The sequence below is a fragment of the Callorhinchus milii genome, unplaced genomic scaffold (assembly GCF_018977255.1).
Source record: "Callorhinchus milii isolate IMCB2004 unplaced genomic scaffold, IMCB_Cmil_1.0 Scaffold1, whole genome shotgun sequence".
In the NCBI taxonomy this organism is placed as follows: domain Eukaryota; kingdom Metazoa; phylum Chordata; class Chondrichthyes; order Chimaeriformes; family Callorhinchidae; genus Callorhinchus; species Callorhinchus milii.
Genome location: NW_024704742.1, coordinates 130,810,899 through 130,955,077, shown reverse-complemented (window position 1 = coordinate 130,955,077; position 144,179 = coordinate 130,810,899). Strand labels below are relative to the sequence as shown.

The 144,179-nt window shown below is 40.7% G+C and overlaps 2 protein-coding genes and 1 non-coding gene across 5 annotated transcripts; 1 reads left to right on the top strand and 2 right to left on the bottom strand.

The window, feature by feature from the left end:
- Window positions 1-2,543: 2,543 nt before the first annotated feature.
- Window positions 2,544-2,615, bottom strand: trnaa-ugc. The gene has a single exon. It is a non-coding gene; the product is annotated as a tRNA-Ala (tRNA).
- A 28,616-nt stretch (window positions 2,616-31,231) lies between these two features.
- On the bottom strand, window positions 31,232-114,366 carry kiaa1328 (KIAA1328 ortholog). 3 transcript variants are annotated; one of them, XM_007897133.2, is made up of 11 exons: window positions 113,919-114,032; window positions 104,689-104,724; window positions 102,085-102,230; window positions 100,352-100,449; window positions 93,683-93,798; window positions 88,722-88,840; window positions 62,965-63,653; window positions 59,051-59,149; window positions 49,797-49,996; window positions 48,566-48,674; window positions 31,232-32,452 (listed from the first exon to the last, which is right to left on the bottom strand). In XM_007897133.2, the coding sequence occupies exons 1-11, from the start codon at window positions 113,977-113,979 to the stop codon at window positions 32,227-32,229; spliced, it is 1,899 nt and encodes a 632-aa protein (XP_007895324.2). In that variant the 5' UTR covers window positions 113,980-114,032; the 3' UTR covers window positions 31,232-32,226. The 3 variants fall into 3 exon arrangements, with proteins under 3 accessions (XP_007895324.2, XP_007895327.1, XP_007895326.2); XM_007897136.2 differs by lacking the exons at window positions 104,689-104,724; window positions 113,919-114,032 and adding an exon at window positions 114,282-114,366; XM_007897135.2 differs by lacking the exon at window positions 104,689-104,724 and having other exon boundaries at window positions 113,892-114,032.
- A 354-nt stretch (window positions 114,367-114,720) lies between these two features.
- On the top strand, window positions 114,721-131,582 carry tpgs2 (tubulin polyglutamylase complex subunit 2). Its single transcript, XM_007897137.2, has 7 exons — window positions 114,721-114,944; window positions 118,171-118,250; window positions 121,476-121,563; window positions 124,151-124,282; window positions 124,837-124,950; window positions 127,041-127,204; window positions 128,124-131,582. Exons 1-7 carry the CDS (start codon window positions 114,872-114,874, stop codon window positions 128,349-128,351), a joined length of 879 nt encoding a protein of 292 aa, XP_007895328.1. The 5' UTR covers window positions 114,721-114,871; the 3' UTR covers window positions 128,352-131,582.
- The last annotated feature ends 12,597 nt before the right edge of the window (window positions 131,583-144,179 follow it).

Genomic DNA, 144,179 nt, shown 5'->3' with positions numbered 1-144,179 from the left:
ATACTCTCTCAAGTTAATGATAAAAAATACTCTTTGCAAACAAAATAATAAACCCCGCAGGGACAGAGCAAACAGAAGCAAAAGTAGCCCTGACTCCTGGGAATGGTTAATGAACATCATATCAATACTGTACTTAACAGAAATTTAAAAAAATACTAATAATAATACGAGGGAGAGAATCTCTGCTGTTTACAGGAAGTGTAACAAAAACAGAGAATGTTTAAAAGGTTCTGTCTCTGTTTCATGTAAATAAATTTGCATATTTTGTAGGAATTTTACTGAACTGACTGAGAAAAAAAAAGGAAACTATTTAAAATGAAAGCACGGGATTTATCTTTGGTAACTGAATTAACAGAGCAGTTGAGAGGGAGCATAAAAAAAAACAAATCCACTGTGTTAATCGCCGTCAAATCTGGAACTGAATTTTTTTATTTATTTACTTATTTATTATGCTTATTTATTGTATGTATTTTTAGGAGGTTATCCGCCCTTATTTAATTTATAAATGCCAGCGGAGTGACTGGCCTCTCTCTCCCTTGCTTCGTTGACTTTTTTTTAAATAAAACAATGAAAAAAAAAGTTTCATTTGAACATTTTTTCCCTGGCCCCAAAAAACAACTCCACTTTTGTTTTTCTAATTTATCGCCCAGAATTTTGGCTTCCGTTCTATTTTTTACTGACAAACAAAAATGAAAAGAGCTGTATGCCTACTACCAGAGTGGGATATAGTCATTTAAGACTGACTGCTCTCTTCACTCTCAATTACCAGAAAAACATTGTAATCTTCATGTAAGTACTGGATGACGCTTTTCAGCTTAGCCCTAAATAAAGCACAGTTTATGAAAAAAAACACGGCTTGGTTTCTTATTGGACCTGTTGGGAAGACGGTAGGGATGGGTTTTCAGGAAGGATGAGGTAAGATGTACCGAAGTAGACGTCCTCGTCCAAAGTGATTCTGTGATCTTTCTGCTGGCGGAGAGCACCGTTCAACCTTGTGAAGTTGCACTCACTGTAGACGGGCTATAGAAACCCACAGCGCTGCTGTATTCTGCAATAAGCCGCAGAAAGCTAGCGAGCTTCTAATCTGCCCGTCTGTCTGCCTTGGTTCATTACAACAACAACAACTTGTATTTATACAGCATCACTCATGCAGGGTAGCATCCCAGAGCGCTTGACTGTGGTGGAGCACGGCGCTGAGCCAGAGGGCGGGGGGGAGGGTGACTGTAAGCACAGTCGAAAAGAAAAGTCTTCTGGCGCAAGCTGGAAATGGGGTAGGAAGGGGCAAGACGGAGGAATTAAGGGAGAGTGTTTCGGGTTTCAAGACATAATACTCATTGTTATTGATCTATACAGTCTGTAAAACATAGCATAATAATGATAATAATAATAATAATCCTTGCATTTGATATAGCGCTTTTCACATCTTCTCGACGTCTCAAAGCACAAAGCACACAGTCGCTACACTTCACAGTGAAACCCTATGAACCCATCTTGACTACACAATCAGGTGCCAAGGCACATGCGGGGATTGTTATTATTAAAAAAAAGTTTAGGAACATAGGTACATTCAGGAACGGAAAGGGATCTTTACAAACCAGCTGACCGCAAAGTTAAAGAAAAAATCACTTAAAAACAAATCAGCATCTCACACAGCTCCTGCTCTCGTACCCTTTGATTGCAAATCTTTGCCAGATACTTCTGTAATTCCCTCTTGAATCTACTGCCAGAATTGACCTTCCACAAGCTCCCTGAGTAGCCTGTTCCACATACAGTATTTGCTACTCTGCTTAAAGTAATTACATCTGAGCTGCCTGTCCTTCTGAGCCCAATTCCATGTCCCTTCTGTACTAGGGACTCAGTGAAAATAGTCCAGGTGTGCGAGCAGTGAATTCAGAAGACAAACAATCAGATGGAAGCGATAGGAATCTAGTGAGGACTAGTGTGATGGGAGTACGGAGTTTAGAGGGGATGAGTATACAGGCAGCAGAGTTCTGAATATGTTTGGGGATAGTGGAGCTGGGGAGACCGGTGAGGAATGCATCCACATACAGTGACAAACAATAAGCCTTGCATTCACTCCCATCCTCGCCTGGCTCCACATCCCCCAGAGGATTGAATTCAAGATCCTCATCCTTTAAATCCCTCCATTGTCTTGCCTCACCCTATCTCTGCAATCTCCTCAAACTCTAACCAAGCAGGTCTCTCCCTCTGCTCAGTGGGCACCAGCCTGTTTAATTTCCCTCGTCCCACCCACTATCAGTGGTCGGCCTATCAGCATATCTGCCCCCACTCCCTGGAACTCGATCCCGTAGTCCATTAATAATAATAGTCCTTGCATTTGATATAGCGCTTTTCACATCTTCTAGATGTCTCAAAGCCCTTCACAGAATATACTGTAAAGTGAATTGACTATATATTTTGTGGGCCAATTGCGCACAGCAGTGTCCTTCAAACAGTTGTGGATTGAAGTGACTAATTTATTATTGTTTTTTTTTTGAGGGATTATTATCAGGCGTGTGGAGTAAGGAAATTTGCCCAAGATTTTGCTCTGCTGGGAATTGAACCCAGGTCTCTCGCTCGCAAGGCGAGCGCTCTAACCACTGAGCTACAGGACTCCAACTCACCCCTTCCACTCGCCCTGTCTCTTGCCTCCTTCAAGGTCCACCTCAAGACCTTCCTTTTAACTGCATTTTTTGGTCATCTTTCCTTCACTCCCCCCTCCACCCCCCGTCCCATTGGCCCCAATCCCCAGGTCGAGTGCAAACCCTGGACTGTCCAGCACATTGGGATGGCCTCCTGTTGTGAGAAGCACTGTACAAATTTGATTTGGTATTGTATTGTGTATAGTGCCTGTCTTGTTAGGAGGATGTCTCAAAGCGCTGCACAAGTGTGATGACTGTGTGCTTTGAAGGTGAACAGGAATTCAAATTCATAACACTACAAGCAAGTCTCTGAGCTGTAACCCAACACAATGCAAGTTATATTTTATATATAGTGCCTTTCGTGTCGGAAGGACATCTCAAAGGGCTTGACAATGCTGGATGGGCATCTAAACTGGGGGTGGGATCCGAGGGAGGTAGGGAGGGGAGAAAGTGACCAAAAGTACGTTTTGAGACGTGCCTTGCACAAGGTGTGGGTGGGTGGGAGGGAGGGAGGGAGAGAGGGAGGGAGCAAACATTCAAAATGTACCCAAAAACATAGATCAATATAGTGAATCTTCTCTCTCACCGCCACCGATCCCCCATCGCCCCACCCCCTGGAGTAAATCATTTGTAACCTCCATTCTCACACCACACTGCCCCCTCCCTGCTCCATCCAAAATCAAGTCTTCCTCCATTCATGAAGCAAGTTGTTATTTAATCTTCCCACTTGTAAAACCTGCTGCATTGATTCATCGCTGCAAATCTTAAAAGAGTCCTTCATCCAGAATCCACTGACTAGGCTGTGGAATTAGCCCCCACCTCCCCCTCCGAGAGACTTTCTTACACAATAAATCCACCTCTGGATTGTGAAATCATTTCGCCAGTGGGAGACTTCAATCAGGAATTAACTCACAGGACAGGATTTATTTTCTAATAAACCAATCGGAAGTTGATTCTGCCACCAGCCACTCTGAACCACACCGTGAGGGGCTCTGAACACACCGTGAGGGGCTCTCAACCATACTGTGAGGGGCTCTCAACCACACTTGGAGGGGCTCTCATCCACATTGCAAAGGGCTATCAATGACATCAACAACAACTTGCATTTATATAGTGCCCTTCACATGGGGCAACGTCTCGGAGCTCTTAACAGTGGCGGAGCCTGACGCCAAGCCGGGGGGAAGAAGGAGGTGATGGTAAGCACTATCAAAGAGGAAGGTCTTCAGTCGTGATGGAAAAGAGGGGAAGGAGGGGCCAAGGTGGAGGGATTGAGGGAGAGAATTCCAAAGCCTTTGAACAACAACAACAATATAGCAGTTACGTAGTGCCCTTCACACAGTGTAGCGTCCCAGAGCGCTGTCAGCCACACTGTGAGGGGTTGTCAGCCACACTGTGAGGGGCTGTCAGCCACACTGTGAGGGGCTGTCAGCCACATTGTGAGGGGCTGTCAGCCACACTGTGAGGGGCTGTCAGCCACACTGTGAGGAGCTCTCAACCACACTGTGAGGGGCTCTGAAACAAGCGAAAGTGGAGCAATGGAGAAAATAATCAAACGTGCTGTACAATCAATGTGAACCACCAGCCAAACCCAATGGTGTAATAGAGTACAGACAAGTGGGAGAGTGGAAGCTAATGCCACTACACAATGAGGTGGACTGAGCACACAGTGCAAGGCAGTTGAACACCACAGTACAATCCCTGGAAGCACACAGTAACAATCTAAGTAATTGTGCAGCACAAGGTAAATTAACTACACAGTACAAATCAATCTGAGCACAACAAGGGCCCAGATAAAAACCACAGTCGTACAAAAGCAGAGTGGTGGGTGGTGGGGCGAGGGGCTCGTATACGCCATGAATTATAGGTAATAAGGAAAAGCAATGAATAGCGGTGAGGAGTTTACAGCCACGCACTTTAATATGCAAATTCCGTGGAGAGATACAACATTGTCATGCAGTGAGTGAATGATTGTAACGTGACCTAAGCAGGTTTAAGCAGATGCTACAAAAGACTGGTACTTTTTGAGGGATGCTGCTGTGTGCAATTGGCAAATATCTGTCTTGCATGTACACATCAGCCCCAATGCACATCGCAGAGGATGGAGCTGAGAGCTGCTATGCAGATTGGTAACAAGGGAGAACTATTTGATTGCTGTACTTTGCTACCACTTTGCTCCTCTGACCTGATCCTGTTTCTAAGTAAGAAATAGCATTTAAATTGCATGCTTGCTCACCAAAAGTAGATGTTCCTGACCCAGGCAAACAATTTTGGGGGGTCAGCCAGGTGTCTGACATGAGCGGAAACCCAACAGTGGGATCCTGTAGCGTTTTGGTTAGAGCACTCGCCTCACAGGCGAGAGGACCCATTCGATTCCTGGGCAGGGTAAAACCTTAGACAAGTTTCCTTACTCCACACACTTCTTTTGCTAAGCAGCGCCTTGGGACGTCCTCCCAACGTGAAAGGCACTATACAAATGTAATCTTGTTGTTGTTGTACCGTTTGTCAGTCAATGGGCGGATCACTTTCCGGGGGTAATAATCCCTCCAAAAAAAAATAATAATAATAATTAGGTCACTCAATCCACGACTGTTTGTGGGACACTGCTGTGCACAATTGGCTGCCGCGTTTCATCCATGAAACAAACAATCAATTCACTTTATGGTATATTCTGTGAAGCGCTTTGAGACGCCTCAACGATGTGATAAGGCGCTATATCAAATGCAAGGATTCTTTTTATTATATTATTATCAGTGTGCTTAAGCGTGTGGACCGTGAGTTCCACATGTGTATGCCACTTATACATGGACATTTTCCCTACATTGGAAATGGAATGAGTCAGGAGGGTTCCACCTGCTTACCTAATTCCAGAGACAACATAGAAGCAGTTTGGCAGGAGCCAAAGACCTGAGTGTGCACCTTCCAAGAATTACAAAGACTGTACAACACAGAAATAAAATAACTTGCATTCATATATTGTCCTTATAAACACCGCGACCCTCAGCCCAGCCAAGAATGGCCCAGTCCATTCCAGTGTTTATACTCCATACGAGTCTCCTCCCTCTCCTTACTCCCTCCCATACCCTTCTTTCTCCCCTCCCTGATATGAAGGTCCACATTCCTCTTGATTGCATCTACGCTATCTGATTCAAACACCGCTTCAGGCAGCGAGTTTGTTCTACAATTCTACTACCCTCTGTGTGAAATGCAATAGTTCCTCCTAAATTCTCCTTTAGATCCCCTAGTTGTTGTCTTATATTTGTGTCCCCTGATTATGGGCTCCTTAAACAGTGAAAACAGCTTATTTATGTTAACTTTATTGAACCGTTGGGGTGCTGGAGTTTAAGCAGCTAAAACCGCACAGCTTGCCATTGAATGCATTATCTGGCAAGCTTCCTGCTGCTTGTCCAGCTTGGACCACCCTACCCATTAGAGCTTTGGTAAGATTGCAGAATTAACAGGGTGTGAAAAATTCCTGTTCCCAAATGACTGGTCTACCCATCCAAGCCCTGCCAAGGAACCAGGCTGGCTGGTCTATCATCAGTAGTGCCCTGGAATACTGCGCACCCTAGCTAAGGAGATGCGTCAGAGAAGACTTCAAATGGATTGTAAGTACACTTGTTTTTCTCTCTTTTGGTCATGCTTCATTCATTGATTACAAAATTACAAACATGGAGGAATGGAGATACATATAAAAAAAGTGACCAAATGTTAACAACAACAACTTGCACTTATATAGTGTCCTGCACGTAATAAAGAGTTGCCCGACCATCTTTGTAAAGGCAAGACTCCCCTCTCCTTTAAGTTATAATAATAATAATAATAATAATCCTTGCATTTGATATAGCGCTTTTCACGTCGGGAGGACGTCCCAAAGCGCTTCACAGAACACAGAATTGACTGTATACTTGTGGGCGAACGCGGCAGCCAATTGCGCACAGCAATGTCCCACAAACAGTCGTAGATTGAAAATGACCAATTTATTATTGTTTTTGTTTTGGAGGGATTATTATTAGGCGTGTGGAGTAAGGAAACTTGCCCAAGGTTTCGCCCTGACCTGCCTGGAATTGAACTCAGGTCTCTCGCTTGCAAAGCGAGTGCTCTAACCACTGAGCTACAGGACTCCACATTACAAAGTCTAATCTTCCTGTCTTTCTCTTATGCCAGGTTGTGAGCTGCAGTGTAAAAGGAGACTATCCACTCTCTCGAGTTCAGGGGTGCTTCACTGGTAACACCACCACGATCAGTCTATAAAATGTCCACATGCAATTTCTCCATCTTCTGAAGTGCAATAGCCAACAGATGTAGCAAAGGTCAAAGCCGATTCTAAGGATGAGCGAAAGTTTTGATTTGAAAGGCAAAATTTCAAAAAAGAATTTTCAAGGTGTTGCTTTTCTAAGTGTCTTAAAGCTATTTGGAATATCGCTTCCAGTCTTCAATACAAAAAAAAATGTATCTTTCATGTATAGGCCCAATGCACATCGCAGTGGATGGAGCTCAGGGCTGGTATGCAGATTGGTAGCAAGGGAGAAGTATTTGATTGCTGTACATTGCTACCATTTTTGCTCCTCTGCCCTGATCCTGCTTCTAAGAAAGAAATAGTGATGTGGGGATGATCAAAATCACATTGAATAAATTACAGCAGAGAGCTGGCTATTCATACTAATTGGGACCCTCCCCTTCACAGAGAAGCAAACAGTGTGGATAATTGGATATCACTCAAAATATAAATTGGTAACATTGTTAAATAAAAAAAGTTCCATCAGGAGTTATACTATTAATGCAGTACCACACTGTGCCAGCCTTTCTCTCTCAATCTTTCAGTTTCTCTCTCCCTCTCTGATCATTTTTCTCCTTTACCATGTCTTTTTCGCTCTCACACTGTGAACTCTTTCTCCGAGTGTCCCTCAGCGTCTCTCTCTCTCTGACTCCCTATAACTTTCTCTTTTATTCTCTCTCTACATCTTTATCGCTGCTCCCATATTGCACATTGTAAAAACATAACAAACGTTTGCTCCCACTAAAAAAAATCCTGCTGGTGTTTATGTGCGAGGTTGCACAAAGTGCCCAGAGTTGCAGGAATGGTATATCTGGGTTCAGAAACATCCCCAGCAACCTGGCACAGAACAGTATTTTTGCTAGTTTCTAACCAACTGTGGAGTCCTGTAGTTTAGGGGTTAGAGCATTCGCCTCGCAAGCGAGAGGACCTGGGTTCGATTCCCAGCAGGGCAAAATGTTAGGCAAGTTTCCTTACTGCACACGCCTCTGATTACCTATCAGTAAGCAGGAACCCGATTGTTAGTCGGTTGGCGGATCGCTTTCCGGGGGGTAATAATTCCTTCACAATAAATAAAAATAATTTGGTCACTCAATCCACGATTGTTTGTGGGACACTGCTGTGTGCAATTAGCTGCCGCAATGTTTCTTAGAGATTTCTGAATACGAAACGTGTAATTATCCATTATCTAAATTATCAGACATGCTGAAGGACAAATTCTCCCATATTTCCTATCAAGAAAATGATTAAGAAGTACCACAGATTAGACCCATTTGTTGAAATCATTACAGAGTATTCCAACACTGCAGTGTTCATTACTAGTATTCAGAATTGGTAAGTGAATAAAACTGGCACTGAAATGAACGTAACCTTATTTTATTCATGGTTTGGCATCACTGAGTACAGTCGGAGACAAATGTAAGGAGACAGATCTTTAATAACCTTGATCCTGGTTGTGGTTAAGAGCAAAATAAGGAGCAGAGAAATTGTGCTGTTGCGCCTTGGGGGTGCTCACAGTACCTTCCTGTGATCTAATGCTTACTCCATGGTTCAGCAGATGGTGATTAACTCTGTCTTTCAACCTCTGTGGAGGTTCAGGCAATTGAACACTTTCTAAGCAAACTTTTCTACCAGATGCAGAGGTGTATTAAGCTTCACCACGGGCACGATGTATGCTTACATGTCTCAGCGGTAGGACTCTCACCTCCGAGTTAGGTAGTTGTGGGTTCAAATTCTACATCAGGATTTGAACTCACATAGTCTAAGCTGACATTTCAATGCAGCGCTCAGGGGGTATTGCATTGTCGTTGGTGCTGTCCTTCTGATGAGAAGTTAAACCGAGGTCCATCTGCCTGTTCAGGTGGCCGTTCAAGATCCCATGACACTATTTGAAAAGAGAAGGGGGTTTCTCTCTCCCGGAGTCCTGGCCAACAATCCCCCAAATAAAATTGGCCACTCGCTCGATGGCTGTTTGTGGGGCATTGCTGTGCACAATTGAGCTGCGACATTTGCCCACAAGTACACAGTCACTCCATTTCACAATAAATCCTGTGAAGCACTTTGAGTCATCCTATCGATGTGATAATGAGCTATACAATAAATTACACTTGTATAGCGCCCTTCATGTTGGAACGACGTCCCAGGGTGCTGTACAATCAGGATTTTTGGACCTGAGCTGGGAGTTGCGGTCAGAAAGGGAGATGAGGGCAGGCGCAGTGGGGGTGGGACGGTGGCCAAAGAGGAAGGTCTTCAGACGGACTTGAAGGAGGCAAGAGAGGAGATGAGGGGGAGAGATTGCGGGATAGAGTTCCAGAATGTGGGGGCAGAGATGCTGCCTGAGCGCCAACGGTGGGGCGGGAAGTGTGGGGGACCTGAAGCAGGCCAGTGTCCACTGAGTGGAGGGAGCAGACAGGCTGATATGGAGTTATGAGGTCGAAGAGGTAGGGGTAGCAAGACTGTGAAGGGCCTTGAAAGTAAGACCAAGAGCTTTGTACTTGATTCTCTGAGGAATGGGGAGCCAGTGAAGCCGGGCTAGAACAGGGGTGATAGGTTCCCGGAGCCTGGTGCAGGAGAGATCACAAGCTGCAGAGTTCTGAATAATCTGCAGCTTGTGGAGGGAAGAGTTGGGAAGACCAGCGAGCAGGCTGTTGGCGTAATAAAGCCGGGATGTAACGAAAGAGTGGATCAGGGTCTCAGCGGCCTGCAGTGACAGGCAGTGGCGGAGGCGGGCAATGTTGAGGAAAGGTGTGGAAAGGCTGAACAGTTGTGGGGTTTGAAGGATAGATGAGGGTTGAAAAGGACACTGAGATTTCGGAGTGCAGCCATGAATGGTGATAGTGTCATTGGTGGAGGTGAGAAGGTGCTGCCAGAAGTCAAGCAGGAGGGCCTCTGTCTTGCCAACGTTGAGCTGGAGGAAGTTGGCTCTCATCCAGGACTTGACGTCAGACAGACAATTAGCCAGGACATCAATGGTCCTGGAGTCAAGGAGATAGCGAGATAGAGTTGGGTGTCATCCGCATACAAGTGAAAATTGCCCCTATGCCTGAGGATGATATCGCCAAGCAGGAGCGTGTATAGATTGAAGAGGAGGGAACCAAGGACAGAGCCCTGAGGGGCGCCACACGTGACAGTGCGGGGATTAGAGAGGCCGTTGGTGGCTATGAAGTGCAGACAGTGGGAAAGGTAGGATTGGAACCAGGCAAGAACAGAACCATTGAGGTGGAGGTGAGAGGAGAGGCGGTGGAGAAGAATAGTGGTCAACAGTATCGAAAGCAGTCGAAAGGTCGAGAACGACAGAGGAGACAGAGAGAGCCCTGGTCCCAGGTGGACAGAATGTCATTTGTCACTTTGACTAGGGCTGTCTCTGTGCTGTGCAGCACAAAACCCAGATTCGAGCGGTTCGTGGAGGGAATGCTGGCAGAGGAAAGAGCGAAGCTGGAGAAATGATAACTCGTTCCATGACCTTTGATAGTTCCATGCTCTCACCACCATCAGCGGGAAGAATTTCCTCCTGAACCCTCTAGTAGATTTATCACTAACTATCACTAGCTTATATTTGTGCTCTTTAGTTATGGATAATGTAGGCTGAGACATGGAAGAGGTCCATCTCACCACTTTCTTTTTTGCCTCTTGAAATGTCATCACTTCAGCGGTTGAATGGTTTCAAACTATACCGAGGAAATAATAATAATAATCCTTGCATTTGATATGGAGCCTTATCACATTGTAGAATATACTGTAAAGCACTTCGCAGAATATACTGTAAAGTGGAGTAGCTGTGTATTTTGTGGGCAAAATGCAGCAAAGGAGAAAAGGGATTCTTCTTTTCTGAATATTACCAGAAAAAAAATGCTTCAATAGACAATTGCTGTACAGATGTGATCTTTGTAGCATTTTGAATATGGTAAGTAGGGTTCAAGCCTTACTGAAAACGCTTGATCTTCTGCCAACTTTCTGAACTATCTTCACTGCATGCTGGTTCCCTGTACAGCTCACATTTGGCTAGCAAGCCAAGGACCTGGATTGATCTTTAGTGAAAATCCTCCAGTATGCTTAGAGAAGAGAAGGGGATGAGCAGCATGAGTGGTCAAGCTTGAGGTCTTCCAATATGCAAACACATCCTGGATTTGTCCCAAAGCCCAAATTATCCAATCACGATGGTTGAGTGCTCTTACCCTATTCAACAAAATTGTCTTGAGTAAAACAAGACAAAGCTTATATAGTATTCTCAGATGACTAAATAGGGAAGGAACCTAAACAATGTTAGATCACTGCAAAGTAACTAATTGGCAATGTTTTCTACTCTATATTCCTCTGTTCAGATAGAGGAATCCCATAGCCTAGTGGTTACCACCCTCGCCTCATAAGCGAGAGGACCCGGGTTCGATTCCTGGGCGGGGAGAAACCTTAGGCAAGTTTCCGTACCCCATACGCCACTGTTTATCTAGGAGTAAGTAGGAATCTGTTTTTTAGTTGATTGTTAGATCGGTTTCCGAGGTTAATAATCCCTCAAAATAAAAATAACAATAATTTGGTCATTAATCCCCAACTGTTTATGGAACACTGCTGTGTACAATTGGCTGTTGTGTTCATTTCACTTTATAGTATACTGTGTGAAGTGCTTTGAGATGTTTCAATGAAGTGATCAGGTGCTATATCAAATGCAAGGATTATTATATCATTAGCATTATAGCTTCAAAAGTACATTGAATAGAGAGGGCTCTCCCTAGTTGTTTCTTCCCCTTTAAGTCTGTTAGTATTGGCTGAACATAAATTAATAGGACTTGAGGAACAACACTTTGTTTCCAATGGCTCCGCAGGATAATCAAATTAGAAAAGGAACATTGGGATCCTTGCTACTTAGTTTTGGGATGACATTGGCTTTGGTTACCGTTCTCTGGGGAGATCAAGTTTGAGCCTGACTGGTGCTTAATTCACAAAGGCAATAGGAGACGGCACAACTGGAACAACCAGATCATCACAACCATGGGCCCTAACCGAGCAGGAAGCCAGTCTGGAAGAAAAATAAATAATAATAATATCCTTGCATTTGATATAGCACCTTATCACATCATTGAGACGTCTCAAAGTGCTTCACAGAATATACTGTTAAGTGAATTGCCTCTATATTTTGTGGTGAAACACAACAGCCAATTGCGCAGAGCAATGTCCTACAAACAATTGTGGTTTGAGTGGCCACATTTTTCTTTGAAGGGATTATTACCCCCGGAAAGCGATCTGCCAATCGCTAACAACTGGTTTCCTACTTACTCCTAGGCAAACAGAGGCATGTGGAGTAAGGAAACTTGCCTATTCGCTCCGCCCGGGAATTAAACCCTGGTCCTCTTTCTTGTGAGGATAAGTACTCTACACTACAGGACTCCACAAGAATGATCTTTCATGACATGGATCCCTTTTGCAGAAACATCTTAGCTGTCAGGAACTAGAACCTTTTAGAGACTTAAAGGCAGAGGAAATGAGGAGAGCCATTGATCCAGAGTGGTATTAAATACATTCCTTACTCATTTCAAAAGGCTTTACGAAGGAAGACAATTTTCTTACTTCATTAAAATCTGCATGAATTGAAGTTATGTATTCCGACGAGTGTGAAGATAGTTCAGTTACCTTGCAATATGGATGACATATCATCCTTCAACTTGGAACTGATCTCAATAGTGTTCAGTTTGGTGAGGCTGTATCATCCTGGGCACTGTTCCTCTTGCAGAGCTAGATATAGAGCTAGACATATAATGTCATTCTTTCTCTCTGCCTCCCTTCACCTTTACTTCCCTCAGGGGCTGGGCTGAGAGCTTGGCTTAGTTGTTAGCACTCTTGCCTGTGGGTAAGCTCACTGTCCACACTAACACTCCACTGCATTGTCATCCTTCAGATGAGATGTTAAACCAAAATTCTGGCTGCCTGTTCAGGTGGATGTTCAAAGATCCCATGAAATTATTCAAAAAGAGGAGTTTTTGTACGCCAGTGTTCTGGACCAACAATCCTCCAGAATAAATTGGTTGAACTCACAGACAAGTGGAAGCAATCTATTAATGTCCACCTTAATGAATCCTTTCATAATTCTGAACCAAATAACTTAAGCCATTTTGACGTGATTAGGTGATATATATACAGATATGTATATCAAATTCAAGAATTAATATAATTAATAATAATTATTGCATTTGGTATTGAGCCTTTCACGTCAGGAGGACATCTCAAAGTATAGTGACTGGGTGTTTTTTGTGGGCAAACACGGCAGCCAATTTGCACACAGCAACGTTTCACAAACAGCCGTAAAGTGAAAGCATGTGAGCTAAAGACTTCTGGAAGCTTTATAAAGATTTAATTTTTATATTTCTTTTTTTTAATATTGCAGGTTTTTAGTGGGTTAGACCTACACGGTGCAAACGCTATTTTTGTTTAGTTAATTCGTACACTTTGTAAATGAAATGATTTTATTGTGTGCATTCTTTTCAAACGCTGCCTTATGTTATCCCTTCCGAGAAACATGCAAAACAATATTAATGGGTCTGATGTGCTGTGTTCTGTGAAAGAGCTAAAGCTAATTGGAAAGATGGAAGTGTTTTCCAATGCCCTGACCCGAAAGCTTTTAATGTAATTTGACGTATGATGTGAGCTGTTGTATATTTAATATCTTTTAAATTAAACTCATGCAAACCAGTTCAAAAGGAGCAGGAGATTTGATGGAAAATAAACCTCGTAGTGTTTTCATAAACAGTAATCATAGATGCAAAGCAAACAGGATCTTAGCATATTCATGAGCTTTAATGGCTGATTTGCAAATGTAAAGAATTATGCATGCAGTAAGTGTCACCTATAATGATGCCACAGCTTTTACATGCTTGTATCTATTTGAACTGAGCATCTATTTGAAAGCGCTCTCTTTTTGGCTATGTCGATACTTAGACATGCTCCTCTTTGCACTAAAGAGACTGAGTTAAAACCACTATGAATAAGTGATGGTGTCAAATGATAATAATCTTTGCATTCAATATAGCACCTTTCACGTCAGGAGGATGCCTCAAAGCTCTTAATAGCATACAGTGTAAAGTGTAGTGACTGTGTCAAGCACAGCAGCCTAATATGTGCACAGCAATGTCCCACAAATGGCCACAAAGTCATGTCCCACAATGGCCACAAAGTGTATCACCTACATGAACTGACTGACACACTTTTACATACAGCATTGGATGTCATGAACAACAGAATGACTACCACAATAGAATTAAAAAAAGAACCATTTTTGTTATATAGTGCTTGTCATATCTGTTCCAAATAATGTCCATGGAATCTTTAATGTCAACCGGAACAGGCAAACTGGACCTTGGTTTTCAATATCTCATTCTCTAGAGAAAGACAGCACCACCAACAGCACTTACTGCAATCCACCGGGCTCAGGAGCTGAACTACAGAGACCGCCACATAGGGTTGACTTAATTCTGCTATTCCCTTACCAAACACGTCACCTTGGAGCCAACTCAGATCAGAGAAGACCCCACTTACCCCTACCCTCCCCCCATCCCCAAGGAGGATAGTCACTAATTGATCATTCTTGATTTTTTTTTAGCCTGCCAGGTGTCTGATACATGTGGAAACCTATCACCAGGTTTAAGAGTATCCAAACCAAGCTGGGAATTCCATGCATCCCACCTAGACATGGAAATTCCAGAGATATACATCCGACAAGTGCAGGTTTGAGCCCTCACTAGGTGGATGGCAGGTACTGGGAACACAAGCTTCCTGGCAGGCAACACAGTTCAGCATGAGAACATTGCCATCATCTTCCTAACCACAGCTCGGGTACACGTGCCTTCCCATTGAGCGATGGTTCCACTGTGTTTTTGTTTTGGATTTTTGTTGTGCTAAATATTATATTTATAAATAAACATATATTTTCCCCCCCAAAAAAGCAGCTACTTATCTCTCTGCAAACCAATCGAGGCAGATAAATGAGCCCTGGATATATTAGCATGTGTTCACAAAGCCAGACTCCAGGTAACACTTCCTAGCAGCTGTTATTCCAAGCCCTAGAGTTTCCTCAGCAGCTATTCAAAAGACATCTGCCTGCAGTGTGGTGGGATGATCATTACAGGACAGCTTGTGACATGCCAGCCACCTTGATGTTCCAGAGGATGTAAGTCCAAAGCCTTACTCCATGTGAGACTAAGCCCACAACCTAACCCAGAGGTGAGAGAACAGAACCAAGAAACATTGCTCAAAAGACCTTGAGAGTTACCAGGATTTCTCACCTACTTCATTTCTTTCACCATTCAGTGTTAGCCTTTTCCATCGTTTTATAGGAACAGACAATATTGAACGAGAATTGAGTAATTCAAAAGAATACAGTTCATTTTGCTTTAACTTTTTAACTCGCTCCAGATACAAAGAAACCCATCCTTAGTTTGTCTTGGTTAGTAGCATTGTCACCTCTGAGTCAGGAGGATGTGGGTTCCAGCACTCTTTTGGGCTTGACTTTGAACTCACACCGTCTAGGCTGAGACCCCAAAGCAGTCCTGCATTGTTGGTGGAAATTTCCTTCAGTTGAGCCGTTAAACCGAGGTCCCGTCTGTCTGCTCAGTTGGATGTTACAAAGCCCTTACACTATCCGAAAAGAGAAGGGAGTTTCTACTGTTGTTCTGGCAAACAATCCACCAAACAAAATTGATTATTGTACTCAATTCATGCCTGTATATGGGACATTGCTCTGCACAAATTAGCTGTTTATTCACCTACAAAACACAGTCACTACCCTTTACAGTAAAATCCTGCGAAGTTCTTTGATATGCCCTTCTGATGTGATTTATTATTTGATTCGGATATAATTTAAAGATAACATGATTATGTATGAAGCATGATGTTTTACTGATCAGAAAAATCTTGCCTGCTTCTCTGATTCTGCCCGTGAGGTTGGTAAACAGGAAATGAAACACTCGTCACCATGTTAATGAAAGGTGGCATCTGCTAAATTTGAAGTTAATTCGCATTATTTTGCAGCTAAAGTTCCCAACCATATAACTATTGCAATAACGCTGACCTATAAAGGTACTGATTCTGTATTTAGTGACACAGAATAAGAGCGTGATGAATGGGTATAGGTGAGGGGAGTAGGAAAGAGGGGTGGGGGCTTGTTGGGCTGGACAAGTTGAGCTGTTCCCATGCCGTATCACTCTGAGTAACTCTATATAACTGTGAAAGTGAAATACCGTAGCAAGGCATTTTTCACATGAGTCACACTGAGCCTCAACCCTCTCACTACAATGGGCAATAATGGTAGCACACAGCATCGATGTTCCCCTGCGACAAAAGGCCAAGAGGAAATACAACAACTTAATTAACGTAGCGCCCCTCATCCACTAACTACGCCCCAAAACTCTTGAACACTCTCCCTCAATTCCTCCGCCTTTCCCTCTCCTTCCTCATCTTCAGATCGTGCCTGAAGACCTTCCTCTTTGACTGTGCCTACGGTCAGCTCCCCGGCTCAGCTTCATGCTCTGCCACTGTCAAGGCTCTGAGATGTTGCCCTGGGTGAGGGGTGCTGTATAAATGCAAATTGTTGTTGTTGTTGTTACTTGCTGAGCTTTTCTGCACACCCAAACATGGCCTAATTTGTAATTTGTTCAACATGCATCAATAATCCAGTGAAAACAGAGTCTTCAAATACTGTTCTAAACATTATATGCTATACCAGGCATATTCTTATGCTGTGAAAGCTTCTGATAGACTTTTTATGGTATTGCTCAACACAATCATGTCTCCAGGGAACAACAAGCTCACATGGAACTTCGAGCCTGGTAATTCATTGCATTTTTAAATGTAATCGGAAAACAATGCATTTCATAGAACATAACATCTAGGAGGAAGCCTAATGCAGGGACGCAATCTTGTGAATCGAGATGACCTTTCTAAAGTACTTGATTTCTGCTACTACGGGTTATATCAACATGTAATGCCCTTGATTGCACATGGTCTTGTAATTCCCTCCTGAATTTCTATTATTCTATTTATAAGACAATAAAAGCAGGGGTGGGAGAACCTGCTGAAACATAGTTAGCAAATAAGGAAAGATTGAGAAAAGAAAGCTTGTGTGTAGGACATACAAGTCAAGAAGGTTGTGGGTTCAAGACCCACGTTGGGACTTTGAATCCACACAGTCTGGACTGAAACTCCAATGCAACATTGGACAATCCAATGCAGTATATATTCTGAAATTTTTATTCAATAACAATAATCATTACATTTGATAAAACACGGCAGACAATTTGTTCACGGTAATGTCCCACAAAGTCATGAAGTGAATCACCAATTTTTTTCTGGGGGATTCTTGGTCAGGACACCAGGAGAAACTTCCTTCTCTTTTCAAAAAGTGCCATGGGATCTTTAATGTCCACCTGAACAGGCAGACCAGACCTTGGTTTAAAGTCTCGTTGAATGACGACACCTCTAACAATGCAGCACCCCCCACAGTACCGGGTGTCAGCCAAGTTAGGCAAGTTCAAAGTCCCTCTGCTGGGCTTGAACCCACAACCTCCTGACTCAGAGGCAAGAGTGCTACTGACTGGTCAGACCAGGAGAGGAAAGCCTGGTCTAAAAGATTGATTTTAAGGTGGATTTTGAAGGTGGGTAGGGTAAGTACAAAGCAGAGGGCCTCCGAGATAGAGTGTCAGGAACCCAGGAACAGAATAATTGACATTTTGACTATGTTTTTGATCATCATTCCCCCCTCGGCTTGGAGTACCCAACCAACTGAGTCAGATCTTCAAGACATCCACCAAATGTGAGAGGCATAATAAGTATAAATTGCAATTGTGTATCACAGACCAGGTGATCTCTTTGTATGAGAACAATTTCTCTACTTAAAATGTCTATTTCCTTACTTTATTTCTAATACTCTTGAGCAAAATAACTCGATGAACTCGCTATTTATTTTTCAAAAGGTTTATTTGGGGAGTGCTTCAGCGGGAATGTTTGATATCAGTCCTGAACAAAACAAAGACTGTTGTTTCTGTACGATTGCATAAGCTGTCTTGAGGATCACAAAGAATGAGGCACGATCGGCCCCTGGGGATATAACGATTTTTAATACATTTCATGTGAATTTCACAGCAAGCAGCAACTTTTATATGCTAGGAATTGGTTCCTGGCTGGATCCTGCAACACCAAAATAGAAGAGAACAGCTTATCAGGTTTAGGTGTCACACAAACAAAAGGCAATAAGAAGGAAATTAGATATTGTGGCCAGTTAGATATTTGAAGTATTCAAACCCAAGTTGTTTGTAAGCAAAACATCTGTAATAATAATAATCTTTGCATTTGATATAGCGCCTTATCCATCTTTGAGACGTCTCAAAGCGCTTCATAGAATATACTGTAAAGTGAATTGACTGTATAACTTGGGCCAAACTTGGCAGCCAATTGGGCACAGCAGGGTCCCAGAAACAGTCGGGGATTGAGTGATCAATTTTTTTTTAAGGAATTATTAACCCCAGAAAAGCGATCCTCCAGTTGACCAACATTCAGGTTCCTACTTACTGCTGGTAAACAGAGGCGCGTGGAGTAAGGAAACTTGCCCAACATTTCGCCCTGCCGGGAATCGAACCCAGGTCTGTCGCTTGCGAAGTGAGTACTCTAACCAGCCTAGCTCATTGGTAGGACATGGAAGGGCAGACCAGTCACTGGAGACAGGGTTTCTTCCCTGTTAATCCTGCAAGCCAAAGCCCTAACGGGTAGGATGGTCCAAGCTGGACAAGTAGTAGAGAAGCAGACAATTTGAAGGCAGCGAGCAGATCATGCAGGAGTACAGTGAGGAGGATGTCTTACAAAGGAACATCTCACAGCTATTGACAATGTTTTCTTCTCAGTCGTTTTTTGACTGGCACTCAGGAATTGAAACCAATTGAACCAATTCAACAACAACAAATTACATTTGTAGAGCACCCTTCACGTCAGGAGGACATCTGGACAGTCAGGGAACCACACCCAAGCTGGTGGTTGGGATTAGGAGGGGTGGAGGGCGGGGAGGGTAGGGTTAAGGTGGCAAGGGTGCGAATTTCAGAGTTCAGGCCCTGAAAAAAATGGCAAAGTGAAAAACAGCCAACAAAAGACAGACAGAGAGGATTTAGCAACAGCCTGGCAGTTCAGTGGAACTAATGCCATCCAGGCCAGATCACTGTCTGAGGAAATGACCCGGCTACATTGCTGACACATCAAGGCCGGGGGAAGTGAGCTCACGCTGGTGCTGTTCAGCTTCGGTCATTGTCAGCCAATTTACATTTTGAAACAAATGACTCTATTGCTGTTCATTGGAAATGAACAACTTACAAGATTGCATTTGGGCTTCTCACAATTTAACTGTATTGTGCTCGCTGTTCCAGCCTTGCAGTGCATGCTGATTAATAATGCCTACAATTGTGTCTATGATTATACAACGCTGAGCTGGACAGACACTGTGATTGATAACAATAATAAGGTTTCCATTTGATATAATAATCATCCTTTGCATTTGATATAACCTTATCATGTCTTCGAAACGTCTCAAAGCGCATCTCAGAATATACCGTAAAGTGAATTGTTTGTGTATTTTTTGGGTGAAACACGGCAGCCAATTGCACACAGCAGTGTCCCACAAACAGTCGTGGATTGAAGTGACCAAATTATTTTTATTTATTTTGAAGGAATTATTACCCCCAAGAAAAGCAATCTGCCAATCCACTACAACCTGTTCCTACTTGCTGCTAGATAAACAGAGGCGTCTGGAGTAAGGAAACTTGCCTCAGGTTCTGCCCTGCCCGGGAATCAAACCCGGGTCCTCTCGCTTGCAAGGCAAATGCTCTAAACAATATGCTACAGGAATCCACAACTCTGAAATCTGCTATAAATAATGAACTCTGCTCTGAGAGTAGATCAAGTTGGAGCAAGTTGAGTGTGAGATGGTTTGGGAGATTTCCTATTACCGAAAGGTGTCCCCATTTCATTACCTGGAACCCAAGAAATACCACAAATTAGATCCTAACATTCTTAGTTACAGGAAAAAAGGTCTTTGGAAGGATCCATGTCTCCACTGGGTGAAACAAACAACAACAATAACAAGATTACATTTGTATAGCGCCTTTCACGTCGGGAAACAAAGACAAGTTGTTGCTATTTCATCCACAAGATAATAATAATAATAATCCTTGCATTTGTTATAGCGCTTTTCAAGTCTTCTAGACGTCTCAAAGCGCTTCACAGAATATACTGTAAAGTGAATTGACTGTATATTTGTGGGCGAAACGCGACAGCCAATTGCACACAGCAGTGTCCCACAAACAGCCATGGATTGAAAATGACCAATTTATTATTGTTTTGTTTTTTGGAGGGATTATTATTATTACATGGTCAATTCACGTTGCAGTATGTTCTGTATGCTTTGAGACGTCTTGAAGATGTAATAAGGCGCTATCTCAAATGCAAGATTAATAATAATTATTATTATTTAACTTTCAATTCTAAGATAGTCACAGTTATTTTTTGCTTCTCCGGTGTAGCCAGCAGATTACAGGGGAACTTTGATTGCAATAGGAGATTTAATAATTAATTGCCAAATGCTGAGCGATTACTTGAATGAATAATAACCAATTTTTGTCTGATTCACCCAATAAATCATCCACTGCATTTAAGAGGCAACCAGTTTGTCTGGACAGTTCCATGAGGTGAATAATAACAGGTACCATTGTGCTTTAGATTGCACTTAGATCACACTTACAGGGAATAAGTCCCAATGCTATATCAAATGCAAACACAACTGGCAATTTTTGCGATTTATCACATGAAAACATCTCAAAATGTAATCTTGCTGTTGTTTCCCCACCCACCCCCCTCCAAAAAAAAGAACTTTAGTTTAAACAAAGTACAAATGATTGTCGTAGGCTGCTAACCTTGTTGAAGTTCAAATATTTTTCATCTTTTTATGAGTTTTTCTAGCTTAAAGCTGGAACATCAATAATGATCTACAAATAAAGGTAGTTTGCCCATACGTACACAGTCACTGCACTCCACAGTAAAATCCTGTGAAGCGCTTTGGGTTGTTTCAATGATCTGACAAGATGCTATATCAAATGCAAGGATTATTATTGCGATTATTTAAATAATAAAGTTCACTGATATACACACAGTATAGTGTTTTCAGAAATATTCTTGGGGTTCACAATGTCACAAGTTAATAATGTCAAATAGCTGCCATCAATCTGGAAATTAAAGTCGTAAAAAGTTAACTTCTCCAAAATAAGATTGACAGATGTTTCACAAAGCAGCTGTTCCACTTTTAGCCCGTGATTGTTCATTTGCAACAGGATTTTTTTTTTAAAATGGTTCAAGAAGAAATTATGTTTGTTAGGAGAAAAAAAGCTGAATTTACACAATTCAGTGTGAGTTCCACCACCCGTATGAAACTCCGCACTCCCATCACCCAAGTGCTTTCCAGGCTCCATTGACTCCATTTCAGAATGGATCAATTACAAGATCCTTACACATATCTACAAATCACTTCATGCCCTAGCACCTTCCAGTTCCCCAACCTACTCACACCCCACACCTCTGTCCACCCACTTTGCTTGGTCAGCTCAGGTCTCCCGTACTTTCTTGTGGCCATCAGTACCATCAGTGGCTGTACCTTCAGCCACTAAGCCCCGAACCTGTGGACCTCCCTGCCTCAATCCCTCAGATCGCACCTGGAAACTCTCCTCTTCGACCGCGCCTACGGTCACCTCGCGTTTCTCCCCAGCTTTCTCTCCCAAACTACATTATTGCTCAGCACTCCGAGACACTGCCCCTCCTGAAAGGCGCCATATAAAGGCAAGCTGTTGTTGTTCCCTTCAGATGTACTTTATGTCCCAGGTAACTTTTCCCCCAGCGTCAGGCACTATTCACGCTGCAATGATCACTTTTTCAACCTCACTGTGTTCCTGACAAGAGTTGGTATTCATTATTTGTCTAAGTGGGTGCAGGAAGCAAAGGCTGAATTCCTGCACACTAGGTTTTCCAGAAGCCATTGACCCCACGTTATCAAAACTCTGAAGTACATTGAATTCTTACTGAATAATTCATCTCCAACAAGGATTTTAAAACACTGATGATGTTTGAAAATATTGACATTTAATGTTGTCATGTAAACAGTGTGGCCAGATCAGGCCGGGCAGGAATCAACCACAGTTGACAGTGCACTGGGCGCACTTCAGCCTGACTCAGTTAGCAGCACTCTCGCTTCGGGTCAGAGATTCAAGCCACACTTTGCAACTACAAACTCATTTACTTCACACTGACCTGTGTAAATTCAGCTCCAACTCAGATCACCTTCGAGCCAAGTTCTTTATCCGAATTTCATCCTTGGGTTTCCCTGAACTCACTTAATTCTACAACATGGTACTAGGGGAGCGCTGGTTTGTTAAGAGGCCACGTGAAGTGTCAAAATCAATGTGCAGGTGGACATTAAAGATTAAAAATTAAAGATTAAAGATCTCATGGTGCTATTTGAAGAGAGAAGTCCTGGTGAAAATCCTCTGGATAAAAGTGGTCACTCACTTCAGGGCTATTCGTGGGACATTGCTGTATGCAAATCTACTGCCGAAATCACAGTCACTTAATTTTACAATAAAATCCTATGAAGGGCTTCGAGATGTCTTCCTGATGTGATGAGATGCTATATCAAATACAAGGATTATTATTCAATTCCGAGATGAGTGAAAAACTACTTATGCAACAAAAATCTTATTACATTTCAAGGGGACAAGAATATCCCCCAAAAAGTGTTGAACGTTTCCCAAGAAAAGGTTTAAAAATTGCAGTATCATTGTACATCACAAATTATTAATGCGGCTTTCAATCATGCATGCACGCCATTCGCACACAACAGAAAACTAACATTACTTCATAAATAACTAAAGCTTAGCTGGCTGACTGAAAGTCATACGCAGGCTTTAGACTGGCATACCGCCGAACCAATATGATTAGATTAAAATTAACCATATCAAATTTCCAGACAACATGACCTTGAACAAAATAACGCTACACAAAGAGACGAAACTACTGCACACTGACTTCTGCAGGCAACAGATTACGTGTGGAGCACACAACTAGGGAAGAAAGGTTCACAAGAATCGGTGTGGTTGAAGAAGACCCTTTCGGGCCCAGTCTTGTCAATTCAGTCTTGTCGTTTTGTCGACATGTGCAGAGGACAAAGTTGTATTATTTCTCCAAACTTGTATGATAAGAATGACCTTAAATAGTGAAAGATTACCCCCGCTTGTTGATGTATCAACAGAACAACAACAACAACAACTTGCATTTATAAAGCACCCTCCATGTAGGCTAATGGCTCGGGCCACTGTGCAAAGATGGGGTCAGACTCCAAGCAAGCGAGAGGGAAGAAGGGGAGGCGGCCATAGGTGTACTCAAAGCGATAGATGGGAATTAAATAATAATAATCCTTGCATTTGATATAGAACCTTATCACATCGTCAAGACGTCTCAAAGCAAATTTACTGTAAAGTGGAGTAACTGTGTATTCATGGGCAAAACACGGCAGCCAGTTTGCGCACAGCAATGCCCTTCCCACAAACAGCCATGGAATGAGTGACCGATTTTATTTGTGGGATTATCTGGTCACAAAATAAAGCTTTAGAAACAAACACATCTGATCGAAACAAACCTTGAAAGCTTAAGTTCAGGGATGATATTGGTGATGATGCTCAGACCAAACTGTGCCTGAAATGTGTCAGACTGGAAAAAACTTCGATCTCCACTTTTCATTAAAATTTCCCATTGACAAACACAGCTGGTGAAACAACCGTAGGTTAACAAAAGGTTATGGCAGCAATTCCGCTCCACTGAAATGAAGGGGTTTGGTAGCAGCCGGCGAACTTTTATATAGGAAATAAAATTAAAACGCAATGCATGACTGGATGAAGAAAGTGGTTTTACATCCCTGGGCTATATGAGTCTCATAAAAGATGGATAATATGAGCAGACGTGAGGAGAAATGCCAAGTGTGGTTAGTACCGCAAACATTTCAGCTGCAGCATTTAGACAACATTAATGCCAAGTCAAAGAAAGTAACCACAAGTTTGACATGGTTCGAGGCAACATTTAAACCTAGTTTGCTTCCAATGCGCAATGTAATTCGTCAGTTCTCAGCTCATCTGTTAAATAATCTGCTTCACAAGCATCTTGTCTGGGTCTAAGTGTACAGNAAAAAACCTGGCCGCAGCCATCTGCTCCGTCTCAGTGCAGTGAAAACGGAGGCGGTCGATGAGGTGTTACAGGTAGCAAGGAACAGTCCCGTCTGGCCTCGCAGCTGAGGAAGGTGATGCAAAGATCTTTTCATTGGAGAAATGAGGATTAAAATGTTGATCTCCTGATACACCCTGTGGCATGCCTCTGAGCCACAGTATATAAGAAAGACATCAGTTCAATTCACGCCTGTGCTGAGTTTCCCAATTGCCAGTGGAGAAGCAGTGGAGTGTTACAATTAGCCAGTGTTGCAGATAAATTGTTGTCAAAATGTCCTTTTTTTTGAGAGAGAGAGAGAGAGAGAGAGCCCAACGGAGCAAGCTGGGAATGAAGTGAGGTCGGAACAGATAGAGGCCCCTACAGCAGGAATTTGGTGAGAGTGGGAATTTGGTGCAGAGGGGGAAGGAGGTGGCAGTACAGATGCCTTTTGCATTTGGCTCAATGTCAGACTCCACCACTGTGAAGCGCTCCAGGACACTACCCTATGTGAAGAGCGCTATATAAATGCAGGTTGTTGTTTTTTTGGTCAGCCGGGTATCTCAACACATATGGAAACTCAATCACTAAGCTTAAGAGTATCCAAACCAAAGTTCCATGTATCCCAGCCACACATGGAAATTCCTGTGTCTGGAATGAAATGCAGGCTCTCTCCTCAGAGGGTCACATCCTGCTTATCGAATTCTAGGGAGTACTTGGCAAGAGCCAAAGTTTGGAGGTACCAGAGTATGCTCTGATACCTGCCTGTGAGTATACCACCTCTCTCCTCATCTCCCAGCTCCACCTTCTGGCCCCTCTCCTGTCCGACGTCATCAACCTCTCCTTGTCCACAGGTTGTTCCCACCCCCCTAAAAACAGCCGTCATCACCCCCATCTTGAAAAAACCTTCCCTGGACCCATCCATCCCTTCTCTCCAGCTACCGCCCCAGCTCTAAACTCCCATTCCTCTCCAAGGTCTTAGAATGAGTTGTCGCATCCCAGCTCCGCTCCTTTCTCTCTCGCCATTCCCTCTTTGAACCCCTCCAATCTTGCTTCTGCGCTGCCCACAGCATGGAAACAGCCCTGGTCAAAGTCACTAATGACATTCTGAAAATCTGTGATCAGGGCTCCCTCTGCCTCCTTGTCCTCCTCGACCTCTCTGCCGCCTTCGACACTCAACCACTCCATCCTCATACACCACCTCTCCGTTTTACTTAATCTTCGCGGACCTGCCCTTGCCTGGTTCGATTCCTCTCTCTCTCACCATCTCCACTTTGTTGCCTCTAATGGTTTCTTCTCCAGCTCCTGTAATGTCACGTCTGGTGTCCCCCAGGGCTCTGTCCTTGGCCCTCTCCTCTTTAATATCTACATGCTCCCCTTTGGTGACATCATCCGCAGACATGGAGTCAACTTCCATATGTATGTGGATGACACCCAACTCTATCTTTCTGCCTCCACCCTCAACTCCAGGATCACTGCTGTCGGACATCAAGCCCTGGATGAGGGCAAATTTCCTACAGTTGAATGTGAACAAGACTGAGGCCCTCCTGATTGGCTCACGCCAGCGCCTCTGCACCTCAGGCTCTGGCAACATCAACCTCCATGGTTGCACACTACAACTCACCAAGTCAGTCAGGAACCTCGGTGTCTTGTTCGACCCTCAACTGTCTTTTCTTCCCCACATCCAAGCCGTGACCCGCTCTGCCTTCCCTCACCTCCGAAATATCGCCCGACTCCGCCACTACCTCACCCCTCAGGCCGCTGAAACTTGTTCATGCCTTCATCATCTCCAGGCTCGACTATGCAAACGCCCTGCTTGTCGGCCTTCCCAACTCCTCCCTCCACAAGCTGCAGAAAATCCAGAACCCTGCAGCCTGTGTCCTCTCCCGCACTGAACTCCATGACCCCATCTCCCCCATTCTCACCCAACTCCATTGGCTCCCTATCCTTCAGAGGATCCAGTTCAAGATTCTGGTCCTCACCTACAAAGCTCTTCACGGTCTCGCCCCACCCTACCTCTGTGAACTGCTAATCCCCTATCAACCCGCCCGCTCCCTCCGCTCAGTCGGCTCTGGCCTGCTCCACGTCCCCTGACCCATCCGCCCCACCATTGGCGAGAGAGCCTTCAGCCACTCTGCCCCCAACCTTTGGAATTCCATCCCCCAATCACTCCACCTCGCCCCCTCCTTAGCCTCCTTCAAGTCCCACCTCAAGACCCTCCTCTTCAACCATGCCATCAGCCACCCCCCTTCCCCTCCCCTCCCTTCTCCCCCCCTGACCCCAGCTCGGGTCTGAAATGCTGTACACTGTCCAGCACCTTGGGACGTCCTCCCGACGTGAAAGGCGCTATATAAATGTATTTGTAATCTTGTTGTTGTTGTTATGCTGGGGTACTCATGGAGTTTAACCAGCTAAAACTATGTAGCTTACCATTAAAAGAACTACCTGGCAAGCTTCCCTCTGCTCATCCTACTAAGATCACCTGCACATTAGAGCTTTGGCTTGCAGGATTAACAGGAGCTGATTGGGAAGAATCCCTGCTCCCAGTCTGACCCTCCAAGACGTATCGATGAACCAGACTGGCTGGCCAGTCATCAAAATATCATGGTATTTCCAGTCTGAAGATATGATACGTATTTCCATTTGGAAGGCCAGCTACACCTACCTTTAATAGTTCTTAATGTGTTTTTGTAGTGGAGTGGGATGTCAGTAGATCAGAGAGATAGGGGGTGTTGAAATCAATCTTGAGGATCTTGAAATCAATCCATTGCAACAGGGAGCAAGTGGAGCCTGGCAAGGACTGGGATCGTGGGGGTGTGGAGCCTGATACAGGTGAGGATATGGGCGGCAAAGGTTTGTATCATTGGACCTCGTTTACAGTGGAGCTGGGGAGACCGGAGAGGAGTGGAAAAAATCGAGGCAGGAGATGACAAAAGTATGAATGTGGGTTTCAGCAGCATAGGGATGATAAGATAGGGATGATAAACACAATTTTCTGAAAATTCCTGAAGTCCATTAGATTTCTTTACTGAGTCCAATGTTTCATTGGATTGGATTTGGGCGCAAAATCTAATCTATAATTAGATTTTCTTTACAATTCTTAGAACTGAAATTTTAAGAACTAAGACGCAAATTTAATTATATGTTAACATTATACTAACTCAGTGCAATATTGACCGACTTCACATCAAATCCAAATTAGATTTTTATTTTGACAAGGACAAGGCACATTCTTACAAAGACTAGATAGGTCACAGAAAACCAAGCAGTAGTAATGGCCAAACATCAAATGACAGACTGTTTGACTCAACAAAGTTAGGTAGTTTGTTAATACACATCTATCTTCTATCTACATCTACACTAATAAAGACGTAATGTCTGTCTGTGTGTCAACCAAGAAATCAATAACCAATTGATGTAGAGACACGATTTAAACCTCATCGGAAAGGTCTTGTATGGGGGAGTGTCAGGGGCATATATTTTTTGGGGGGTAACTCCTATCATTGATGAGCTATGACCTAAACAAGTTCATCACACATGTATGGCAGTTTTGCTTAAGGTGTGCACATAGGGTTTATGGCATATTAAATGGTTTGGGAGTGGTATCACTGAAATCTACATTCTATATTGGATCCTTTGGTTGCAAACGTAGCTGCAACGGGTACAGCTAGTACATATATAAATGCAATGGAGGTCGTTTAATCAGACAATCACAATGGTAGTGAACTGGTTAGAGTTGGGTCCAAGTTGGTATCAGTGGAACAGTGCTTTTAAATACAGTTCAACTGCCTCAGCTGGAAAAAAATACAATGTGCAGCTTATGCCTGCAGTGCTTCTCATAAGTATCATCATCCTGTATATTCTGAATCTTGGATCTCTAAAGGTGATATGTGAACTACGGCTTCCTATTGTGCAACAGGCAAAACAAATCCTATAGCATCTTATGTGTACAATGCACTGACTCTTGCATGCTAAATATTAAACAGCAGAAGTAAAATCCACATCTGAAATAGCAATTTAAGATTAAGATTAACCCCATCCAGAGCAATTGTTCACAGTAGTGTTGTGGGTTGTAACAATACCCAGCTTGTATATTAATTGTTATTTTCATTAAATAGATAACAAACTGGGATGAAATGATATGTATTGCCTGAGGAAACTCCACAATAATCTAGTTCTGGATCGATAATAGAAAGGGAAGATCCAAATTTCAAAGTATTTTTCTCTCAGTAATATTGTTTTTTGTGTGCAAAAATGTTGTGGCTTTTTCCGACACTCAAACAACTAACTACACATAGAAACATTTTCATGCATTAATGTTCCAACAAATTTACAATCCAATTTTTTTAAATAAAATTACATGTAGAAAGAACATTCAACTGCAAATTGTTTTTGACTTGCATGCACAAGCCTAAAGAAACTAAAACATAATTCAATACTTACTGGAGTCCCATTTCTTAAACAAATCGATCATTCATCCTTTGTAGTTCCTGCAGGCAGAGGCAGGAACCTTTCAATAGACATTTGAAATGTAATGGAGATTTAAACAAAGAATCACAATAGTATTGGGCTTGTTACAGAGTTGGGTCAACCAATAAAGGCAGCAAAGTCCAATACTAATACATTCTGCTGTGGATTTTATTTACACAAAAGGTAACCTAGTTCAGATGAGGAATGAAAGGTGCTTCATATTAGTTGCCCATTCAGTCAGAATAATTATTTGTTGAAACACCTTATCAAGTCATCAAACATCTAGAAGCACTTTAAAGGATTTACAACAACAACAACTTGGATTTATATAGCGCCCTCCACACCGGAAGGCATCTCAGAGCGCTTCACAGTAACGGATCCCTGGACCGAGCCGGGGGGAGGGGGAGGAAGGTGACCAAAGGCGCGGTCGAAAAGAAAGGTCGTCAGTAGAGTGCTGAAAATAGGAAGGGTGGGAGCGAGACGAAGGGAGTGAGGAAGGGAGTTCCAGAGCTTCAAGGCATAGTGGCTGAAGGCACGGCAGCCGTGGAGCGGAGGACTCTGGGGACGAGGAGGAGGCCAAACACGGAGGAACGAAGGCAACGGGAACTGTTTTGAAGAGAGAGGTCAGAGAGATAGGGGGTGTGCGGAGGAGTGCAGGGACTTGAATACAAGGGTGAGGACCTTGAAATCGATCCTCTCTGGGATAGGCAGCCAGAGCAGTCTGGCAAGGACTGGGGTGATCGGGGAACGGAGTTTTTCTGCGGTGAGAATGCGGGCAGCAGAGTTTTGAATGATTTGGATTTCATGGATGGTAGTGGATGGGAGACCGGTGAGGAGGTCGTTAGAGTAGTCCAGTTGAGAAGTAGCAAAGGTATGGACCAGAGTTTCAGCGGCTTTTGAGAGGTATTGGCGGAAACGGGCGTTGCGTCAGAGGTGGAACAAAGCGGTGCTGGTGAGGGACCGGACGTGGGGGAGGAAGGATAATTGGGGATCGAACCTGACGCCCTAGATTGCGTCTAAAACTTTACTGCAAAGTGTAGTGACTGTGTATTTGTAAGCAAACAATTAGCACACAACAATGTCCCCCAAATAACCATGGAATGAATGACCAATTGTATAGCATCATATGTGCAGAATCTGGAAAACTGTTAGCCAGGACACTGGGAGAAACCCCATTCACTTTTCAAATAATGCCATGGGACCTTTAATATCCACCTGAACAGGCAGACAGTTATAACATTGCATCCAAAGGACGCAATGTAGTGTTCCCGCAGCACTGGACTAGAATGTCAGCCTAGTGAGCTCAAATTCCCAATGTGGAGCGTGAGTCCATAGGGTTCTGCCACGGAGGCGAGAGTGCTACCAACCAAGCCAGGCTGAAAATACCAGCCAGAGGTGAAACAAAATAAATGAAGTTTCTTCAACAAAATGATTTTGTTCCGTAACAGAGGGAATAAGCAAAAAAAACAGTATTTCAATACCGCAAACTCAGCTTTTATTAAAAAATACATGAATCAGGTGAGCAAACCCAAACCCATCTCCTTTAACAAATAATTTTATTTAAAATCTCTTTATACAAAAGTGTTGTTATGGTCCCAGCTGAAAAACATTCAAGTCAAAATAGGTATATTATTGGTCCCTAAGAGTCTGTAGGAAGAACCTTGTTATTATGTGTCTGAGCAGAAGGACATCAGGGTGTAATTTGCGTTATTTTTTAACAGGAGAATGGTTCAAAATTCCCATCGGCCGGCAGGAGCTCTAATCAAAAGTAGATGGGATAGGAGAAAAGCTCCCACAAATTGGCATTGTAATTCTAGTTGCTGTAATCCACCCTAGATGCATAAGTCAAATTCTTCATTAAGAGAAATCCCAATACCTCAAATTACACCCGATTTAATGCATTTCATTTTAAACTGTTCTAAATAGAAGGCCAGGACAAAGCCCCTTTGTATAGATTTTATTTCAGCTCAAATCTATGTACTTATTGTTCATAATTCTCCCATCAATATCAATATTTTTGTCTTAAAAAGTCAGTGTTAATGAAAGGCAAATTATTTTATGCAACAGTTTGTAATCTGTGAAATGCATATTTTGACACTCAGGCACATTACAAATTGAAGTTAATGCACTGTATCATTGATACATTTCAGTATCGGCCCGAATCCTAGGTAAGACCTTACCTCAGTACCAGACCCGCCAAACATATGATAATGAATTACTGTACTTTATTATGTTACTTTAGCTGCAATCTTTCCCAGTGCAACACTGCACATCCCACCAGCACACATTTAATGTGGCATTGTCCCTGTAAGTAACACAGCCTCATGTGAAAATAAGATTTCATAAAAATTCTTAATACAGAATACCAGTGCACACAATCAGAAATCTCAGCAAAATAGCAAAATAATAAACCGTGAATTTGATGCATCAGGCGCATGTTTCAAAGCCCTTCACAGATTTACTGTGTGATGACTGTGTCTTGTAGGCAAACGCAGCATCCAATTTGATACAGCAACACCCCACAAACAGCCATGGAGTGAGAACCAAATTTAATTAGGGAATTGTTGGCCAGGTCACCGGGAGAAACTCTCTTCTCTTTCCAAATAGTGTCATGGGATCTTTAACAATACCTTCACAATACTGGAGTTACATAAAAATAGCAAATATCTGAAGTCTGTTATGTCAAGGCAAACATTAAACCAGATTGTGGGATGTTCAATATGTAATCAACTAACCAAACAGTTACTGGGAGACTAAAAATAGTTCATTGTGTAGAAATCATTTAATGACTGCAAGATAACTTATTTGACAGACCTTGTTCCCTACATTAGCTATGCTGATCTACGCACAGCACTGATGGTACACATTCTATCAGAGTTACCTTAAAGAAGTGTATGATAGCCACAGTCTTCTCACACAATGTCACAGCCTAGACTCGACAGTCTTTTCAGTCAGTCTCTTGGGAACATGTGAAAAAGGGAACTGCTTAAGTTATATGACATGGCTTCACACTTTTTACTTGTTTTTCCTACAAAGAAAGAAAGCAATGAAAATGTGCAATATAAATAGACTCACAATGAAAACAGCTGAGCTCTGAAAAATAAATTCTGATCTTGGGCACAATTCAAACCACTGGCAGTAATGAGACTTCTCTCTTGGAATCAACAGATCCCAACCCGCATACTCAGTACTGAGAAACGTGGTGACTATAGTATTTCTGCTTCCCTCATCTCCTCTGCAGTAACCACCATAAAACACAAGACAGAACTGAGAAGATATTGCAGTTAAAATGAGCAGAATGATGCACAAAATTCACCAACATAATTATAAATATATTGTGATATCACATTTGGCATGAGTTCTGTAACAATCCCAGTATTTAGTGAATGAATATATTGTGGATTAAGTGGCAAAGCTAGCTTTGTCCATGTGCTCCGCCACGCAGGCTCGTAGCTGTGTTACACCAGTCAGCCGCGGTTGCTACGTGCACATATTCCTTGTGGAGCCGGTGCTGTTTTGAAGATGGAAATCGAATATCATAATGGTTCAATCACCCCAAGGGAGACAGTCCGACCTGTTTTCCTAAATGAAGAAAATGGCTTCCAGCATTCGGCTTTCTTCAAGATCTTCACACGATTCCCCAAAGTGTGTTGAAGCTATCGCTGGCTTGGACCGTAGCCACTGGCTGCCGCTGTAACCTGCGCTGCTCTTTCTCAGCTTGTTATGCAAGTGCTTGGTGTGCAGCTTGGGCTTTTGTAAGGAAATCGGACTCAATGAATCCACCAAGTCAACAAGCGAGGCTTCATAGCTTTACATAAACAGAAAAGAAAAACATAGCATGTTAAGATGGGTAAAACCTATTTGTTCTTTTCCTTTATTAAATATACACAACTTCATGCAAATGGGATGTTTTGGCTGACATGGAGGTGCTATAATAATAATAATAATAATAATCCTTGCATTTGATATAGCGCTTTTCACGTCGGGAGGACATCCCAAAGCGCTTCACAGAACACACTGTAACGTGAATTGACTGCATATTTGTGGGCGAATGCGGCAGCCAATTGCGCACAGCAATGTCCCACAAACAGTCGCAGATTGAAAATGACCAATTTATTATTGTTTTGTTGTTTTTGGAGGGATTACTATTAGGCGTGTGGAGTAAGGAAACTTGCCCAAGGTTTTGCCCTCTGCCTGGAATTGAACTCAGGTCTCTCGCTTGCAAAGCGAGTGCTCTAACCACTGAGCTACAGGTGCTATACCAAATGCAAGTGTTATTATCATTATAATAAACATTTATATTACACTACTGTGTCAAATGTTTGAGCATTGGAGAGGTGAAAAACAGGACATTATATCACCAGTGATAACTATTACAGTCAGGAATCGTGATCAAACCAGTCGATAGCTAAAGACTGAATGGCCTGAAGCCGGCTGAAGCCCTCAGCAGCCACCGGCAATGCCGTCTGCAGCCACATTGAACCCATTCTGCAGTGCTGCCTCACAGCTGAACTGCACTTAAGACTAAGAAGTGAAATATCATATGCTCTGGCCGGATGTATCAAAGGGTATGATTTTCACGAATATATGATTTTCATGTCTGGGATATTCTTATGTTCCTATGCAATTCAAAAATGATAGAAATATAAGCTTGTATTCACATTCATCTTCTTTGAATTCACTTTCAATAGCCTGCTCCATGTCCCCCACCATTGGCGGTCAGGCCTTCAGCTTTGCTGCCCCCATCCTCTGGAACTCCATCCCCAAATCTCTCTGCCTTGCCCCTTATCTCACCTCCTTCAAGGCCTGCCTCAAGACCTTCCACTTTGACTGTGCCTTCAGTCACACTTTTACCCCCACCTCAGGTACAAACCAGCGTCTTGGGACATCCTTCTGACGTGAAAGGCGCTATATAAATGTAATTTGTTTTTGTTGTTGTTTCACCTTCACTCGTAATGGTCACAAGCAAAAATAGTTACATAAAATGCACTTCACTAATAAACACAGCACGATAAATACTTTAGATCAGGCCAACTTCTCTGAGATTCTGGAGTGACTTATTAATAAAAACACCAAAAAAACACACACGCACTCGCTCTCAACACCAGTGAACAACAGCTGTGATAATAGAACATGCACTCTCCCCTTCCCAGACTGTAGCTCAGTGGTTAGAGCACTCGCTTTGCAAGCGAGAGACCTGAGTTCAATTCCAGGCAGGGCGAAACCTTGGGCAAGTTTCCTTACTCCACACAGAGCCTAATAATAATCCCTCCAAAAACTAAAAACAATAATAAATTGGTCATATTCAATCTACGACTGTTTGTGGGACATTGCTGTGCGCAATTGGCTGCCGCGTTTGCCCACAAATATACAGTCAATTCACTTTACAGTGCGTTCTGTGAAGCGCTTTGGGACGTCCTCCCGACGTGAAAAGCGCTATATCAAATGCAAGGATTATTATTATTATTATTATAAATAATTAAGCAAATGGACAAACCCATCACACTTATTGATACAATAAATAAATTAATCCACTCAATTCTCCCAGTCCTCATTCCACCCCCAAAACTTACTGGATAGCATCTACTGTTCACTTCTCAAGGAGTCAACAAAAACACAATGCAAGCCCCAACTATAATTCTAATGACTACTCAATATTCTCTCCGTCTCAGACACACATACTCTCTCACACACACACACACTCACATACACAACCTGCTTAATCAAACATCTACTGTGAAAAAGATTTGAAATCAGATTGAATAAAACTCAAATAGATAAGGCATACAATTAATTAGATGACCGCAGAGGATGAGGATGAACACAGGGTACCCCGCTTCACTTGCGAAGGGGATATGTACAAGTCATTTGGTGTGGCTACCTCTCATGCGTTGTACAGTTTCTTTTAATTGTGAAAGAGGCACAGCATTCAGTAACTTTGTGTGCAACGCTGTCTATTAAAAATGCATCACAGGATAGTGGGAAAGAAATTAAATATTACAAATTTTAAAAAATTCTCCATCCACAACTGTTTGTGGGACACTGCTGTGCGCAATTGGTGTTTCGCCCACAAAATATACAGTGAATTTACTTTACAATATATTCTATGAAGTACTTTTGGGACTTCTCAATGACGTGATGAGGTACATCAACTGCAAGGATTATCATTATTATTATTGTTATTATTAGAATTATTATAAGATACAGGAATGGGACATTTGTTAAACCAAATTGAGGATTCTGCTTTTTTTTAAATAAGTATAAAATGAGTTAGAAATTACTTTGCAAAAAATCAAATCTATTCGTTAGGACTGAAGAATAAACATAACAGTCTTGCTAACATTTTCACCTCAGCGAAAATATTCTTGGGGTTCACAAGGTCAAAGTTAATAATGTCAAATAGCCGCCATCAATCCAGAAATTAAGGTCGTAAAAAGTTAACTTCTCCAAAACAAGATTGACAAATGTTTCACAAAGCAGCTGTTCACTTTTAGCCTGCGATTGTTCATTTGTAAAAGGATTTTTTTTCAATGGTTCAAGAAGAAATTAAGTTTGTTAGGGAAAAAAAGCTGGCAATTATCATTTATTATTCGGCAGATGACAACCAAGAGCTAACATTAATGGGCACAATCAATCCCGCTCTATTGGTTGGGTCATTCTTTTCTTCTACCTGCCACAGAGTGAGGATTAATACCAAGGGGGTGATGCTCCAGGAGTGTGGGTCAATATTAATCCGAGGTTAACCATCATAGACAAAGAGCACGCACACTGACGTGTAAAATGTTTATTCCATGCCCTGTAGTGGCAGGTGATTGCAGCAAACAGTGTTTCAACCTGCCTGTGGCTTTATGACGCTGAGAACATTAAAATCTGCTGAGGATAAACCAGCAAACAGAGATCCCATCTGCCTGTTCTTCAGGTGGACCTCAGGTGCTGACAGTACAGGGCCAGTGTGGAACTGCTATGTCCAAATAATAATAATAATCCTTGCATTTGATATAGCGCTTTTCACGTCGGGAGGACATCCCAAAGCGCTTCACAGAACACACTGTAAAGTGAATTGACTGTATATTTGTGGGCGAACGCGGCAGCCAATTGCGCATAGCAATGTCTCACAAACAGTCGTAGATTGAAAATGACCAATTTATTATTGTTTTTGGTTTTGGAGGGATTATTATTAGGCGTGTGGAGTAAGGAAACTTGCCCAAGGTTTCGCCCTGCCTGGGATTGAACTCAGGTCTCTCGCTTGCAAAGCGAGTGCTCTAACCACTGAGCTACAGGACCCCTAACTGTCCTTTAAACCTCACATCCATGCTCTAACCCATTCGGTTCTCCCTCCACCTCCACAACACTGCCTGCCTTTACCACTATCTCTCCCCTCAGGCCTCCGAGATCCTCTTCCATGCTTTCATCACTTGCAGGCTTCACTACGCAAACTTTTTCCTAGCAGGACTTCTCAACTCTTCCCTCCACGTGCTGCAGGCTGTCCAGAATTCTGCAGTTTGTGTCCTCTCCTACCCTGGACTCCACAAGCTTATCATCCCCCATCCTCACCCGGCTCCACTCGCTCCCCATTCCCAAAATGATTGAGTTCAAGATCCTTGCCCTCCCTCCACTGCCGTGCCGTGCCCCACGCTACCTCTGTGGGCTTGTTAAATGCTACCAAGCTGCTCGCTTCCTCTGCTCAACAAGCACTGGCCTGCTCCACGTCACTGCCCTGCCTCCTCCACTATCAAAGGTCAGACTTTTAGCCTATCTGCCCCAACTCTCTGGAACTCCGTCCCTCTCTCAAGATCTTCCTTTGACCGTGCCTTCAGTCACTTTCCTCTCATTTGCCTGCAAAAAAATGTCACTACACTACATTACAAGAGTCACCCTGGATCAATTAGTAGCATTCTCAACTCTGAGACAAACAGTTGAGGGATCAAGCCCCTCAGGGCTTTGATCTCACAGTCTAGACTGAGACTCTAATGCAGTATTAATATAATAATAATCCTTGCATATGATATAGCGCATTATCACATCAATTGCGTACAGCAGTGTCCCACAAACAGTCGTGGATCGAGTGACCAAAATTATTATTTATATTTTTTTTCTGAAGGGATTATTACCCCTAGAAAAGTGATCTGCCAATCGACTAACAACCGGGCTCCTATTTTCCACTAGGTAAACAAAGGCGTGTGGAGTAAAGAAACTTGTCTAACGTTTTGCCGGGAATCAAACCCAAGTCCTCGCATTTGCTCTAACCAATACGTTACAGGACTCCACTCGGTGTTGGTGGAGCGCTGCATTGTCAGACATTAAACTGAGGTCCCATCTGTCTGTTTTATTTATTTGGAAGATTCTTGATCAGATCATTAGGAGAATCTCCCATCTCTTTTCGATTTGTACAATGGGATCTTTAAAGTCCACCTGAACAAGCAGAAGGGACTTTAGTTTAAAGTCAATAGATTAAAATAAAAGCCTGAAACAAAAAAACTCATTTTAAAAGTGAAAACTAAACTACTTTAAGATTTAAAAAAAAAGAAACATAAAAAAAATGAGAACATAAGAATTTGCTTGGCGAAAGAAAACCAAGGTCCATCCAGTTCGCCTTTCACCATGCTGGCAGTTGCTTGAATTCATCAAAACAAACTAGGAAACTTGGTAAATTCAGAACACTGTAAAAAATCTTCTTAAAAGATTTCTTTGAGCTGTCTTCACAATCGAATATCAATGCAGCAACAGAAGGGATGAATCTAAAAGACCTTTTTTAACATTAGCTATCATAACCTCCCTTCCAAATTTTACAAAAAAAATAATTCCAATAGATTATTGACGGAGGTAAGGGAGGTGAAGAGGTAATTGAGAGGACTAAAAATAGCTGCAGGAGAGGAGCTAGTGTCAGTACAGGCTCAGTGAGTTGAACAGCCCCTTTTCTGTACTGTAATTTCTATCATTATAATTCTTCCAGTGCATTATTAAAATTATTGGGATTGTGACCAATGCAGGTTTTAGTTCTGTTCTCAGACTGTAATAGTTACAAAATTGGTATTGATTTCCACTATTTGTGCTGGTTTATGGTGTAGGCACAGCTAATCAATCTCATGTGCCTTTTACTGCAATTTAAAATTCCATTAATTGTGAATAAAAATGCTTTACTGCTATTGTGCGTTTACCACCACTTTGTGTAATGTTAATACTCATCGACTGTTGCTTACATGCTTGCTGTATGTCTTGTAGACCATAAATTTTCAGAGATGTAATTTTATTATGTTTCATTTCGATACTACTAAAATTTATAATAGGACCAAATTTTTTCCATTTAGCGTTTAAAATCCTGCATATTTTGACACGCTCTGAAAAATCTTCATCAAAATAATGGGCAATACAAAATGTGATGGGACATTACGAAAATGGTCTACGGGTCTTAATACATTTTAGACGTTATCCCAAAGCAACACAGCTGCCGAGACACAAATAAAGCGTAGCCGACTGTAAGTACTACTTTATTACAAGGATCCAGAGAACACATTTTACAAAATACAGTTGCTTGAATAGAACATTAGCGAAATTAATGAATAAACTGACACTGCCATTTGCATTCCAGCAACCCACTCTGTTAATTTATTACGACAAATTTCTTTTGTTTGGATGTGGAAATAAATAAGCAGAATTATTTCTGCTTATTTATTTCCACATCCAAACAAAAGAAATTTGTCGTAATAACGTTGCCTCTTCTCTGAATCGTTTTAAACTGTGCCCATTATTTTCTAATTTCTCTCCCTATTGGAATACGCCTCTCTGCTCCACAGCTTCCTCATTCTGAGGTGCCGTTCCATGGCCGTTAGTTACTCTCTGATGCCCCGCCTAAATAGTCAATTTTCCTCTATGGGCAGTGAGTGTCAGCAGGCCATCCAGCTATAGAAGGTAACACTGTTGGTGCCTTTTAAGCTTGACATCTCCTCACCCGGCTGCCACACAGGTGAACACAGCTATAGAGGGAGCAGGTACCCTGGCTGGTTTTCTCCTCCCTAACTCTGGGAAGGCTGGGGTCAATTTAAGAGGGGCGGAGGGTTGGGGGGTAAGTTTATATAACCAGCAGAGAATCAAATACCCTGCCTGCTCTACCATCGAAGGTCAGGCCTTTAGCCTGTCTGCACCCACCCTCTAGAACTCCATCCCATAGCGCCTTCGCCTTGCCCACTCTCTTGCTTTTTTCAAGGCTCGATATGCAGACATGCAGAAGGCACGGTCAAAGAAAAAGGTCTTGAGACTGGCCACATCACTCCCACCCTCGCTCGCCTCCACTGGCTCCCCATTCCCCAGAGGATCGAATTCAAGATCCTCATCCTCACCTACAAGGCCATTCACGGCCTTGCTCCCTCCTACCTCTCCGACCTACTATTCCCCTACTTACCTGTCCGTACCCTCCATTCCTCTGGCTCGGGTCTGCTCCACATCCCCCGCCCCAACCGCCCTACCATCGGTGGCTGGGCTTTCAGTCTCTCAGCCCCGAGGCTCTGGAACTCTATCCCCCGGTGCCTTCGCCGCCTCCTCCCTTTCCTCCTTCAAGGCCGGTCTCAAGACCGCGGAGCGGATTCCCTTGATTTTGGATTCAAGGAAATCCAGCATTTCCTCGCAGTGAAGGTTGGAGGAGATGACCTGCGCGGGGTGGCGGGGGGGGACGGAGGAGTCGGAATGTGGTAGAGAACAGAAGCCTGGGGTTGTTCTTCGCCTCCAGGATTATCCTAAAATCTACCTGGCATATAGAAGCCTCACACCGAGGAACTCAATTCTGATCGACAGTGATTCTTTGTATGACGCAGAGAATAAATCAAGGCGCATATTTTGAATTCCAGAATTTAGATTTAGATTATAAATGAACCAATATGTTTATGCAGTGTAACTTCACATGCTCTTGTTTCACCATCATGATGTGTTTTTAAACAGAACATAATTCTTGCAGGTATCTGACACGTCTGTTCACTCTGCAAAATGTGAAGAAAATGCACAGGAACACTCCAGAGTTAATGGAAAAGTTCCTTAATGCAAGATAACTCTCTTTAAATCACTATCAACTCCTAATGAAGAGCTAACAGAGTTATTTGTATCAGAGTTGGGTGGACTCATGAATTTTGCATTTCCAATTCAGTGTACAAATGTTGCTAAAGTAGCATAATTCTCTTAATTAGCATAAACCTTTGAGGGCTCCTTGCTTTAATGTATGTATATGCAAGTTTATTCCCCATGAACCAAGCATTTAGCTATTAAACATTTCAAATGCTCTCTCTAGAACATACTAAATTATTCATGAATCTACACAGCTCCGAAAGCTGCTTTTAGTGAGATTCAAAACAGCAGAATATGCACCGTTCAATCCATTATTTAATTCTAAAATTAAGCTATGGCTGTATAACTGCTATCAATTTTCATTTTTATAACAACAAACTAGTAAAAAGAATCCTGGCTTTCAACAAATAATCTTGGCTCTGCTCCTGTGCTAATTGCTCCGCATGTATTTTCATGAGCATCACATAGTTTTGCGTGGATAATCCACAGCGTAGGTTTTCCAGTTTGGTTCTTTCTACCCAACTGCACATCAGATGGCTCCTTAAAACCAATTATTGGAATATAAATTTGAAACTACTTTTTTACACACCGATGGACTAACAACGCAAAGAACCATTTACTAAAACTAGTTACTAAAACTTGAAGAATTACATATCTATGTAAAAAAAACCTCCATATTTATACAGTATACAATTATATGAAATTACATCACAGCAATTCAGCCCAGTGAGCTAATGCTGTTGCTAGGGCCTAAATTAGCCCTATGTACTCTACATTATAATTGTCTGTGGAAATAGTTAAGATTTCTGTCCCTAATGACACCCTAAAATAATGATTAGGCTGGGGAGCTTCGGACTACATTCGTTCACTCTGCTTATCCAATTCTGGAGGGCATTCGGTGCAAGTTGGCAAGAGCCAAAGCTTGGGGACCTCAGAGTGCATCTCACCCATTTGGCATTTAGCTTACATAGTTAACAGTAGCTGAGCGGGAAGAATTCCTTCTCTCAGTGACTGAACTGTCCCTTCAAGCGCTGCCAGGCTGGTGATTTGTCATCAACAGTGCCGTAGAGTACTGCAGACCCGCCTAGCTCAGGAACCGACAGTCGAGACCACCACAAAGAGTTGATTCGATTCCAACATTCTGTTGAAAGCATAACGTGATCATGCTTTCAGAAGTGATCCTGATTTACAGCTTACTGTACAAAGTGTAATCAGTTAGCATTAGATTTTGNTTTTATATAATCACTGACTGCAGTGTGAGCTTTGAGCTCTGTTTGGGAGCCAACAGCGTATTTCAATAGTTCTTTTTCCCCTTGTATTGTTTAATGGATCTGAAACTCCTACCAGCTTGGGTACTCACTCAGAAATAAATCAGTTTGGGTGGATGTTTCCCTGAATTAAATATTTCATTACCAGTTGGGGGATTTCCAAGATGGTAGCTCTTCTCTTGTGGAGAGAGAAGACGAGCCCGCATGATACCATGTCATTTCACTGCACACAAACCATAGTTAGTTCCCAATTGTGCTGCTAAATTATAGTTCCTGGCTGAGATACATTTTATGTATAATATATATGTCCAAATTAAAAGCACACATTTTACAGCATTTCCATACTCTGTATTTTTATTTAAATGTAATCATTGTTGCTGTGAGTGCAGAGGAAGAACTGAAATGTCCTATTAAGTTACTTAAGCTCCCTTTCATCTCTCCCCAGAGGTGACTACCTGCCACCTTGGAAATCACTTAAAAAACGATTAGTATGAAATTCACAGGGTGATGATGTAGCAGCTATTTATTCTTTTTCTTTATTGTGCAGTTTATGTTCTCAACACACCCCTGCTAGTATTAATAGAGGTTTTGCCAGATGAGGATGCTGTGTAAATGGATTGGAACACAGCAACTGGCCAACATTTTGATTAGCTGCACCAATGTATCCATTAAACTAAATGCATTTGTGATTCTAATGTAAAATACAGCTTCAGTGAAGTTTGATGCCAGATTAATACTCATAACAAAAATGGACTTGCGCAATAGAGAAACTTTATCTGAAACTGGGATGAGCATTCATCGGAGACTAGAAGAGAATTTTGTTTCCAACAACTTCTTTAGCTATTTGGTCCTGAGCTACACAGACCAGGATTTGATCTCCCTGTTTAATCCCCAGTCGGTGCTGCTTTAATAATAATAATAATCCTTGCATCTGATATAGCGCCTTATCACATCGTCGAGACGTCTCAAAGCGCTTCACAGAATATACTAAAAAGTGAATTGACTGTATATGTTGTGGGCGAAACATGGCAGCCAACTGCGCACCACAGTGTCCCATAAACAGTTGTGGATTAAGTGACCAAATTTTTTTTGCGATCCTCCAATCAACTAACAACCGGGTTCCTACTTAATGCTAGGTAAACAGAAGCATGTGGAGTAGGGAAACTTGGCTATGGTTTTGCCCTGCCTAGGAATGGAACCCAGGTCCTTTTGCTTATGAGGCAAGTGCTCTAACCAATATGTCACAGGACTCCACATGGTACATCATTCAGTGATGGGAATAGCTAGGTTGAATAGGATTTCCTTGAGGGATAGGTAAAAGATATAAAGAAATAGAATGCAGAAGAAAAGCTGAGAAGTAAACTGAGTAGTAATTTAAGAGAAGCTGGAGAAAATCAGAGTTTGATAACTGGGTATTCCAATGTATAAGAGGCAACGTGTCTATACCAAGATTATTGCCAGGAACGGTGGTTGAGATTAGGACACTAGCCTTAATTTAAAAAAATACAGCTTGATGTTATGATGGGAGGACCGTTGGGTGGGTATTCCAGAGGGATGAGACCAGGTGGGGCCAAAGCACCTTCTTCATCCACTAATCTAGTGTTCTCGTGACAGGTGAAAGAGAGTGTGATAACACAAGCAACTTTAAAGAAGATAATCAGTGACTGCTTCTGAAAACAATGGGGTTCACAAACAGGACATCACTACAGTTACACGTTAAAGGTATGCCTGAGATTCATTCAACCCTAAATGTCCTTCAGACCCTACATCTGGGCTCTCACTTAGTTAGCCTTGCCTCACCTTTGCAACATCACTGACCTCTGCCCTACCACACTTTGGGGTCCCCAAACTTCAGCTCTTATCAATCTGATGTGATTGCATTCATGACATGGAAATTTTCAAGTATGGGTAACAAACATATGAAGGACTCTGTTCAGCTCTTAAACATGGTGATGCATTTCCACATACATCAGACTCCTGACTGACCAAAAGAAAAATCCTTTGGGGATCAAAAACTATCACCCTTACCTGGTCAGGCAACTCAAACATTCCGTATACTCTAGGATCCCCATTCTGGCTGCCTAATTCCAGAGAGTATTAGGCCCAAGTTGGCTCTTGCCTGAATTACACAGACAGGCAGGATCATCATCTTGGGGACAACGTTCTAACCTCATTTCAAAACACAGGAATTTCCACACGTAGGTGACATGCATTGAATACTCTTGATGGATTTCCCCGTGTGTCAGACACCCGGCTGACCAAACTGACCAAAAAGAATGGAATTTTGGTGAAGTACCAGGGCTCCTGGAAGCAAACCTTAGCAAGAATCGGCAGCGTCAGAAGAGATGGAGAGAAAATTGGCAATATAAAATGCACTTAACCTTTAGTATGCAGATTGAATGTTCTGTGGAAAATGAAGCCTCATGAGTTGCTGGGACCATGGGAATACTGCGCTAACCACGGCAACCATTAAATGACAAACAGTTAAAGTGCAAAATCAGATTATTATTCTGTAATTTTGCTTGATTTACGTGGAGAGTGAGAAAGGCACACACAAAAGTCTTCAGGAGATATTTCAGGGGTGCAACCACTAACATCTAAATTGTAAATCTATACTTCCACGCCATCCCACTAAAATTGAAGGCAGTTACATTAATTTTGCATGGTCCCAAATACAGAACCTTTAATGCTTTCCACTAAATCAATAAATACAACATTCTGGATGCATTCAACATTCTGTCACTGTCTTCTGCAAATTACATCGCAACTGCAGGCTTAATACATTATTCATATACGCATTGTCAGTGTATCATGAGGTATTGCTGTTTAAGAGTCTTTCTAATAAATAAAACAACAAATGTATGCAAATATCAGCATTTTGTGTTCCATTTTCTGCATTTGAAGTGAGAAAGTCTTAAATAAAGAAAGCAGGCCCTTACTGCGAAATGGAGAAAGCAACCAACTCCTAGCAAGAAAGGCTTGTTACAAGGATTGCATTGTAATCCTTGTTCTCCAAAGAGCACCTCCTGGATGACTTGGAGCAATCCCAATTATATTGCTCGACAATGTGCTTTTAAAGATTAAACACTATTCAAGTCCAATTAAAGCCCAGCTTTTCTTGCTTCCAGCAAGGTTCGAGACAACAACCATCGAGGATGCAAGTTCCTTACTGTTTACCGATATTAAAACACAATGTGTAAACATGGCAGAGGAGTATCTGATTTAAAAACATATATGGTTTTAGGCAGTCATCGCAGCAGCAGTTATCATAACACGTTATTCATATTAAATGGTGTAGAATTGCCAAATATAATCCTAAACTATGAATTGTTAAGTATGCTTCTCTATAACCAGCAAGGTCCGCAGTACTGACTACCATTTACAGTGCCTGGGAGCGAGAGAGTCCACAACGACAATTATAGATAAGCAAATCCCAGACTCACAATTAACTACAGTATTCAAAAGAACATATATCATAGTCTAACCCTAACTCTATTTGCAACAGAGATTTGAAAGGCAGACTCATTGTAATTTCCATTTGACCAGTTCATAGTCATTTTCTTCATTAAAATGTTTCAGTGCAACAGGATGACATTGGCACAAACAAGTGAAATCCAATCATGCTCAATTTTACAATCTTGTTTTCATAGTTTTAATGTTTTGCATAGTTATTCTGAGGATATTATTGCATCAAAGCAGCTACTGTGCTGGATATATTAGGAGAAATATCTGTGATAATTTAATTTATATCAAGCAATTATATTGACTTTTAGTTGTTGGCAATGGTAAATGTCCTAGATAACCAAGACTGCAAACTTCAAAGTTGCAGTAATAAGGTTATAAAGGAAGCAGTGGAACAGCTATACTAATAAATAACTAATTTAATAACTGCATAAAAAAGAGCAAATAAAACGTTTGATTCACACTCATCTCTTCACCCTTTTGATCTCCATTATTGTAGCATGCAACTATCAGTATAATAATAATTTTAATTTGGAGTCCTGTAGCTTAGTGGTTAGAGCACTCGGCTCGCAAGCGAGAGGACCTGGGTTCAATTCCCGGCAGGGCTAAACGTTGGGCAAGTTTCCTTACTCCACACCCCTGTTTACCTAGCAGTAAGTAGAAACCCGGTTGTTAGTCAATCATCGGATCGCTTCTCTGGGGGTAATAATCCCTTCAAAAAATAAATAAATAATAATAATAATTTGGTCACTCAATCCATGACTGTTTGTGGGACACTGCTGTGCGCAATTTGGTTGCAACGTTTCACGCACAAAATATACACTCAATTCACTTTACAGTATATTCTGTGAAGTACTTTGAGATGTCTCGAAAAGACATGATAAGGCGCTATAATAAGTGCAAGGATTATTATTATAATCCTTGTATTCGATATAGCGCCTTATCTCGTTATTGAGACGTCTCAAAGCACTTTACAGAATATACTGCAAAGTGGACTGTGTATTTTATGGACGAAATGTGGCAGCCAATTGATGGTAGAAGGCAAACTAGATGGACATTGGTCTTTTTTTCGTCTAGCAATTCCTATGGTCCACTCCTCTACCTGCATCCTTCACTGAGCTGGCTCAGGCCTTCTAAGCGTCCCTCGACCCCTGCCACTCCACCGTTCGGCAGCCGTGCTACCAGCCACTATGTCCTGAATCTCTAGAACTCCCTGCCTCCTCCTTGCCCATCTTGAGATCATACCTGAAGAATTTCCTTTGACCGTGCCTTTCTAGCTCTGCCTCAAACCTCACTACTGTTAAGTACTCCAAGAAGCTACCCATGTGAAGGGCACTACATTGTTGTTGTAATCCCAAATAGATACTTGGATATAAAATTTGGATATAAAATATAATGCGACTAGGTCAGTCCAATCCAGTACTGGATAATACAATACAATAACTACTGCGAAGGATTTCTGCCCCTTTAGAAAATATTTTCTGGCATCACATAGCTTTCCCTTACAATATCTGTAAGTATTTATTTTTAGTTCTTTCCCTAAATCACCCCAAATTTTAATTCTCACGTGTTTCTGATCAAGAGAAATTTCAGGAATGCCAAGATTGTTCCATTCATCAGCACTTCTATTCAGAAGGTTGGCCAGAGCTCAACTGAGTTGCCAGATTGCATCTTGTTTTTTCAGCATTTTACCAATTTATTACTAAATTGTACTAACTGTTCAGGGACATCGCTCTCTCCAAATTTCTTATAGAAAGAAAGCAGGTTGCATGTTAAGCATTCAAAGCACTTTACAGTTATTGTCCAGTCTAGTGCCTTTTTTTGGTTAATGCAGCAGCAATGTGCAAACAGCAAGATCCCATAAACAGCCATGATGTAAATAATAGATTCATCTTGAGGATTTAACCAGAACACTGGGGAAAAAACTCCCTTCTTCAATAGCATCATAAATCCTTCAAAGAAAAAAAAATTGGTCACGTCAATCCACGACTGTTTGTGGGACACTGCTGTGCACAATTGGTTGCCGTATTTTGCCCACAAATATACAGTCAATTCACTTTTCAGTCTGTGAAGTGCTTTGAGATGTCTAGAAGACGTGAAAAACGCTATATCAAATGCAAGGATTATTATTATTATCATTGATATGCTGCCTCAGTTCAACATTTCATTTAAAGGACATATTAACCTTGGGTATAAACCAAGTTCCAATGTGAGACTTGAACCCACAACCTTCTAAACTAATGGAGGTACTGGAAACTCATCCAAACTTCCCTGGACTCCAATCTGCCAAGTGCTTCAGTAAAGAAGGTGCTTATGCTTCCATGTTCTTCTGGAGATTTATTAATTTCATGTGGGATCCATCTTTTGTGAGGGTCAAAAAAGCATAATTTTGCCATAAAAGTTTTGTCTGAACTAACTAATGAAAATCAATCTACTGCACCCATATACGTTTCTGTGTTGCTTTTTCTTGTATTGCTTATCAGTCATAGTAGCAATTTGCAACTAGTTGTATTATGGAGGAGATTTGGAATTGGCAATATATCAAAAAAAATTAAATATCCAATTTTTATTTTTCCTGGAAATCAGTAATAATATAAGTTGGCTGGTGCTATCCCCCTCAGGATGCTAACATAAGCTTTGGCTAGGAATCTATGGTCCACTGAGAAGAATGCCAGTTGTTTTCAATGCCTCTAAAATGCTAGGAAGACAACACCGTTCTTGAATCTGACAATCATATTCCAACACTTAAGATAATGTTATTTTGGATCTTCCTTTGCAATTTGACAAGAAAGGTACACAATTGTGATTAAGAGACGTGCAGCAATTATGACCAATAACAGGGGAAGTTTCCCTGAAAGTCATAAAAATATTTGAAAGTCAAGATTTGGCACAACATCAAACTATTGTAATTATTTATCCAAGGGATGTAGTGAATGTAACATTAGAATCACAAACTTTCATGCCCACAGGCCAACAGATGCTGCAGTGCACACAGTCTCTTTTCTTTGCCTCCCTCATGGTTAGGAAAGCAGTATAAATATGATTGACAGATAATAGATGAAAAAGCAACACAGACAAGTACAGGGTGACCAAAAAGTCATGATAACTACCCTATTATCTTTAAAAAAATCACAATTTCTTTAAGATTTATTAGACATTGTAATGGTCACCATTACGGTATGTGTGTTGCAGTACATATCATGGGAATATTCATTTTAGTAAAATGATGATTTCCACTTTGACCTTAGTAAAACTTTCTTCTTGAACTTGAATAATAATACCTGCATTTGATACAGTGCTTTATCACGTAGTTGTGTCGTCTCAAAGTGCTTCACAGAATATACCGTAAAGTGAATTGACAGTTTATTTTATGTGTAAAAGATTTTATTCCATCTAAAGCTTCAAATCAGTTTTTATTTTACCTCCAGTGGCATTAGTTCATCAATATATTGAAATTTACCTTAAAGAAAGAGAACAAACACCTGTGACATTCAGTTCATGTCAGTTTGAAGCACAAAACATCAGACAATCCTACATAGAGAAAACCTAGCTGTTCAACATAACAAGTTGAATGGAAACTGGTGACATGGCCTTCAGGAGGCCAAAATAGGCTTTGGCCAAAATTCTATGATACAGGAAGAGTGTTTCCAGTTGTTTCTGATGTCCCTAAAATGCTAGCACATATTAACAGCTAGATATTTTTTCACCAGACATTGAATTAATTGGTTGGATAAATATTGGTTTAATTCTCAGAATTCAATCCCAGTGAAATATTCTGGTTGCAAATATAAAAATATGTTTTACTGAAACAGTCATACTGTGTGTGTGCAGCTACCATAGAACCTATTTTGTGACAGAACAAGATCCCGACCTTTAAGGCAACTCACTCAAAACCTCCCCTATTTCGACCCAAATTCCCCTATAACAACCATCCTCTCTTCTTCCCTTTAGCCAGTTACTAATGTATTATAATGAAACATCTCATTGGAGTTCTTCTGTAGCTTCTTCGTCATCTAGAATTTAAATAATTTACACTCCACCTTACATCAGACGTAATGCGGTAATTTCAGTAAAGCAGTTGCTTACCTATTGAAGGGAACACATTGTGGCCCTAGTACAAAAAGCTTAAAATAACCTACCTTGATGTTTCAGACCATATCGGCGAAGTTGACCCCGTTGCATCGTTAACCTTTTTGAATATTAGCACAGGAGAGGTAGCCACATCTTTTTTAGAAGTCAATGGAGTCCCTACATAAAGAGCCATGAAGTAGTTGAGTAGACAAAAGAGTTGCAAGTTAGGCATATATAAAATATATATACATATAAATACATAAATAAATGCAGTCAGGGTTGAGTTATCAGGAGTTTCTCTTATTCAAGAACCTGAAAATATATAAGTTTGAACCCTGATAGGGTGTTTAACATGGTAAACAAATCTAGAACAAGGTGATTTACAGAATCAAGCTCAGAAAAGGAAAGGCGAACAGACAATTCAGATGTATTATTTTACACAGAATATAAATATGTGGAATAGATTATCCAGAGATTGGTGGATGCTTATTATGTCAAATACAAGTAGGAATTAGATAACTATTTGTTGAAGAATTCAATTGAATTATGAGATAGACCAGGAGAAGATTATTTTTTAGAATAGTTATTTTTCACTTTAATGATCTTTCCAGTGCTTCACAAAACTATAGTTCTATGTAACAACCAGGTCAAAGTAAAAAAACCTCTAGTAAGATTGGAGATAGAAGAATTATGTTCTCCAGAAAAGAATAATTGCTGTGCAAAAGGTGTTAATACTTTGTTGATAAATTCTTTAAAAAAAGAGCATTATTTCTCTCTCTTATATGCATATACATACATAAAATCTATATTAATAAACATAAGCATAATTGAAGGATTAATGCAGACAAATCATCAAATACTCAATAGGACACAGAGTCCACTGCTGTTGGGGTTATGGAAAAGGAGCAGTCTTTTTTTTAAGGACAGCTAGTAGAATAGATGGAAAAATATTCAGGAGTGCTGTTTTGTTTGTCTTTGTGAATCAGAAATTATTTAAGCAGAACTTTTCTCGTTAGAATAAACAGCTGAGACCGAGTAGGATACATTACACATATCAAGCAGTCTAAAAATACTAAAACCTTCGTTTATATCCTTAAATATCATTCGAATTCTCAAACCCAGAACCATTCACTTATCTAGCTAACAAAAATCTATTCCAGGCTGACTTTCAAAACAGGGGATCATTTTTTATGACTTAATTTATATTCATGAGAATTCAAAGGGTTTAAAATGACGATACTCAACTGTTATTACAAAGGACATAGGTTGAATGGAAGGAAAATAAGATAAAATAATTACCTGTTGTTTGTTGTCTATTTAGATCTCCAACTGTATGCAAGGAAGCTGTGCCCCTAACAGTATCCAATTTTGGATCAAACAACTCTACCAGGTTCTTCCCAGCACTTAATCGTTCCTGTGGTTCTGTAGTTGGTGTCTCCACATATTTGGCCTCACTTTGTAAACAACCATGGAAAGGGTCTTTTCTCAAATCAAAGTACCTGTAATAGGAGATTGAAGAGTCATCAAATTCTCAGACTGTAACATCATCCCTAAGAGTGAGTGGGATCAAAGGTAGGATCACAGGAACGCAATTTTTGTTGGCATTAAAACTGATGAATTTTTCTACTTTCAAGAGCAACTTAATATTATATAATGTTCTACTTTCAAAAACAATTTAAAAAAAATCTAATACATGTTACAGTTAGGTAAGAGAATAGTGGGGAAAAAAAAGCCATTACACAATTTGATATTTTGTTGTGCCCACAAAACACACTTTACAATATATTCTGTGAAGTGCTTTGAGGCATCTCAACTACGTGATAAGACGCTATATCAAATAGATTATTATTAGTATTATCCTTTCAAAGATTCAAGCACTGGCAACTCAAAATATTTTTTTCTGAACATTACAAATGCTACTTTTTTTTACATTCATTCATAGAATATTATGGATAATATGCAATTACAATTAATTATATTTAGTTCCAGGGGCCTTTTAATAATCTAAAAAAAATGTAGTGGTAGAAATATCAAGAGAAATATGGCTTAGTGAATACCAACTATTAGACACTGACAACAACAGTTAAACGTAAATGGGATTTGTACGCATTAATAAAACAGGTATTGCTGTGCAAGCCATTGCTATAAGGGTAACCATTAAAACATGCTGCATACAATATTGTTTTAATTTTCTAGATGTATCTTGTATAAATAATCTCTTAAAAGGGAAATCTAAATTTATAGAGAGTATATAATCCTTGCATTTGATATGACGCCTTACCACGTCGTTGAGATGTCTCAAAGCACTTCACAGAATAGACTCTAAATTGAATTGACTGTATTTTCTTGGTGAAACGCGGCAGCCAATTGCGCACAGCAGAATGAAATACTGTATTAGCATTGCATGAATTTTAGTTGCATCATTACATTTTAGAGCAAGAGATAAGAAGAGCTTTGAGGAGAATTATCAGAGCAGCAGAACTAGAATATAAAACTGAAAAAAAGGAATTACTTTAGAACCATTTTCAAATTATGTGGAAAAAAATATATTCCTTTATATCAAAAAAGATAGTAGAACCAAGACCAAAGTGACTAAATAGAGAGATCAAAACTATCATGAAAGCTCAAAATATTTTAAACAACAGGAAAATAAAGAATAGAGAGAAGTGGGAGTCAGTTGACATTAACTAAAAGTGGCATTAAAGAGGAAAGAAGCCATTAGAAAAGCAAATCGCAGATAGCAGCAAATAGCATCTAAAGCAATTATGTTAGCAATAGATATAATACAGATAGAAGATATGCTGATAGGGTAAGAAGAAATAACTTATGCTTATATATTACAGAAGAATAGGCTACAGCAGATAAGATCAATTTTTCATATTAGTTTTCATCAATGTCAGATTCACGATCCTGTCATTTTAGCTCAGGAAGTTGTCATACCAAACGCAATGATTATGTTTTTCCATTCAATATTTATTATTTATTTATTATTACCTTTATCGAAGCCTGCATTGCATAAAATAACTTATCTATTGGCCCATCTAAGCTATCCTCAAAATCATTCCAAAACGATTCCTTCGACATATCGGAATCCAGTAGCTGTCAGTGTGTTCCAGTTACAATATTACTAAAAAAAAACTACACAAGAGCAGTTTGGAGCATTGTCGTGAACAAATTGTCTGCTAAATTTGCTTATAAAATACAATTTCTTTATAGTACAACAACTTTAATTTATAGTGTTCTTTTACTGAGCACTCCTGAGTAATGCCTCAAGAGTGCTCAGTAAAACCTGACAAGTACTTGTTCCTGAAAGGAATGAAAGTTTATGATAATCTGGAAAGGCAAATTGACAAAGTTGGTGTAGTGTTGCGGTCTCTTACTCAACATTCTGGTGTGAAACGGCATTTATCTGCAACAAATAGCAGGGGATTAAAGGGGGCAATTTTATGAAAGTTTGAGACCAGAAATTTATGACGTAAAATGCACGATATCAAATACAATGATATTATTATTAATAAACAGCTTCATCTGACCAAATAGTTGCCCGGTAACAATTTGAGAAAAAGGCCATTCAGTCAATCTATCTCACTTCTTTAGAATTTGGATTGCTGCTTTATCAGCTCAAATTACTTGAAGCACTCAACAACTATTTATAAAAGGAATCCATGTTAGATATATTAAGTTGCTAATTGAGAGAAAGATTTAATTATTAATTAATCAATGAACAATTTGTACTGACTCATAATAAAAACCGTGTGCAATCTTATTACACGATGATGAATAAGGCCTTTCGCGCATTTGATTTAATCTTTCCAGCAGCTACCCCTAGATCTCCCCCACTCTCTGTCAGTCCTTAAGTCTCACCCAAAGATATCTGAGCACATCTATGGGCATCAACCCATCCCTTCCTCCCTTGCAAGGTATCTAAAACCTTTCCTCCGAAGCATTCCGAGATGCCATCCTACGTGAAATGCTCTATATAAACGCCATTTATTGTTGTTGAACCAGCTTGAAGGTACGTTTCAGTGCACCCAAGGGACTAGCTCTCATGTAATTTTAAATGGTACAAATTTATTTTACTTAATAGTATGGTATCAAGGGACAGAAACTTCAAACCAATTTGTTACCCAATATGAATATTGTAAAAATAGCAGTGTGCGATGGAGAATGATGTGCCCATAACTATTTGGTCCTAAAAAGTAAAATAGCTTTGAAAATGGCTAATTTGAAAAAAAATCCAAAATGTTTTAATCAATGCTCATGACAGTTTTATTTGTTGTGCAGGGAAGTGTTATTTCACAGTGGTGAAAATGATTATAGATATTTCACAAATTTATGATACTTCCCACATTTAAAATACAAAAACCACCGAGCATGCACAATCAATGGAGCAGTACATGCCATATGGAAATTTTGGCCTTTCAAAACTATTTAATATCCTTTTAAAACTTAGTCATGAATAAATAATAAAGGACTACTGCAGCACTCGTGGTAAATTACAGGGATTATTTCATTCCTGAGGAGGCTTCTTAATTTACTTATAACATCATCACTCATAAATTTCTGGTCTCAAACTTTCACAAAATTGCCTCTTTTAATCCCCAGCTATTGTCGCAGATGAATGTACTTTTCACTCCAGAATGTTGAGTAACAGACCGCAATACTACACCAACTTTGTCAATTTGCCTCTTCAGATTATCATTAACTTATATCCCTTTCAGGAACAATTTTACTTCATGACCTCCAATCACACAGACATTTTCTAACACATAAACGGTACAAGATTGATTCTGCAAATTGTGAAAGCAGAATATACAAAGGAGTAAAACTTAGGTTGAATTTATAATGCTGAAATAAATATAAAGATGCCTTTATTTTAAAGTTAATTTTCAACAACAAAATGCCTCAATAAATTAGTAATAATAACCCTTGCATTTATATAGTGCCTTATCACGTTGAGACATCTTAAAGCACTTGACCTAGCCTTTGAGGAAAGTAAAATAACCACACATTTCTTACTACACTATATAATGGTATTCAAAATAGAAAAAAAAGCAAACTAATACAGTATATTCTTCTTGTAAATTCCAGATTTCAGTGAATCAACCATGAGGAGCCCATGACAAATTAGCAGTGGCAACCCCAGTTTGCTTCTCCCCCTTCCCCCATGTACTTTTAACAACAACTTGCATTTACATAGCGCCCCTCACACAGGGCAGCATCTACAATCCCTCTATCAGCTATTGGTGAAGTGGCATAAAAATTCCAAGTACAGTATTAGAAATTATTCTACACAGGATTTTGCAAAATGTACCGCCAGAACTCTTGGTTACAACATTCAGTGTGCAAAACTCATTTCCCAAGATTTTTTTTAAAAAAATAGAATTATTTCCTTGACTGGAGATTGCCTCAGGCACTGCAAAAACCAAACACACATAGATACATACATGTACACAAAGGTTGTATGGGCAGAGTTTGCTGCACACTGAGTTAGTGCCGCTGGTCAAGCAAGCTATTCTTTCCGGATCGCTGCCAGTTCTGTTATTTGAAAATACAGAGCATGGTAATTTTTGGAGCTCTTGCTAGAGGGATGAGGAGAAAACAAATTCATTTAGGGGCTAGATTCTCAGTTATTTCCAAAACGTTAGACTAACTGCCATCTGTTGGAGAATAAATTTGATTTTAAACCCCAACCTCTGCAAGCTGTACACAGCGGTAAGCCTTTAATAAAAATGTTTCCTAACCTGAAAATGTATTCAGAGATCCATCTAGAAGTAAGAGCGGTCGGCTAAGTCTGCATACTGGGTAGATTGTATGCATTCCTCATGCTATTTCTGATTCAAAAGTGTGAATCAATCCACACTTTTATTTTGCATTGTAAGAATCAGTAAAGAATGCATTTTAATTAAGCAATTATTTTCCCTTAAAATATTATTAGGATTTTTTTTAAATGCAATTCAGTATTGGTTGAAGAATAAGCAAACTAATATGCAATGTCAGACATCCTGATAATTATTTTATTAGATCCATCAGACCTGCTGGCAAGTGCAATTGACTGTGAAAAAAAGATTAAATAATTTTTGTGTTCTACAAGGTTTCAGAAGGAGGCAGAAAATAAGTGAGCATTGGTCCCTATAGCCCCTGCAGAAAGGTCAAATTTACTTGGGAATCTGTACACAAAAAGCTTAAATACATCCCCTCCAGCTTCCACCCACCCTCTAATCAACAGGAGAGCCTCACTCCTCCTTGTATATTCCTGGCCAACAATACTCCAGAGAAAAAAAAATTGGTCATTCACTTTTGCAGGCATTTTGGGGATATTAATGTGCACAAATTGGCAGCCACGCTTGCCTTCAAATTGTCACTGCACTTCGCAGTAAAATCCTGTGAAGCACTTTGAGACTTCTGAACAAATGCAAGGATTATCATACACCGTTGGCAAGAGATCGGATCTTGTAGCGCTGATGGGGTAAATTTTCCAAATGCTAGCAACTAAAGCTTTGCTTATTTTTTTTTCTGTGAGGTTGCTTAAGCATCAAAACAAAGGAAGCATCATTTCAAGCAGTACGTTACATAACTAACATCTGTGTGTGTGTCTAACAAATTAAACCAGAAAAGATGTAAATTGCAGAGAAAACCAAAGCTCCACGATGGAGAACCCATGATTCTTAAAGCTAATCCAATTAAGGGAGAAATTTTCTTCTGTGTCTATCCGAGAAACACTCAAACCAATAGTTGTAAGGTAACTTAAGCGGAGAGGGAGGGGCAAGATGGAGGGATTCCAAGAATGAAATTAGGAACATAGAAACAGGAGTAAGCTATTCAGACCATTGAGCCTGTTCCACCATTCTGTTAGATCATGGCTGATCTGTACCTCAACTCTATTTATCTACCCTTTCTCCATATCCCTTGATACCCTTACCTAACAAATATCTACTGACCTCAGATTTGAAAATTCCAATTGACTCAGCATCCACAGCTTTCTGGGGGAGAGAATTCTTGATGTTCACAACCATTGTGGGAAAAAACTCTTCCTGGTTTCACTTCTGACTGTCTTAATCTTACAATTATGCCCCCTTGTTCTACATTCCCTCATCAGACAAACTGTTTCTCTGTCTAGACAAAATAGTTCCTCTATATTCCAAAGAATGGGGTCAAAATGGACGCAAACTCACCTATCAAAGGTAAATATTATATTTATTATATTATTACATTAAGCAGCAAATAGATAAGTGAGGACAATAAGGTATAGGGACTCCAGGCTGCAAATAAAGAAAACTTTGTTGATGCCTTTGACCAGAGCATCCCTGTAGGCGGGGAGGAATTGACGGAATGAAGCTGGGAAGCAACGACTCTTTCCATCATTTTGGAAAGGAAGCTTGGAAATACTTCCTGCTTTTACGAGTTTGCTAGTAGTCAACATGTAAACTAGTGGTTTCTATTTGAAACATGAAAGTAGAACCACAAAATAATCTTATATAATGGAGACCAGAACCTAAGAAAGTACTAACAGCTGATGTTGCTGCTTAGGTTGGTTTCATTTCCTCAGTTGCTAATCTATATAAATCCAATTTGTTGTTTGTGTGTATATATATATATACTTGTGTGCTTTAGTTATTAATTGGTTTGATAAATGATACAGTAAGCATTGAATGAGAAAAAGGCTATTCAACTCATCATGGTTTACACCTTCACACCACAGAAACCTACCTTTGGGGCCAATTTCCGCTACCGAACATCAGAAAAGTCTCCTCCATTCCTACGTAAATCAAGCCAGGCTTCCTTCCCACCATAGAAATGCTCCCTTCCATTCCATTTTTAATTAATGGTTTTTAATCTTCTGCTTCATTTGTTCATCTAACAGAATTTCCTAAGCATTTGTTATGCCTTTCTCTTCAGTTATTCCTTGTAAAATATGCATTATATTTCCATAATTCACAGGACATACTTAATTTGCAGAGAACAATTATGACAGTCAGTAAACTTTATGAAGTAACCAGAATTTATTCTACATAAAAGGGCTTTTAAAAAAAGTGGAATTTATTTGAATATTTGTGAGGTTTATGGTTAAGTTAAAATATTGATTTTAAAAAACAAAACAATTATAGGTATCAAACCTTTAGTGTAAAAACAGGATCTGGTTTGAGTAGTAAACAGTGTGTGCTGCTTCAAGCAGAGCATAAAATAGTAACTTTGGGATTTATGGCTCCAAGATTGCTTGCTCCATTCCAGATTCTGCTGGCACCCCTTCTCTTGTTCATTGTGTTTAACAGATGCCGAGCGGCATTTTAATGATATCTCTGCAGCGCGGAACACTACTAGGAAGCTCCAGGGTTTTTTTTCATGCGTTTTAAATAAAAAAAATGTAAAGCTGTCTAGAAGGTCCTGTGTGAGGCTCCTGTACTCCAGCCCAATGCATTTTAGTTGCCTTACCCAGCTTAATGGCTCCCAAGATTAAAATTCTCCCCATCTGTTTGATTCGTCCACTGACAGTAACGCAATAAGCTTTGGATTTTAAGTTTTTTTATATCTATTATAGGCACACAAACATAGTTTTTATTATTGCTGCTCACTTTGATCATCTACAGAAAGTGCAAGATGTAATCTGTTTTAACAAGTAGAGCCCCCTCTCCTCTAAAAGAAAATCTGATAAAAAAAACACTGTTTCAGGTATACGGTCTACCTCATAGAAATCGATGTCTCTGAAACTAATGTCTAAAAAAAAATCCTGCACTTGAATAGCTTGCCTTAGTTATGAGATACTTATAAGCAACTGGCAGGGATTTTGGCAGCCATCTGTCATCAAATGTGCATTATAAACGGGGTTTCACTGCCTGACACTCTCTGGAGGAGGTAGTTTTAGGAGCGACTTGATTCACATCCATGCAGTACAAACCCGAAAGATGCTTATCACACTGTCTTTGCTCTCTCCAGAACTTTCAATGCAGCATTTCTGCAGCAGATTGCAGAACAGCAAAATTGGCCATTTGGGGTCTTTTTGCAGCTTTGAAAGAGCTATGGAGTGGGCAGTGTACATATGGTTTCCTGTGGTACACTGATTTAAGCGAGGAATTAATTCCTCTTTTTGTTCCTCTATATAATTAAATATCAAAATGCAACTGCATTCAATGTTTGCCGTGGTCATAGAGTACAGCAAATAAAAATCAGATTGAAATATGTTTTACTCCTTACATTGTAATGACCATTTTATATCCAAAGTCTACTTTTCCTAAAAAAAATTATCTTCTCCCTCCCACATTCAGAGAAAATTAAAATGACAAAAAGATGTTACTTCGTACATCTAAACAAATTGATACAACCCATCTTCTTGATCTTCAGTTTTTGAAGATTGAAGATCTGAGTCTACAATGAAGTGAGGATTTTTTTTGACATGCATTATTTATGCAGATTCAACTTAATAGATAATGTGTGGAACATTAGTCTACACAGAAGCTGTTGAAATAGGACACTTTCTTTTTAAAAATTTAAACAATTAAGTTTTAATGGAATCCATTGCAAAGAATCATCATCTCTGGAATACACAATCATTCTTTAATAACGATTATTACTTATTAAACAAAAAAAGTTTAACCTTGTCACTTTTTAAAAAATGTAATAGAAAACTGCTACCATAGACCTTGGAGGATTAAATAATTTAAAGCCACATTTAGTGTAATTTGAATATTTCTTTAGGGAGATGCAGTTAAACACCTTTAATGTGTTCTAATTATTTCAAATTTGCATGTTAATTAAGGTTGATCATTAAACAACAAAAGGGAATGCAGTCTCTGTAGAATGTAGCCTCCCATCAAAATTTTTCTAGCCTAACTTTAGCATGCCTGAATCATCTTACATAACTGGTCGATGAAATAACTGAAATTAAATGATCAAAACATATTTTTAATACTGGGTACCAAAAATATTATTAAATGTTCCTGAAGGGACCTATATTGGAGATCCAATTTACTGACTTGTAATAACTTCATAGGCACTAACTAATCTTAAATCTTCTCATTTAGTCAGTGCACTCACACGGCAGCATGTTGGCTTCGCAGACTCATGAGCAGGTGTATGAAAGTGATTGGAATAAACTGGTGATCCTGCAACGTTTTGCAACATTGAAGAGGCATAGCTAACCACTCAGACCTCTGTGCTGTGTACCAAGTTAAATTGTTTCCTAAGCTGTCAATATAGTGCAGTATCTAGGATTGGATCAACAATCTTGCCAGTCACAACGGTACAGATAAAAATGTAGGTATCTTAGCCCCATGTGTCAACAAGCTTATAGAAGCAAAGCCAAAAAGGTGGGCACTTTCCACCGAATTAAGGAGCTTATTTATTATACAATTTTTGCTACAATTCACATATAGGTAGAATTTATACAGGCAAGCTTTGTCTAATACCCCAGGTACTGCAGCATCAGCCATCTGTACAGCTGTACGACTACTGACTCAAATAGTGACATGTGGCTTGAACCACAACCTTCTGAATTAAAGGCGAGAATGCTACCAAGTGAGCTGCACTGAACAAAACACAATAAGAGATAATCTGACCTTTCAGTATGTTGGGCTGCATTCTGTGAAAATTTTCCTGGTCTTGTTGGATCCTCATTGTGAATTGTGTTTTCAAATGCAGGCAAACAACCCATGAACCTATGAAAAAAGATGAAGCTTTCATTAAATTTGTGTAGATCTTATAACATGTTTGTGTATTGGCAACTTCTATCCGGGATAGCAAACAGAAGCTGGAAAACAAGTCCTCGAGCATATTCAAGCTTCAAAGCTCCTACTTGATCGTACCAATTATGTAAAAATGCTCAGAATATTCAAACCCGATTGCTGAAGGTATAAAGGCCTACGAATGAGCCTGCACTGCTTTATGAGGAGATGTAAGGCAAGCTAAATATGCACTTTGACTTCTTCCCTTCATATACAGCTAATTTTCTTTTATGTTTCTGCATGAATGCCACCAGCCAAATCAGACTTCAATTCTTTCCAAAGCTATCTTTAGTTATCAGTGAAACGTCACAATGAAGTCTTAACCTGGAATACATATTACATGAAAGTGTTGTAACATGCATAAAGAAATGGGAGAGCGTACAATTTTTAATGCACTCACCAACCCCTAGAGTACAAACAGAAAACAATCCATTTAGGGCATGAAGGGACTGTACTTTTAGGAGCTATCGTCCCAATTAGATTCCATTTTAAAATTAAAGTCAGTCTCTGTCTCTCCCCCACCCATCCTCACCCAAGACAGATCAGTGACCAAATGCACTATGTGATGCAGTTTTAAATTGTATTTACAAGGAAGAGGCCAGTTTCAATCACCTTGGCATTTCTGTATTTCTAATATAATACTTAAAGACAGTAATGGAGCACAACAATCGGGCTCAGTAATTCTAGGTCTAACAGGGCCAAGGGAGGAAGAAAGAAAAAAAACATCCTGTTCTCCCTCTCAGTTGCCATCCAGCAGCATCTGCTGGAAAGTGCATATGTGTGAACATTGGGAGAAAACTGGATGTGACTTGGATGCATCAGTACTCCACAGTCAAAATGCTTACTGACACCATCTAGGCTCATATATTAAGACTGACTACTTGATAAAGTAACAGAGGGCTGTTAGAATCTATGGAACTGTGCCCCAATGGGAATCACTATCTCCAGGAGTCACGAGAAAAAAGCAGAAAATTAGCAAGTCCAAGTGAACTTTCATTGACTTTCACACTCTTGTGTTCATCTTATTGTGCATTTCTTTTTCATTTTTCTTTAAACACTATAGCATGATGACCTCATTGGGGAATAGCCCGTAGGAGTTACTCAGTCAGAAAATGTGAGGGAGTTAAATTAACACAGTTGAAGCAGCAGCAACATGCCAGGCTAATGACCATTCCTCTACAAGCAATTCAACTTCAGAGCCCTATATTCAGTAACACTGAGAATATAAAATATTTGCAAAGTCAACATTGACCATGTTAGTTCCAATGACCGTGTGCAATTTATCTTTGATACTCTAAAGCTGTATCCATGCATCCTTTATCTCCGAATCTTTCAACTTGTGAGCCGGACAACTCTTAGCCTTCCACATTGTAGCACCTAAAATAATACATTTAGAAACACCCAAATTCCGAAATATTCTAACAGACTTTCTCAGTGCAGAAGTTTAATTAAAGAAGAAAAACTGCAAATGTGCATCAACATACTAGAAATGCACCACGTGCCAACACAAATCTGAAAGAGGAAATCAGGAGATTTAATGGATGTCAGTTAGATAAGACTCCATACATGGCATTATTAGTTAATAGTTAAAGTGTATGGAATAAAAAGAAACCGAGAGAAATGGGAGCTTCAATTAAATGTGAAGAGATGTTTGCAAAGGGGCATATGCAGATTAAGCGAGTGGGCGGAACAATGGCAGATGCAGTTCAGTGTTGAAAAGTGTAATGTTGCAATACATTTTAAATGTAATAGCAGATGGGATTCTTTCCAAATAGGAAAGCAGTAGGGGTGTTAGATGAGTATGGGATTCAGATACATAAATCATGAAAAGCTAGTTTGTAGATGCTGAAAGCAATCAAAAAGGCTAATGGGATGCTGGGACTTATCACAGGATATACAGAATATAAAGTCAAGGAACTACTACTATAACTGTAAGCTGGTCAGACCTCAGCGAGAATGTTGTGCTCAGTGATGGATGCCTCACTTTAAGAAGAATATAACTGTCTTGAAACAAGTCTAGTAACGATTCTCCATATGATACCAGGAACAAAGAGTCTTAATAGAGTATTTGAATTTTGTTTCCTTTACGATACAAATTTACATTTATATAGCACTTTCCATATCGGAATGACGTACCAAGGCACTTGATAGTCCTGGCTTGGCATCCGAGCCAAGGGCAGTGGGGAGGAGAAGGATGACCAAGGGCGCGGTCAAAGAGGAAGGTCTCGAGTGAGACAGATCAATGCTTGGAAAGTAAGGGATATTAAGCAATATGACGAAAAGGTGGGGATTATATGAATAAAACTTTGCAAATGATTGATAAAATAGTTCAATGGGCCAAAACTACCTGGTTTCATGCTTCATCATTCCTCTTGTTTATTTATACAGAAAACTTTGTGCAGCAGCCTCTAATGGGATCAATCAGATTATTTTGACTAGGATCGCCCTCCCTTGTTATTTTTTCTGAAGCTCTCATTATATACCTTCGCATTTACCCATTGATTCAGGCATTTATTCTATATATTAAAAAAAGTTTAATTTTTCTTCCTCCTGTGTTTTTATTTTTAAACATGTTCATTCTTCCATTTCAATATTGGTTTCCTTTGTTTTTCCTTTTTATTCTCCACAATGCCTTTATTACAACTACTAACTTTGATCTATTTAGCCTCTTCTTCATTATCATTTTTCACTCACTTTTGTCCCACTCATCTAGTTCTCATTTTCATCTTTACTTTTGCCTTTGAGTTGACCCTTTTAACTTTTATTCACATTTCCAGTTTCTGATGTTTATAGCAGTACGGTTTGAGATATTTTGGATCACTAGGAGTGGTTTTCTTATGAACTGGAGCTAGATAGTTGTGCATGCTACAGATTTAGCATTAACACAGACCTGAAGGTAAGGGTCACTGGTAACATGAAGTAGTAGGATAGCTGATGGAAGGAAGAAAACAAGTTAAAGTCAAAGTCATTAAAGGATGCAAGGCACACACTTCCAAGCTAGTAGGTTAAATAGTTTCACAATATCCCATATTTCAGTTTTCATTTCCTTAAGAGTACACAGAACTCACAGAATAAAGCTAATGGTTAAAATAATACATCATTCCTTTGCTGGCTTCAGTTTTACTTCTAAAATATGGATGAAGTGAACCAGAAGTGCATCTTTTTGTAAATGAATTGATTTTGTGAAGTGAAATCTTTTCTGAGTAAGTGAACATAAATCCAAGGACAGTACCTCAAGGAGAACTCATTTGAATAATGTTGCCAATTCTAGTTCAGTTTTTAAGAGAGCAACATTACATTTTGTGAAACCACATGAACAACCTGGGATCTGAAGACTGGGTTACAGCTCTGCCTTACCTTATCATTGATTGTGTAATTATGCTAAACCTTGCAGTACCACTTTCTGGTTACCATTTATTATGTCGCCTTTGAATTTTGCTTTGGTCTGGCAATTACCGATAATTACTTTTAATCTCTACTGAATTGCAACTGTGCTGAGTGAGTTACGCTCTAAATGTCACGCAGGTGGGAGATTTATGAAACCGATGTACTTTGCATGTTCCTCCTGCACAGGATCCATTTTATTCAAACCTGTGAGGTGGTATCAGGAAAGGGAACTGCAAACCATTGCTCTCAATTGGCACCACAGCCAATCTCAATTAAAACGTTTGTTGCCAAATCTATACAGTTCATTTCAGTGGGTAAACCTACACCCAATAGGGAAGTTCAAGGTGCAACCAAGTTCTCACCTGCCATAATCCAGCCTTGACTGGTGTAACTGCTGCTGCTTTAGGAGGAGCTGGGCTTCCTGCTGAGCCAGCAATTCCCGCAGTCGCTCTTTCTCCAGTTCCAACTCTATTTTCTGACATAACAACTGCTGCCTCTGTTTTGTAGATATTTTCCTTCCATCGGCTTCTCCAGTTATTATTCCCATTTGATCCTTCATTGGCAGGATTTGAGGGGTCCCATAGGCACCATTGTGTTCAGAAAATGCTCTTGAATGCCTGCTATTAACATTAGTGAACTGACTTTCTGCATCAGCCCCATCTGTTACCACGTGTGTTTGGCAGAAAGGACGGCCTCCATCTGGATCAATGGGATCACAACGTCTACCAAGCTGCATAGCACCTATGCTCACCTCTTCACTTAAATGAACACGTCTTCCTGCAACAGGCTCTGCTGAAATTGTACTTCCAGGTTTCCTCTGATAACCATTTTGGATTGGAAGACTATCAGCATGTTGCACTCGATTGAGATGATGGTTAGGGAAACGCAAACTCTCGTTGTATTGAAGAATAGGCATTGCAGATGGACCTGTATGCACATGCTTTGAGTCACCAGTAGCATTTATAAGCATGCACATAGGTACCGTTCCAAGGTAGGAGCCATCTAGGTGTGAAGAGGCTGGCTGATGGGGATTGCTTCTCTGGTTAGGCACCTTGAAAACAAAACACTTATATTGTAGAGTCCATTAACTTGAGGGGAATATTGCTGAGGCAACAACAGTTTGATTTGGAAGGGTATTTTCTTCAGAAAAAAAGTTATTCACAAAGTATTTAATTCACAATCAACTGAATTTAGTTAGCTTAAAAACAGCAATCTGATAAATGGGAGTCAATTTAGTTTTAATTTTTACTCTTCTTATTATTCCTCTTCCACACTATTCCTAGTCAGGGAGAACAGCTGGTGACCTGCTTCAAGGTCTTTGCCAATGACACTCTGAACAACACAGTGGATTTATTCTGTCCAATTTTCCCTCCCTTGAAGGAAAATACATCATCTGTTCAGCATCTCCACACAATGGCTCAATTGGGAGATACTGGTGCAAAACCTACACTTTACCATTGTCTAGCTGCACACTGCGTTCACATGCCAAGGTACCTCACCACCTAGATGTACAAATGAAATGCCATGTTCAAAATTACTAGCATTCAACTCTAAAGATCTGTTATACCGTCTAACAGGTTAACCTTGCAGTAAATGTTCACTTCCTCTGCTTAAAGCTTCTCCACAAGATACAGATCCTCTCACCAGCCACCGACAGATTGATCTGGCATTATGAAGCAGCACAGCATGGCTTAATGTGAATTGTATAATGGAAATTCAGAGCACCATATCAAAGTGTCAAGGAATGAGATTTACTGTTCGGTTAATTTGTTACAGGTTAATTTGTTACAGGGCGTAAGCGACTATGATATAAAAATTACATTTTCGATTATACACTTGTGGTATTAACAAATTAAAGTGGCTTTATTTAGCGCTCTTTCTTGTTCCACAAATAAGGTTCATATTTATCAAGTGTGTCCCTTGCCATTCCTATCACCTTTCAATGATAATGTTGCTGAATGCCTCAAATTTTTGTAACTCATTAAGTATAAACTTTATTTGCTCCTGAATGCTGGCTCAGGGGGTCGCACCCTTGCCTCAGAGTCAGAAGGTTGTGGGTTCAAGCCCATGTTAGGACTTTGAACTCACAATCTAGGCTGATGTTCCAGTGCAGTGCTTGGGGTGCATTGCATTGTCGGAGGTGCTATCCTTTGGACAAGACATTAAAAAGAAATAAGGTCCAGTATGCCTTCTCAAATGCTTGTTGAAGATCCCGTGTTTCTGTATTATTTGAAAAGGGAGTTTCTCCCAGTGTCCTGGTCAACAATTCTCCAAACAAAAAAATGGTCATGGTTGTGTGTGGGACGCGACTGTGCGCATACTGCTGTGTTTTGACTACAAAATATATAGTAATTACATTTTACGGTAAAATCCTGTGAAGCGCTTCAAGATGTCCTCCCAATGTGAAAAGCCGTTATATAAATTGCGAGGATAATATCAAGCTTAATAACACAATTTTCCCACAAACCACTAAATATTATACAGAAGGCCCTAGGTGCTGTTTTTATGACAAAATTAAAGAACAAGCTTATTGCTGCAATATAGTTTAATATGGTTTCATTCCATATGATGGAAGCTAATGTACAACTAATAGACGGAATCTCCATCTCAGGCTGCTATAAAAAGAGTGCAAACTTTCTCACAAATGTTCAACCTGGGAACTGCAGAGGTGCACTTTCAATTTCCACCCTGCTCCAAAAACAAATCGGTTTCGAATTTTAATTATGATAAAGGAAGTGAGGAGATACGAGGGAGATATTTATTTTTCAAGACTCATGTGGGATATTTATTCCCTGTCATTGCCAGTTGTGACATGTCCACATTTATAATTCTCACTGGTATATCCATAACATTTGCAATACTTTATTATTAAAAATAAAGTCCAATACATTACAGCTTCAAGTTGCACATTGGAGCTCAGTCCCAGTCTGTTGAACATATTCCACTGTTAGAGCAGTTAATCTTTTGAGTTTTTTTTTGTACGGACTGATGATAATGTCATAACACTCACCTACTTAGATAACTCTCCTCTATGGATAATGAGTCATACCGCTATGAAGCTCAATGGCACACACCTGCGCTGTTACAGTACTGACCCTATGTGCCCTTTCCTCAGAAAGACTCATGTGTGGGCACTACAACTTATTGCCTCAGTGTTACAGCAAAACGAAAACAATAACTATCAACTGCAAGTAAGGATTAAGTGATTAATTACTTCTTACTATTTATATCAATGTCTATATACAGGTGCATACTGTGGTGTCCCATTACAAAACAGCCGTTTGGGCCATAAAATTTCAATTCAAGTCCGAAGAACGCAATAATAGTCAGTTTCATTGCACACATGCACCAAGCTGCACATCTTGCTTTCCACGCTAATAAAAAGGCCAACTTTCAGGTCATCAGATTGTCACCATCATTCCCTCTGTGTGTGTGTGTGTGTGTATGTGTGTGTGTGTGTGTGTGTGTGTGTGTGTGTATGTGTGTGTGTGTGTGTGTGTGAGGCATGCCCAAAGCAGCATTCCAATGACCTGGAGAGCACTTGTCTTGCAAGTTAAGAGACCTGGGTTTGATTCCCGGCAGGGCAAAATCTTGGACAAGTTTCCTTATTCCACACTCCTGATAATAATCCCTCAAGAAAAAAACAATAATAAATTGGTCGCTTCAGTCCATGACTGTTTGTGGGACACTGCTGTGCGCAATTGGCTGCCATGTTTCGCCCATAAATATACAGTCAATTCACTTTACAGTATGTTCTGTGAAGCGCTTTGAGACGTCTAGAAGACGTGTAAAGAGCTTTATCAAATGCAAGGATAATTATTATTATTAAATTGACTATTTTTGTGCAAGAAGCAGCGTGGAAAGCAATCAAGCCAGGCCCACATATGTAGTTAATGGAGCAACTGCATTAACCAGGATTCAGCACTACACACCACACACGCTCGCATTTTCTCATAAGTAACAACTACCAACAAACTACCACACTGCCCACAGGCTCTCTTAGTGAAGAACCCTGGCAGCCAAACTTTTCTAGCTAATAGACTACAACTATTTATGCTGTACGTGAAACAGTTCGCTCAGCTGAAAAGCTAATTGCCTTTTCCATCTATCATAATTTCCAATATTGATGCCTACAACAAAAAGATATCCACTTCTTTTCCCCACTCCCCTACCCCCACAGCATTTGCATTCAGGTATGTTTCAGCATCTTCAAAGAGATACAAGTTTACTCTTTGTCATCTTGTGCCGGTAATCTGTAAAATGTGCACAAAATAATTTCAATTCCAGGTTGCTCTTTGTTACCTTATTCTATATTGACCCAATGTAGACAATCTACAATTACAAAAGTATTAAAGGGAGAACTTCTGTGTTCATCTGCTAATTGTGGCATGTCTTTCTTCTATTTAGAATCCATTTTTTTTAAAAAGTCACGGTGAAACATTTTTACTAATTATAAATGTATAAGAAAATTACAATTAGGTCAAGAGAGTTGCTGACTATTGATATTTAACAATACATCAAACTTAATTTGCTGTGGACCAAGTATGTAAACATTAAGTGAAAGTATTTTTATCTTTACAAACAATGTATTAAATAACCTTAAACGGCATTGCTGTAAAGATATGAATTACAATGTTTCACAAGAAAAAGCAGCCACTGAAAGTATACAAGTATCTATTTGAAGTATCTTTAGCATACTTGAATATGCTAAAGCATGACTCAATAGAAAAGCAAATGGTGGTACAAACCTTTCCTTTTGTTGTAGGCATCAATTTTGAAAAATAGAATAATAATAATAATCCTTGCATTTGATACAGTGCCTTATCACGTCTTCTAGATGTCTCGAAGCGCTTCACAGAATATACTGTAAAGTGAATTGACTGTATATATTGTGGGGGGATAGGTAGAAGAGGCAATTTTCCTTTTCTGTCTTTCTCCCTTCCTTGGCAGATGAAACCTACTGTGAAATAGTTGTACTAAAAAAAAATTTCAATAATATCAAAGAAACAGCAGTTCTAAGTCTAAAGTTCCCCCTAACTTTTCTTTCAATAAAGCCATATTTCTCAAGTCTGAAGATTTATATTCTGCTGAGGTAAGGAAAGTGGTTTGTATAACCTTTTTTTAACCTTCCAGCACGTGGGACATCCTTCTGGCATGAAAGGCACTATATAAATGTAATTTGTTGTTGTTTGCAATAAATTGATTCGGTACGAAAAGTTCACACAAGTAGGGAAACCAGTGTTATCTTTTATATCCAGTAGATTTGTCAGTTAACTAATGACAGAATTAAAGGTTTTGGTGCTTCGAGGCACATGACTTTAAAAAAATAATCACTTTATATTACATGCTATAGATTTAGGTGTGCATCTGCCAAACGGGTATCTGCTGAAAAATACTCCTCTGTAATACATTTTGAGAAGATCTTTGGATTTGTCTGGATTGGATCACATTTACCAATTCTTTGGCTGCTGTACTGAGGAATCTAGGTCGTCCTATAATCTTCCGTGTTCCTTGCCACAGTTACTATCATGTATTTCAATTTGATCTCATCAGAAAATTAACATCTTTCTCACCCACATGTGCTGACAGCATCCAGCTCCATGAATTCACACTCCACCTTTCACAGCTGGTCCAGAGCCTTGGTGTGCGGTCCCTACCCATATACACACTTATTGGTCATTCCATCCTCACTAAGCTCCACTGACGAGTTCAAGATCCTTGATCTCACATATAAATCTCTCCATGGTCTCCCCCCCCTATCACCTCCACAACCTCCTTCACCAGTACCTACCCATCTGTTCCCTTCACCTGGTCGATAGCAAGTCCAAGTCCCTTAGTCTATCCACCCCACATTAAGTGGAGAGGTTTTCAACCACTCACCGCCCACTCTCTGGAACTCCATTCTCAGGTCCCTCCAACTTGCTGCCCTCTTCCAAGTGACATCTCAAAATGCACCTCTCTGACTATGTTTTAGGTCATCTTTCCACTCCTCACCTTCCTCAGTTCCAGTGCCCTTCCAGAATTGTCAAGCGCTGTAGGACATCTTCACGACATGTAAAACGCTGTACAAGTGTAAATTGTGTTTTCTCTTCACCTCAATGCTTAAATCCAGATTATTTTGCCTACAAAATGCAGTCACTACATTTTATAGTTCAATCCTGTGAAGTGATTTGAGAAGTCTCGATGTGATAAGGCACTGTATCAAACACAAGGAATCTTAATTATTATTAATATAGATATGGAAAATTAGAGCATAATTTAAAAGCATAAGTAAATAGTCAGTAAACAAGCATGAAACTTCTTAAGTGTCGCAATGTTATTAGCTCACCAAATACTGGTGACAAAGCGGTTTTCTCTCATTTGCATTTCCTAAATCACATAATTGTGCTGCAATAAAATAGAGCTCTTCAATTACACCATCTTAAATTGTGGTCTCAAAGACCATTATTGGAAATGCAGGTGTCACCTGCTTGGGATTATTGCTACTGTGCCTATTTGAAATCTCTGTATCGACAAGAGGTTTTAGGTTAGACACAGTAGCAATAATACAGAGCAGGTGTAGCTCTCCAACCTTTATTCCTAGATACATGAACCACAATGTGTTATTGCATAGTGTCTAACAGAGTGTTACACCCAAACAATTCTGAGCATTAGCAGAAGCACTTCCCAATTAACCTTCAGGAATTTGTTATCCATTACTGAAGAGATTACAGTTTTTAGTTTCTTTTATAGTTGTTATTGGAATGCATAAGATGGTGGGGGTGTTGATTGCAATTTTAGCGGTTTCACACATACAACACTTATCCCCCCTCCACCATTTGGCTCACAGTTAGTGGTTGACTTGATAAAACGGCAACAATAATCCTCCCACTACCATACAAAGACTAAAGGCTATGCACATCTTAAACAATAGAGGATCCATTCCTTCTAATCTTTATTCCAGCACACTGCTAAACAAAGAATCCATGTCCAGGAAACACAACAAATATAGCACCATTTAAGTAATGACACATTTTGAATTTAATTACTGGTACACATCATTTTTTGTTGTTTTTGACAACTCTTTAATGGTGATCCACTAAGCCTGTTACTATGCACATTCAAAAGTTAAAATAATTCCTCTCAAATTGCTCAATTGATGCTGTGGTATGCATCATACTCCAACTCTTTCCATAAACTCAGAAATTCCCCAGGGTTCTCTTGTCGAACACTGTCCCTTCTACACGTTTCACGCAACCCACTGTTGATTCAAAAGTAAAGTCAATTTCCTTTAGGCTGTGCATTCTCAATGTACAGAATTTTCACTCTTCACTTAGTGCAATGGCTGAATAAAATCTTAACTTCCTCCATGTCCTACAATGGTACAATGAAAATCCTGTTTTTTAATTTCTCAAAGATGGTTTCTTCATGACTCTTTTTATGCCTCATCCACCTCTTATCTTCAAAGGCTCCACTGTTAATCATTCATCTACTGATATTCTTGATGTCATGATCTCCTCTCTTACTAATGCAGCATCTAAGAGGCAGTCTTGCTTCTTTGCCAACATTGTGGGCGAAGATAACTCAATAACTCAGGAGCCTATTAGGTCCATCGGGACAACTCTCTGAAAGAATCCATTCAGTTACTCTTCTACAGTTTCCCCAAAACCCACAATATTTCTTTTCAAATATTTGTCCAATTCTTTTTAAGACCCACTAGAGATTCCATTTTAGCCCTTTTTCGCAGGACAATATTTGCCCTAACAATCATATGTATAAAAAAAAACAACTAAACTGTCCTTTGTTCTTTTGGTAATAATTTTAAGTTATGCTCTCGTCCTCTCTTTCTCACCCACTCGCTCTCATTGTGGAGTCCTGTAGCTCAGTGGTTAGAGCACTCGCTTTGCAAGTGAGAGACCTGAGTTCAATCCCAGGCAGGTCAGGGCGAAACCTTGTGCAAGTTTCCTTACTCCACACAGAGCCTAATAATAATCCCTCCAAAACCAAAAACAATAATAAATTGGTCATTTTCAATCTACGACTGTTTGTGGGACATTGCTATGCGCAATTGGCTGCCGCGTTCGCCCACAAATATACAGTCAATTCACTTTACAGTGTGTTCTGTGAAGCGCTTTGGGACGTCCTCCCGACGTGAAAAGCGCTATATCAAATGCAAGGATTATTATTATTATTATTATTACCAACTCGCCAACCAGTGGAAATGGTTTCTCCTCGTTTAACTCATCAAAAATTTCAGAATTTGGAACACCATGATCAGTTGTTCCAATCCCTAGGTCTGTAATGTGCAATTTACAAGTCATTAAATGCTAGCAGATTGGAAAATAAGGAAAACTCAAGAGAATTTTTCTGTTCCATTAGTTAACACTGCGTTCAGATCGGATTCACCTTCTGTTTCAGTGAAAACAGCCCCAATTTGTTGAATCTCTTCTTGTCCCTCCCAAGATTGTAGTGAAATGTAGTCTTAATTCTCCAGCTCCTCACTGAGCTGTGATAGAAATTCATTGCACTCTTACTTCAATAAATATTGCCTAGGGTCTAAGATTATAGAACACAACTCCCTTATAAAATCTACAAGCTTTTAAAGGTGCAACTTAGCCATTTCTTGACCGTTCCTCATTTTCTTGGTTTCTTTTCTCTCACTAGTGTTGGTGATGCTCCGTGATATTACCCCATGCGACAGCACTATATAAATGCAAGTTGTTGTTGTTGTGCACTGCACCATTTGGAGCAGTACACCATATCCAACAAAACACATATGGTCTCAAATGAAACTTTTCTAACGCTAATATCAAATTATACTGATGTGGTATACAGAACAAGAGAATAGAAGAAACAATTACACTGGAAATAGGCTTAAAAAAGTAATAAGCTCCATAACAGTTTAAATGATCAGAATCAGAACTATTCATCGTTTGTTATTTTACAAATATTTCTTCAAATCTAATCTGTGGAGGGATACGGACTGTACTGATTTGACACACTGTCTTTCAGTTATTCCTGATGCTGTGACAAAGTAGGCATGTCCAATACAATATTTTCAATCCCTGGGTCTGTAATGTGCATTTGCAAATCATTAAACGCTAGTGATTGGAAAATGAGCAAAACTCAAGAGAATTTTTCAGTTTCATTAGTTAACATTGCGTTCAGATCTGGTTAACAGACTTTGAAATTACACTTTATAATGTGTAAATGTCAATCAGATTACAAATTATTCTTTTACAATAAATGGGATGTCATTTTCTCTCCAACCAATCTTTTGTAGATGAAATATTTACACACATCTCTTAAAGGCCACGAGAACCAGTCCTATAGATACCTGTTAAATATCGCTTTCTTTAAACAACACCAAGTACCTAAACTGTAAAACGGACTGGTATTCCTGAAATAGTGCGTTAATAACTATCTAGTTATGGTTGAAGCACAAGAGTGGTCATTTGGTCACCTCTGCTGTAGTCAAAGTTCATTCAACTTTTTGTCTAGTTAGTCATCCAATTTACATAGGTGTAGGCCACTGATCTTCAGGTCTCTCCTCTTCTCTATCACTGACAAATCATGCACTGGAAAGCCGGGCCAAAATGCCTTTTGCAGTTAATCTTTGCCATGTACTCTATGTACTCCACAGATGGAATCTGTGAATTCCAGTGAAAAAATCTTTTTATCATTTATTGTCAGCCTATTTACGTTCATGTACATAATATTTTTCATGATACGGGCAACAGAAGTTTTGTTCCCGAAGCCTGCCAGATACAGAACCTCATCCTGCACCTAGAACTTGCTTCATTAAAGCACGCACTGCCATAGCTGCCGTCAGCCACTGCTGCAGAGTACTTGAAGCAGTGCTGATAATGTGCACCCTTCAGCTGTAGGCGTACCTATGGCAATTTTGCATCCAATTCTAATTTTAAGCAAACAAAACAAGTACAAATAGGCCAGTTATCGTCAATTCCATCTGTGGAGTCCAGAGAGTACTGCAGAAGTGGCAAAAGTAATCGTAAAAGGCATTTTTGCATGGTTGGTCAGTGATAGAGAAAATAATAATAATAATCCTTGCATTTGATATAGCGTTTCACGTCGGGAGGACGTCCCAAAGCGCTTCACAGAACACACTGTAAAGTGAATTGACTGTATATTTGTGGGCGAACTCGGCAGCCAATTGCGCACAGCAATGTCCCACAAACAGTCGTAGATTGAAAATGACCAATTTATTATTGTTTTTGGTTTTGGAGGGATTATTATTAGGCTCTGTGTGGAGTAAGGAAACTTGCCCAACGTTTCGCCCTGTCTGGAATTGAACTCAGGTCTCTCGCTTGCAAAGCGAGTGCTCTAACCACTGAGCTACAGGACTCCACAAAGGTTGAACCTGAAGAGGCCAACACCAATGCAATGAGATGACGAGCTGATCAAACAGTGGAAAGTATTTTGACCGCAGCAGAGGTGAACTTGAGAACAAATAAATATAGTAAACCTCACGAGTCGTATCAGTCGTGACTGACATACATATACAATATACATTCAATATGACTTGTGCAAAGTATGAGTTATGATAGCCTAACTCATTGAATTTCCCATTATTGATATTGAAACTTATCAATAACAGGAAATTCAACTATACAATTTATACAGATCAGACTTGTGCAAGTTTTATTGTATCTACTGTTTGTAGCAGCACATCACAGTGCATTGGAGGGAGGAAATCCAATGTATGATTTTTTTTTCCTTTGGTCAATGAGACAGTCGGGTGAGGACACAAATTTAGGAATGACAAAAGGAATCAAAGGGAAGGATAGAAATCAGTTCTTTAGAATGATTTGAGTGATTTAAATGTGGAATTCTCTGGAACAAATCAGCATTGAGGCCGAGTCTGTAAACTTTCTTTGAAAGTAATCAGATAGATGCTGCAAAAAAGCAATATTAAAGGATATGGATGTAGCAACCAGGAGAGTGGGATTAGATTAGGTGGCTCCTGTGCAGACAAACATAAAACAACGATGAGCGGACTTTTTCTGTGCTGTAACACTCTACGATAAGTGTTTGTGCTGGCAGTTCCAGAGAAAATCATCAATACATGCATTAAAATCAAAATGCTGGCACATTATACGAGCTATGTTATCTGGTGGTATAAAACTGTGCTGATGTGTAAGGTAGCAGAGTGGATTATCACTATCCAGCAATTCCAGGCCCTGTTGTTTGTTGTGTAATGCACAACAACAAAATGTAATGCATTTTTCTCTCTGCAGGATAAACTCAAAAAAACTAGTGGGGGTCCCACACAGATGAAAGAAACAAACCCCTGCTGAAAACAATCCCTTTTAGTCATAATATTGCTTTTTACATTACAAAACCTGGTCCTAGAATACATTTTTATATAAACATTGTAAGAAAATGAGTCATTCTCATCACTCAGTCGCTATTGAAGAAAACACCCTGACCTCCATGAATTCAACTGTCCAGTAGGCGAGGACACTAGTGGACACTGGGTACTCCTTACGTACAGCAGGTAGATTCTTGACTAGCTCAGAGATAAATGACATTAACTAGATTCTCTCACCTTGGAGTCAGAAGGTTGTGAGTTTGAGCCCCACATCAGTCTAAGCTGACACTGCCATCACTCGGATGAGAAGTTAACTAAACCTATTCCGATGGACACTGATGATTGCATGATGCTTTTTGAAAAGAGAAGGAGATTTCTCCTGGTATCCTGGTCAACAATCTGCCAGATATGTTTGGTCAATTACTTCATGGTGGTTTGTGAAATATTGGTACGAACAAGTCCACTGCCACATTCGTCTACGAAATAGTCACTTCATTTTACAGTAAATCCTGCGAGGTGCTTGAAAACCCTGACATAAGGCACTATATCAACAACAAAATTACATTTATAGTGCGTCTTTTAGGTCGGGAGGTCATTCCAAGGCGCTGGACAGTCAGGGGTCAGGACCCGAACATGGGGGAGGGGTGGGGTAGTGGTGAGGGAAGGCAGAGAGGTGGGAGGGCGACCAAAGGCACGATAGAAGAGAAGGGTCTTGAGACCGGCCTTGAAGGAGGCAAGGGAGGAAGCGAGGCGACTGTGGGATGGAGTTCCAGAGTGTGGGGCAGAGAGGCTGAAAACCTGGTCACCGATGGTAGGCCGGGTCGGGCGGAAGACATGGAGCAGGCCGGAGCCCGATGAACGGAGGGAGCGGGCAGGTTGGTAGAGTCAGCAGGTCAGTTAGGTAGGAGGGGGCAAGGCCATGGATGGCCTTGAAAGTGAGGACGAGGATCTTGAATTCGATCCTCTGGGGGATGGGGAGCCAGGCGAGGGTGGGAGTGATGGGGTCACGGAGCCTGGTGCATGTGAGTTCACCAACTGCAGAGTTTTGGATGATCTGCAGCCTGTAAAGGGAAGAGTTGAGAAGGCCGATGAGGAGGGAATTTCTATAATCGAGCCTTGATGTGACGAATGTGTGGGTAAGGGTTTCGGCAGCCTGAGGGATGAGGTAGTGGCGGAGTCTGGCAATCAAATGCAAGGATTATTATTATTGTTATTTCCATTGTGAATCCTTATATCAACTTGGGTATGATCAATAATCCCCTGAGCACCCTTCCAAATTTATATTGAGCCCTCAGCAGTCGGTCTAAAGAACTGTATGCTTGATGATACATTGGATACCTGGCAAACAAATCTGCTCACAGATGGTTGACTTAAACCACAAGTGTCTCAATGAGGCCTGGTTTACACCTTAGTCTCCCTGCTCAGTTACTCGGTTCCGTGTTAACTGTCCCATTTGTCTGGCAAAGTTTACAATATATTGCACATATGGGCAACTTTCCAGTGTACGCATTCAAGACTAACCAGATCCAGCCAAGGTACTCGCGTCTGTGGAAAGAGCTGAGCAATTTACACCTTTGGTTTTCTAGTTTTTAAAAATAATTTATTTTCATGCAATAGGTCTATTTAAATTGTTGAGGGAATCAAAGTTTTTCAATTATTTAGAACTCGGCACTAATCGGTGCCTTACAAACTGAAGCAACTAAGAACAGAGCAGCTTGCTGTGAAACATGAATGCATAATTTATGAATGGACTGATTCATCTGCTTGTATGTCCACTGCAGCAGGTTACTTCGCAACTAATAACCTGCGGTAACACCTGTATGTGTCACACAATGTGTGAATAAGTAATCTACCTCGATGATCTTCAGACGGTAAAATGTTTTATTACAAATGTTAACTGCACCAGAGAGAATGCATCATTTGAATCTCTGATGTGGCTGTTTGGAAGGCAGGTTGCACAGATGGCAGCAGTACTTCAGCTGCAACTCAAACTGTGCAGTTGCCCCACTCCAACTTCATTACCTTTGTACCTTACTATTATTCTGATATTTAGATTTGCATACCCATTCCTTCTGTATACCCCTAAACACAATCCATTTTATTCTGAGTTACATCATACCCCAAGTAATATGGTATCTTGCCCCAAGGAATAGGATGCAATCATAAAGTAGGAAGTTTAACAGTCTTCCGAAGCAATGCAAAGAGCGTTTAATTTGCCTGCTCCTTTATTAACAGTCAAAAATGACAAGGTTACATCCAACCTGCACTTCATGATCAGAGATTTATAAAGGCGTATATTTTATTGCAGCAATAGATTCTGAATGATGAAGGGGGAATAAAAATCCAGATGTGGGTTGTTCCACTCCCTTCCACCTTCAACACAGTCAGTCCCGACATCTTCATTATCATTCTTCCTTCACTTCACTCCATGGCCCCATACTTTCCTGGTCCCACTCCTAACCCCTTCACTTGGTTACCTAAAATGCACACAATTCTTAACCCCACCCAGTCACCTGAAACATTTTTCAGGGCTCCATATTTGGCTCTCTTCTTTTACTATCTAAATGCTCCCCCTTGTCCTCAGATATGAGATCATATTTAACACCAGCCATCTTGCTTTCCTCCTACACCTCATCTCCAGATCAGTCCACCAACTTCTCTCAATGTGCACCAATCTTGGCATTTGTCCCTTTAAACTCTATATCCAATACTTGACCAAGACAACTTTTCTTCACCTCTGGAATACCACCCAATTCCACTCCTATCTCAGGTTCCCTATTCATTAGATACAATTCAAGATTCTCATTCTGATTTTCAAATGCTCACATCTTTGCCCCAACCTCCCTCCACAATTAATTTCAACTCCTCTCTCAATTCTACAGCCTCAGTTCTGGAAGCTTGGGCATGCTCCACATACCTCAGCTCACCAATGACAACTAAGCTTTCTGCCACTATGCCCAACTCTCTTTGGGAAGTTCTTCCTAAAATCCCTGTGCTTCGCACTGTTCCTCTCAGTTTTCTATAAACCTAACAATCTAATTCTTGCCTCCAACTCTTGATTCTTCCCTCCAACTTCCCATCTTACACAAAGACTTTGCAGACATTATAATCCTTGCATTTGATACTGTGTCGTATGTCATCATTGTCAAGTCTCGATTACTCCAACGCACTCCTCGCCGGTCTATCCAGCTCCATCGTTCACAAGATCCAGCTCATTCAAAACTCTGCCGCCCGCACACTGACCTGGACCAAACTCCGTACCCACACCTCACCAGTTCTGGCCAGGCTCCACTGGCTCCCCATCACCGAATGGTTAATGTGCATTTATAGGCAAACGTGACAGTACAATTTCACACAATGTCCCACAAAGCACCATGAAACAAAAGACCATTTGGGTGGGTGGGGGGGGTGCGGGGATTGTTGGCCCTTTAGCAAACTAATGGTATTGATTTGTATTATAATAACCAGAAATCTTTACAATAGTGACAGATTCATCAGCTAGGGTGGTGTATGAGAGTTTTGTAATAAAATACACCACACAGCATTACAAACAAAAGGTGATGTCAGATCATTGGATTGTTTCAGGGAAAAACGTTTTACCTTGAACTGTGTCAAGAAGGTCGAAAATTGAATAACCATAACCAAAAGAAAATGCTCTGTATTAAGCATTACACGTTTTCTGTCTCACGTTGCATCAGAAACTACATGGAACAGCTGAAGCCAAACACCTATGATAATCAGACTTTAAGCAAAGCACTTTGTTGCAGAAAGGAGAATTCAAGTTGAACGCATCGATGAAAAATGTTGAGGAGTATAAATAAGCACTGTAAAACCAGCTCTTTAATTTGGTAGCAGACCTAGTGAATGCTAGGATATATCTTTAACATTAGTGTATTACTCCTGCTTCTTTACTTTCGCCCACAAAATATACAGCCAATTCACTTTACAATATATTCTGTGAAGTGCTTTGAGATACAACATCAACAACTTGCACTTATATAGCACCCTCCATGCACAGTAGCGTCTCAGGGCACTTAACATTGGCAGAACCTTGACTCTGAGCCAGGGGGAGGGGGGAAGGTGGTCGTAAACAGTTGAAGAGGGAAGTTTTCAGGTGGGACTTGAAAGAGGCAAGACAGAGGGCAAGGCGGAGGGATTGAGGAAGAGTGTTCCAGAGTTTTGGGGCATAGTGGATGAAAGCACGACCTCCAATGGTGGGGCAGAGAGTGGGAGGGACGAGCAGAGGGCTGGTGTGAGTCTAGTGGAGACGCCGGGTGGTGGATTGGGGAATGAGGATGTCAGAGAGGTAGGGAGGTGCCAGGGAGTGAATAGATTTGAACACGAGTGTGAGGATCTTGAAGTCGATCCTTTCGGTGATGGGGAGCCAGTGGAGCCTGGGCCAGAACTGGTGAGATGTGGGTACAGAATTTGGTCAAGGTCAGTATGTGGGCGGCAAAGTTTTGAATGAGCTGGATCTTGTGCATGGTGGAGCTGGGGAGACCGGTCAGGAGTGCGTTGGAGTAATCCAAGCGGGAGGTGATAAACGCATGCACGAGGGTTTTGTCTGCATTTGGGGTAAGGTATGGTCAGAGGTGGGCAATTTGGCGGAGGTGGAAGAAGGCGGTCCTGGTCTCGAAGATGTGATAAGGCACTATATCAATTGCAAGGATTATTATTTATTATTATAAAATTGATGTAGAGAGCACATCCACTCCTGTTAGCAAGAAATTAATCTCCTGAGTCCAGACACATAGTGCAAAGCAATAAGTTTTAATACAAAACTCTAGTATTTAGAAGTACAAAATGTCACTGAAGTGTTAGTTTTCAGCTTAATATACGAACAGCAGCAGTCTATTCAGCTCATGAAACCTGCTCTGCCATCTTATTATTTCAGCCTGGCTCAGTTGCTCACTCTCACCCCCAGAAGATTGTGGGTTCTGTGTATGTAAGATATGCGTTCAAACTTAACATAACAGAAGAATGGTTGCATTATTAGTGCTACATTGTGGCTAAGATTATTCATGTTCATGTGCACATTTTGAAGACATGCAAATTTTATTTTTAAGGCAGAAATTATTCCCAACAGAAACTAATTTTCTGAAACTTCAGGCAGATAATTCTTCATGGAATATTAATATACGACAGCCAGTCAGTGCTATTGCCCAGAACATCAGCATCTGATTAAGACAGGTAGAACATAAATAATCTTAGCCCCCATGTAGCAATCCTCAGCACCCACCATCCAAGAGTTGCTGTAAATATTCTAAACCTGGTAGGAACAAAATATCTATTGAAGAAACAAAACCAAAGGAAAAGCTCTGAGTGTGCTTTTGATCTTGGTCAAAATCAGAACTCATTTAAAACTGTGAGAGAGAAACCAAAAGAGAAAGACTGGCTAGCACAAAAAGAAAGCTATATTGCAAGGGCTATCCAATATTCAAGAAAAAAATTGGAAGACAAGGTTTCTATAGGCATAAAAGGTTTAAACAAAACAAAGTTTACATAGTGACATAAATGTACTGCTTTGTTTCACCATTATCTCTGTGGCCATTCAAGTATTGCCTTCAAGTAGCACAAATGACCTTTTAGAATTTGTGTTGACTGAGTTTACCAATATATAAAAAAAATTCAGTCAGCAGAATAGAAATCATCTTTTGTCCACTTGAGTAACAGCTACAAGATAAACAAACACAGCATCATTTATTCCTATCTGAACTGGGTCAACTGTACAGATTGCCAAGCGGGTGTAATAAATTGAGCCCATTTTGCTTTTGTTGTAACTGTTATGCAGTTTAAGATTTCCATTAAATTCCACACGGTCAGCAATTTATGTCACAGTTCCAGGGTTTTCCAATGCTAAAGGGACCTTTTTAATTAAGACTGCGATGTTAGTTAACTAATCTTATTCTAGAAGAAATTGACAAACCTAAATGAAACAGTAGGAACAAAATTAATGAACATGAATGGGACAAGAGGGACATTTTAGCTACAAAACTGACATGCATCAATGACACAGCAACACATTACTCCCAACACATCCAGAACCAGGATTAGAAAAACACTGGTTTCTCATGTGTTGATACCTAAACAGTAACTTGTCTAATAGTAAAACGAATTAACATGCCTGAGAATTTTCTGGGATCCTAACTCAGGATTTTTTTTAAGATGAATTTTTATTTTAAAAAAATTGTTTATAAAAACCTATATATAATCAAAACACAAATATAGAAGCATTGCACTTGGCCACAATACAAAGTAATATACTAGAGCATGATCTCATGAGCATCACTAGCCCTGTGGTATCCAAGCCCAAGCAGGGAGAGTGGGTTATTTGACTGCGGAGATCAACATAAGCAGACTTAAGCATGCCTTCAACAGAGGCGCACACAAGTGCTTCCAGTAAGGATCAATGGATAGCAGTCAAGAGTAGGAGCCATGGTAGATACTATCCCTTTCTTTGCCGGGGATCATATCTGATCCGTTCAGTAAACTGCTTTGGGGGGGGGGGGGTTTGTTGGAAGAAAGGTTAGACAAGAAGTTCTGTCGAAAACATGTTTCCAAGCTAAACCCAACCACTCAGTCTGACACTGTATATTCCATGAATATAAATTGAATACAGTTAACTAGTTACAAGGCAAACAACATTTATTTATTAGCTAGCAAAACCGTCCCACAAATTGTACTTCCAAATAAAAAAAGTATTTCTGGAGGGTGGACCTTTTTAAACAAAATGTCCTATGCACCAAAAACAACTTGCATTTATATACCACTCCTTCACGTGGGGTAGCGTCTCAGACAATAATAGAGTGGAAATCTCCATCACAGAGGAAAGCCGATCTAAATTCCTACTCTCACTCTAATGTTTCTCTCTGCACAGTATCCCAATTTTAACCAATCTTTGTCCAAACTCTTGTGATGTTGTTCAATAGCAAATCTACACCTTTTTGTCCACGATTTTTGTCCACTGTGGTCCTTTGGCTCTTGGGAGTTTTATGTTTTATTTTTAAAATAAATTGTTAATAATAGTAGTGATAATAATACTTGCAATTGATATAGCGCCTTGTGGAGTCCTGTAGCTCAGTGGTTAGAGCACTCGCTTTGCAAGCAAGAGACCTGAGTTCAATTCCAGGCAGGGCAAAACCTTGGGCAAGTTTCCTTACTCCACACACCTAATAATAATCCCTCCAAAACCAAAAACAATAATAAATTGGTCATTTTCAATCTACGACTGTTTGTGGGACATTGCTGTGCGCAATTGGCTGCCGCGTTCGCCCACAAATATACAGTCAATTCACTTTACAGTATATTCTCTGAAGCACTTTGAGACATCTAGAAGATGTGAAAAGCGCTATATCAAATGCAAGGATTATTATTATTATTATTAACACGTCTTCGAGATGTCTCAAAGGTTTAAATCTGCTGGCCCGAACTAACTGCATTAAAAAAGGTTACAATTTAGTATTTTTTTAAAAAAAAACAGGGACATCAATCGCCACCTGAAAAGGGAATCTCCAATCCTGCTCTGGAATGGAATACAAATAATTACTGCCTCGCATAATCACTCCCAAGTTGGAGAGAAAAGACTGAATGAACCTGTTGGATTGCACACTCTGTTACAATAAACGTCACAGTGTTATGGTGGAACAAATCACAAATGCAAAGTAATGTGTGTGAAATGCCAGCTAATAAATAATAGGGTGGGGGGGGGTGAAGAGTTTAATTGGCAGAGACTGAAGAATATTGCACAGAAGAAATCTTTCTAGGTTGTTCCCACTAGCAAATTTTCCTGCTGTCCACATATATATATATATTAAAAAATCAGGCTCTCTCTCCTTTCCCCCCTACCCCCAACCTCTTTCCTATCACAGATACTTCACCAGAGGCCACTCAGTCCCTTACGTCTGTGCTGTGCTTCCCCTACTTTGACTTTTGACTTTGAGCTTCATCTGTACAGCGTCTTTCAGGTCAGGAGGACATCCCAAGGCCCTGAACAATCAGTGTTTTGGACCCAAGCTGGAGGTCAGGATCGGGGAGGGTGGAGGGCAGGGGAAGGGGTGAAGGAGGGTGAGTGAAGGCATGGTCAAAGAGGATGGTCTTGAGATGGATCTTGAAGAAGGCAAGGGAGGGGGCAAGGAGGAGGAACTGCGGCACAGAGTTCCAGATTGTGAGTAGTGGAGGACAGGGATAGGAGCATTTTTGGGAGAAGCAGCTCGGGTCGGTGGCTGCAGCCAAAATGCGCACGCCGAGGCTAAGAGCGGATGGGGGTTTCAGCGTAGCACGGTCAGCCTTCTGGCGTGGGTCGTGGGGAAGGAGGGTACAATAGTCACCTTGAGCCCAGGCTCAGTTTTTTTTTTCATTCACCCTAATCCCCTGCTTTCCCCTTCAACTCTTTATTATTTTTCCACAATAGGTATCCAATTCCCCTTTAAATACAATATAAAATGTAATTTATATATAAAATATAACTTACTGCAAACTGCAGTAATACTTTGCTGAGCTGCTTCCTAGACAAAGGCTAGATATTTCATAAGTTTTAACAAAGGAGTCCTGTGATGTGTTACAGCAGTTCTGGGCAACATAGGTTTTGGTTTTTTTAAAAAAAAAAATCGGTTTCAGTCCCTGAATTTATTCAAATGTTCTGCTAAAAAAAACTGAGAAAGTGTGAAGAAGTTTCTAAGAAGTAAAACTAGGAAAATGTTAATTTACTATAGCCCCAAGATTCTGTTATTCAATACGATGCCATAAAATTGTTCCAATTGACTTAAGTCATCAAGACATTTATGTAATAGAATTCCTGCTCCCCTACGCTCCATTAAGTAACTCTCGGGTAAAATTGTTTATTGGATATACACGACTTATTAAAGCAATTGGAACTGTGACTAGATATTAGAATATCTTTCTACAGACTTTATAAATCCCTGGGAATTGTGCCTAGCATGGTAGCACAAGTATTGCTGGAGGCTTCAGATCCAGGTAATGTGGCTTCAAACTTGTTTCCCTGTAATAAAGTCACAACAATCTTAAATCCCTGTAGTGTAAACTTTGTGTTGCATCCTAAATCCAATTCATTTTCCATTCAAACTTTTTTTTTAATACACCTAACTAAGGTCTGTGTCAAAGCGATAAATGTTTGGAAAAATTTACCAAGCAAGACAATAAAGACAAAAGGTATAAAGGTTGATCAAAATATCTACATGGTATGATGAGAGTTAATAAGTGACGAGCTTTGGTGGGCCAAATGGCCTTTTGGCTTCTCAATAATGGATGCATCTCAGAAATGAAGGCAAATAGAGCAGTAAATTGTAGTGTTCCATTATGTCCAACCACTGATGGCAGTGGCGTACGATGCACAGAATTGAAGACAAGTAACAAAAATAAAAGGTCAAAGTTTCAATTGTGGTCTGTTCAGCCTTCCTTCCATTCAGAAAGGGCTGTCGCAGTGCCTAGCTGTGTTTGGAATCTGCAGGTGATGTGTTATTTTATACCAATGGCAAAGTCACCAACTCTGCAATCTCACAGCAGTACTGGGTTCACCTGACAAAAGGTTTCACCTGTATGTGAAACACTCAAGTTTGGTTTAAATATTCTTAAGTATGGTGCTGGGTTCTGGCATACAGCAGACCAAGCAAAATCTGAAAAAGATGGTCATCTTCACAAGCACTGCCATAAAGCATCCCAAGCATCTCAATGACTGAGATACAACTAGAATTATTTTTATTAAAAAGTCTTAGCCAGCCATACGCTAATGACTAAAAAGCACTGACCATTCCTTGAATTACTTTCCAATCATTAGAAAAGTCAACAGCATCCAGAGAGCAGTGCTTCCTAAATGTATGTTTGTGCACAGCTCACTAGTGACTGAACCCATCTAGATTTATTCCCTAAATCATACTCACATGGCTCCTTTTTAAGTATCGTGCTTTATATCTATGGCTTCAGTAGCTGCTCTTTTGACCAGTTGTGCCTTAGGATCAAAAGCATTAGGTTATATGACTACTGTTTAGTGATGTGCTGTTCTAAACCAGTATAGTAGCAGTATAGCCGTATTAATCGAAAAGGTCATATTAATTTTCCAACTTCTAGTTCACTATGTGCATTGTTGTACATCAGCTTTTTAATATCAAGCTGCACACTGAATGCGAGTAACGAGTAAGCAAGCATTTTTACGTGGTTAATTTAAAGCAAAAGCTCTTAAGGGTATTGTTACCTAGTTTCTTTCCAGGAGGGAACTGAATTTCTAGATAACTGGGAAACATTCTTAAGTAAAAGATATTGATAGGAAGGATGGTTTACATTTAACTAGGTAGACAGCTGAGCCATAGGTACAAATTAAATGATACAATTGGGATTCATTTAAACTAGATTTGGAGGGGGAGGAAATTTCAACAGTTTGATTGCACATAAATTTTCTTTTATATATTTTTTCACAATTATGCTTCAGATACCTTTGTGTATAAAACTGAACCCAGAATAAATTCATTGATCATGACAGTTTAAATTCATACAATCTTTCAGCACAGAAGGAGGCCATTCGGCCCATCGTGCCTGCTCTTTGAAACAGCTACCAACTAGTTCCACTCCCTCACTCTTACCACTTAGCCCTACAAATTTTTCCATTTTACATTTCTATCCAATTCTCTTTTGAAAGCTACTGTCAAATCTACTTCCACCATTCTTTCAGACAGTGCATTCCAGATTGTAACAACACACTGGGTAAGAAAAAATTCTCCTCATCCCCCCTCTGTTTTTTTTCTCCATCTTACTAAGCCAGTCTGGAACCTTGGCATCTTATTTGACCCTCAACTATCCTTTCTACCCCACATCCGTGCCATGACCCGCTCTGCCATCCCCCACCTCCGCAACATTACCTGCTCCGCCACTGTATCAGATCATAGGCAGCCAAAACCTTCATACACACATTCATATCATCCAGGCTCGACTATGCAAACTCCCTGCTTGTCAGCCACCCCAACTCCTCCCTCTACAGGCTGCAGATCATCAGAACTCTTTAGACCATGTCCTCTCCCTTACCAAGCATGTGACCTTATCACCTCCATCCTCGCCCAACTCCACCTGCTTCCCATCACATAGACGATACAGTTCAAGATCCTGGTCCTCACCTTCAAAGCTCTCCATGGCCTTGATCCCCCCTACCCCTGCGACCTCCTAACCCCCTACCAACCTGCCTGCTCCCTCCCACCCTCCCTTACCTCTTTCAAGACCCATCTCAAAACCCTTCTCTTCAACTGTGCCTTTAGTCAACTCTCCTTCCCCCCCCTGCCCTCCACCCTTCCTGATCCCGACCCCCAGCTTGGGCCCAAAACACTGATTGTCCAGCACCTTGGGACGTTCTCCCAATGTGAAAGGCGTTATACAAATGTAATTTTGCTGTTGTTTTGCCAATTATCTTAAATCTGTGTCCTCTGGTTACCGACCCAACAGCCACAGCAAACAGTTTCTCCCTATTTATTCTATCAAAACCTCTCATAATTTTGAACACCTCTTTTAAATCTCCCCTTAATCTTCTAAAATTGGATTAACGTTCATTAAAATAAATCAGTAAAGATGTTAACTCGGACCCAAATAGGAACAACGAACACCAAGAAACAAATTGGAAAGCATTCTCCAAACTTGTAGGAAATGTAAACCTCCATGGAGACCTGCCATTTCAGGCCACCAGATTTATTATGGAGCTGGCATTAGCTACAGGATCCATCAGCGGGCAGCTACATGGAAAATTAGAGATGATAAAACATCTTCAACAGTAATTTGAACTGGGAACATTCAAATATAAATATAAATGATATAGTGATAAGGCACTATATCAAATGTAAAGATTATTATTATACTATTATTCAGTACCAATCAAATATCATTTTAACCATTTTTTAAAAACATTGCCAGGGGAATACTTGCATTGAAACTATTTTCCTTATACTCATAAAATAAATTCTAAAAGTAAATTTTCAAGGCTTAAATTACAGCTTTGACTGGCAAATATATTTTATACAATCATGTCATTGCAACAGATTCAATTCTAACAGAATTAACAACCTCAACAAAGCCAAACCTCAAACCAATTTGTAATTTAACAAATTTTTAAATCTTGATTCAAACTTTAATGATTAAAATGAATGTTGGGAATATTTTTCCAGCCTCCTATATGTACATGTTTACATACAATTTTTCTTAAAATACAAAAGCAGCTGGGAAACAATATGTAATATTCCATAAATAAGGAAAGGGGCATATATTTCAATTGTTCAGAATCCAATTCCAAGCACAGCGGCAAATTCAGGGCAGCATTCAATTAAAAGTTGCAGTCTCCACATACATTAAATACTGCTCAGTTCTGACAAACAGATGAGTTGTGTTGTATACTTGTAATTTTAAGTGCATCAGTGAAGTCAGTTTTCACTTATTCTATTCAGTGATATGAAGCAATCTATATCCAGCCCTGTTTCCACGTTAAACAGATTCCCAGCATGCTGTAAACATTGAATCACTGTTGTTCCAGGAATTCATCTAAAAGGAATCTATAATGCAGCAGATGTTGCAGTCATTCTCCTTGCAAATGTGCCATTTTTGATCACATTTAACTAAAAGTGACTCTGACTGAAAGTGATCACACCTAACTGAAAGGTATGTTTTATTGCACACTACCTTTGTAGAACATCACACCTGAAACGTGCCACAGAAAATTAGGGGAATAAAAAATATTTGCCATGTGGAAAACTTATGGCCCAACACACAATAAAAGCATGCATTTTACAGCTACGAAAGCACATTTAATTTTACACTGAAGGCATCACCAATCATTCTATAATTTTTTTAATGAAAATGTGTGATATTCAACTGAATTTACAAGAATAACATTTGTGTCTACAAAGTACATTTGTTAGTTGACCCTTACTTGGAAAATATATTACTCCTGTCATTTCTGTCAAGAGCAAAACACTTCATCAGAGAGGCAAAAACACTAGGTGGTGTGACATGTAGTTGACCAGGTTGGCCTCTAATGGTATTTTCACCCTCTCCCCATTATAATTATAATGTGCATTGCTAAAGTCACTACACATAATGGCAACCAGCAATTTTGCCCTCATGTTATATAAACTCATTAAAAGTTTATCACAATTTGCTTATTATGCTATTAGACGCAGGAATTTTGCAGGGCTCCCGCTGCTTTCTCGTTCTCTCTGCTGCCTTCGACACCGTCAACCACTCTATCCTCATCTACCGCCTCTCCTCTCACCTCAACCTTCATGGCTCTGTCCTTGACTGGTTCAGGTCGTACCTCTCACATCGCCTCCACTTCACCTCCACAAACGGATTCTCTTCTAGCCCCCGGACCGTCTTGTATGGTGTTCCTTAGGGCTCTGTCCTTGGTCCCCTCCTCTTCAATATCTATATGCTCCTTCTTGGTGACATCATCCACAGACATGAGGTCAACTTCCACATGTATGCGGATGACACCTAACTCTATCTCTCTGCCTCCACCCTTGACTCCAGGACCACTGCTGTCCTGACAGAATGTCTGTCTGACATCGAATCCTGAATGAGAGCTAACTTTCTTCAGTTGAACATCAACAAGACCGAGGCCCTCCTGATTGGCTCCCGTCAGCGCCTCCTCACCTCAGGCGCTGACGGCATCACCATCGTTGATTGCACACTCCACTTTACTAAACCAGTCCGGAACCTTGGCGCCGTTTGACCCTCAACTACCCTTTCTACCCCATCTGTGCCTTGACCCTCTCTGCCTTCCCCCACTTCCGCAACATCGCCCGGCTCCGACACTGTCTCACACCGCAGGCCATCAAAACCCTCATACGTGGTTTCATTATCTCGAGACTCGATTATGCAAACTCATTGCTTGTCGGCCTCCCCATCTCCTCCCTCCGTAAGCTGCAGATCATCCAGAACTCTGCAGCCCACGTCCTCTTCCGCATTCGGCTCCATCACCCCTATCCTCACTCGACTCCACTGGCTTCCCATCACACAAGAGGATACAGTTCAAGATCCTGGTCCTCACCTTCAAAGCCCTCCGTGGTCTTGCTCCCCCCTACCTCTGCGACCTCCTAACCCCCTACCATCGTGCTTGCTCCCTCAGCTCAGCGGGCTCCGGCCTGCTTCACATCCCCTGCCTCGCTCGCCCCACTATTGGCGGGCGGGCCTTCTATCACTCTGCCCCCACCTTCCGTAAGTCCTTCCCTTCCCTCCTCTTCAACCGTGCTTTCAATGTCCCTGCTTTCCCCCCTGCCCTCCACCCTCCCCGACCCCGACCTCAGGTTCAAAACTCTGTTCAGCGCCTTGGGACGTTCTCCGGACATGAAAAGCGCTATACAAATCTAATTTTGTTGTTGTTTTGAGAACACCAATTCTATTTTTAATCAATATAACGTTCTTAAAAGACTTTGTAAAAAAGGTAGAAGTTTATCTATCTCCCAGTTCCCTTGGTTTCCCAGGCAACATTCATCCTGGTGCTAAACTGCAACCAGGCTTTCATTAATGCCACTTGAACCCAGTCCAAGTGGCATGAATGCTGGAATGCTATTCACATTTTCCCTTCCCAAAGCAGTCCAGCTGAGATTAGAAACTCAAAAACAAGGGGAAAAACAGAAACTTGCATCTCATCCATGCCCTGGCACCACCCATTGGTGCCACAGTACATCATCAGACTGCTTGTTCTGACAAGGATTTAATAAAGTAAGTTGATCTTCTGTCAGAGGAAGTGTAAACACCGCATTAAATTGACACATCAATACTGCCCCTTACAATGTCACTGACCTGGCAAGTTAAAAGACTTACCTTCCGATTTGGGCTGCTGTACTCTGTTAAGGATCGATTAAGTTTCTCTTGCTGCTCAGATAGATATTTCTGGTAAACGCTTAAGAGTTCTTGGCATTCCGTATACTGCTGCTGCAAGGGTGCAAAATGAGTCAAGAAAATTTAACAAAGGGAAAAGTTGAACTACTCAAGATTTACCTGGACGTAATAGTAACTTGTGTATTTGATATAGCACCTTATCGCATTGTCAACACGTCTCAAAGTACTTCACAGAATATACTGTAAAGTGAATTGACTGTATATTTTGTGGGCAAAACGTGGCAGCCAATTGCGCACAGCAGCATCCCACAAACAGTCGTGGATTGAGTGACCAAATAATTTTTTTTTTTGGAGGGATTAAATCCCCCCAAAGCGATCCACCAATCAACTAAAACCAGGTTCCTACTTACAGCCAGGTAAACAGAGGGTGGAGCAAGGAAAATTGCATAAGGTTTCACCCTGGCCAGTAATCAATACCGGGTCCTCTCGCTTGTGAGGCGAGTGCTCTAACCAATACACTACAGGACACTTGTAATTTCCTTTGAAACTCAAAAAAAATGCAGTTTCCCTTTTTTTAAAAAAAAGAAAGCCATTTCAATAACTGGAAGTTAAACCTGAATGAAAATGGATTTTTACAAATCATAGTGCACTACCCAAGCTTTAAATTATAAATGGTGCAAAGAAATTTCACATTGAGATTTATAAAATAACATTAAATTGATTTACAAGAAGTGGGGAGTTTAAAATAAAAAAGTATTGAGAGCCAGGAACTGAATCTATGTAGTATTTTACTTTTACATTTTGTCAAGTAGTAATTATAGTCTGCCTACAAAATACATATTCACTACATTTTACAGTAAATAATATTACTCCTTTGCAACTGATATAGTGCCCTTTATGTCAGAAGGATGTCTCAGGGCACGTCTCTCAAGTCAATCTAGACTCAAAAGCATTTGACGGAGGTTAATAATTTGATCTAAAAAGCCAGAGTAAAATAAACTATGAGAGCTAAATCAAAACCAGTCCTCAATTCAATAGGGGTGCAAATTATGTTAGAAAAGCTGTGAACTGAATATAAAAATGTGGTTTTCCACAGTTGGACTGACACCTTATTTCAAGGACATCCCACAACACAGTCATGTTTGTCTCTCAAGTGCAGTCAGAATAAACAGTTCAATCAAACAAAGGTTATTGCAGATGTGAAATGATCTTCTAGTCTCTCAGCAAGCACTGTCTCTAAGCAAACACTAACCCTACCAACATTATGGATAGTTCCTCCTCCAACATTGCAGATACAAGAACAAAAGGCACAACCAGAAATTCTCTCCAGTTCAGGAAAGAACACATCAAGCAAAGAAAGGCATTAGTTTTAGCTCCAAAATCTATGGTTCATAAAATATCAGTTACTACTACATAATTTATGATTCCCCAGAATGTGGAAAACTCTTCCTGAAGTTGTGATTGAAAAATATATTAAGGAATATGGCAGGTAAAAAGTGCAGTCCTATTACCATACAAGGCTGCAAAGATTGGTGACTACTGCCCTCTGCAGGTCATCTGCATGAAAGTCTCAGATATGCCTTCTTTTCTTTTCCAATTAATTTCCATTTAAATAGTCTCAAAAAAGTAATTAAAATTACCATTATATGTTCTTTGGAGACAAATTAAAAGAATATGCACAAAGACTTCCCATCTCCATAATCACATTTTATATACAGAAAACTAAAAACAAGGGTCAGCATTATTCCAAAGGATGACAACACTATTGTGTTCTATACCAACTCCACATGGAATTCAAACACAGACGATGAGAATCCTGACATTTGATGATAGGACCGTATCACACTGAAACATCTCACCGCATTTTTAATTTGTGACTTGTGTATTTTATAGACAAATACAATTTGCACACAGTAATAGCTCACAATCAGCCATGGAGTGAACAACCAATTTTATCTGTGGGATTGTTGGCCAGGACACTGAAAGAAACTCTCGTCTCTTTGAGTAGTGCCAATGGAATCTTTAATGCCGCCTTGAACAGGCAGAAGGTTTTAATGTCTCATCTGAAGGATGGCACCACCAACAATAAAGTGCACCCTCAGCACTAACATCGGAGTATCAACTTAGGCTATGCAAATTCAAATCCCAAAGTGAAACTTGAAGCTACAACCTTCTGACTCAGAGGCGAAAGTATTTCCAACTGAGCTAGGCTTGACAGTCACCAACATTTGTTGTCAAGTGCAGTGACCAATTGATGGGAAATAGATATTTGCTGCTGCTGTTGCTGCTGCAAGGTTCCACCAATTAATATAATAATAATCCTTGCATTTGATATAGCGCTTTTCACGTCTTCTCGACATCTCAAAGCACTTCACAGAATAGACTGTAAAGTGAATTGACTGTATAGTTGTGGGCGAAACCGGCAGCCAATTGCGCACAGCAGCGTCCCACAAACAGTCGTGGATTGAAAATGACCAATTCATTATTGTTTTATTTTGGAGGGATTATTATCAGGCGTGTGGAGTAAGGAAACTTGCCCAAGGTTTTGCCCTGCCTGGAATTGAACCCAGGTGTCTCGCTTGCAAGGCGAGTGCTCTAACCACTGAGCTACAGGACTCCACAATATGGAACATTAGCAGGATCAAGGAACAAATACCTTTTTGAACAGTGACAAGATAGCTACTGTAACAAGGTTCTTGCGTTCAACCCCATAACTAAAGCTAATGCTCCAGTACATGATTAGTAGTATAAACTTAAGCTTGTGCTCAGGATCTTCTGATCCAAAGACAAGGATTACAATTTACATCTGTGCAGGGATATACAAGCACATCTCTAAATGTTTCACACAACTCACTAGGAGCCAGAGTTGGAGGAGTTGAGGAAGCTGGGAAAGGGGCCAGATGGGAGAAAAGTGGCCAAAACTATGGCCAAAAATATAGGTCAAGGTGAGTTTTGAAAACAGGGAAGCAGGGGGCAATATTCTGGGATGGAATTCCAGAAAGTGAGGGAAGAAAACCCACTCACCAATGGCGAGTTGGATCAAACATGGGACAGGAGCCAGGCCAATATTTGCTGTGTGGAGGGAGCGACCGAGACAGGACAATCGTAGGAGGACACAGAGTTAAGGTGGGACAAGGCCATGGAGACATTTGAAAGAGGACATGGATCTTGAATTCAATTTGCTGTAGGATGGGGAGCCGAACGAGGAGAGGGCCCGAGAGTTCACATATATTCCACTGCCTCCCTATTCCCCGAGTCGGAATACTACCAACTGAGACGCACTGTAAAAGAAAAATGAATTCCCGAGTTACTGCACAACTGTAAGGACGTTCCGATCTAAAATGACTAGAGGGAAAAGAATTTACCTACTTTTAATGTGATCAAGAAAAAAAATGCGTAATCAATATTTTTATGTCCAGTACAAATAAAATTAAGCCCATTTTAAAAAGTTCGCTGTGTGCAGATTTGATTACAGGGGAGAAATTGCATCTTGCCATTCAGCTATTGTCAAGAACCATCAAGCTTATAACAGTCAACTGAATCCCAAGGAGTCATTGACAGCGAGGCTGATAGTTAATGCATGATGGAGTTCTCAGTTGTGCAAAATAATTACTGTTGGTAACCCAGAAATCATCTGCATATGTAGAAACATGAACAAATTTCAGTCTTAAGTGCTTTCTGTTTTTTTTAAAAAAGAGAAAATTTTAGTAGACGATCAATAAAATGGGGGGGAAAATGAAAGCACATTTCCCAAATGGTCTATTAAATGAAAGTTTCACTGTGCATAAGTGTAAATTGCTCAAGAGAAAACTGCTCTTTAAATGGAGGAACCAAGCTTACAATCAATACACTTCACATATCCTTAGACTCTGCCTCTTCTCCGGAATTCACCTGAGATACAACGCCAAGAACACAATATTTGATCTAGCAACCGAAGTATCACCCACACAAGAAAGATGCAATCGTTGCTGCAATAAATTCTTTTAACTAGAAATAATAATTGTTGCATTCGATATAGCCTTTCATTATTGGAAAGATGATTCAAAGTGCTTCAAGGGATTTCCATATATTTAGGGACTGTATTTCATAGGCAGCCAATTTGCACACACCAATATCCAACAAACAGCCATGAAATAAATGACCAGTTTTATCTGGGGGAATTGAAAGGAGAGAAACTCCTTTCAAATAATGCCATGGGATCTTTAACATACACCTGAACAGGAAGACAGGACCTTAATTAACACCTCATCTGAAGGACAGTACTGGAATGTCAGTCTCGACAGAGTTCAAATGCCCAAAGTGGGTCTTCAATCCATAACCTCCTGAACTGGAGATGAGAGTGCTACCAAGTGAGGCAGGCTGACACCCAACAGTAATTTATATAGTAATAGTTGGTGATGAACAATTCCTCCACTCAAACAAAAAATCCATGCAATGAATAACAAGCTGTAGCTTTCGAATAAACGAAACCTACAATAACTTGAACTAGAAACAAATATTTACATTTTGAGCACTAGCAACTTGCATCATTAACAAGTGTAACATTACGAAGAATAGAACCTCGACATAATATCTACACAAACTACATGAACATGAATGGCAATACTGGAAAACCTGCAGGATTAGGATATACCAATTAGATAAAAAGGGTGACTGAAGTTTGAACTTCTTCTAAAGTGTTAGAAAATGTTCGTTAATACACTCTCATTTGCGTTCATGTAGGATTGAGACAGCACAGATAACCTTACTGCCTGCTTCCAACACCTTGAAAAGACTCAAGTTAGAAATCTGCGCTGCAAGATGTAACAAGGCTAACTGTCCACATTGCTCAATTTGGCCACACTATATTTGTAAAGTACAAGCCTTAGGTGTTAAGATTTTGGCACATAACATTTTAAACTTACAAAAACTAATACATATAAGCAAGACCAGTAAAAGGATATCTTCTCGCTCGGTCATAATGAGTTCATTCTGATCCTCCAGCTCTTTGATCTTTTTTTCAAAAGATTCCTGTTCAGCCTTTAATCGTTCCACTGTTTCTTCTTTTTCCTCGCTTACTCTGGGTAGAAAACGCAAGCGCGAATTAGGTTTCAGTTAGGATCCTGCCATGAATTTCCAAAATGTGTTGCTTCAATGCGTGCTTTCTGCTACATGTATTGGAAGAAAAGAATCATCTATTTCATCAAAAATACTCTTACCACAAGAATTGCAATATTACCCCAATTATCAGGTTTTCAGCAACCCCATGGTGTAAGGCAGATTAGTTAATGATGTCAGATACAATGGCAGAATTAGCTTTTCGGGGAGGGGGAGGAGAGGGAGGGGAAAGAGGAAATAGAATTGGCTGTGAGCTGAATATATTAATTGTTACCTATTCTTTGTTCTCCGGCTATTCCTTTTGGAAGATACTGTGGCTCTCACCACTGAGATGCTTCAGTTTAGAGGCCAGACTAACAATTAGCCCACCATCACTTATTGTCCAGGTTCACATTACTGCCCTGACAACTTCATGCACTAATTGACATTCTTATTTCAACAAATTAGTTTCAGTGCAGGGATTTGGACGGGCGGGGGCCTCATCAGAGATAAATTGGGCCAAATGGCCTGTTTCAGTGTTGAAGATTCTATGTAAGTAACATCTATAGCATGCTGCTTCTCTGAGGAAATCTATCAATTTGTGCGCAATTTTTGGAAAAAATGAATAACTACTTGGACAATATCACTTACGGACACGTACAGACAGTGGAAAAATCTTTTGCGGAAAAAACAGGCGTACATTCCCGTCATTCAGAAATGTTGTTCCTACTCCTGCACAAAACTATCAGGTTAAAACAGTCAATAACAGAAGGAAACCGCATACACTGAATATTGACTCCAGCATCAGAATATTGACTGCTATTCTCCTATTATCTTTGGTGTATTATAGACAAGCAGTTTAAAGTGAACCAGTGTACTGGAACTACAAGATATCAGAAATTGCTAACATGATCTTCCCAAAGTATCAAACAAAAATCAGATGAATATCTCCCTAATGAAAATCTTTTTCCCCTCAAGCTAAGTGTACTCTGCGATTACAATGTTCTGTAAACCCAATGGCATGAAAAGCCTTTACTTGCCTACTGAACAATTATGAGGGTGCTTCAGAAAATTAACCATCCATATGCGTTTGCTGAGGGCTAACTGTTAGCAATTTTCTAATGCCCTTCCCACCAACAGTCAAATAGCTGGACCAGGTCAGTCTCAGCTACTATGGCCTGCAGTCTGAACACTAGAGGCTCAACACATGAGAAAACTGCATATTTTTAGTGTTTCAAATGCAGCAACCCACGTGATTTTGTGCAGCCACAGTGGGGGTTGGGGGAGGATAGAGTGTGCATGTGTGCAGCATAGCGAATGCCGGTCAGTCCTTGTAGTCTGAGCGCTTGTTGGCCCCACTGCTACGGAGGGGGCGACAGGACTACATGTGCGGTACAGTGTGTGAGGGCAGGCAGGTGGGGCTGAGGCTGGGGGGGGAGGGGGGGGAGAGAAATGAGGCTGATTACAAAAGGTCACCCCAAAAAATTTGTTTGAGAACCAATGCACTAGTTCACCATAAGATGAATGGACGCCCACCACAACCCATGAAAGGGCCACAACAAATACTTGCTCAAGAGACAGCAACAGAAACAACAACAGCAAATTACATCCGTTATGTTGGAAAGATGTTCCAGGACACTGGACAATAAGCAGTTTTGTGGAGCAACTGTGGAGGCGGCAATTACTATGGGCAGCACACATTTGTCCCCTAGATGGATCACATCCTCTCATTACGGAAGTAGCATAATGCAGTAGCACTAGTCAAGATGATTCCTGCAATACGTATTTCAGTTACGAGGAGAAGTTTGTTCACCCGTTGTAAAAGGAGACTAGATGACATTCTCGAGATTATGAAGGGGACTGACAAATGTTCATTTAGGTAAGTAGTTCATTACAGAAGAAAAAAATCAATTGCTAGCAGATACGCATTAGGGGAAAGAAAAACACTTTACACACAGATGGTAATACGCAGGTGAAGTCTGAGCACACATGGATTAAGAAATATGGTGAGCTTCTCAAAATAGAAGAATTAGAGGTTTACCTTTTAGAACACCAAGACACACTGATATCTGCTTAGTAATATCTATTCACAGAGCAATGCCGGAATGGCAAAAAGCAATGCATGGATAGTAATTGCAACTTCTCTTTTCAACTGTTAAAACTTTCCTTACTGTGAGAAATAGTTCCCTTTTACAGCACTTCCAGCTGTTGATAAAGGTGGATAGTCACCTGCCAGAAGCACAACTGGAGTCTTCAATTATCAGGCTCAGTTGTGGTAGACCCACAATAAAATCTCACTGCCCAAGCTTGGTGGAAGTGGTGCTTCCATGTGATGCATATATCGAAGCAAGCAGCAGGAAACTGTGGAGCTCAGCTTTGCTTCCTAACACCTTCTGCTTTATACTCCCAAGTAGTTTTGCCATTTCAGTTAATTTGCCATCAAGTTCATGAGCACTAATTGTTTTAAAAGCTTCACGTGCAAAACTAACTCTAAAAATACAAGTAAATTATACCCACTGACTAGCCTTAATCCACCAGTTTAGTTATCTCCTCAAAGAATTACGGGAAATTTGTGAAGCGTGACCCATTGCTTCTAAAGCCATGCTAACTATTTCCTTTATGGCATCTATGCTTCACTGACCTCAACATACGGTAAGCCTAACTGACTGGATTTAGAATTCACAAAGACAGATGTGAGGAATTAAGTTAACACATTTGCAATCTACCTCTCCCGGACCCAAATACTTTCAAGTCCCTTTCACTCCATCTATAGGTACTTTGCACATATAATAACTAGATTGATTAAATTAAGCTCTCTCCAAACAACCTTTCTATGTTTCAGATATCCACAAAAAAACTTTTCTCCTCCACTTTGATCGTTTACAATCATTGTCCTCATTTTTTTTTAAAAAAACCTTCTCATTTATCCACTGCAATCTGCAATTTTACCCTCAAACAATACTTACATATCCTTTCAAGTGAAAAGATTTCTCCTCGTTCTGCTTCAAACTTACAGAACTTCTCCCCCGACAACCCTTTTTTTTACATCTCCAAAATATGGTCTCCTTAAGTCTTAACATCTCCAATGTTATGTTTGCTTTTTTAAGTACCTTGTTGAATACAATTATGCAGTGATCACTAGCATACATCTGCTCAAAGGTTGTGAATCCTTTCTGGTGGAATATTTAATACCAAATGTAATGCACCATCTGCTTAAAATTCTGAGCAAAGGAACGGACTGAAATGAGCAACAGAGAAAATGAGCTAAGTGGTCATCATTATTGCTGGTATGACCTACAGAGATTTAAAACGTTAGTTTGTGCGAATAGCTTGCCTAGACATACAGTCAATACATGACAAAAAAAATTGTGGCATGCCTTTTGATGTTAGAGGAGTTATACCAAATGCAAGGATTATTATTAGTTATGTCTGTACCAATGACAGCTACCAATACATTATAGTCTGCTTCAATGCCCTTGTAAAAAATAGGGCATACAACAATACTTTATAAACAAAATAAGGATTAAAGCCCAAATGACAAATTCACATGGATACATAGAAATTTTACAGGTGCCTCAGGTTGCCAAAAACAAAATCCAAGAGTCACATTGTAACAAAATTTAGCCCAATCTTTGTGATGCTGCACAGCAACTGCCAAATGGATGAGGTATCATCCTTCACTGCAATGTTCCCTACAGCCTAAACCCATTCAGAAGCTGCCCACGATAAGCAAGACAGCCAAGGAATGGCAGCAGCCCATTACATCTTATCCTTCATTATTCCTGATAAATACTAGCCTAAGGTCAAAAGAAATGATACACAATTTATGGATTCTTACCAACCCCTGAGAAGGAGATAGGCATCCAAAACCTACTGGCATGCCACTTTATGATTTGATTGCTGTTGATGGTTTAAAATCCCAGGACATATTTCAATGAAGTTCCAGAGAAAACATGCATTTACTAATAAGATCACAATGAATTTAACATTAACAGGACATTGTTAACTTAGCAATGGGGAGTAAAAACACAATCAGCTGAAAGTAAGGGCAAAACAACCCGAGTTCTAGTGCGATCACGTATATTTGAGGACCTGGCAGGTCTTCAGACATCCAGCTAGTAAACTTTAAACAGGATTGCATTCCCACTGTGCTGTATTTAATTACAATTGCAGCTTCATTTGAAATGCCCTGAAAACCAAATCTCTCCAGATAAAACGACTCTCTTATTCGGTTACTTTATTCAGCAATTTAATATGCAACACAGTGGGGCACAGCGAATGACTTCTGGTAAATCAATTTTGTAACAACTTGAAAGTAACTGCTGGATACTTTGATAACTTTTTTTCAAATTTCCAAAAATCCCAATACCTCTAATTAAAACAAATAATTTCAAAAGTCACAACTCAGTGGATTAGCATATATCTAAAGAATTATCACATGTATTTACAGCAAAATTTATGACTGGAATTATAGATACTACAACTCATAATGATGTGGAGAAGAGGGGAAACAGCAAAGTACACTTGGAACCATCTTGAAACGATAAGATTTCAAATGACTAGAGGAAGGGGAACTTAGAATAGAAACATATTCACATATTTATTGAAACTCAGTTTTCTTTACGTCTCCTGTGTATATGGTACTGAGATAAAGATCAGCCATGATCCCAAAAAATGCTCAATGGACTGAATGGCCCACTCCTGTTCCTATATCCTAGAAACATCCCAGTTTTGAAGAAGGTACAACAAAAGGGCAACTAAATTAATACATGATATTATTGAGTATCTGAGCTATGAGGAGAGATGGCAGAGCTGGAAAAGTTTACATTGGAGAAAAACTATTGAGGGTATAAGAAAACACCAATACCTTATCCAATATAGTCAAGAGGTCTCCTTCAGAGGATCCAGTTCAAGATCCTGGTCCTCACATACAGAGCCCTCCATGGCCTCGCCCCACCCTACCTCTGCGACCTCCTAACCCCCTACCAACCCGCCCGTTCCCTCCGCTCAGCCGGCTCCGGCTGCTCCACGTCCCCTGACCCACCCGCCCCACCCGCCCCACCATTGGCGGGAGAGCCTTCAGCCACTTTGCCCCAACCTCTGGAATTCCATCCCCCAGTAACTCCGCCTCGCCCCCTCCTTAGCCTCCTTCAAGTCCCGCCTCAAGACCTTCCTCTTCAACTGTGCCATCAGCCACCCCCCTTCCCTTCGCCCCCCAACCCCAGCTCGGGTCTGAAATGCTGTACTCTGTCCAGCGCCTTGGAACGTCCTCCCAACGTGAAAGGCGCTATACAAATATAATCTTGTTGTTGTCTCAAATCTCGGATGAGAAGGGTAAGTAGACAGTTTAAAATAAACTTCCTTAAACATGTGAAACAGACTACCAGGAAAGCAGGAGGCAAGAGGAATAGTGGGATAATCCAATTTCTTTTTTTTTACAATGATGGGGGTAGGGAGATAGTTTTTTAAAAAAAAACAAGGTAGAACATACTAGATGTTGTCAGTCCTGCACATTTCCTCAACAATCTAAATTTGGATAAAACAATTGCTTTTTTAAGGTCTGACACTTAGCTATGAAATAATTACTCATAATAACAACAACATGCATGTATATAGCCCCCTTCACGCAGGGCAAAGTCTTGGATTGCCTACTCATAAGCCATAAAACCTCAAAATGTCCACAGAGCCATCAATGGCAGCAGAGAATTATTTTATAGGAAAATGTATTGACTAAACCACCTCATTATATAGTTTAGGCAAGACTTGAGCAAGTCGGCAATGTCTAGTTGGTTTCAATTGTATGTCACCAAGATGGATAACAGCCATATATTTCACCTTACTTGAATAAAATTCGGCAAGTCCCAAACAAGCTTAAAATTAAGTGCAATATCAAACAAATTGAGGAAAGAGGATGTAAAATTGTTTCACTGTATGACAACAGTCACTATGCTGTGAATGGAACTGGAATACGATTCTTAAGCCCATGCTCAACACAAGATACAACAATGCAAATAGCCATCACATTGATTTTATGAAAGGCTGAACTACAAGGTTTGAAAATAAATTAGTTTGGATTCTGTAATACTCTCAAAGCAAAAAGTCACATTACTACTACATCTAGCTGGGTAATATAGCACTGGTTTATATAAAATGTCTACATTAACAAGAAAATGCAGACATTCTACATTTCAGTTCACAAGTTGTGCAGTCATTTACAGGATGTTAGTTACAGTTCATGAAATACTGTACTGTCTTCATAAATGGATCGCAGAAGGAATATTATGCCTCATTATTCAGCTTTCACTGTGGATGGAGATAGGATAAGTTTTATGAAGCAGACTCCAGTTATCAATGATTAGCTTCTGAGCATTTTACATTTGCCAACTAAATGGGGCAGTGGAAATAGAGAGCTAGTTTGCCCAACAGTAGATCAGAATGAAGTAATCTTTGTCAAACATCATCCCATATGAAAACGTCATTTAGGAAGGGGTCCATCTGCAGCTTCTCAATGAAGCCATCAAGTTTCTGGCACTCACCGAGCAAGTTCTTTGATTAGATTAGCAATACGTCTCTTGTCCTCTGGGCATAGATCTTTTAAAGATGCGCTTCTGCTCACTTCCTTTTCTTTCATGATCTGATTTAAAGTAAAACCATGGTTACATTATATTAACTACTAGGGGAGGGGGAAGAGAACATCAGAAAAATTCATCTTTACTCTACTTCATGAACATTTTGTAACATACTTTATCTAACTTGTTCTGATGCGACAAAGCCACGACTGCAATATTTTTAGGAAACCATACAAAATGCAACAATGGCATTGAAGCCATACATTAATGTTATACTAGATGTTATAATATATTGCAGTGCTAACAATCAGAACAACTCTTGACATTATGAAGTGAAGTATAACTATATCATGAACCAAAAACTGGAGACTATTAGAAGATAACAGCAGCTGGGCAGAAAAGAGAAAGGAAGCAAAATGTAGAAGATAAGAGTATGAAAGCAATACTTGGCCCTCAGTATCCACCACCTAAAAAGTCACAGGAACATGGAAACAGGGTTAGGCCATTTAGCCCCTCGAGCCTGTTCCACCATTCTATTAGATCATGGCTGATCTGTACCTCAACTCCAATTACCCACCTTTGCCCATCTCCTTCGATACTCTTGAGTTCTGACGAAAGATCATTGACCTGAAACGTTAACTCACTTTCCTCTCTCCATAAGTGCTGCCTGAGTTGCTGCGTGCTCTCAGCGACTTCTGTTTTTATTTCAGACTTCCAGCTACTGCTAAATCTGTTTTCATTATCATATTTGAGTGGTGGGAAAGTGCACTTAATCTTTTCATTCAACATTTTCAAAATCCACCTTTTTTTTAAAAACAGGAATAAAGAGTTGAAGTCAAATCATTGATTTTGCTTCAATAAAACAGAACATTTATACCAATCATTATTTCCTATTAGAGACACAGGATGTCATCTACAAATAATTGACTTTTGATAAGATGTCAATAGGCTATATCAAACATGAAGAAAATGTCCAAATTTCACAACTCAATTCTACACTCTTTTTGTAAAACAAGATGAAAGATTAGAACAATAAGATTCTAATTCATCTGATTACTAAATAAGAATTTCACATTAGTTAGGAAAGAGTGGTTATCAGACTCCAAATGCAGCAGATACACAGATTAAGAAAGCAAAATGCAAAATACTGCAGATGCTGGAAATCAGAAACAAAAACAGAAGTCTCTAGGAACACTCAGCAGGTCAGGCAGCATCTATGGAGAAAGGAAAGTGAGTCAATGTTTCTGACGAAGGGTTGTGGACCCGAAACGTTAACTCACTTTCCTTTTTCCATAAGTGCTGCCTGACTTGCTGAGTGTTCCCAGCGACTTCAAATTAAGAAAGCAGTTTGTTATCCATTGTCTAAACGCAGAACAAATACAATTGCTCAATTGCTGAGTGAAATCGGTAGTTATTACAGGTAGAGCTCAAACTATATTTAAACTTGATTAAAAACTTGATCTTTGAGTAGACAGTCATTATGAAAAAGCAATTAAAAATGTATTTGCAAACAAAAGAATTGACAAACTATAAAATTACTTTCAATAGATGAAATAAAAAATATCACTTGGTCTAGAAGGAAATGTTAAAATGCACAGATATGCTCTATACAAAAAAAATCAGTGTTCCTTCAAGATAAACAAATGTACTATAAGCACACGTCTGATCATTGTGTCATGAGAAGTTATACACTACTTTACCTCATTCGACATCACTGGCTTTAAATCTCCAGCCGTCAAGGGCGACATGAAAACAGAACCAGCTGCAGGAAGCTTTGTTTTAACTTGTTGAATTTTACGTCCCTTCACCTTTGACTCATGTCTGAAGTTACCTTCACACAATAATCCTAGTAAGACAAAATGATTTGTTCACAAATGCATAAAATGGAGAAAGTTACTCTACCAAGCTTAGTATGTGAATTCAATTGGATCTCTATCAAAGTACTCGACAGTGAAGACCATAAAGTGGAATTCGTAGCTCAGTGGTTAGAGCACTCGCCTTGCAACAACAACAACAAGATTACATTTGTGTAGCACCTTTCACATCAGGAGGACGTCTCAAGGCGCTGGACAGAGTACAGCATTTCAGACCCGAGCTGGGGTCAGGGGGGAGGAGAAGGGGGGTGGCCGATGACCTGGTCGAAGAGGAGGGTCTTGAGGCGGGACTTGAAGGGGGCTAAGGAGGGGGTGAGGCGGAGTGACTGGGGGATGGAATTCCAGAGGTTGGGGGTGTTGTGCCTGAAGGCTCTCCCGCCAATGGTGGGGCAGGTGGGTCGGGGAACGTGGAGCAGGCCGGAGCCGGCTGAGTGGAGGGAACAGGCAGGTTGGTAGGGGGTTAGGAGTTTGCAGAGGTAGGGTGGGGCGAGGCCATGTATTTGAGGACCAGGGTCTTGAACTGGATCCTCTGAAGGATAGGGAGCCAATGGATAGACCTGGGTTTGATTCCCGGCAGGGGAAATGTGGGCAAGTTTCCTTACTCCGCATGCCTCTGTTTACCTAGCACTAAGTAGGAACCTGATTGTTAGTGAATTGGCAGATCGCTTTTCTGGGGGCAATAATTCTTTCAAGAAAAAAATAATAAATTGGTCACTTCAATCCACTACTGTTTGTCGGACATTACTATGTGCAATTGGCTGCCACGTTCCGCTCACAAAATATACGGTCAATTCACTTTACAGTGTATTCTGTGAAACGCTTTGAGACGTCTCCACGATGTGCTCTGGCACTATATCAAATGCAAGGATTGTTATTATTTATCTTTATACATCAACTTCCAGACATAGTAGTTGTGGGGGAAAAACACAAATAGAGGAAAAATAATGAAGTACAAAATGAGGAAAGGCTATTCGGCACATCAAGCTCACTTCATCTAATTTGTTCTGTCAGCTCCTCTCACTGAACCAAATTCAAGTTCATTTCCTGCAGATGAGTGAGGGCAGGGGAAAGAGGTGTAAAGAACAGACCAACACTCGCAGGAAGATTAATTTCCTCCCTGACCACAATTCAATCAAGCAAAGAAAGCTCAATGCTGGGACATTGGGGAAACTGATTATACTCCCAAGGGCTGAGGAGGTTGAAGAGCAATCTGATTGAGGCATTTAAAAGAATAAAAAGGAATCGACATTACAGACAGTGAATGACTGCCTGCCCTTCTAGTAGTGTTCAGAACAAATACAAATGCAAAGTTGGGCTAGAATTCACACACAGTCACTGTACAAATTCGGACATGCTTTAAAATGAAAATTGCAGGATTTGCTGCTAAAAAAGCATCCCAAATTCAGGGAAAGGCAAAGTAGATTTGCAGCTGAGAAAGACCCCCCCAAAAAAAACACCAGCTATGATTGTAGACCAGAAGCTGCAATTACAGAAACATTTTGCTTGCAGACAGTTATCTTGGCCAAGAAGCCCAAAACATTAACCAAAAGTTAGAAAGCTCTCAACAACAAAATGACCATCCAGAATCATCAATATGGGACACTGCAATTTCCATAATGTGCCTAAATTGATCCATACAAGGTAAAATGATCAAGGTTTAAATAATAATAATCCTTGCATTTGACATAGTGCTTATGAAGTCTGCAAACACTTTGCAGAATTTAAGGCATTGTGTAGTGACTGTGCACTTGTAGGCAAACTCAGCATCCAAATAGAATACAATGTCCCACAAACAGCCATGAATTAAATAACCAATTTAATCTGTAGGATTGTTGGGCAGGACATTAGGAGAAATTTATTTATGTACAATTTTGGAAGAGTGCCATGGGATACTTAATGCCAATGCCTACCTGCCCAGGCAGACGGGATCTCAATTTTAAGAAACCATCCGAAGGATGGCACCTCCGACAATGCAGCACTACCCTAAAGGAAAGTCACTTTAAATATACATATGCAAGGGAAAAGTCTAAAAGTTCCTCCCACTGTATTGGGGAAATAAAAACTCCTGATGCACCTGACATTCTAAACCCAATTAATTGAAGATGATGGGAGGAAAATACAGTGGACACATTCTGGAACCACGTCTCTGATGAGAGATAAATCCTTGCATCGATACTTTATTTTTATGTCAAAGTTTGTACACTAGACTCCTCTCACAAAAAAGTGTCCTCAGAACATACCACAGCAATCTACAATAATGGATGAATATAGATCTTTATAAATTAGTTTTTTTAAAACAAATAGCAAATAATTATTCTAAAGCTTCACATTTCTCAGTGCAATACATATTTGCTTCATAATCACTGATCACAAGATATTGTAGGACAAAAGTGCCTAAAGATAAAATGCTCGTAATTCTGAAAACCATACCTGGTACAAAAACCATTGGTTGCTCTTCATCCGATTCTAGGTTCAACATTGGTAAAGAAAAACACATGTACTTAGTGCAGAAGCTGCACAGAACCAAAGACGAAGACGCACACCTCCAGAAAAGAAAAACGGATAACACAAGTATAACATTGAAATTACTGCCAAATCAACTGGTGGGGTTCAAACAGGACATTTGCACAACAAAGTCCTGAAGATTAGTGGTTAGAGAACTCGCCTCACAAGCAAAAGGACCTGGGTTCGATTCCCGGGTAGGTCAAAACTTTGGGCAAGTTTCCTTACTCCACACATCTCTGTTTACCTAGTAGTAAGTAGGAACCCAGTTGTTAATCAATTGGCAGATCGTTATTCCGGGGGAAAGAATCCCTTCAAAAATTAAATATATAAATAATAAGTCGGTCACTCAATCCATGACTGTTTGTGGGACACCGCTGTGCGCAATTGGCTCCGGCTTTTCACCCACAAAACAGTAAATTCACTTTACAGTGAAGTGCTTTGAAACATGACAAAGACGTGATAAGACGCTATATCCAATGGAAGGATTATTATTATTATAACCAGAAGATAGAAGCAGCACAGGAGAGTATGGTCATCATATTTATTTATCATGCCTAGGTGACCTTGGAAGCGCTTATAAAACATAAAACATGTACATAAACCATCAAGCGCTCTGGGACGCTACCCTGCGTGAGGGGCTCTATATAAATGCAGGTTTTTGTTGGAACTATACACAGACACACTTCAGTCTCGCCTCTGTGCAGAGCCAATCACACTCTTGTTTTTTTAAAATACAGTTTAGTTTCATCAATTTAGGATTAGCCTACTTTTTCTTCTGTGGTAACATCCATTGTAAAAAGGAACCATTATAAATCCACAGGATTTAAACTAATACTGCTAAGGACATTGGGTTAAAAATGCACGCTACAGTACTGTAGCCCGTACAGTCCAGTAGCCATACAAGCCATCGCAAAGTTGCTAATCTAGTATTTTCCTAGGAATTCTGACTCGACTAAACCATACGTTTAATTATTATGAGTTTTCTTACCTTAAGACTAGTGAGTAAAAGGGAAAGTATTCTGGAGCCAGCACCAACATTGATATGATGGGCCAATTCTGTGTTATTCTGGAGTTTACAGTCTTTACACTATATTCCTGAGTTGCCACATAATGTAGATGTGGCAGTGATGTAATAAACACACAATGGACTGCGTATGAAGGCCATATAACCAAACCACAGTACCACTATATAAGTATCAGAGTAGATAAATTTGTCAATAACAGAAATTGTATACTTAATACCATTGTTATTTGGTATTTCAACAGCTAAATAATGTTCTGGGTCAAGCCTTCCCACCTCAAGCACGTGTGGTTCAGAGAGACCCTGTCCATAAATGATTTATTCTAGAAATAAAACACACATGTACAAAAAGACAACTCATACAACCGACAAGCCAACATTTTCTTCCAAAAGCTGAAGAGGCTGAAACACACACAAACACCAAACAAAAATGAAGCATTAAAGGCTTCTGATTGAATATTAATATGCAGAGAATAGAAAAGATGCAAATTTGAACCATTGCACTTAGCAGGCACGTTGAACAGCCCATTTTAGCTATCAAATCTTCAAAAATTCAAAAAGAGAATGATCAGGGTTTTTTCCCCCACAAAGATTGTTAGAATGTTGTACAGAATGCCTTAACATTAGTTGCTATTGAATAACATTTATAATAATCCTTGCACTCGATATAGCGCCTTATCACATCTTTGAGATGTCTCAAAGCGCTTCACAGAATATACTGTAAAACAAATTGACGATATATTTTGTAGGCGAAACACGGCACAGCACAGCACAGCAGTGTCCCACAAAGAGTCAAGGATCGAGTGACCAAATTATTATTTATTTATTTTGGGGGGGGATTATTACCCCTGGAAAATCGAACAACAACCGGGTTCCTATTTATTGCTGGGTAAATAGAGGCGTGTGGAGTAAGGAAACTTGCCTAACATTTTGCCTGCTCAGGAATCGAACCCAGATCCTCTCGCTTGCAAGGCAAGCCCTCTAACCAATACGCTAGAAGACTCCATTTAAAACGGAAGTAGATAAATTCTGAATATTTAGGGTACAGGGAAAGAGGGGAACACGATTAGAGCAGATAGCTCTGCGTTTGTGTAAGTAGGAGCATACACACAATACTATTTATGTATCGCCTTTCATTTTGGAAGACATCTCAAAGCATTTCCCAGTGCTGGATGTCAAGAAAGGAAAAGATGACCAAAGTATGATTTGAGACATGACGAACGAGCAGACAGAGAATATGAGTTACCGGATGATGGAACAGATATGGTGGGGGACATGAAGCAGGCCAGCGTTCGCTTTCAAATCTCCAGGCTTGTCCCATCCTTCCTCTGGGATCTCTACCAACCACTGAAGGACAGCGTGGTTAGTGGAGTTCGCAGAGGTAGGGCAGGGCAAGATTGAGGAAGATTTGAATGCAAGAACAAGGATCTTGAATTTGATCAGCTGGGAGATGGGGAGCCAAGCGAGAATAGGCTCGCAGAACCTGGTGCGTGAAAGGACAAGGGCTGCAGAGTTCTGGATAGTCTGCAGCTTGTGTAGGGAAGTTTGTGCACTCAATATATTATATTACATGGTACAATCCGTGATCTGTACCATAAGTAATTTCAAGCCGGCTGGGAGTAAGGATGATATTATCAGTCACAATGTCATTGGATAAAGAAAATACAGTATACCAAGTCCCCTCTGCTCCACCATCAGTGGCTGTGCCTTCAGCCACTACGCCCTGAAACTCTGGAACTCTCTTCCCTCAATCTCTTGTTTGCTCTCCCCCGACACCCCCACTTTCAAATCCCGCCTAAATACCTTCCTTTTTGATTGTGCTTATGGTCACCTCCCTCTCCCCCAACTCGGTGTCAGAATCCACCACTATCAAGAACTCCGCAATGCTACACTCTGTGAAGGGCGCTATATAAATGTAAGTTGTTGCTGTACAAATGGAATGTTTAACAGAGTAGAGTGGAGGACCAAAGAGACCTCAGAGCATATTCTGTACATGGGTCTTTAATGGTTCGCACGAATACAAAAGACCACAAATAAAGCAAATAGATTTTTTTATGAAATAGAGGCATCGAATACAAGAACACGGAGGTAATGTTAACATTATTCAGGACACTGGTTTGGCTACAAGTGGGAGTACATATTATGTTCAATTTTAAGCACTCAATTATAGAAAACAGATCACAGGGATGCAGAGATTCACTAGGGATGTGAAATTAGTTATGTGAAAAGACCTAAAGTATGGACTGTTTTCTCTGGAACTGAAAATGTTCTCACTGATCTATTAATCAGTAACACAAGAACACATAATCACCAGAAGAAAAACATGGTGCAAGATTAAAAGGTACTTCTTTACACAGAATGTGGAATGCCTTACACAATTGGATATTGTCTGCCGTTTTGGTCTCCTTATCTAAGAAAGGATATACTCGCCTTAGAGGGGATGCAACGTACGTTCACTCGGTTGGTTCCTGGGATGAGGGGGTTGACCTACGAGGAGAGGTTGAATAGACTAGGCCTACATTCTCTAGAATATAGAAGAATTAGAGATGACCTTATAGAAACCTATAAGATTCTTAAGGGTCTTGAAAGGGTAGATAGTATGAGACTGTTTCCCCTGTTTGGAGAATCTAAAACTAGAGGTCATAGTCTCAGGATTAAAGGTCAGCCCTTTAGAACTGAGTTGAGAAAACATTTCTTCACTCCGAGAGCAGTGAATTCATGGAATACCCAGAAGGCTGTGGATGCTCAGTCATTGAGCATATTCAAACTGAGATCGATAGATTTTTAAAAACTAAAGGGATTAATGGATATGGGGAAAGGGTGGATAAATGGAATTAGGTCAGAAGATCAGCCATGATTTTATTAAATGGCGGGGCAGGGCCGAATGGCCTACTCCTGCTCCTATTTCTTATGTTCTTTTATTGAAACAGAGTCCATATGAGCATTTTAAAGTTTGTTACATACAGAATATTATTAAAAGTTGTGTGAAAAGATACTTGCATTTGATATAGCGCCTTATCACATCTTCGAGGTATCTCATAGCACTTCAGCGTATACTGTAACGTGAATTGACTGTATAAATAGCTTCAATAAGGGAGCATTACAGGCACAATGTGCAAATTTTATAGAAGACATCTGTGCTACTTGCCAGTGCAGCAATTTCCCATTTCTAAAGTTAAGTAGTGTAGAGATAAAGTTCCATATTTATCAAGTCTCAACCAGTTCCCCCAACTCACTAGTTAGCATTTTAATTTTACCACAATACTCACAATAATAGTCAAAATATGGATTTGTGTGGATTCGGATTCCTGTGACTTACACTGACCAAGTGAAAGCGACCAAAGCTAATTTGGTCGAGAATATAGAAGAATTAGAGATGATCTTATAGAAACCTATAAGATTTTAAGGGTCTTGAAAGGGTAGATAGTAGGAGACTGTTTCCCCTGTTTGGAGAATCTAAAACTTGAGGTCATAGTCTCAGGATTAAAGGTCATGGGATAATGCCATCCACCTGACCGCTCGCTCCCGGTCCCCGCGTGCACACTATGGCTGCCGCTTTGACCCGAGCCCCCTCACCCCCTCCCTCCCTTCTCTCTACCCCCAAACCCTCCCCCCTCTGTATCTCTCCCGCTCTGTCCTCCTCTCTCTCCGTCCCTCTTGCCTTCTATCCCCACTTGACCCTCCTGAAACCTTCCTCTGCTCCAGCCTGGGAATCCTCCGCCGCACTCACCGTGGCACTCGGCGTTGGCTGTCCAGCAGCAGCCGCACCGACTGCCCCATTCCCCACCACACTCACCAGCCACCCCGGACACAGACCCGGGGAGTCAACCTCTCCTCCCTTATCCCCATTTTCCCCACCCCTGCCTCACAACCTGGACCCCCCACCCCTCCCACACACCCTTCTGTCAACCGCTCCCTCCACATCGGACTACAAAACGTCCGCTCCCTCTGTAACAAGGCCCTGGTCATCAACGATCTCATCCTTGATGAGAACGTTGACATCATGGCCTTAACAGAAACCTGGCTCACCCCAGGCGACACCTTCCCCCTCACGGAGGCCACACCACCCGGCTACACCTCCCACCACATCCCTCGCCTCAACCGCCGTGGCGGTGGTGTAGCCCTTATCTCAAGGACACCACTTGCCCTATCCTCCTACTCCTCTGGCTCTTTCCCCTCTTTCGAGCACCTCACCCTCTCCCACCCCTCCTTCCTCTCGCTCAAAATCCTCCTCCTCTACCGGCCCCCTAAAACCTCTCCCACCTTCATCTCCGATATTTTGACACTTCTTACATCTCCCTGCCTCTGCTCGCCTCATCATCCTGGGCGATTTCAACCTGCACTTCACCCCCTCCTGCTCCATCTCCTCAGACTTCTCTTCCCTGCTCTCCTCGCTCAACCTCTCCCTCCACATCAACTCCCCCACTCACAGTCACGGCCACCCACTCGACTTGGTGATCACCCGGGGCCTCAGTGTCTCGGATGTCACTATCACCGACAAGGCCGTCTCCGACCACCACTTCATCTCCTTCACCACCTCCACCCCCCTCCCCACCTCCACCAGACCCACCACCATCTTCTACCGCCCCTGGAAGAAGTTACCCCCACAATCCCTAACCGCTGCCTTGGAGTCCTCTGAACTCCTCTCCCTCTGGCCTTCAACCCTCACTGACCCCTCTTCTCCTCTCAACCTCCTCCACAACACCCTCTCCTCCACACTCGATACTCTTGCCCCCATCACCTCCCGTACTGTCTCCTACTCTCGCTCCTCCCCCTGGTACACCACCCACCTCCGCTCACTGAAAAGCCAGGTGCGGGCCGCTGAACGCACCTGCGTCAAATCTGGCCTAACGGTCCACCGACAAATCTGGCTGGACCTCCTCAAAATCTACCGCTCCACTCTAGCCTCGGCCAAGTCGTCCTTCTACTCCAGGATAATCCTGGAGGCGAAGAACAACCCCAGGCTACTGTTTTCTACCACATCCCGACTCCTCCGTCCCCCCCACCACCCCGCGCAGGTCATCTCCTCCAACCTTCACTGCGAGGAGATGCTGGATTTCCTTGAATCCAAAATCAAGGGAATTCGCTCCGCGGTCACTTTCCCTCCAACATCCACCCAACCCCCCACCTCCTCCCTCCCACACTCCGACTCCTACCCATCCTCCCCTACACACTTTCGTACCCGTTTCCCCACCCTCTGTCACCAAACTCATCCTATCCCTGAAACCCACCACCTGCTCCCTTGACCCCATCCCCACTCCACTCCTTATCTCCCAGCTCCACCTCCTTGCCCCACATATCACAGACATCGTCAACCTGTCCCTCTCCTCTGGCTCTGTTCCCATTCCCTTAAAAACTGCCACCATCACTCCCACCTTGAAAAAACCCTCCCTTGATGCGTCGCAGCTATCAAGCTACCGGCCCATCTCCAACCTCCCCTTCCTGTCCAAGGTCCTGGAACGAGTTGTCGCCTCCCAGCTGCGCTCTTTCCTCTCCACCCATTCATTATTCGAACCCCTTCAGTCAGGTTTCCGTGCTGCCCATAGCACAGAAACTGCCCTGGTCAAGGTCACCAATGACATCCTGACCATCTGTGACCAGGGCTCCCTCTGCCTCCTCGTCCTCCTCGACCTATCGGCAGCATTCGATACGGTCGACCACGCTATCCTCCTCCACCGCTTGTCCTCCCACCTCAACCTTCAAGGCCCTGTCCTTGAGTGGTTTAGGTCGTACCTTTCCCACCGTCTTCACTTTGTTTCCACGAATGGCTTTTCCTCCGCCCGCACTGTCTCGTGCGGTGTCCCTCAGGGCTCTGTCCTCGGTCCCCTCCTCTTCACCCTCTATATGCTCCCCCTCGGTGACATCATCCGCAGACATGGGGTTAACTTCCACATGTATGCGGATGACACCCAACTCTACCTTTCCTCCTCTACCTCAACTCCACGACCACCGATGTCCTGACAGCTGCCTGTCCGACATCGAGTCCTGGACGAGAGACAACTTTCTTCAGCTCAACGTGCGAAAAACTGAGGCCCTCCTGATTGGCTCACGTCAGCGCCTCCGCACCTCAGGCGCTGACAGCATCAGCATCCAAGGCTGCACTCTCCACCTCTCAAAGCCAGTCAGGAACCTCGGCGTTCTGTTCGACCCTGAGCTGTCCTTTCTCCCTCATATCCGCACCACAACTGGCACCGCCTTCCATCACCTCCGGAACATCGCCAGACTACGGCACTACCTCACCCCTCACGCTGCTGAAACTCTGGTCCACGCCTTTGTCACCTCAAGGCTGGACTATGGGAACTCTCTCCTCGCCGGCCTTCCCGGCACCTCCCTCCACAAGCTGCAGGTCATTCAGAACTCTGCAGCTCGTGTACTGTCCCGCACCAGGCTTCGGGACCACATCACTCCCACCCTCGCTCGCCTCCACTGGCTCCCCATCCCCCAGAGGATCGAATTCAAGATCCTCATCCTCACCTACAAGGCCATTCACGGCCTTGCTCCCTCCTACCTCTCCGACCTACTATCCCCCTACCTACCTGCCCGTACCCTCCGTTCCTCTGGCTCCGGTCTGCTCCACATCCCCCGCCCCAACCGCCCTACCATCGGTGGCCGGGCCTTCAGCCTCTCAGCCCCGAGGCTCTGGAACTCCATCCCCCAGTGCCTTCGCCACCTCCTCCCTTTCCTCCTTCAAGGCCGGTCTCAAGACCTTTCTCTTTGACCGTGCCTTCAGCTCCCCTCTCGACTCTCTACCCCCTCCTCGCTCCCTCCCTTCCCTCCCCTCACCCTGACCATTTCCCCCACTGCTCGGGTCCTGACCCTGTACAGCGCCTTGGGAAGTCCTCCCGACGTGAAAGGCGCTCTATAAATGGAATCTTGTTGATGTTGTTGTCGTAATTTTACATAAATCTGGTACACAGGCCTGCCAATTCATCCTTTTAGAGTAATTTCTGGCATTAAAATGCAACTTATTACAGTATAAAATAATAATGTTTGATACAGCCTGCATTTAATACAGCGTCTTTCATGTCAGGAAACCATCCCAAAGCACTGCACAGGATTCAGTGTAGTGACTGTATTTTTGTAGGCAATAGAGACTCACATGATTTGGAAAGTAAACGAGCAGTTTACTTTTTAAATGAAGAAACAAACACATCTGCAAATCCTCGAATCTGGCAGCTCTATTGACACAAGACGCCACCACTCCTGTGCAAGCATCTGTAACCAGAGCAACCGAACCATGGCTTCCTAAAAGCTGCATCAACACAATACTTTGCGTTAAGTTGCAACCCACTGGTCGGTGGGGGCGCGGTGGGGGGGAGGAAGGCTTTTTTTAATTCTACAAAAAAAAAGCAGCTAAGGAACATGTTAAGAAATCACTGACCTAAACACGCAACACTTTCACCCCATCCCCCACCCCCCGAAAAAATCCCTGCGCAGTATATTCCGCGCAGCGCTTTGAGACGTCTCGGCGATGTGATACGGCGCTCCATCGAGTGCGAAGTCGACCGCCGTCACCGTTATTAAGCGATTTTCGCCCGCAAATAGACGGTCAGCTCACTTGACAGCCTTTACCCTGACCGCGAAGCGCTCTTGAGACGTCGGGGGGGGTGGGGGGGGAAGAGGGGGAGGAGGGGGGCGCGAAAAGCGCCGCATCGAATGCGAGGATCGTATAGTATTGTATTATTTCGTTGAAATGGTACCGGTGTGAGTTTTTTTCTTGAGTGGGGGGGGGTGGGGGGTAAAAAAAAAAGTTGGGTGGGTAGGAGGGAGGGGAGGGGAGAGAAAGAATCAATCACACCCCAAAAAAATATATATAATCTGCCCTTACACACAAGATTGAGGGCCTGGAACAATCTTTGCACTCCCCCCCCCCTCCCACCACTACTTTTTTCTTTGGGAGGGGGGGGGGGGGCGACGACCCCGAGTGACTGACAAGAAGGGTCTCCTCCACACCAACGGAGGGGCTGATTCCCCCCCAACGTGACACGACGCCCTCCTCTACACACACTCCACTACTTTCCCCCCCCACTCCCCTTCCTCCCTCCCTTCCTTCCCTCTCTCTCTCTCCTCTCTTCTCTTTTTGTTTCGCAAACGCGGCTCAGTTTACCGTCGCACCGCTCGGCCTCAAGGATACCGTCCGCGCTCCAGAAAGCTCCGCTCACCGACGACGGCGGCGGCGGCCCCGCCTTCGCCATCTTTGAACAACCGCCGTTGCTGCTGCTGCCGCCGCCCCACCGCCCGCCCCGCAGCCTCCGCGGTTCATAGCCCAACGCCCAACCAAAACCAGCCCAATAAGTAGCCCGATATTACCCGTCGCCCTTTTTTTTTAAATTGGGAGTGGAGGGAAGGCCGCCGATTGAGGGTTTCGGTGCTTAGAGAAAAAAAAATGTCTTCAATTGGGGAGGGTGAAAAAAGAAGCGTTTTTGGACGTTTCAAGATATTTTTTTCGGAAAGAAAAAGTTAGTCGCCCGCCCGACGCGGTTTTTTTTTCACGCACCGTGCATCAAAACCCGCCCAATTGGGCGAGAAAACCGCCCAACCTGGCGACGTCGACTGCACGGACCGTTAATCCCGCCTCTTTTCCCCCTGGATGCCCCCTCGCGCCAGACCCCGCCCACCGTTTCACGCATCCGCGTACACAACCCTGACCCACCCGCCCACCCCCCCACGTCTGCGCATGCGCATCATACTTTTCTCCGCCTCCCACCTTCTGACTCCGGGCGCGCGGCTCGACCGTTGGGCAAATGCGAAGCCGCGCCGCGCGAATTGCACCCCGGGAGTTGTAGTTTACTTCGCACAGCCGCGCCGACGGTCGCCGTGCAACGGGGGAGGGGTGCGTCCCCTCAGCAACACTACAATTCCCGACATGCTTCGCTTGCCGTTTGACGCATAACCCTTTCTCCACACCCTCCCTCCCCCCTCCCCCCATTATGCCCCTGCGGTTCGGGGAGAGCGGAGTCGGAGGCTCTTCCCCAGTTCGAACATTATTCTGTTTGATTTCCCCCCCCCCCAAAAAAAAAAAAATAAACGAGCTGTGAGAGTGAAAAGAAGAGAAAGAAGGTGGTCGGGTCGGGTCCCGCGCTAAAGATGGAAGACAATAAAACTACTAAAATGAAAGATTTCGTGGACCGGTTGACGCTCGGTGTCACCAAGGTGTTAGGTGAGTGAGTGGCGGTTTAGCCGGGAGAGGCCTCTGACCGTTGCCATGGTGAAGGTGAAGCGCCTTTTAACTTACGTCTGAGGCACTGCCCCCCTCCCTCCCTCCCTCCCAGAACCACATACACACCTACCTACCTACCTACCTGGTGGGTGTGTCCGAAATGCAAAGGGTTGGGTATGTCCCCGCAAAATACACAGTCACTCCACCTCGCGGTAAATTAGTTCCAGGGAAACGCTTTGAGACGCCTCCGCGACTCGATGAGGCGCCACATAATAATAATAATAATCCTTGCATTTGATGAAGCGCTTTTCACGTCGGGAGGACGTCCCAAAGCGCTTCACAGAAAACACTGTAAAGCGAATTGACTGTATATTTGTGGGTGAACGCGGCAGCCAATTGCGCACAGCAATGTCCCACAAACAGTCGTAGATTGAAAATGACCAATTTATTATTGGTTTTGGTTTTGGAGGGATTATTATTAGGCTCTGTGTGGAGTAAGCAAACTTGCCCAAGGTTTCACCCTGACTGAAACCCAGGTGTCTCGCTTGCAAAGCGAGTGCTCTAACCACTGAGCTACAGGACTCTAGGTAGGGTGGGGTGAGGTCATGGAGGGCTTTGTAGGTGAGGACCAGGATCTTTAACTGGATCCTCTGAAGGATAGGGAGCCGATGGAGTCGGGGGGAGATGGGGTCGCAGAGTTTGGTGAGGGAGAGGAGAGGGGCTGCAGAGTTCTGGATTATCTGCAGCCTGTGGAGGGAGGAGTTGGGAAGGCCGACAAGCAGGGGGTTTGCATAGTCGAGCCTGGAGATGATGAAAGCATGAACAAGAGTTTCAGTAGCCTGAGGGGTGAGGTAGTGGCGGAGTCGGGCGATGTTATGGAGGTGAGGGAAGGCAGAGCGGGTCATGGCTTGGATGTGGGGAAGAAAAGACAGCTGAAGGTCGAACAAGACACCGAGGTTCCTGACTGGCTTGGTGAGTTGTCGTGTGCAACCATGGAGGTTGAGGCTGCCAGAGCCTGAGGTGCTGAGGCGCTGGCACGAGCCAATCAGGAGGGCCTCAGTCTTGTTCACATTCAACTGTAGGAAATTTGCCCTCATCCAGGACTTGATGTCTGACAGGACAGCAGTGGTCCTGGAGTTGAGGGTGGAGGCAGAAAGATAGAGTTGGGTGTCATCCACATACATATGGAAGTTGACCCCATGTCTGCAGATGATGTCACCAAAGGGGAGCATGTAGATGTTAAAGAGGAGAGGGCCAAGAACAGAGCCCTGGAGGACACCAGATGTGACAGTGCGGGGGGTGGAGGAGAAACCGTTAGAGGCAACAAAGCACCCCCAGCACTGCACTAAAGTATCAGATTAGACTGAGTTAAAGTCCCAACATAGGTCTTGAACCTACAAACGTCTGACTCGGAGTGAGAGTGCTACCGACTGAGCCAGGTTGATGCCTTTTTGTAAAAGTTGAATCTTTATTAATTATAACTTTTATAATAAAAGGTTGCTTTTTCTTTTGTAAATTCTTTGTCATCATTTGAAAATTAGTTGCATCATAATGTTATTTCATGCACATGCGAATTACATGTTCATTTAACCTTCAAGAGATTTAAGGGGTACATCATGCAGTTCAGTACAATTTCACCAACTTCTTCTGTGCCAACAATCACCAGAATTGATATTCATAGATATTTTCCTTACAACTGTACCTGACTAACAGATTGTGCTATCTAATATAGAGAAGAGAAAATATGTTTTCCTTGTCATGCAGTAAGATTTTTCATTCTTTTCAAAGATTTTAACAGGGCACACATAAAAACTGATGTTGTATCACAATTAATAGTGTTCTAAAAATGTACCACAGCGTTTCATTATTTCATGATAATTTAAGGAAAAGATAATGTCCCTTTTAATTACCGTAAATGTATAATATCAGAAGAAAAATTGAATAGTGTGCAAGAAAGTAATTTATAACTTGGAGAATGAAAGGTACGTTTATTGAATTATTGAATTTACATTTGTAAAGCGCCTTTCACGTCGGGAGGAGCACTTAGCTCTCTCATATCTGAGTCAGAAGGTTGTGTGTTCAACTTCATGTTGGGACTTTGAGCTCATTGTCTCGGCCAGGGTGAACCAACTGGCAGCCTGCGGGCCGATTTAATCTAGCCCACCGGCTCCCTCCATAATCCATAAATGTCATGTTTTTGGAAGGGAAACACAAAACTATTGCTTATGCGGCCGCCATGGACATTTCTCAAATGGGGCATCTGGCCCTCAGCAGCCAAAAGGTTAGACTACCCTGATCTAAGATGACATTGCAGTGCAATGCAGGGGTAATACTGCGTTGTCGGAGGTGCCATTCCTTTGGATGAGACATTAAACCGAGGACCCGCCTACCGTTTCGGGTGGATGTTAAAGATCCCTGGCACTGTTCGAAGCACTGTCTGAGGTTGTGAAACAAAGAAGTTGCTATCTTTTTTGGGATGCTATTGGCTATGCACTGAAATTCATTTAAAAGTTTGTCAATAAAGATTAAATAAAAAATTTAGAAATTTGAGTGTAAATATGTGAATTTGTTAAGAAAGGTGATGTGAATGCAGATAGCACCAGCTTATATGGAGGTAATGGCTTCTTCTGCGGCCTAGTTAGTAAAGACACTATCCTGTGTAGCGCTAAACCATACAGACCAGAGAGCTACAAGTTTGATTTTCTGTGTTGTTAGGTGATCACAAGTTTGGCAGCAGTTCAAATGCTTCCAATTGGCCTAATCGTAGGCTAGCAATCTTTATTGCTAGGTAATGATATCTGTTGGAAAATGAGCATCTATTTACCCATTCCCAATACAGTAGTTGGGATATTTTGACTCTCTACATCCCTCATGGACAAACAGCCCATCTAGAGAAACTCTAGGCTAAGAAGAACCAAAAGTTAGGCGAGGACAAACACTGTCCACGAAATCTTACCCAACAACAACAAGATTACATTTATAGAGCGCCTTTCATGCCGGAAGGACGTCCCAAAGTGCTGTACAGTCAGGTGTCGGGGCCCGAGCATGGTGGTGTAGGGGTGAGGGAAGGCAGAGAGGTGGGAGGGAGACCAAAGGCACGGTCGAAGAGAAGACTCACAGCTTCAAAGGAAGGGAGAAGATTGGTCAACATAAATAGCAGTAAGGCAAACAAACTATCATAATATTTTGAGAACTCAAAGATATCCCTTTTTGATGTTCGTTGTAGAAAGTCGACCAGGTGTGGCAGAAGTGAGATTCATGGAAAACGAACCAGCAGAACGTCATATGATCATCTCATGGGAACAGGTGAGAAATCGTTTTGGCTTCAGATCTGAAAAACAACTAGCCTACCTTTGATTTTCCTCTTAATACCTACTTTCTATGAGCTGCTTTATGTCTTCAACACTAGTCAGAGGAGCGTATTGTGTTGACAATCTACAGTAAAAATCATAATACATTCAATTATTTATACGGAACAGCAGAAAGTATTACTAGTCATAAACAACCTTAATAACTTTTTTAAAAACTTTGGACTGAAGAAATTAATTCTGTTGCTTAACTGTCTTCATTACAGAACACTTTAACCAACTTTGTTGTTCTGACCTTTCTGCTTTTGTGTATTTACCCATTCCAAAAACAGTAGTTGAGATTTTAATGAATGGTTGATATAGTTTTAGACCATTTAATTTTCATTTAATATTTAATTGAATGTGTATGTGAATGAACAGCTTGATCTGAGAGTCGGTGGAGACTCGATGGGCTGAATGGCCTCCTTTTATGTTGTAAATTTCTATGATTCTATTTCCAATTTAGATTTAAATTGACTTTCAACCGTGTGTCCTTCAATCCTTTTGAAGTTGCTGGTTACAGTAACCCATATAGGGCAAGTTCCACATATTGCCTCTCTTGACTGCTTCATAAAATATGCATTATTTTATCAGTATTTTTTAATAATGGATCTAGATTACCTAGACTCTTGCATTCAAGAGAAATATCCAACAATGCACCACAGTTATTCTGATCCAAGAACTTTTAGTTAAATTTGATGTCCTAGTTACATGAAACAAATTCATTTTGACCAATGATAGTGACACAAATATATATAATATTTTATCACAAGGATTCATTTAAAATGAGCAATAGCAACTTACATTTATATAGCGCCCTTTGGGCAGGGTAGCGTCCCAGAGCGCTTGGTCTGACACCAAGCCAGGGGGAGAAGGAGGGGGCAGGTGACCGTAAATGCAATCAAAAAGAAAGGTCTTTAGGTGGCATTTGAGAATGGGGAGGGAGGGGTCAAGGCGGAGGGATTGAGGGAGAGAGAGTTCCAGAATTTTGGGGCGTAATGACTGAAGGCACCGATGGTGGAGCAGAGGGGATGAAGGATGAACAGGAGGCTGAAGCCAGCCGTGCGCAGGCAGAGGGTGGTGGAGTGGGGGATAAGCAAATCGGATAGGTAGGGAGGTGCAAGGCCATGAAGAGATGTGAAAACGAGTGAGAGGGTCTTGAAATCAATCCGTTCAGTAATTGTGAGCTAGTGGAGCCTGGTAAGGACCGGTGTGATGGGGTTTTGTATGCGTGTGTATCCAGCTGACGGAGTTTTGAATTTTGTCTGCGGAGCTGTATGTATATATATATATTTTTAAATCTTAAAATAGCCTGTTTGAAACAAACTGCAATAAAAGGCTGAAGAGGCTTGTCACACATTCCAAAGAGCAGTATTAAAGGTTCAAACCCCACAGTATTCCACCCAGCTCTTCATCCTTTTATCATCAATCAAATGAGGAATACAAAGGTACCATCAAAGATTGTAGTTGTTGGTTTTCATGTATAAATGAAAAATTGGAAAATACTTCTTTCATATCTGGCAACTGAGAGATAAATGAAGACTCGTTCAATGTATGCAGCTTGGTGATTAATGTGATCCATTCCGTAGTTTTAAATTAAAATAAACAAAACAAAGTATTGCTTCCAAGGGCTGGTCCCATGTATTTTAACATTTCTCAAAAGGATCAGAATAGAATTGATGTTTATCTCAACAATTAATCATTTCTATTGGTGGGACAGGAATTGTTAATGTTAACTACAATATATAACACTTGATGATACTATTATAAGAACTGACTTTTTAGTGCTCCAACTATCGCAATAAGTTAGGCTTCAGTATATGTTTTTTGCTGTGAGGCGATTGTAAATCTAAGATGGTCCCCGATGCATATAGCTATCAGATTGTAGTTAGCACTCAATATATTTTGCCTTTGAATTCTGTGAAAATGAACTGTTAACATAGAATCAATTCTTCATTCTTTGTCATTTGGGAATGCACTGCACTACATTTATATATTTGTCACACTATCTTAAAAGTTAGTTTGACATTCAGTACACTCAACTCCAAATGGTTTTATTTTAGGTCCAAAGAAATAAAGTATTTTTGTAACATAAGTCAATTTAAGTCCAGCCTAATGTATTTCTGTATCTATCAATTGGAAAATAAAGGAGTTTTTGATGTAGGGAATAAATGATGAATGTTGCAAGCCTTCAGGAATTTGGATGATGGCAAGCAGTTTATATAGTCATCTGTTTCCCCCAAGACTGTACTTGCCGTCAATACACTTCAAACATTTTGTTTAGAATATATAGTCTTTTTCTATTGAGTTTTAGAATATTCCCACTGTAGTTTTGTTGGCAAAACTTGTTCTCTGTTATTCCTGATACCATTATGGAATGGTAAATATAATATAATGTAAATATCATTACTAATTATTTTACAGGGTTGGATCTAGGTCAGTCACACTGTACACACAAAATATAGTATATGTTGGAATATGAGTTAGCTGGCACCAAGCATAAGGTTTTTGCTTTTAATTTAAAAGATCTGATCTATTATCAACACAGCAAATACTTATGGGATATAGTAGTTTGGGACATATGGAGTCCTGTAGTTCAGTGGTTAGAGTACTCACCTTGCGAGACCTGGGGTCTATTCCCGGCAGGGCAAAATGTTGGGCAAGTTTCCTTACTCCACACGCCTCTGTTTATGTAGCAGTAAGTACGAAGCTGGTTGTTAGTCCATTGGCAAGTCACTTTTCCGGGGATAATAATCCTTTTTAAAAAAAAAAAAATTCACGACTGTTTGTGGGACACTACTGTGCCAAATTAGCTGCCGCATTTCGCCCACAAGTATATTCTGTGAAGTGCTTTGAGACATCTAGAAGACATGAAAAGCGTAATATCAAATGCAAGGATTATTAGTATATATGCATGTGACTGCCAGGAAAGTGGAAGGCCAACTAGATGGACCTTGGTCTTTTTTCATCCAGTATTTCTTATGTTGTTATGTTATTATTCTTTAATACAGACTTCATTTAAGAAACCACTTGATTTATATTGAGAAGGATGAAGTTAAATGGGCCAAAAGGCCTCTTCACACAACCTATGATCTTGTGCAATAATTTGGTTAACAGTTAAGGTCCACCATAATCTGTGTTGATGTCTGCATCAGAGTCATTGTAAATATGTTTGTGATTGCAGAAGAATTGTTGCATAATCCCAGAAGACCTGAGAAATTTTTATCTGATGTCAGATGGCTTTCTGATGACCTGGAGCATTAGGTTTGATGGTAAAGTGAACTAGTTTATGCTGTATATGTAGTGAGTCTAGTGCCTACTCTATTTATCTTGTCAAAAATGTATTTGTGTAATGTTTTACGGTTTTATCACAAAAAAGCCTGAGAATATAGATTATTAAAGTGAGATTACAGGTAGAGAAAGCCTATAAAAGGGCAAACAGGATTTGGGGATTTATATTAAATTCAAGAGTAAGGAAGAGGTGATGAATCTTTATAAGATGTTGGTTAAGTCTGGCTAACCCTAGGGTAATTGTAGCCCCTTTATCACCTCCCTGGTTGATATCAGCTCGCTCATTTCAGAATGAGATTAGAACCTGCAGCTTTTTGGGTGGAGAAGAGGGAAAAAGGCAGGCGACAGATTCTTCTTGGATTTTTAATGTATTTGTATGTAAATATGTACAGTTTGGGGCACCACCTTATCGAAAGGATACTTGAGCTATGTAGAAAATATACAGTGTAGATTCACAAGGATAATATGAGAGGAATGGTTATAGCTATGAGGAGAACTGCAGAGGTTAAAATTGTGGAGTCCTGTAGCTCAGTGGTTAGAGCACTCGCTTTGCAAGCGAGAGACCTGAGTTCAATTCCAGGCAGAGGGCGAAACCTTGGGCAAGTTTCCTTACTCCACACGCCTAATAATAATCCCTCCAAAACCAAAAACAATAATAAATTGGTCATTTTCAATCTACGACTGTTTGTGGGACATTGTTGTGCGCAATTGGCTGCCGCGTTCGCCCACAAATATACAGTCAATTCACTTTACAGTGTGTTCTGTGAAGCGCTTTGGGACGTCCTCCCGACGTGAAAAGCGCTATATCAAATGCAAGGATTATTATAAAATTCTTACTGTTGCAGAAGAGAAAGTTAAGAATGCTATAATGGTGTTTAAGATAATGCAAGGCTTTGACAGTATAAATAATAATGAACTGCTGGGCTACTCCTGTTATAAGGTACCCCCTTATTAGGCAGGCTTGTTTATAAGGTAAGTTTATAAGGTAAATTCCCTGTTTCACTTTGGCACACAAACCAGATTATTTCTTGCATGTTAAAATATGATTAAAATATCTTCGCGTTGATGTCACTTACTGCTTGCTGAAAATGCACAGGAAACAGTGCTAATGTTACTTTCCAACGAAGTGATATCAGCGGCACTTCCTACACATAGTGTGCATGCACAGCGTACAAGCAGTGACATTGATGTTGTGCATTGATCCCGACTGAAAGAATGGATAAGCAGCACTCTATTTAAACTTGTGTGTCAAATTATGAGGTCTTTGCATTATTGATTAGTTAAAAGTATTGCATAAATTTACTACAAGGAGTGAACCAGTTGAACTTTTAACTTCAAAAGCTGAAGCTACCAAGTCGACCAATTAGCTTACTGAAAGCTGCGGAATTTTCTTGCAATATGAGAGTGATCTTGAAGTTGTTTATTTGGGATTACAATATTTAAAATTTAAGTGATCAAATGACTATCATGTCTGTGTGGAGCTGAAGCTATTTTGAGGCTGTTTAGTTAGTGACTAAAATACTTCAAAGTCAAAAGATCAAACAGTTATCATTATTAAGGACCAATTATTTGAGCAAGTCAAGGTAAACTAATGGAAGTTTTCATAATTATGAAGAGGATTAATGATGTTGATCCAAACAAATTGCTTACACTGCTGGAGGTTTCAAACATTAGGAAATTCTGAGTAAATAGGGAGTTCAGCGAGACCCACAGCATACAAAGATGTATGGATTAATAACCAAAGAAGGCCATTTAAACAAGTAGCACAAAATAGGTTCAAGAGATGATATTTTCTTTTGGAGAAAGAACAAATGCTATAAATGAATACCATAGAAAGATAGTTTGTGATCAATCAAAGAGCAGCTAGGTTGGGCCGAATGGCCTTTTTGTCCTGTTGTAACCTTTTCTATGTCCCTTATGTCAACAACCATTTGGTTACTTTCATAGGGAGAAGAGTACAGGGTGGCCCTTTGTCCAACTTCCAGTGGATAATTGAAATTAGCAAATGCGGGAATGCAAGCTGGTGAGCCAGGGAATTTATCCAGGATCGCACTGTTCAAATAGTTGAAAATATAGCATCTCTGCACCAGATTCCATGGTTACATTTGTCAATATCTAACCGGATTTGCAATTTTTGTTTTGTCCACAGCCAATCGTGTCCTGGCTGAGAAGATGACTGTCACAGAAATTGGCAAATTTACATCCCCTGTGACAGATATTTAACAATAACAAATTGTATTTATATAGCACCTTTTACATCGGGAGGACGCCCCAAATAGTGTTCAGCTCCAGGTTAATCAGAATAGGATTTTAGTTAGGGTGTTGCTCCAAATGAATTTCGTGCTCAAGTTGTTGATATGGAAATTGATATGTAAGGATTATTATTACCCCAATTCCCAATGGAGAAGCTAGCACAGCTCTGTAGACCAAATTATCTCTTCTACTATAATTTTTATAATTCCATAGAATACATTGTGATGCTTTTTGGATGCCTCAGCTAATTCTTTACCAAAAATCTATCTAGTATTATTTGTTTATTTTAATACAGTATTTCTCTCTTTCTCCTAGGCAGTGTCATGGAGTTGGGATCAATGGTGATAAACAGTATATCCAAACTCACTCGGTTAGGTGCAGCATCTGTTTACTCTCTACCCAATGCACCCACGCTGGCTGATATAGAAGATGATACAGATGATGAAGGTCTGTAATGTCCATAAAATAAGGATTAAAGTTTGAACTTTTAGTTGCAATATTTTCATTAGAGTTAATGCTATTACCTACAGTATAAAATTTCATTTTCCATTTTTTAAGTAAACCATCGGTTATTTAATGCTATCAATTGGCACCAACTAATCTATTTCCACTTTGGTGAATTAGTAGAAAATGACTAACTATGCTGCATTCAATTGCTCCTTCTCAACCCCTACTCGCCAAAGACATCAACCTCTCTAGTTATCACCTATCTCCAACCTGCCATTCCTCTCCAAAGTGTTAGAATGTGTTGTTGCCTTCCAGCTCCATTACTTCCTTTCCCACTGCTTTCTATATGAGTCCCTCCAATCTGGTTTCCACCCTGGACGTAGCACCAAGACAGCCCTAATCAAAGTCACATCTGGGGGAGGGCTTTATTTGTCTCCTTTCCTCATCCATACATGCAAGGTTTCTACTGATGACATTTATGACATAGGATTGGTATTGTAGTATAATACGAAAGATTGTATTTAAAAAAACTTTTAATCATTTTGTTTTAAAAGGAACTGAAGGTGCTTCAGAGAAGCCACGTTTTGGCTCAGATAGTCGAATATTTGAGCTGGATTCTTGCAATGGGAATGGCAAAGTCTGCCTAATTTATAAAAATGTCAAATCAGGTAACGTTTTCTTTTTTTTAAAAAAACTAATAGTTTTGAAATTTAAAATGGCTGTAACTGCATATTGATCTTTAGATCAGGAATGAAACAATTGAAGAGAATATCTACAATTGTCCTTTGAGAGAGCTCAACCTAATTTGTCAAAGATAAATTAGGTTTCTACAGTTGAACGTCAACAAGACCGAGGTTCTCCTGATTGGCTCCCGTCAGCGCCTCCATATCTTAGGCACTGACAGAATCACCATCCAAGGATGCACATTCCACGTTACAAAGCCAGTCCAGAAACTTGGTGTCTTGTTTGACCCTCGTCATTTCTACCCCACATCCATGCCATCTGCCCAGTCCCTCTGCTCAGTGCACTCCAGCCTGCTTCACGTCCCCACCTCGCCTGCCCCACCATTGGTGAGCATGCCTTCTGCCACTCTGCCCCAATCTCTGGAACTCCATCCTGCAGTCCCTTCGCTTCGACTTCTCCTTTGCCTCCTTCGAGACCCGTCTCAAGACTCTTCTCTTCGACCGTGCCTTTGGTCACCCTCCATCCCCCCTGCCCTCCATCCTTCCTGATCCTAACCCCCAGCTTGGGTCCAAAACACTGATTGTCCAGCACCTTGGGACGTCCTCCCAATGTGAAAGGCACTAAACAAATGTAATTTTGTTGTTGTTGTTCCCCCCCCCCCCCGCCTCTCACCGTGTTATTTTTGGTCAGCCCAGCATCTGACACCGCTGACGTCAGTCGCCATGGCCATTTTGACAATACACCTTGTTATAACGTAGCATCTTAAGTTAATGGACCCAAACGACCCCATTATAATGGGGTCATTCTGTATAACTTGGGCTATTATCTTTCCTCTCAATACTGACCCTGTATAACTAAATAAATAAACAATGAGTGACTTCAAAAATATGAAGAAGGGCTTCAAAGATATAATCACATCTCATTTTATTCACTCACAGAATAAATGTTGCTGTTGTAATTTATATCAGATCATAAAATATGGATCAAGATAAAGCTGATTGCTTCAAAGAACTCCTGAAATAGAATAATTGTCAATAAAACTTCCTAGAAAATTTATTATCACCAAGTGAAATTTCTCCTCGGGTCATGAAAATAATTTAGATAACTCCAAATTATAAATCAAATATTATAATGTCCATTTTTTAATAATTTCCACAAATATTTTTCTGCCCCTGGAGCGCAGAATATGCACTTTGATGTAAGGTGAGTTTTTTTCAACTCTAAATTAGTGTTTCAAAACTGCTTCCTGTCTTTTATTCATGGATTAATCAAAATCAGTGCAAAAGCATTGAGTAACAACATAGGATATTTTATGATCTAATATAAATTACAACAGCAACATTTATTCTGTGAGTGAATAAAATGAGATGTGATTATATCTTTGAAGCCCTTCTTCATATTTTTGAAGTCACTCATTGTTTATTTATTCTGCCCACCTAGTCGCATTATGTTCACACTTTCAATCCTTGTAGACCTATGTGTATATATTTTTCAATATCTATAGTTCTATATGCTACGAACTGAATCAAGCATCAGCGTGGCTCAGTTGATAGCAATCTTCCTTCTGAGTCAGAAGATTGTGGGTTCAAGCCCACATCTGGCCTTTGGACTCAATCTAGGCTGACACTGTGAAACAGTGCAGCATTGTTGGAGTTTAAATAATAAGAATAATCCTTGCTTTTGATATAGCGCCTTATCAGTTGAAATGTCTCAAAAGCGCTTCACAGAATATACTGTAAATTGAATTTAGATAAGATGTTAAACCAAGATTCCGATTGCCTGTTTGTATGTACGCTAAAGAATCATGGCTCCCAGTGTCCTGGCCCACAAATCATTCCCCCCCCACCCCCAAATAAAATGGGTCACTCATTTTATAGCTGTGTGCAAATTGGCTGCCATGTTCACCTACAATGCAGTTGTTACACTTCACAGTAAAAGTTTGTGAAGCACTTTGAGTCATCTCAACAACATCATGAGACAGTATATCAAATACAAGGATTATTATTTATTATTATATTCATAATTTTCATTCTTTGTAGCCCTGTAATCCTATTTATATACATTTTCCCCACAGGCGCTGCAAGTGTACATGCTGAAATTTGGTTCTTGGACAGAGCACTTTACTGGCATTTTATAACCAGCACATTCACGGCCTACTATCGGCTGATGGTCATTCACCTTGGACTACCACAGTGGCAGTATACATTTACAAAACATGGCATCAGTCCCCAAGCTAAGGTAAGAGGGAATAATCTTTCTGTATAACGGGATAGTTTACTTTTTGAATAAGAGGAGTGATGCTGAACTTTTGTTTATCAAAGTCATTTTTTTAATAAAGTGTGATGTTTTTATTTGAGTTAAATTAGAAGCTGGAATAAGACTTTACACTTTCATCAGCTTGATTAAGGCATCTCTTCATGCAGTGCTAACCCCCTGGAAAATTTATAGCACATCTAATTTAAAAATGCATTTTATTACCACAAAAGGCTTAGAATTAATGGAAAATATGCAAATAATTTGTTTTATGTAAAGATTCATACTGGTTCATCAACATGAGCCTTTGGCCCATATCAAAAGTGCTCAAAGTTATTACAGAACAGAATTTGGTTCAGATTATTTCTGAAATTTTATTGTAACTTGATTTAATTCATACTTAAATTATTTTTTCCATGGTCTGATAACTGGATGTAATTATATTAAGTAAATGAAGCTCAATATAGATAATCATATATAGGAGGTAAGAATAGGAATTGCATGTAGTCCATGGATGGGAAGAACTTGCGAAGCAGGAAGCTGAAGCTCTTGGGGTGTTAGCTGACTCATTGCTCAGAACAATACTTTAGGATGCACCAAGACATTAGACTAAGAGGACATGAGCTTAGATTTGCAAAGAACATTTTCAGGACAGATACCAGGAAGATTGTCTTTATCCAGACAGGAACATGTTACTAGGAAGGATGGTTGAGGCCTAGATCCTGGATCGATGAAAAATAGCTTGCCCCTGTGATGGGAAGACGCTAGGGTGGGTATTCTGTAAGGATAAAATTGGATGAACTGCCGGGCCTTCTTCATCCAAACCGATCTTGTGAACTTGTGATGATATTTTTTGCAAACAACATTTTATTCTGTAACGTAACATTATTTTTTCCCTTTATAGCAATGGTTCAATATGTACAAACCCCTTACCTTCAACACAAACGTTGCCGTGGAGGAAGGCGAGACTTTTGTTAACAAACTGGACCCTGGCCGAGCATTTAAAAACAAAAACAAGCTTCAGATCCCAAAGAAAAAGGCTCCTGTGCAGCCAGTCACCACTCATAAAAGTCAGACTGGCCAAGTCACTGGCAGGAGTACAACCCAAAGTGGAAACATTACAAAAAAATGATCAGACCCATTTTTAGACTGGTTACTACCAATCTCATAACTTCCTCTGGTTACCACCAATATAAGACGAGCTCCTCTGTTTAAATTACATTCACAGAGGTCAGGTGAAGAACACAGAACTGCCTGCATTACACAACAAAACCAGATGTATTTGTATGCCACAATGCAAAGGCTTGCTTTCCAGTCAACACAAGCTGATCCAGAATTTAGCTGGAAGAGGTTTTACACTGGAATTGTAGCGTTGTAAAAGATTAAACTCACAGCTCGTGCATTGAACTTTATTCCAGTCTTAACACCAGGATAATGCTGTGACGAGGAGAAGGTTTACACAAGAAGCTGTAAAACAACCAAAGTATCTGGTGTAAATGGCCCATTCTTGCTGAGCCTGAAAACCTTCTTTTTCGCTCGGCCATCCCCCTAGACTGACAATGCAGGTGCTATCCTTTTCATNAAAAAATTACCTAATCTACCTGATATGACAACACAAAGTCTTTAAGCATGTAAAGGACAGAAGCTCCTAATATGTTCATATTAATACTATTGTTTAGTAATCTATTGAATAAACCATGAAATTGTAGGTTAATGGGATCTTCAGTCCCGGAATAGAATCTAACTGAGTACTATTTTTCCTCTGAAATATTTTAACTATCGGTGGCTAATAAATAACCGTTGACCCTAGTCAGACAAGATTGTAGATTTTCCTCTGCTTCCCTTCATTAACTCATTAGGAAAGATGTCAGGGTAGATATTCAAAAAAGTTAAAGCTAAATGGTTTCTATTAACTTATTGTTATCTCTAAAAATGTGATACTCCTCGGATACATATTTTAGAATCAATAAATAATAAATAATTTATTTAAATCAATAATAGTGCTGATAAGCATACAAAGCAATGCAAGCAGCTCTGTAAAGTGGATCAAAGACCAATTGTTATGTTTGCTCAATCTAAATGTAAATTATTTTTCAGCCTTAGTAACCTCAAACTTGAATGGGTACTTCAGTTGCTTTCTTAGTTTGTTTACAGTATTTCTGGCCAGGATTACACACCAGTTTTATTATTTTCTGACTACCAATAGTTATACTTTGTCATATTCAAACAGAATCCTTCATCGCACCACCAGCTGTTAGAATAATACCAGTATGATCCCAGAATTGGCAGAATTTATAAATATCCATTTTCTAGTAATAATAATACTAATAATAATATATGCTGTGTGTCCAGGTACGAACCCAAACCTATAAAATCAGGATAAATCTTCTAAAATCAACACTCTGGTGGTAGTCTAATTGTTTGATAAGAAGTGGTGTGAGTTTTATCAGAACACCCTCCGGTATCTCTTGAGTTGGCATATGTAGTCAGTGGTTTTGAGTTTCATCAACACTACTTTTAGCAGCTGCTTCATTTCCTCTTAAACAAAACAGAAAATGGAGACTTTGTTAGTTGGAGGGTCTTGGCACAAAAGTTGCATTTATATGGCAATTAATTTGACGCAACAGAAACTACTGATACAGCCAAATTAATTCTGCTAGGCTTAAGTGAATGATGTGTAATACAGAATAGCATTTTAATGGCATGTAGATGAAATTGCATTTTTAAATATTAAATGTGTAATTTTGAGTTTATAATTAATATTTGTTTATAATTGCATATTGTCATAGAAGGCCAGTCATCAGCAGTTCTGTAAATATTATTCTTTCATATCCTTCATTGATCTTCCATCTGTTTTCTGTATGCTTAATAGAGTGTCAGACAGATGGGATATTTTATTATTTGTACAAATACAAAGACTTGCATTGCAAAGCCAAATGCAGATTTTTGCCATCTGGAAACATTTTGTTGAGGTCTGTATATAGGTTTGCACACCTGGCAAGGGTTAAATAACTACCCTGTTTACAAAAAAAATTCTGTTAACAACTATCTCAATTGTGATTGACTGCACATACTAATTCATGAAGGTTTTGTTATGTAAATACAAATTGACACTCCAAAGCATTTCACATCTTCATTCACCCTTTTTGTCCTTATATCTGACTAATTCTAGTTAGTACTTTTAAAATGAACATTTTTATTTGCATAGATAACAGATTGTAACAGGTTTACAGCTCAAGTTAGTCACTGTTGCCTTCTGTATAACATGTAATAGCTTCTGTTATTTTCAACTATCTACCAAATTTGTGTGTGTTAAAGGTGTAGTCCACTCAGCTTGCAGGATCGTAGAATTATTTTGAATAGTGATAGGCCACATTTCCAACCTAGAAAACAAGAAGGGCAAGACAATCTTGTGACTTCCCCTTCCATTCCACAGAAGTGTCCCTCAGAGCACTTTTTTGCCATGTTTTAATGGGAACTAAATACCCACTCGAAGTATACATTCTCTTGTGTGGTTAGGTGAAACTTTGTTACAAAATACCAGATTGCTCCCATTCAAAATATAAAGACAACCCTACAAGGCAGCTATTCTGGTGATATTCTTTTTTCTGTTGCTGCAATGATAAAACAATGCAAGGGTATTTTCAAAAAGGAAACAGCTGTGAAGCTTCAATGATGGAAATTTGACAGGAATGACATGAAGGTGTTCTAAACTGTCAGGAGGAAAGTAAGTGATGTATGAATTGGGGGAGGGGATATGGAGTGGAAGTCATGTGCTGAACATGCAGCTGAACATCTTGGTAATATTATTGTCAAATATCTTGAATGGTCAATGTCCAAAGTGATTTTCTTAGTTGACAACCTGGCCTTGTTCTTGATGTGCTTGGAGGCACTCAGATAATTACAGAGAGGAATTAAAGGTTCTGTGTAATTACAATGAATGTAATTAATTAGTCTTTTTCATTAGAGACTCTCAATTATATAATTGATAACTAACTCCCTCTATACACACATTTTACACATGATGCATACGAGACACACATTGAACAATTAAGCCATATGTTTTATCACTTCCATATGTTTTATCACTTCCACTTCCAAGAATGGAAGACTTCCAAATATTGTTCAAAAGAAAATTCTTACTCATCCATGATTGTGAGTTCCAGGCACGTGAGTATATTTACCGAAACACAGCAATGTCACTTAATACAGTTAAACTGACTGTCTCAGAAGTCGGGGCTAAAAGCTCATACACTAGCTGTTATGTTTACATGAGACTTTTAGTTGATGATTACTTCCTATGCAGGCACTATGTGCACATCTATGCAGAGCTCAAAGTGAATAAAATTGAAGTTGTGATTAATATTCGGGGCATTTTGAATTACCTGACATTGTGTCTTTACTCATTGTTTATCAGTAGCCATGGGAACTATGTATTTACATACCTGGAATGTCACCTGCAGGCACAGTAAACAATTTTTTAAACTATTATAATTTCATTTAAGAGTATAAATTTGAAATAACATACACACATAAACTAGGTAAAATAAATCAAATTTCATGTTTGAAAATCCCACAAGCACTTTCATACAGCCTCTCAATGCGAAAGAGACTATGTTAGTTCAAGCATTATTATTATTAAACCTAGTCTTGTTAAAAGTTTTTAGGTGAAACACCAATGAGGAGAAAAAATAAGCAACAGTTTCAGAAGTATATTCAGTTATACGAGTAGCCAAGTGGTCATTAGTGTTACGTGCCACATGAAGCAATGCTGATATGCACACATTAATAATAATAATAATCCTTGCATTTGATATAGCGCTTTTCACGTGTTCTAGACGTCCCAAAGCGCTTCACAGAATATACTGTAAAGTGAATTGACTGTATATTTGTGGGCGAACGCGGCAGCCAATTGGGCACAGCAGTGTCCACAAACAGTGATGGATTGAAAATGACCAATTTATTATTGTTGAAGTTCCTAATTTACCTGAGCTGATGAATAAAGTAGAAAAGGCTGTGTATCTTCAACAATGGTGGACACCTCCAGGTGAATATCCCGTTGTTAAAACGTAATGAAGTATTGCTATTTTAGCAAGCGGCAAGTGATGATAATAATTTGGTATAGCTCCTTTCACGGTGGGAGGGCATCTCAAAACACGTCACAGGAAGTTACTGAAAAGTGTAGTCACTATATTTGTGGACAAATGAACATCAATGTCCACAAACAGCCATGAAGTGAATGAACAATATTATTTTGGGGATTGTCGCCAAGACACCAGGAAAAACAGCATCTGTTTCTTCAACTGAGAAGTATCTGCTGCTGAGTATGTAAATTGTCTTAAAGCTTTGAATATCTTTACAGCCCTCTGCCAGAAAGTACTAGTATAGGATGGTTCCAATAATTATTATAAATTTTCTCTTGTTACACAGATTGTCACTGGGAGAGTAAAAGGAGAGGCTCAGAAGAATTTCTCCCAAAGGTTTTTCAGAGTATGGAATGATTTGCCAGGCATAGCTGTTAGAGCAGGGTCGCTTGGGGCAATAAAAAGAAAATTCTATAAGCGCATGCAGAGCAAAGGCGTTAAAAGTTATAGCAAATACAGTGGGAAAATGGGATAAGGGTGAATGGCTTGTTGAAGGTCCAAAACACTGAACAGTAACTAACGGGCTGAATGGTCGTCTACTATATGCTAATCTGTGCCACCAGGTGTCGCTGTCCTCGGTCATACCTTTTGATGATGACTGGCATTTGAACAAAACATACATACTGTAATGATGATCCTTACATTTGGTAAAAGAGTCTTTACACAACGGGATATACTGCAAAGTGGAGTGAGTATATTTGTAGGAGAACCCGGCAACCAATTTGAGCAATGTCTCGAATAGCCATAAAGTGAATGGGATTATTGACCAGGACCTCGGGATATCAGAAACTCCATTTGTCTTTCGAATAGTGCTGTGGGATCTTTAAGATTCACTTGAACAGGCAGACACAACATCGGTTTAAAGTCTCATCCAAAGACCGGCACCTCCGACAATGAGGCACATCCCCAGCACTGAATTAAAGTGGCAGTCTAGACTGACTCATCCCACAAAGGCGCACAGATTTCACACAAAACAGGAACTATGGAAAATCAATCCCACAATAATTACAATAAAAACTTCCAAATTTGTTACACTATTTCTGTGAATGTTGTGTATACATAACATGAACACACGAGGGCAGCACTAGAACCAATAGTGTGTATAAAACGCACTATAGTAGTTGTTTCTCTACAAAGTTTTAAAAATTGATGCGCATAATTTTTTTTATCGTACACCAATTTATTTTGCCATTTTTCATCCTTCACCTCTCTCCTGGTAATGTTTGACTCCTTTTTATCTTTCATGACGAATTCCTGGGGAATAAGCGCTTAGAGATGCTGCCCTGCATGAAGGGCATTATATAATAATAATACTTGCATTTGATATAGTGTTTTTCACGTCTTCTAGTTGTCTCAAAGCACTTCACAGAATAGACTACATGGGTTTCTAAAGAGATTCCTAAATAAGAAATCCTGTCGCCCCTCGGCAACAAAGCTCTGAAAGAAGATCAAGCTGGAACAGATTTGCCCAGAGCTGAATTGATATCCTTCCAGGAGTCACTATTTGCACGACTTGGATAATAATAATAATCCTTACATTTGATACAGCGCCTCATCATGTTTTTGAGACGTCTCAAAGCGCTTCACAGAATATACTGTAAAGTGAATTGACTGTATATTTTGTGAGTGAAAAGTGGCAGCCAATTGTGCACAGCAATGTCCCACAAACAGTCGTGGATTGAAGTGACCAATTTATTATTGTGTTTTTTTTTAAGGGATTATAGCCGCTTATAGCCAATTGTAGGGCAAACTGCTTATAAGCCTAAGGAAACTTGCGCAAGTTTTCGCCCTACCAGGAATCAAACCCAGATCTCTTGCTTACAAGGTGAGTGCTCTAACCACTGAGCTTCAGGACACCACATATATAAATGCAAGTTGTTGGTGGTAGTCTCATGGGTATTATACCCACAAATGGTGACCTGTCTAAATTATCCATTACATATAATGTACTGGAATACGTAAATGGAATGCATTCCTGGAATGGACTACTCGCTCAAAGGGAAAAAATTACCCCACTCCAGAATTAACAACTTGCATTTCCATAGCACCCTTCACACGAGGTACGTCTCTGAGGATTTAAGAATATATCCTGTGAAGCTTTTTGAGATGTCTCAGCGATGTGATAATGTATCAAATGCAAGGATTATTATTAACATTAGCATCACTTGATGCCAAGCCAGGGAGAAAGACCGTGGTGGCGGAATCAGGAGGCAGGGCAGGGCAAAATTATGGGTGTGGCTCACCCGCCCCACCACGAATCAGTGGCCCTATTTTACATGACAATCCTGAGCCTGTTAAATAAGCTATAACACGGACTCTGCATACAATTCATCACAGGGTGTCACTTGTTTTTCTTAATCCCAAAGTTGTCAATCACGAGAGGCAATCGTGGCCCAGTTTGCCCTACAATTCCGCTATAAGCGGAAGCCTTGCGTTTCCCTATTGGTCGTCTCCCCCTGTCCATCATCACTCTCCCCTGGTTTGCCCCACCCCTTCCCCATCGTAAAAAGCTTCTGTCGCCTATGGAGAAAGGGAGATGACCATAGGCGGAGTCAAAGAGGAAGGTCTGAGCAAGATCAAAGTCTTAACAAAGTCAAGTCAATGGAGTGGGATTGGTGTCAGCTTGACAGAAAGCTGTGGATTCACATACCATCCTTCCTGGCTTTTAGCAGGACAACTCTGAAATGGGAAGATAATCTATCTTTGCCATATAGGAATGTACACACTAGGAAATAAACTATTTCTAGTTCCAAAATTGAAAGACTACCAATGTAATACTCTACGGTGAAAAATTGTGATGTATTAATTCGCACCCACTGTGCGAATTAATACATATATTGAAATCAGAAACACTGTGATAATTAACACAGAAACTAATAGACAGAGCGTGGGTGTAAATCTGATCCACCTCCCTCCCCTTCCCACCCCACAACGTATTTCTTAGCTGTAAAAATAAAACAGACTTTTTACATTCTTGTACGTTTTGGAAAAGTCGATTAAAAAGCTCACAGGAGACAAGGTGCAGCAGCTTTCATTAACCAAATGGCCTGCGTCTGGGTCCTATGTTTTATCACCCCCACCTGTAGATTGTGGGCATATGGAAACAATTGTGAAAAGTTGGAAAATACTTCAAAACAATTTATGTGATCTTTCAAGGTAAGTTATATCCGTGACGTTCATTTCTCAGGCTGTCCGGACCTGTGCCATTTGCTCCAGCGAGGGCAGGCAGATAAATGTTCCCAGACTTGCACCCCACGGCAGACTGCAGGGGACTGTGCAGAGTGTACTATCACCTGTAGCGTAGTGTTTAGAGCACCCACCTCGCAAGCAAGAGGACCCAGATTCGATTCCCGGGCAGGGCAAAACATTAGGCGAGTTTCCTTACTCCACGCGCATCTGTTTACCTATCAGTAAATAGGAACCTGGTTGTTAGACGATTGGCACATCACTTTGCGGAGTAATACACATTAAAGAAAACAACATTGAACAAAAATTTATTGGGATGTTCTGAAGCGCTTCACAGAATATACTGTAAAGGGATTGACTCAGTATTTTGTGGGTGAAAACATTCATGCACCTGGCATCACATCTGCTGTAGAATAAACATTCTCGCCAGCCAGCAACTCATACCAGCAACTTGTCTCGACGGGCAATTACTCACAACATTGTTACCACAAGACCTTAACTCTCAGGGCAAGAACACCCTGAAAGTTAAGGTTTCGTGGTAAAAATGTTATGAAACTAGCACAGGATTCAAACCCTTGGCAACAGAAAGCAACCTTGCCAAAATATAATGTGAGCTGTACCATCACCTTCTGTTAGCAATTCCCTTGATGTAACGGTTAAAGCATTGTCATGCTGGGTTTCGTACAAGAAAAATCTGGCCCTTCAAAGTCCTGCCAATATTTGCAAAATACAAGGTGTTTTGAAAGGGAACAGATCTCATTGTTCAGGTTCTGTAGGTAATCAAACACCTTGTTTAACAACACAGGAGAACAAGGGACACGCTCTCGTGAAGCTATTGAAACACCAAAGGTAACAGTCATTAGGACAAGTTTTGGACGATTGCCCTGTTCGTAATGGCTTTATGGGATTGTAGTGAAGATGAGATATGGATTGAGAGCGATGCATTTTATAGATGTCTATGAGGTGGAAAAAGTGGCATTTGATACTAACAAACTTCTTCACGCAGAGGCCGGTGAGAATGTGGGAAACAGTCGTGAATTGAGTGTCCCAACTGTTTTTGAAGGGATTATTATCCCCAGAAAGCAGTGCGCCAATTGACTAACAACCAGGTTCCTACTTACTGCTAGGTAAACAGATGTGTCCAAAGTAAGAAAACTTGCCTAAGATTTCACCCTGCCCAGGAATCGAACCCGCGTCCTCTCGCTTGCGAAGTGAACCCCCTAATCCCGATGCTACTGGACTCCACATAATAATAATCATCATCCTTACATTTGGTATTGTGTCTTTCATATCAGGAAGACATCTCAAAGTGCTTCACAGAATATACTGTAAACGAAGAGTACTGTTTTTATGGCCAAACGTGGCAGTCAATTTGCACTCAGTAATGTCCCACAAACATCCATGAATGAATAACCAAACTTACCACAGTGGTCATTGTCTTCTCCCTCCTCCCCTAAAATATTACCTTCTTGTTTAGTAAGCTCAGAGGAGAGGATGTGGAAAATTATTTGTGTAAATACTGTATATACAGTTACATAAAGTGATATGGCACCAAAACAAGTATGTAATGGTGATTATATTCCACACAAGCCTTCACCCCTCCTATTCCCCTCTATTCTTTTTTATCTCTGGTTATCCTAACAGACTTAACTAAATAATGCTTTTTGCTTTGACTGCAGTTTCCAGCATTGAGTTTCACATTCTCACCACCCTCTGCATGAAGTCCCTCTTAAACTTCCTTTCAGATCCACCACTAACTATCTTATATTTATACGCTATCATTTTTGACTCACCAACAAGTGGGAACAGTCACTCATTATGAAGGAAGACTGTGGTCCTAATCATAATTTTATGATAAACTGGTGTAGAAGATGTATATAGTTCATTGTTTACTTCTTTCACTAACAAATCGTAGACAGTGAATTGAAAGGCTTCTGTTACATACAATTGAGAAACAAACAAACGTTATTTGTTTCCTCAAGCTGATTCCTTTGATCAGATCATATATCATTGGTGTTATCCTAGACTCTCTCACTGAGGAAGGTGAATAGCCGTAGACAATGCTTCCAAAATAAGGCTCTATGAAATTTCCTCTTCACCCCGTGTTGTAATCATGTGAAATTCCAAAATATTCTTCTAGAATTACAATGTACACCTTACAGCACTGAGCAGATACATTTACCTGGCACCAGTTGTATAGGAATCATCATGTTCTGGAGAGCATTTGAGGATATGTACCTACAATCCCATTCTTAGTCACACATTTGACATTGTCAAGTTACATTATTCCATATTAAAATACTTCTGCTGTTCCTTGATAAAGAATCCTTTCAAATGATATTATTTTCATTTGCTACCTGGCCAGATAAATTGTTGTCACCAGCAGATTATAATAATAATAATCCTTGCATTTGATTATAGCGCTTTTCATGTCTTCCAGACGTCTCAATGCACTTCACAGAATATACTGTAAAGTGAATTGACTGTATATTTGTGGGCGAAACGCGGCAGCCAATTGCGCACAGCAGTGTCCACAAACAGTCGTGGATTGAAAATGACCAATTTATTATTGTTTTATTTTGGAGGGATTATTATTAGGCGTGTGGAGTAAGGAAACTTGCCCAAGGTTTCACCCTGACTGGAATTGAACCCAGGTTTCTCATTTGCAAGGCGAGTGCTCTAACCACTGAGCTACAGGACTCCACAGTCCTGTACGATCCTGTACAATCTACACAGTCCTGTTCAATCTATCTAATTATAGATTAGATAATACAGTATTGTTAGAATTATCTTCCACTGTAATGTTATGCTATCCTCTAATCACAGCTCTGCAGAAATCTACTACAATTATAATAATAATAGTTGCAATTGATATACTCTAGCACCTTTCACATCAGGAAGACATCTCAAAGCACTTCACAGGATCTATTGTTTATTTTGTAGGTGAATGTGGCAGCCCTCTTGCACAAAGCAATGTCCCACGAACAGCCATGACGTGAATGTCCCAATTTTTCTGGGGAACTGTTGTCCAGGACACCGGGAGAAACTCCCTTCTCTTTTCGAATAATGTCAAGGGATCTTTAAAGTCCACCTAAACAGAGGGACAGGACCTCAGATTAACATCTCATCCAAAGGATGGTACCTCTGACAATGCCACACCACACACCCCCACCTCCCCATCCCTCCCTCCACCCAGCAATGGATTGGAGTTTCAGCATAATCTGTGTAAATTGCTGACTTAGTATCTGGACCCATAATCTTCTGACTCAAGAAGCAAGAGTGCTACTGAGTGAATCAGGTTGACATCTAAATTCCTTGAACCTTTTAGGCTGTGAAATGTTATCCACAAGTAAAAGACGCTATGTACATATACATTTTCTTGTTTAATTAATGCATTGTAAGTTTATTCAAAAGCCTCAAATGCAAAACGTTATTAACTATTCCGTAGGTTTCACAAAACATGGACTTCACTAACCCTGTGTTTTTGCTTTATTGAAATGAAGGTTGACATCACCTCCTAGGATCTTAAGAAGATATTTTCTCTGTTGCTTAAGGGAAAATTGCTGTCACTCAGAAAACAATCCACCCTTTCCCCCTTTACAATATTTCTCACTGACATCCTAATTATCTACGCCCTTTTTCTGTAACGTCTCATGTAAGTGATAGGTTTTCTGCCACACCCTCTTCAAAGCAAAATATTACAGGTTGGCAGCCGTACCAAAACAGTGTATCCAGGAGATGAAGTACTAACCACTAATCATAGAATCATAGAATTGTACAGCACAAAAAGAGATCATTCAGCCCATCGAGTTTGTGCCGGCTCTTTGAATAGAGCAATTAATGTCAATCCCACTTCCCCAGCCCTTTCCCCATAATCCTTGCAAACCCATGCTCCTCAAATACCCATCCACCACGTTTTTAAACAACAACAACAAGATTGCATTTATAGAGCAACTTTCACGTCAGGAGGACGTCCCAAGGCGCTGGACAGTTGGGTCGGGACCCGAGCAGGGGGGAAATGGTCAGGGTGAGGGGAGGGAAGGGAGGAAGCGAGGAGGGGGTAGAGAGTCGAGAGGGGAGCTGAAGGCACGGTCAAAGAGAAAGGTCTTGAGACCGGCCTTGAAGGAGGAAAGGGAGGAGGCGGCGAAGGCACTGGGGGATGGAGTTCCAGAGCCTCGGGGCTGAGAGGCTGAAGGCCCGGCCACCGATGGTAGGGCGGTTGGGGCGGGGGATGTGGAGCAGACCGGAGCCAGAGGAACGGAGGGTATGGGCAGGTAAGTAGGGGGATAGTAGGTCAGAGAGGTAGGAGGGAGCAAGGCCGTGAATAGCCTTGTAGGTGAGGATGAGGATCTTGAATTCGATCCTCTGGGGGATGGGGAGCCAGTGGAGGCGAGCGAGGGTGGGAGTGATGTGGTCGCGAAGTCTGGTGCGGGACAGTACACGAGCTGCAGAGTTCTGAATGACCTGCAGCTTGTGGAGGGAGGTGCCGGGAACTAAAAGTAGTTATCGAATCGGCCTCGACCACCCTTTCAGACATCTCGCACAGAGTTAAAATTATAATTTTGTAATAATAATTGAATAAATAATTAACAAAATAATTTAACAGAATGCCGTAGTACATTTAAAATTGTAATTTAAATTAACCTTTGCCTAATACTTTCCAGAATCAGGTAAGAAAGATGTGTTCCTCCAGGGAGAGAGTGCACATTCCATCCCAACAAACTATCTCTGGAATTCCCACATGTAGGTGGGATGGCTTGGAATTCTCTGGTTTGGTTTGGATACTCTTAAGCACGGTGATGGGTTTCCGCATGTGTCAGACACCCGGCTGACCAAACAAAAACAGCCAATTTGAATCAACTTAACAATGCACCAATGTCCTCTAAACAACCATGAAGTGAAAGACTTTTTTTAAGGTGTATGAAGAAAAGATAGGGAAATATGATAATAATAATAATTGCCATTTGATAGAGAGCCTTAACACATTTTAGAGAAATGGGATTAAAGAATGTACCATAATGTAAAGTGGTGAAACAGGCTGTTTATATGTTCTGATATTAGTCACACAAAAGCTTTTGCTGATGTAGGTTACATACTAAATTGATAGTCATTCATATTTTTAAAAAAGATTTTAAATCAATGGTTCACCAAACCCCAACTGCAAAGAGATGTGCAGTTGACAGTTGATCCTTCTGATGATCCACTAAACATCTGGCAAATAGTTCATCTTGTCCTGCTAAGAGTACGATATGTCAAGCATGTGAGAGGTCAGGCTGCCATAATAAGCTCGATCATTAATCTTCTCACACATTGAAAGAGGTCATTTTCTTTGAGAGTACAATATTAAGTCTTCACAACTGTGCATCCAATGATGAAAAACTGCTGCCAGTTTCACTTTTTTTATGCCACTAAAGGAAGACTGCTCCATAGATTTATTGGTAGAGGCAGGTTCTGCCATATCTAATCTATCTGAGGATTTAGTTACAGTACTTTATAAAAGTTTTTGTTTAACAGTCTATCCCCTATCCCACTATCCACCTTGAGGGTAGGGGGAAGGTAAGCGGGTTCTCCTTGGAGCTGGAGCCATGTTTGGCAATGGAATGTCAGAAACGAGCCAACCCTCTGGGGTGGTCTCCGTAGTCCAGTTCTGATCAACTTGTAATAAGTAACAATAATCCTTGCATTTGATATAGTACCTTATCACATCGTCGAGATGTCTCAAAGCGCTTCACATTGTATAATGTTAAGTGAAATGGCTGTATATTTTGTGGGCGAAATGCCGCAGCCAATTGCGCACAGCAGTGACCCACAAACAATCGTGAATTGAGTGACCAAATTAATTTTTTATTTTTATTATTACGCCCGGAAAGCAATCCACCAATATGCTAACAATCGGGTTCCTACTTACTGCTAGGTAAACAGAAGTGTGTGGAGTAAGGAAACTTGCCATAGGTTTCGCCCTGCCCGGGACTCACCCAGGATCCTCTCTCTTGTGAGGCGAGTGCTCTAACCAATACATTATAGGACTTGATAGAATTTCTTATTATTCATTACTTTGTTTAATTAATGCAGGAATTTAATGACATAGTGCATTTTATGTTTTTTTTCAAAAGCTTCAAATGTTGCTTATTGTTACTTGCTTAACCTGATTTACCTGCTAATATTTGCAAAATGCTAATATCTCATGGATGGGATGGAACTTTTGCAATAATTAAACACATTACAAGAAAAGCTGTATCAAACCTTAATGTGTCAATTACTTGTTTTTTCTAATTTGCAATGAGTTGCAATCCATGGGTTCAAACCCATTGTTAATTGTAATAATACTAACAATAATCCTTATGTTTCATTTTGCACCTTTCACGTCAGAAGGATGTCTCAAAGTGGTTCACAGCATTTTCCTGTGAAGTGTAGTGACTGTGTATCTTCTAGGTGAACTAACTAAGGAAGTGTAGCTCACTCAGTCTAAACTGATATTTGTTAATATAAAAATTTAAAGTCGGCATCATTAAATGAAGAAATGCACCAATCGAGATTATCCTCTATTCAGCTGGTATTCATCCAAGAGACAGTTATGTTAACCGGATAAATTTATGCATGGTAACCCATGTAATATCACTTGAAGCAACCCAGTACATGGGTCAGAACTGAAACAATCCTCTAAGGGTAACTGAAGCATTTTGATCCCCAAATGTCCTCATTAGAACCATAGAAATTTACAGCACAGAAGAAAGCCATTCTGTGCTGGCTCTTTAAATCAACTCCCAATCAACTACAGCTCCCATATCCAACTTACTCTGTGAAAGCATTTCTTTTAACCACACCATTTGCCTTTTTATTAAACATTTTGTCCTGTTGCTCGGTGGTTAGAGCACTCACCTCGCAAGCGAGAGACCCGGGTTCGGTTCCCGGCGGGTGAAACCTTGGTCAAATTTCCTTACTTCACACGCCTGATAATAATGCTTCAAGAAACAAAAACACAATAATAAATTGGTCACTTCAATCCACGACTGTTTGTGGGACACTGCTGTGCGCAATTGGCTACTGCATTTTGTCCACAAATATACAGTCAATTTACTTTACAGTACATTCTTTGAAGCACTTTGAGACATCTAGAAGAAGTAAAAAGCACTATATCAAATGCAAGGATTATTTATTTTTATATATCTTATATTAATATCCTTATTTTAGTGAAAAGGGGTAATATTTGCAGAATTTCTTCTTCAATGCTGGCGTGTTTTTTCATTTTGTTTTGGTCAGCCGGGAGTCTGACACACGCGGAAACCCATTAAGAGTATCCAAACCAATTACATGCATCCCACCTACACATGGTAATTCCAGAGATAGATTATTAAAATGGAAAGCGCAATCTCTCCCTGGAGCATGATCATATTTGAGTTCCAGGAAAAGCAACCGCTCCGAAATATTCCACAGTGGATGGATGGATAAAGCTAACAACAAGTTCAAAAAGTCTGAAACACACTGACCCATATAGTGCCTTGAGATTAACTTTGCTAAAGCTAGACTTTATGCCTTGGTAACCCAGGTTAGAATGAAAGGGTTCAATTGTAGACTGTGTAGTCACTATAAATGTAATCATGTCGGCCGAGTATTAAACCATGACTTTTTCTTGTAGACAACTACTGTATAAATGAAGTTTTTGTCAATTGAAGGATGGGAGTAACAACAACAACAAGATTACATTTGTATCGCGCCTTTCAAGTCGGGAGGACATCCCAAGGCGCTGAGTGAGTCTTCAAATAGCATACAGAACCTGAATGAATCACCTTACACCTCCAGCTCACTCCCTGCTGCTTAATTGACCATGTTTAAATGAGGATTTTCGCCTGCCTTTGGTTCGTTTCTGCGCCACTGGCCACACCTGCTGGCGTGTTTTATGTCCTTGATGCGTGATGGCATTCACACAGGAGGATTAATGGTTTGTAACGTCGATATCTCAAGTTTATTAGGAAACAATCTGCAGTTCATTACCAGGAAATTCTATGTTCAGTAATATTTATACAGCAGTAACATTTAACCTACCTTTTTAAATTGGTGCAAACTTTTACAGGTGATTTTAACACCTCACAGCTACGAACCTCCCCCACCCAGATTAGATTCTGAGTTATGAAGCAAGTATCGACACCAAAAAGGTATCAGCCTGGTTCAGTTGATAGCTCTCTTGCCTTTGAGTCAGGTTGTGGGTTCAAGCCCCACGTCACCACAACTCACAGTCTGAGCTGACACTTCATTGCAGTACTGGGAGAGTGTTACATCGTATAAAGTGCAACCCCTCGAATGAGATGTTAAACCGAGGTCTTGTCTGCCTGTTTATTTGGACGTCAAAGATTCCATGGCACTGGTCAATAATAATCCTTGCATTTGATACAGCGCCTTATCACAGCGTTGAGACATCTCAAAGTGCTTCACAGAATATACTGTAAACTGAATTGACTGTATATTTTGTGGGCAAAACGCAGCAGCCATTTGCACACAGCAATGTCCCACAAACAGTCGTAGATTGAGTGACCAAATAATAATAATCTTTTTTTGGAAGGGATTATTATCCCTGGAAAGCAATCGGCCAATTGACTAATAGCTGGGTACCTACTTACTCCTAGGTAAATAGA

Excerpts from the sequence above, each read along its gene's own strand:
- kiaa1328 (XM_007897133.2), bottom strand. The coding sequence starts at position 113,979 with ATGGCGAAGGCGGGGCCGCCGCCGCCGTCGTCGGTGAGCGGAGCTTTC. Across the intron at positions 100,450-102,084 it reads AGCCAGTGATGTCGAATGAG|ATCATGAAAGAAAAGGAAGT; the intron begins GTAAAGTAGTGT and ends ACTTTAAATCAG. Across the intron at positions 63,654-88,721 it reads ACAGCAGCCCAAATCGGAAG|GTGCCTAACCAGAGAAGCAA; the intron begins GTAAGTCTTTTA and ends TTTGTTTTCAAG.
- tpgs2 (XM_007897137.2), top strand. The coding sequence starts at position 114,872 with ATGGAAGACAATAAAACTACTAAAATGAAAGATTTCGTGGACCGGTTG. Across the intron at positions 124,283-124,836 it reads AGATGATACAGATGATGAAG|GAACTGAAGGTGCTTCAGAG; the intron begins GTCTGTAATGTC and ends TTGTTTTAAAAG. Across the intron at positions 127,205-128,123 it reads GCATCAGTCCCCAAGCTAAG|CAATGGTTCAATATGTACAA; the intron begins GTAAGAGGGAAT and ends TTCCCTTTATAG.